This window comes from Phyllobates terribilis, unplaced genomic scaffold, assembly GCF_046119375.1.
Source record: "Phyllobates terribilis strain yellow unplaced genomic scaffold, ASM4611937v1 Scaffold_1__5_contigs__length_1240528914, whole genome shotgun sequence".
NCBI lineage: Eukaryota > Metazoa > Chordata > Amphibia > Anura > Dendrobatidae > Phyllobates > Phyllobates terribilis.
Genome location: NW_027362761.1, coordinates 1,147,815,701 through 1,147,937,596, shown reverse-complemented (window position 1 = coordinate 1,147,937,596; position 121,896 = coordinate 1,147,815,701). Strand labels below are relative to the sequence as shown.

At 44.1% G+C, this 121,896-nt stretch overlaps 1 protein-coding gene across 2 annotated transcripts; it reads right to left on the bottom strand.

The window, feature by feature from the left end:
* Window positions 1-8,341: 8,341 nt before the first annotated feature.
* On the bottom strand, window positions 8,342-101,278 carry CRMP1 (collapsin response mediator protein 1). 2 transcript variants are annotated; one of them, XM_073648274.1, is made up of 14 exons: window positions 100,548-101,278; window positions 56,234-56,322; window positions 54,911-55,095; window positions 49,982-50,146; window positions 46,119-46,180; window positions 45,748-45,828; window positions 43,576-43,644; window positions 33,015-33,135; window positions 29,960-30,116; window positions 24,035-24,176; window positions 15,223-15,393; window positions 14,847-15,026; window positions 13,834-14,005; window positions 8,342-9,238 (listed from the first exon to the last, which is right to left on the bottom strand). In XM_073648274.1, the coding sequence occupies exons 1-14, from the start codon at window positions 100,914-100,916 to the stop codon at window positions 9,147-9,149; spliced, it is 2,055 nt and encodes a 684-aa protein (XP_073504375.1). In that variant the 5' UTR covers window positions 100,917-101,278; the 3' UTR covers window positions 8,342-9,146. The 2 variants fall into 2 exon arrangements, with proteins under 2 accessions (XP_073504375.1, XP_073504384.1); XM_073648283.1 differs by lacking the exon at window positions 100,548-101,278 and adding an exon at window positions 69,865-70,102 and having other exon boundaries at window positions 8,343-9,238.
* Between the last annotated feature and the right edge of the window lie 20,618 nt (window positions 101,279-121,896).

The window sequence follows — 121,896 nt, the reverse complement described above, 5'->3', positions numbered from 1 at the left end:
TAGGTGTAGATAGATCAGATTTGTTGTAATATAACTTGCTGAATATCAATTTCCTAGCAAAAAGCTGCAGGTCCTTCACAGCTGCAAATCGATTAAAACGAGATGATGGAGAAAAAGAAAGACCACGGCTCAGTACAGAGATTTGATCACTTGATAGTACAACATCTGACAAATTAATTACCTTGAGGGAGGCTTTTTGGTGATTGCCCCCAGACATTTCCTGGCGTCTCTTCCCATTAAATCTACGGTATTGATCAGCACGACGTTTCTTATATCGAAGATAATATCCTTCATTATCCGCAGAAGAAAAAGAAGAAGAAACACTCAATGCACCAGTAGCTGATGTGTCCCTCGAACTTCCAATGGAGGCCTCGGCTTTGTTGTTTTTTTTTTTGCAAAATTCCATCTAAAGACTCTATTTTGTTTCTTGTCTTGTAAGTCTCTCTGAAACTTTTTATTTTTGATGTTAGATATCTGGTTTTCCCACTCCACACAACTCTTTTCAATCTCTCTTTTATATTCCTCCATCTCCTCCTTGGAGCACTCCGTTTGTAGTTTCTTCTGAACTTCAATTTGTGTACTGCCTACCATATGAGACCCAGTGCCTCTCCACTATACTCTGCCACTTCTCTGGACCACCAATAAGCCTCGCAGTTCATCTAAGGTACTTCCTGCACTGCATCAACCCCTCTGTATAAGCTTTACATCACTCTGTGACAACTTCCTGACTGCCTATCATTGTTCCCCTATAGTGCAGCCAGAGCCTCCTGCCACATGTGACCCTAGGAAACCCAGTGCATGTTCTGCCGCACCTGACTATATGACACCGAGTGCTTCTCCATAATACTCTACTACCACCCCTCTGGACCACCATTAAGCCCCTTGGCTTACCTAAGGCACGACCGCTCAGTGTAAGTACTCCTCGTACTACAGTAACCCCTCTGTGCTTGCTTTGCATCACTCTGTGACCACCTCCATTGCTCACTTTTGCTCAGCCCCTTAGGACGCTAACCTCAATCGCAGCCGCCACGGACAGCTCAACCAGAGCATCCTGCTGCACCCACCACGCTCAGACCCAGGTGACTCTCAGCAACGACACCCATCCTCTGGACCCATCACAGGTCAATGAACTTACACACTAAAGCACGTCCACAAAAGGGCGGGTACCTCACCAAGGTCAGACCCCACTTAAACAGGGTCCCCAGACAGGACTCAGCTCACCCTGCTTCTTCCTTCTCAGGATATTGGCCATGTTCGAATCTGACAAAGCGGTTGAATATGACTAATACACTGTGAAGTCTACAGGCCCTACAGGCTCCACAGACAAGATCAACGAAAAAGTGGGCCAATCACATCCGGCAGGAGGTACGTGATCACACCCCTGATCACCAAACTGTGTGCACAACTCTATACTAAAAAAATCGTCTTACTCCCATTATATTCTCTCCCCCCCCCCTCCTCCCTAGCTATATCCAAAAAGAAGCAGCTGACATAAAAAAATCCCACTACGCTGAGGATCGATCACCACGTCTGACCAGGTCTCCGCACCAATACCTCCATCAAGGAAAACCGGGATCATATGCCAGCACTGACCCATTTCCATTGAACTACCTACTGGCCTATTGAACTGATATTCATATATTGAAATCTATGAACTCTATTTTATTTTATTGTATCTATTGAAAATTTACTGTACACACCCGGACCTAGTGTACTTTTTACGGACTATCTTATATCCAATTCTATTCCAATTTTACACATTTAAATAATTTGTAACCCAATGAAGGAATTTTAACTAATTACCTCGTCAACCTAATCCATTCCACTATCGCTGGCGCAATTTAAAAAAACTCTAAATCATCAATACATTCTTATTTGCATTTTTATGGACTTGTACTATATATGTGTCCACATGCACATGTCACTTTAAGGTTTTATTGTTTTTTTGTTTTTATACACTTGCACATATATTCATTATTTTAATATTTTTTATTTTATATTTATTTTTATTATTTTTTATATTACACAGGTTCACAATTATATCACTTGTCACTTTGTGTTTATAATTATAGCACATGCCACTTTAACACGCTGCACTTTATTTATCATTATTATTTTTTCTTGTATTGTATTTATGTTTGCACTGGTCACTTCACGTGGGTGGTGTCTTCTTATTTCTTTAACAATAATAAAAGAATATTTGTTCTTTTTGCCTTTCTCTTTTTTTTGGTTATGTCCATCTTATTCTATTCATTTTTCACTCTACTCATATACTCTTTTTATGTTCATCGCACATTCACTAACTATCTGTTTTGTCATATATTCTTCTTGGATCTCTATATCCATTCTTTTTGTGTCTTTGGGAACCCTGTCTGTCTTGGTTAGAATGGCAGCTATTGCGCATGCATTGAATAGGATAGAATATGAATCACGTGATTCAGTCCCGATCATGTGACCATTTGTGTCACATGACGGGAAGAACTTTCTCTCAACTACGTTTGAACCTGGAAGTTCCGGGGCACGATGTACGGTACGGAGACAACGCTCCTCTGCGGTAGTGAAACAGCACACAGGTATTAATGGCAACGGTAATCACAGGTTAGGTAGCGGTTGATTATTACGACGCAGGTGCATATGATAACTAATTGGAACGGCATTGGCCAGGTATCCCTACATATATCTACCCATTCCAGCATCCCATCACCCCTGGACGAAGCATTTCCTGTGCAAAACGCGCGTCGGGTGCGTGGTGGGTGCCTGGACCTCTGACCTGAGCTCATTGGTAACTATGGTTATATCTCAGTCTTTTTTATAGTCCTTTTGGGCATTGATATTTATATATGTGACTGTACTGGGATATTGGACCAACAGAGGCTATCTGCTAACTACTAATGCATATATTTATGGATTGTTATTATTCTCTGTGATAAGTATATATATTCTCTGTTGCTCGAGATATTGAATACCGTGTTTTGTATTGATTATTAATTATATGCTTATGTTAGCTATCTGAATGACATAGTTGTCAGCTTACACACATTATGGGTCCAGGCACCCCACCACTTTTTTCATCTGTGGTGTGTCTTGCTTTTATTATTATTGTATGTATTTTTTAATATGTATTTCATTAAAGTATTGGCAATTTTTCAACTTTGGGTCTTATAGTTGTTTTTTGCCTTCATTAATTTTGGTGTATTCTATTTCATTAGTGTAGCAAAACTGAAGAAATGGGCTTATCACACATGTTGGTTGGTGCACATTCACACTGTGGCCATTTAACAAATAAAACCAATGAATGGATACCCTGCGGTAAATAAATAGTAATACTTTATATTATTTATATGTACTATTTAGCTAACACTATTTTGATCAAAAAAGCGTAATGCCATCCCACCTTGGCAAGGTTTAGCCAATCAAGATGGACCCTAACTCTATTATTTCACCTCACTATGTGCCAGCAGGCCTCCAAATAGACGTGGGCAGAGCAGGACCTACGATCATGGCCAAATGTGTTGGCACCCTTTAAATTGTTCGAGAAAATTAAGTATTTCTCCCAGAAAATTATTGTAATTACACACGCTTTGTTATACACATGTTTATTCCCTTTGTGTTTATTGGAACACAAAAAAACAGAGAAAAAAAGGCAAATTGGACATAATTTCACACAAAACCCGGACAAAATTGCTGGCACTTCTCCAAAATTGTGTGTAAACGTTGTTTCAAAATTGCGATGCTCATTCAAACTCACCTGCGGCGAGTAACAGGTGTAGGCAATAGGAAAATCACACCTGATACCAGATAAAAAGGGAGAAAAAAGTTGTCACAATCTTTGCATTGTGTGTCTGTATGTGCCACACTTAGCAAGGAGAACAGAAGGAGGAGAAGAGAACTGTCTGAGAACCAAAATTGTTAAAAAATATCAACAATCTCAAGGTTACAAGTCCATCTCCAGAGATGTTGATGTTCCCTTGTTCACGGTACACATTATGAGAGAGATACTAATACTTTGGTGCTGTAAAATGGTCGTAATAAGGGGAGGGTGCTGCCAAAGGAAGCAAAGTTTGGGTCTCCATTGACTTTTATGGGGTTGGGGTTCAAGTTCAGGTAGAGTTCTGGTATCTGAAACGAATCATGGACTAAAGTTCGGTTGAACCCAATGAACCTGAATATCCATGGCTCCGCTCATCCCTAGTCGCAGTGTCAGAAAGCTGGGTTTGCATCCTAGGTCATGGGTCTTCCAGCAGGACAATGACCCCAAACTTATTTCAAGAAGCCCCCAGAAATGGATGGAAACAAAGTGCTGGAGAGGTCTGAAGTGGCAGCAATGAATCTGGATCTAAATCCCATTGATCACCTGTGGAGAGATCTTAAAATTGCTGTTGGGAGAAGGCGCCTTCAAATATGAGAGACCTGGAGCAGTTTGCAAAAGATGAGGGGTCCAAAATTCCAGCTGAGAGGTGTAAGAAGCTTTGTTGATGGTTATAGGGAGCGATTTATTGCAGTTATTTATTCCTAAGGGTATGCAACCAAATATTAAGTTGAGGGGGCCAACAATTTTGTCCGGACCATTTTTGGGGTTTTGTATGAAATTCTGCCCAGTTTGCCTTTTTTGCTCTGTTTTTTTTTTGTTTTGTTCCAATAAACACTAAGGAAATAAATGTGTATAATAAAACACGTGTAACTGCAATAATTTTCTGGGAGAAATACTTCATTATCTGGAACAATTTCAAGGCGCGCCAACACTTTCGGCCATGACTGTATTTGTACGTCAGTTATATTAATAAAAGGGGCTGCTGTGGCCTACTTATTCTATTATCACAGGGTGTGTGTCTGTATTAAACAGGAATGGGGAAAAGGGAGAGAAGAAAAGGGGGATTCATTAGATAAATTATGGGTTCTTTTGTTACAGGAAAAATCTCTTTGTACCGTATTAGCCGGTAGATAGAAAAATATAAAAATTTGAGAGTCCTCAGTGGTTGATACCTTTAATGGCTGACTAAAAAGGTGATAACAAATAGCAGCTTTCGAGACTACTCAGGTCTCTTCATTTTTGGGATCTTTTGTCCAAGACACATGCATTACCCGAGACACGATTTCTCTATAACGGTCTGTAGTGCACTCTAGTGGATGCTTTAGGAACTGCATCATTGACTGGGTAGTTAGTAAGATACTTACACAGATTAGTACTTTTAGCAAAAAATATATATTTTTTTATTGTTTGCAATGTTTAGTTCTTACGGCATTTTGACGATCTTTGAGTCGCTGTTTTCCCCATTTTGATGCACAGACATAATATTCCAATTACTCTAGAATTGAGCAGTCCAGGTTTTCAAGACTATTAAAAAAGCCTGATTTAGTGGGGTGACTGCCCCAAAGTTCTGTCTATAGGGGGAGGGGTTTTTTTATTTTATGAGGGGCTCCTCATAATTCGGATGTGCCGCTCTACACAATGTGCTGTTGCCAGGACCTGATAAGGAAAGAATAACAGGGGCAGCAGGGTGGCTCAGTGGTTAACACTGCAGCCTTGCAGCGCTGGAGTCCTGGGCTTGAATCCCACCATGGACAACATCTGCAAGGAGTTTGTATGTTCTCCCTGTGTTTGCGTGGGTTTCTTCCAGGTTCTCCAGTTTCCTCCCACACTCCAAAGACATACTGATAGGGAATCTAGATTATGAGCCCCAATGGGGACAGCAATGATAATGTAAAGTGCTGCAGAATATGTTGGTGCTATATGAAAAAAAAATTAAGATGACTGCATTCAGTAAATTCTGGGGTCTAAATTCATTCTGGGGTTTGTTCTAGGGTCTGTATTTATTTTAAGGGCATGTTCTGCCCTTTCAGGCCCAACACAAGGTATAAAATAAAAAAAAAAGATAATTTAGTATGACTATTCTATAAATGAGTAAATTGCAAAGTCTCTCCTATTGATTACAATGATAATCACACGGACGGCAATGCGTGCCAGAGACCCATGAACTTGTGTGAGTCATTTTGATCCATAATTCAGATAAAAAAATGTCCGTCTCTTTTTTTTTTTTGTGAGCACTCAGTCCACAAAACAACACAGACATTTGAACAGCTTCATAAATTATAATGGGCATATGTTCTATCCATGAAAAACACGGACATGATTCATGGACATCTGGATGAGGCCTAAGATCCATAGCAAGTGGATTTTCACTGAGGATTGAAAAATCCATATTTAACACAGGCAGATTAGTGTCATAGATCCATCAGTGATTTTGCTGCTGATTCATGGCAAAATCTGTGACTGATTTCTTCTGCTAAATTTCTGGTCGCATGTGAAAATAACCTAAAGCATCTGCTCCAGGCGCTAAATTGTGATAGAGAATGGGTGGACTCAATTAAGAAAAACAATGGCAAACATTCACTTGTCACGTCCGCTGTGAGGATGAGACGGTGCTAGTTTCTTGATGTGTGTTTTGCAGCAAAATCGACTCCAAAATCCATTTAACAAAAACTCCAAATATGCTTTAGTCAGGAATGTTGCTGTGACATCACAAGTATTTCTGTAAATTAAAGGGGTTGTCTGGTCTTCTGGTAAAAGTCTGTAGTCACACCATGCCGACTTCTGAATCCTGACAGAGTACAGTGCCCGATTTGCACACATGCGGTCACATGCCGACTAGACGTGCTCGGTTTCTCTCAGTTCACTTGCATTGATCGAGTTCGGACACGTCTAGTCAGAATGTGTATGTTTTGCGGAGAGGGATTGCTGGATAAAGAAGTTAGAATTGGCAAAAAATGAAGCAAGCGGTCTCTACAATGTAGATAGGGTAAGAATCCAGAGCACTGAACTTTACAGCAGCATCGACATTGATTCCAGCAAGCTGTCTCTATCACTACCATACAGAAAAGGGTAGAACACTATGAACCTTTCTAACTTCACTGTAGGGTCTGGTATTCACAGCGGCATTGACACTGATTGGAGTAAGTTGTCTCACTCTCTAAGGCCTCATTCACACTTCCGTGTTGAACGTATGTGTTGTATCTGTTTTTTTTCACGGATACGACATGTACCCATTATAATCTATGGTGCTATTTACATGGCCGTGTTTTTTCCACGATTACGGATTCCGTTTTTTTCTGGGATCATGAACGAAAAGGGCCAATACAAGTCTATGGCTCCCTGAAAAACACATCTGTGTGTTGTCTGTATTTAACATGGTAAATGTTAGAAGAAGCTTTGTCATTTATTCATTCATCCGTAAACACTTGATGACACACTGACAAAATACTGATGGTAAAAACGGACACACTGATCCACAACACTGATGAGACCGGTGTCATTTTTTCACATAGATGTTTAAACACAGAAATGTGAAAGAGACCTGAGGCGTAGGAAAGGGGAGAAATCAGAGCTCTATAAACTGCTTCACTCAAGGGTCCTGTGATCACAGCAGCATCAGCACAGATTCAAGCAAGCTATATCAATCTACAGTCTAGAAAGGGAAAAAAATTAAGAGCAGTTTTAATTTTTTTGCTTGACGGTAGAGTCCTGAGATCACAGCAGCATCGGCATTGATTCCAGCAAGCTGTCTATATCATTACCATATAGAAAAGGGTAGAACACTATGAACGTTTTCTAACTTCACTGTAAGGTCCTGAAATCACAGCAGCATTGTCTCGCTTTCTAAGGCCTCATTCACACGTCCGTGTTGCACATACTTGTTGTATCTGTGTTTTTCACCGATACGACATGTGCTCATCATAATCTATGGCGCTATTCACCATGCTTTTTCCGAGATCACACATGAAAAGACATATCCGTTTTTTGTTCCGGTATCATGGATGAAAAAGGCCAATACAAGTCTACGTGTCCGTGAAAAACATGTACAGTACACAGATGGCATCAGTTTGCCTCCTTGTGGGGTCTGTATTTCACCTTGAAAAAAATTGGAGAAGCTTTATCCATCCTTAAAAAACACTGATGGTAAAAACAGACACATGGATGACACACTGATCCAAAACCACTGATGACACCGGTACAATTTTTTCACATACGTGTTTAAACACGGACATGTAAATGAGGTCTGAGGCGTAGGAATGGGGCGAAATGAGAGCGCTATGAACTTTTCTTGTTTCATTCTAGGGTCCTGTGATCACAGCAGCATCAGCACTGATTGAAGAAAGCTATTTGACTATACAGTATAGGAAAGGGAAAATAGCACTTTTTACATTTTTTCCTTGAATATAGAGTCCTGAGATCACAGCAGCATCAGCATTGATTCCAGCTGCCGTCTCTCCCACTATAGTGTAGTGCGAAGGTGCCCGACTCCTCTACTAAAAAGACAATGGGAAAGCGCCATCCATTTGCAATGTTCCTCATTATTTATTTCATACTCTTCGAATTCTGTAATAGAATCACATCTAGAACATCATACGCAACTGTTAAGTAAAAATGCAATGTGAAATACAAACAAACAAAAAAAAAAAACCTTTGTACAAAACTGTAAAAATTAGGCAGCTACATTAGACTGACAGTATCAAAATCCCATGCAAACGGGGTCATTGCGTTGCATGGCTTAAAGAAAGCTGTATGTGCGAATATTCCCAGTGGTTAAACGTACAGAACTGTACAGTTAGTCAGGTTTTTTTTTTTTTTTTTTACATGGATGATATCTCCTGCTGTGTTATAGTTACAATAAAAAGACTAAAAAATAAGTTAAACATGATACATAAAGTTATCTACCGCATACATAAAATTGTTCACATTTCTTAAGTTATCGGTGGCAAAGTCATTCTTGGCATTGTGTCTAGATGACGGTTGGCATGTATTAAACTCACAGGCTACATCTTCAAAATAAATAACGCAAAACCATGCACAACATACAACTAAATGGTGGAAAGTAACAACCAGATAGCTACAAGACAAAGCCGATGTCTCTAGTCTAATACAGTGATGGGTGTGTTCCATGCTGTAAGGTGAGGCGAGTCATTTCCGAGCATTTCACCACACTATGACCATCTTTTTCTATACAAAACAGACCATTTTTTTTATTTTATTATTATTATTATTTTTCATTAGTAGCAAAAAACATTGTGGGCTCAATAACACTGACATAGAATTGAATTAACGTTCTGGTGAGGATCTTCTTCATCAGCTTTCTCCATTCCGAATATATTCAGCCGAGGCTTGTGATGTTTGACCGACCTCCTGGTGGGTTAACGATGCGGTGTCCTGTGCGACGAGGGTTGCTATCGTCAATCTGTGCCCCTGGTGTGTTCAAAGGAATAATAAAAGACATATTTTTATTATTACGAATAGTATATAGTAGTGTTGGTACAAATCTACTTGCATGTTCCACTCCATCTCCGCTGCACTGGAGAAGAAGAGCCACCACAGCATCTGTGGCCCTTCTTCGGATTAGTCAGCCTGGCGTAAGGTCCCATGTGCGTCATGCAGCTATGATGACTTAGCACTAGATTGACTAATCAATAAAAGAGACGGGGATGCCGGCAGGTAAGAGGCGGTACTCTCGCTCTAGTGCCGTACACTGTCGTGTCCGCTAGAATGTGACGTGTCAATAAATGTGCACTAACTCTAGTCTATAGTTTGGACTATTTCGGCCAAATGCTAGACTTGGCCCTCCTAACTATTCCATGATTAGATCATTTTACAAGGATATTTTTTATAGGCTTCCCTTTGCAAAACAAGTATTCATATGTATTGTGAGTTGGTGCCATCTTATAGGTTTCTAGTTGTGCAACTAAATGATCATCATGGCATCGTCTTCTTGGCACATCAACCTCATCTATAGAGGTGAGCGAATATGCTAAAATTGAAATACAACAGATTTGCTCAAAATTGGTCAGAAAAGTCGACTTGTATAGAATAAATTTGGAGTGAATCGAATTGGCTAGGAAGGAGTTAAATAAAAAACAACCTTTATTCTCTTGGCCCTCTCAATACCTCTCCACTAGCCACCAGTCCTCTGATCGGCTCCTCTGTCTTCTCTCTTCGTCTCTTTCCAGGACTCCAGCTCTGCCTTTCTTCATTAGGCTACACGCTGTCAAGTGCGGAGCGATGCACACTATTGATGTCATGTGATATTGTGGGGCCCAGTGAAGAACGGTAGTGCCAAGAGGCCAGGAAGGAGAAGAAGAGAGAATATAGAAGACAGAGGAGCCGGTCACAGGACTTTTCGGAAGGGGGAAAAAATAAGGAGAAGGACAAAGACAGGTCAGTATGAGATTTTTATTTACCCCTTAAAACATTCAGAAACTAGGAAAATGGTGGCTGGCCAGCTCCATTTTGTTAGAATTTGTGAATACAGAATAATGAAAAATTTGGATTATGGCAGATCTAAATTTTTTGACAATTTTTTTAACTAAACTGATTATTTTGTCTTTAATCATGGATAGTACAGACCACTGTAGTGTTGGCGCTGACGTGGCCAAACTATGTCACCTTTATTTCTCAGACCATTTGATTTGATGACAGGCCTTGAGTTTAGTCTTTTTATCACGGTAATCCACAAAAATTGGGTATTTGGCAATTCAATATTTCAGGGAAGTCATAATATTCTGACTTTTCACAGTGAAGAAGACAGCAGCATGTGAGCATGTATTAGGAATGTTTGTTCTGCTAGAAAGTGACACTATAGATACTGCTTTAGGTTATAATTTATGATGAGACCAACTGGACGTTACCAGAAATTTTTCTCTGGGGGAGTGTACTTTGTCCTCTGCATGAGGTTGACCAATGATAAGCAGGAGGTGTCATGCCGGGGGAAAAAAGAACACGCCTCCATAAGGTCAGAATAACATGTTTTCTCCTGTGAGATTTAATGGTAGACAGCCCTGCTCTGTAGTATAGAGCAAAGATGAATATGATTACAAACACTTCTTGTAGTTTTCAGCTACAGCAGTCAGTGTTGAGAGAGGGGGAATATAGCTGAGCTGACAACACTAAGAGGAGAGCTGCTGATATATTTGTAATGACATTTAACTCACCTTTTCTCCCTCTCCCCCTCACACTGACTGCCATGAGAGGTGACCTGGAAGTGTTTGTAATGACACTCAGTTCTGCTCTATACCACACAGTAACTGCACAGATCAAGACTGACAGCAGGGCTGTCTATCATTACATCTCACAGAAAGAGGCATGTTCTTCTGACCATCGGGGGGGGTGTTCTTTTTTCACCTGCATGACACCTCCTGTTTATGATTGCTCAATGTCATGAAGGAGAGGAAGCACGCTGCTCCAGATAAGAAGCTCTGGTAACAGTTGGGCTTATAATAAATTATAACCTAAACTTTACAAGCTAATATCTCTGTAAATGGAAAAGAGAAATGAAGAAATAAAAAAGATGGGTTTTTTTCAGCTCTGCAGGCTTCATTCCATGATGTGGCCAGTTTAACATGCTCATACTAATGAAATGTCCTCTTTAAATGGATTCTCCTAGAAATATGATAAAACAAATTAGATATTTTTAAATATTAAACTGAGATAGATGTTCATTCTCAGTCAGCTAAAGAAACGTGTTTCTTCTCCTGTGGTCCATCTCCGCTCAGAGTCCTGTCAGGATGACTGAACAGAGGAATACTAGTTCACAATACCTGACAGGACACAGCTCTCACCTGACGTCTGCCTTGAGCAGTGTCGATGATCTACGTGAGGATAGACCCCACGTTAGGTCAATAAGGCAAGACTGCTGCTTTTCGGGATGTGACATGGGCAGTAAATTGCCAGTAGATGTGACACACATTTTGGCACACAACCCACACTGAAACGCATGTTAAACCCAACACATGCAAACAAACTCGAAGAGAAATATTACTATATTATTGTTCTGGTAGGATATTGACAATTTTGCTATCACATTACTGAACCTCTTTCTGTTCTAACAAGCTGACTCCGATGATACTAGCATCAAGGATTCCATTTTTACAGTAGCCCTGAAAGTGATTAACACTGGTAGCAAACATTTGCCCTTTCAAAACAAGAATTCGGATGGTGATGAGGAAGGAAAAAAGTGCAGACAGTAGGGTGACCCTATTAGAGGAGAAAAGAAAAAAAAAATCACAAATGGTATTGCTCACCTAAAAGGTTATGGGGGAACCACCAAAACAAGAATGACAGATCTAAATGACCTAAGGGGTAACGTTTCTCCTTGTAGACAGTGACATCATTTCTACATCTGATTTGAAGGCTATGTAACCAACTTTTTTTTTTTTTAACTCATCTGCATTTAAATTCAAAGATGAAGCCAGCCTGCTACAAGTCGTACCCATAGTTTTCAGCTGCTATGCAGAGCTGTGTCTCCATGGTAACAGACAACAAACTTACTGTGTAGTCTGACCCCGCCCTCACATGTTCTTCTGTCATCTGCCTTTTACTTACATACTTTACTAGGTAAAAACTTGCTGTATTTTTTTTTTTTGTTCGTTTTTCGTGGCACTGGAACAATTGCAAAAGGGATGTAGCCAACCCATTAATGATGCAGACTATTTTCATTTCTGCTCTTTTGTTTTTCCCTTCCCTTCTTTCAAGAGAAATATCTTTTTTTCTTTTAACACTGCCATGCGAAAATTCCAAGTGAGGTGAAATGCTCCAAAAATCCACAATTACAGTAATGTGTTTTAGGATTTCATTTTTACAGCACTAAAAAAAAAAAACCCGGGCAGCACAATTCTCCAGGTCAGTATCCTTATGGTAAAGCTTGTATGATTGTTTTATTTCTTTTTATTGGCTTAAAAAAAATTCTGAACTTTGTTAAAAAAAATTTTTTTAAAAAATTGCTTTGTGTCCCTAATTTCCAAAACCAATAACTTGTTTTTTTATTTTTCCATCAATGGAGCTGTGTGAAGGCTTGGTTTTTTTTTTGCATGCCAAGCAGTATTTTTTAATTGCCCCATTTTGGCTACATAAGGTATTTTTATCTTACTTTATTCCATTTTTTGGGATGTGTGGTGACTACAGTTCAAGTTCACTCTTCTCTAAAGTTGGGGTTCATAACTCTGAGCACAGACTTCTTCCGGAAGTCTGTTTTAGTGGAGAGGGAGACTTTTGCAGCCCCCTAGTCCTTACTATGATCATTTTACAGCACCAAAGTTTGGGTCCCCATTGACTTCTATGAGGTTCGGGGTCAAGTTCGGGTACCCGAACTTAACTTTGGACTAAAGTTTGCTCGAACCCGACGAACCTGTCCATCCACGGGTCCGCTCATCCCTAGCGGTGATCAAAAAATATCAATTTTGCCATAAATTAAAAAAAAAAAAAAAGTAATTTAGGTTATGGGTTAAATAATTTTTTACTTTCATAAATCAAACTTTTACAGACATGTCAATCCCAAATATGCTCATTTTATTATTTTCTTACTTTATTTTTGGATGGGGGGGGGGGAGAATAGATGATTAGAATTTATGTGGTGCTATTTTTTAATAACTTTTTTTTTTTTTTTTTACTTTTCACTATTTTTCACTCCTTCTCGTCCAATAAAACCTGAGATTATTTGATGGCTTATACTATATACTTAAATACCTCAGTATTGCAGTACATAGTGAAAATCACGATCTTGTATGAAGCCCTGGCTGATGCTGCCGAGTGCGGGTGAGGGCGATGGGGCAATAGGAATTGCACCGTTTAAATTCTGCTGTCATGGATTGACAGTGGCATTTAGGTGGTTAGAAAGCAATGATTAGAGCTAGCTCCATTGGCTGCTGTCATACCTGCCCTTAAAGAAGCAGGTTCAGCTGCATGGCGGAATACCACATCACGGGACAAGAAAGGGTTAAATATATTGCATTCCCCAAGTATAATAATAATTAAAAAAAAAACACAATTCATAATTATGTCATTCGTTTTACCTGATAAACTGAAGTTTGATTGATGAAGATTCCTGATTGGTGGAGGCTGGGGTTTGGGTTTGGAGGGTGACGACTTAGCTGAAGGGGCGGGGGTCGAATACTTTGGAATGGCTGGAACTTCATACACTGGTCCATCATACATCCCGCGGGACACTGCTTGCAATCCGCTCACCTATAATATATCCACTAATTAATAAATTAATAATTAATAAATGACAGCTTCATTATGCCCTGCTGTCAACTGTATGGTGCCTAAATAATACTGCCATACAATTGCATAAATAAAAATGCTATACAGTCCAATCCACTGCAAATATATTTTCTTGGTGCTAATTAGCTGTGCCGTACCAAGCCTAGATCAATATCATCATACAGTATTCAAATACTATCAGCGCTCAGGAAAAAACAGCTATAGTAATCTAAAGAAAGAAATCAATGACTATTAAAAGGGTTGTACACCTTTGGGGACTTTTTTTTCTCACTTAATTGCATTTTTGCCCAAAATTCTTAATATAATTGGGTTTCATTATACATTTTGCATCGTTTTCCTTCCACAGCCTCGATGGTTGCACTGTCTATTGCTGGCTGCAGAATGAGTTAACTGAGAATCTGTCAGTAAGCTCATTCTAACAGTCCAATAGGAGAGTTTATAACTCTCTAATCTGTTTTTTTTTCACTCCTAAGCTGATTTATCACGGCAGACCACATCAAAGTTGAATGTGGAGGGGAACAAAAGCAAAACTGTGCATAATGTTTAATGTAACCCAATTGAAAAAAATATTTTTAGCCCCAAATATTTGTTTTTAAATAAAAAAAAATAGGTGGAGTCCCAGAGAAGAGCAAAGATGGATGCTCTTGTGCTATCATACCGGTGCAAATGGTAGTCCTGGTCCCAGGGACTGAAAGCAGCAGACGTTTGGTGCAAAAACAGTCAAATCTACCCTATAAATGAATGCCGTCATCATAGATAAAGGTTCAGAGGCAAGGAGCCATTATGAATATGGTGGACATGCCTTGTTCCTTGTCTTGATGCGCTGATAAATATATTCTGGGAACGGTTTCCGGGGAATAAACCGCCCCATTCCTTGGTTGACATGTAGGTTCCCATCTTCAAACACAATCTTTCCTTGGCTGATAACAATGAGCGGGGCCCCGTGGCACTCCATTCCTTCAAAGATGTTGTATTCTACCGCCTGTCGGTGAAAATAAGAAATAAACTATTCAACCGATTTGTACGTCTAAAGTGTCAAATCTGATCATTATTACATGTTACATTGAGGGCCCCCTTTCTAGAACAGAGGAGGCCTTGGACCGCCACAAGGACCAGGGTTTGGTAGGACGTCACCATCTGCACCCACCATAGTCCCCACCACATAACCTCAGACTCACCGATTTGTGACTTTTTGCCGAAATAGTTTTCATCTTGTCGGGATCCCAAATAACCACATCAGCATCGGAGCCGACTGCGATTCTCCCTTTCCTTGGATAGAGGTTGAATATTTTAGCAGCGTTTGTACTTGTGACTGCAACAAACTGGTTCTCGTCCATTTTACCATTGGCCTATGACAAAAAGAAGTAATGTCGTCACTTAAGTTACATCAATGTGACTAAGAAAACCTAGTGACATGTAAGTAAGGAGCCGCGATATTGTGAGACGCCCCTTACTGGTTCTCTTTAAATCCCATTGCTCCCAGTGTATAACATCCGGTCCCTCACCCCCAGTGTATAACATCCGGTCCCTCACCCCCAGTGTATAACATCCGGCCCCTCACCCCCAGTGTATAACATCCGGCCCCTCGCTCCCAGTGTATAACATCCGGCCCCTCGCCTCCCGGTGTATAACATCCGGTCCCTCATCAGCGGTGTATAACATTCGGCCCCTCACCCCCAGTGTATAACATCCGGCCCCTCAACCCCAGTGTATAACATCCGGCCCCTCGCTCCCAGTGTATAACATCCGGCCCCTCGCTCCCCAGTGTATAACATCCTGCCCCTCGCCCCCCAGTGTATAACATCCGGCCCCTCGCCCCCAGTGTATAACATCCGGCCCCTCGTTCCCAGTGTATAACATCCGGCCTCTCGCCCCCAGTGTATAACATCCGGCCCCTCGCTCCCAGTGTATAACATCCAGCACCTCGCTCCCAGTGTATAACATCCTGCCCCTCGCCCCCCAGTGTATAACATCCGGCCCCTCGCCCCCAGTGTATAACATCCGGCCCCTCGCCCCCCAGTGTATAACATCCGGCCCCTCGCTCCCAGTGTATAACTTCCGGCCCCTCGCCCCCCAGTGTATAACATCCGGCCCCTCGCTCCCAGTGTATAACATCCGGCCCCTCGCCTCCCGGTGTATAACATCCGGTCCCTCATCAGCGGTGTATAACATTCGGCCCCTCACCCCCAGTGTATAACATCCGGCCCCTCAACCCCAGTGTATAGCATCCGGCCCCTCGCTCCCAGTGTATAACATCCGGCCCCTCGCTCCCCAGTGTATAACATCCTGCCCCTCGCCCCCCAGTGTATAACATCCGGCCCCTCGCCCCCAGTGTATAACATCCGGCCCCTCGTTCCCAGTGTATAACATCCGGCCTCTCGCCCCCAGTGTATAACATCCGGCCCCTCGCTCCCAGTGTATAACATCCAGCACCTCGCTCCCAGTGTATAACATCCTGCCCCTCGCCCCCCAGTGTATAACATCCGGCCCCTCGCCCCCAGTGTATAACATCCGGCCCCTCGCCCCCCAGTGTATAACATCCGGCCCCTCGCTCCCAGTGTATAACATCCTGCCCCTCGCCCCCCAGTGTATAACATCCAGCCCCTCGCCCCCAGTGTATAACATCCGGCCCCTCGTTCCCAGTGTATAACATCCGGCCCCTCGTTCCCAGTGTATAACATCCTGCCCCTCGTTCCCAGTGTATAACATCCGGCCCCTCGCCCCCCAGTGTATAACATCCGGTCCCTCGCCCCCCAGTATATAACATCCTGCCCCTCGTTCCCAGTGTATAACATCCGGCCCCTCACCCTCAGTGTATAACATCCGGCCCCTCGCTCCCAGTATATAACATCCGGCCCCTCGCCCCCCAGTGTATAACATCCTGCCCCTCGTTCCCAGTGTATAACATCCGGCCCCTCGCCCCCCAGTGTATAACATCCGGCCCCTCGCCCCCCAGTGTATAACATCCTGCCCCTCGTTCCCAGTGTATAACATCCGGCCCCTCGCCCCCCAGTGTATAACATCCAGCCCCTCGCCCCCCCAGTGTATAACATCCTGCCCCTCGTTCCCAGTGTATAACATCCGGCCCCTCACCCTCAGTGTATAACATCCGGCCCCTCGCTCCCAGTGTATAACATCCGGTCCCTCGCCCCCCAGTGTATAACATCCTGCCCCTCGTTCCCAGTGTATAACATCCGGCCCCTCGCCCCCCAGTGTATAACATCCGGTCCCTCGCCCCCCAGTGTATAACATCCAGCCCCTCGTTCCCAGTGTATAACATCCGGCCCCTCGCCCCCCAGTGTATAACATCCGGCCCCTCGCCCCCCAGTGTATAACATCCTGCCCCTCGTTCCCAGTGTATAACATCCGGCCCCTCGCCCCCCAGTGTATAACATCCGGTCCCTCGCCCCCCAGTATATAACATCCTGCCCCTCGTTCCCAGTGTATAACATCCGGCCCCTCGCTCCCAGTGTATAACATCCTGCCCCTCGCCCCCCAGTGTATAACATCCGGCCCCTCGTCCCCAGTGTATAACATCCGGCCCCTCGTTCCCAGTGTATAACATCCTGCCCCTCGTTCCCAGTGTATAACATCCGGCCCCTCGCCCCCCAGTGTATAACATCCGGTCCCTCGCCCCCCAGTATATAACATCCTGCCCCTCGTTCCCAGTGTATAACATCCGGCCCCTCACCCTCAGTGTATAACATCTGGCCCCTCGCTCCCAGTATATAACATCCGGCCCCTCGCCCCCCAGTGTATAACATCCTGCCCCTCGTTCCCAGTGTATAACATCCGGCCCCTCGCCCCCCAGTGTATAACATCCGGCCCCTTGCCCCCCAGTGTATAACATCCTGCCCCTCATTCCCAGTGTATAACATCCGGCCCCTCGCCCCCCAGTGTATAACATCCAGCCCCTCGCCCCCCCAGTGTATAACATCCGGCCCCTCGCTCCCAGTGTATAACATCCGGCCCCTTGCCTCCCGGTGTATAACATCCGGTCCCTCATCAGCGGTGTATAACATTCGGCCCCTCACCCCCAGTGTATAACATCCGGCCCCTCAACCCCAGTGTATAACATCCGGCCCCTCGCTCCCAGTGTATAACATCCGGCCCCTCGCTCCCAGTGTATAACATCCAGCACCTCGCTCCCAGTGTATAACATCCTGCCCCTCGCCCCCCAGTGTATAACATCCGGCCCCTCGCCCCCAGTGTATAACATCCGGCCCCTCGCCCCCCAGTGTATAACATCCGGCCCCTCGCTCCCAGTGTATAACATCCTGCCCCTCGCCCCCCAGTGTATAACATCCGGCCCCTCGCCCCCAGTGTATAACATCCGGCCCCTCGTTCCCAGTGTATAACATCCGGCCCCTCGTTCCCAGTGTATAACATCCTGCCCCTCGTTCCCAGTGTATAACATCCGGCCCCTCGCCCCCCAGTGTATAACATCCGGTCCCTCGCCCCCCAGTATATAACATCCTGCCCCTCGTTCCCAGTGTATAACATCCGGCCCCTCACCCTCAGTGTATAACATCCGGCCCCTCGCTCCCAGTATATAACATCCGGCCCCTCGCCCCCCAGTGTATAACATCCTGCCCCTCGTTCCCAGTGTATAACATCCGGCCCCTCGCCCCCCAGTGTATAACATCCGGCCCCTTGCCCCCTAGTGTATAACATCCTGCCCCTCGTTCCCAGTGTATAACATCCGGCCCCTCGCCCCCCAGTGTATAACATCCAGCCCCTCGCCCCCCCAGTGTATAACATCCTGCCCCTCGTTCCCAGTGTATAACATCCGGCCCCTCACCCTCAGTGTATAACATCCGGCCCCTCGCCCCCCAGTGTATAACATCCGGCCCCTCGCCCCCCAGTGTATAACATCCTGCCCCTCGTTCCCAGTGTATAACATCCGGCCCCTCGCCCCCCAGTGTATAACATCCGGTCCCTCGCCCCCCAGTATATAACATCCTGCCCCTCGTTCCCAGTGTATAACATCCGGCCCCTCGCTCCCAGTGTATAACATCCTGCCCCTCGCCCCCCAGTGTATAACATCCGGCCCCTCGCCCCCAGTGTATAACATCCGGCCCCTCGTTCCCAGTGTATAACATCCGGCCCCTCGTTCCCAGTGTATAACATCCTGCCCCTCGTTCCCAGTGTATAACATCCGGCCCCTCGCCCCCCAGTGTATAACATTCGGTCCCTCGCCCCCCAGTATATAACATCCTGCCCCTCGTTCCCAGTGTATAACATCCGGCCCCTCACCCTCAGTGTATAACATCCGGCCCCTCGCTCCCAGTATATAACATCCGGCCCCTCGCCCCCCAGTGTATAACATCCTGCCCCTCGTTCCCAGTGTATAACATCCGGCCCCTCGCCCCCCAGTGTATAACATCCGGCCCCTTGCCCCCCAGTGTATAACATCCTGCCCCTCATTCCCAGTGTATAACATCCGGCCCCTCGCCCCCCAGTGTATAACATCCAGCCCCTCGCCCCCCCAGTGTATAACATCCTGCCCCTCGTTCCCAGTGTATAACTTCCGGCCCCTCGCCCCCCAGTGTATAACATCCGGCCCCTCGCTCCCAGTGTATAACATCCGGCCCCTCGCCTCCCGGTGTATAACATCCGGTCCCTCATCAGCGGTGTATAACATTCGGCCCCTCACCCCCAGTGTATAACATCCGGCCCCTCAACCCCAGTGTATAACATCCGGCCCCTCGCTCCCAGTGTATAACATCCGGCCCCTCGCTCCCCAGTGTATAACATCCTGCCCCTCGCCCCCCAGTGTATAACATCCGGCCCCTCGCCCCCAGTGTATAACATCCGGCCCCTCGTTCCCAGTGTATAACATCCGGCCTCTCGCCCCCAGTGTATAACATCCGGCCCCTCGCTCCCAGTGTATAACATCCAGCACCTCGCTCCCAGTGTATAACATCCTGCCCCTCGCCCCCCAGTGTATAACATCCGGCCCCTCGCCCCCAGTGTATAACATCCGGCCCCTCGCCCCCCAGTGTATAACATCCGGTCCCTCGCCCCCCAGTATATAACATCCTGCCCCTCGTTCCCAGTGTATAACATCCAGCCCCTCACCCTCAGTGTATAACATCCGGCCCCTCGCTCCCAGTATATAACATCCGGCCCCTCGCCCCCCAGTGTATAACATCCTGCCCCTCGTTCCCAGTGTATGACATCCGGCCCCTCGCCCCCCAGTGTATAACATCCGGCCCCTTGCCCCCCAGTGTATAACATCCTGCCCCTCATTCCCAGTGTATAACATCCGGCCCCTCGCCCCCCAGTGTATAACATCCAGCCCCTCGCCCCCCCAGTGTATAACATCCTGCCCCTCGTTCCCAGTGTATAACATCCGGCCCCTCACCCTCAGTGTATAACATCCGGCCCCTCGCTCCCAGTGTATAACATCCGGTCCCTCGCCCCCCAGTGTATAACATCCTGCCCCTCGTTCCCAGTGTATAACATCCGGCCCCTCGCCCCCCAGTGTATAACATCCGGTCCCTCGCCCCCCAGTGTATAACATCCAGCCCCTCGTTCCCAGTGTATAACATCCGGCCCCTCGCCCCCCAGTGTATAACATCCGGCCCCTCGCCCCCCAGTGTATAACATCCTGCCCCTCGTTCCCAGTGTATAACATCCGGCCCCTCGCCCCCCAGTGTATAACATCCGGTCCCTCGCCCCCCAGTATATAACATCCTGCCCCTCGTTCCCAGTGTATAACATCCGGCCCCTCACCCTCAGTGTATAACATCCGGCCCCTCGCTCCCAGTGTATAACATCCGGCCCCTCGCCCCCCAGTGTATAACATCCTGCCCCTCGTTCCCAGTGTATAACATCCGGCCCCTCGCCCCCCAGTGTATAACATCCAGCCCCTCGCCCCCCCAGTGTATAACATCCTGCCCCTCGTTCCCAGTGTATAACTTCCGGCCCCTCGCCCCCCAGTGTATAACATCCGGCCCCTCGCTCCCAGTGTATAACATCCGGCCCCTCGCCTCCCGGTGTATAACATCCGGTCCCTCATCAGCGGTGTATAACATTCGGCCCCTCACCCCCAGTGTATAACATCCGGCCCCTCAACCCCAGTGTATAACATCCGGCCCCTCGCTCCCAGTGTATAACATCCGGCCCCTCGCTCCCCAGTGTATAACATCCTGCCCCTCGCCCCCCAGTGTATAACATCCGGCCCCTCGCCCCCAGTGTATAACATCCGGCCCCTCGTTCCCAGTGTATAACATCCGGCCTCTCGCCCCCAGTGTATAACATCCGGCCCCTCGCTCCCAGTGTATAACATCCGGCCCCTCGCTCCCAGTGTATAACATCCTGCCCCTCGCCCCCCAGTGTATAACATCCGGCCCCTCGCCCCCAGTGTATAACATCCGGCCCCTCGCCCCCCAGTGTATAACATCCGGTCCCTCGCCCCCCAGTATATAACATCCTGCCCCTCGTTCCCAGTGTATAACATCCGGCCCCTCACCCTCAGTGTATAACATCCGGCCCCTCGCTCCCAGTATATAACATCCGGCCCCTCGCCCCCCAGTGTATAACATCCTGCCCCTCGTTCCCAGTGTATAACATCCGGCCCCTCGCCCCCCAGTGTATAACATCCGGCCCCTTGCCCCCCAGTGTATAACATCCTGCCCCTCATTCCCAGTGTATAACATCCGGCCCCTCGCCCCCCAGTGTATAACATCCAGCCCCTCGCCCCCCCAGTGTATAACATCCTGCCCCTCGTTCCCAGTGTATAACATCCGGCCCCTCACCCTCAGTGTATAACATCCGGCCCCTCGCTCCCAGTGTATAACATCCGGTCCCTCGCCCCCCAGTGTATAACATCCTGCCCCTCGTTCCCAGTGTATAACATCCGGCCCCTCGCCCCCCAGTGTATAACATCCGGTCCCTCGCCCCCCAGTGTATAACATCCAGCCCCTCGTTCCCAGTGTATAACATCCGGCCCCTCGCCCCCCAGTGTATAACATCCGGCCCCTCGCCCCCCAGTGTATAACATCCTGCCCCTCGTTCCCAGTGTATAACATCCGGCCCCTCGCCCCCCAGTGTATAACATCCGGTCCCTCGCCCCCCAGTATATAACATCCTGCCCCTCGTTCCCAGTGTATAACATCCGGCCCCTCACCCTCAGTGTATAACATCCGGCCCCTCGCTCCCAGTGTATAACATCCGGCCCCTCGCCCCCCAGTGTATAACATCCTGCCCCTCGTTCCCAGTGTATAACATCCGGCCCCTCGCCCCCCAGTGTATAACATCCGGCCCCTCGCCCCCCAGTGTATAACATCCTGCCCCTCGTTCCCAGTGTATAACATCGGCCCCTCGCCCCCCAGTGTATAACATCCGGTCCCTCGCCCCCCCAGTGTATAACATCCAGCCCCTCGTTCCCAGTGTATAACATCCGGCCCCTCGCCCCCCAGTGTATAACATCCGGCCCCTCGCCCCCAGTGTATAACATCCAGCCCCTTGTTCCCAGTGTATAACATCCGGCCCCTCGCCCCCCAGTGTATAACATCCGGCCCCTCGCCCCCAGTGTATAACATCCGGCCCCTCGCCCCCAGTGTATAACATCCGGCCCCTCGCTCCCAGTGTATAACATCCGGCCCCTCATCCCGGGTGTATAACATTCGGCCTCTCGCCCCCAGTGTATAACATCCGGCTCCTAGCCATGCCATCTGCCATTGCTAACATGTGACAGAACAGCCGGTGGTGCAGAGCTCACTGATACCAGTGCGGTCCTGTAATAGGAGCCACAGGGGTAACAAGTCCGTTAATGACATTCCTTCCCTCCTAAATCTTCCCCCATCCCCTGTGAGTGATATTATTGAGGAGTGGAAGGAACCGCAGCAACTCAGTCATGAAGTGGAGACCCCGTCACATTACAGAACGAGGTGCCGAGTGCTGAAGAGTAGAGGACAGAAAAGTCACCATCGCTCTGCTGACTCCGTATCTGCAGAGTCCAGACCTCCTAACATCAGCACAAACACTGCGCCCCCACCGGGAGCTTCATGCAGCCTTACATCACCAAGCACAATGACGTGTGTCAGATGGAGTGGTGTAAAGCCGCCACCACTGGACTCTGATCCATCACTCCACAGATCACATTTCAACAGTTCCATATTTCTATATCTGGCATCTGATAGATGAATCTGAGTTTGGTGAGTGCCAGGAGAACGTCACCTGCCTGACTGCATTGTGCCTGCTGTACAGTTTGGTGTAGGAGGGGTAATACCATGATCCTGTTTTTCAGGGGTCGGCCTCAGTCCCTTAGTTCCAGTGATGGTAAATCATAAAGTGGACCTGCAGCGGGATGTCTGTTACTGCCTCTCGCTGCTCTCCCTTTTATCTCCTATCTCAGTAATGTAAAATTTTATGTTCACTGAAGTCAGATTTTACCAGCGAACAGATCGTTAATGATCAGTCCAGAAGGAGAAAGAAGTGGATTCCTTTGATGGGATTTATTACAAAGTTTCTTATTTTCACTTGTATTATTAATATATGAAAAAGAATGTAAATAACGGTTACTATTTAATACTTCAGCAAACCAAATTATTAAACATAGTTTGATAGCCTGTTTAAACAGGTCGACCGCGCTTCCATGTGCACAGAACAATCAATAATAGAGCAGTAATATATCATCGGGTGCACATAAAAATGTCATTGTTCTCGACAGCACATCTGTTTACAGAGGATGATGTGCTGCCGAGAAAGATTTTTTTTTTACATGAAAATATCTTTCCCAATAATGCCGATCACCTCTTCTCCTCTTCCGTGGTTAATTCCCCAAACTCCTGTTTGCTAATATTGAGGGGGTCTGTGGAGACAGGAGCCCAGCAGCAGTTCCCACCCAATAGCTGAGGGAATGGGTCCAACTAGGGCTGGCCTCCCTCCTTCCAGGGGCCTCATAAAAAGCGACATGGACTGCACACCCCCCTGTATACATAAAATATATGTAGCGCAAATGTATCTTCAGTAGATTCTCACCACAGCCCTGTCCCAAACAATCGTCATTCTTTCTTCGATTCCGTTCACCCCCTCGGGAATTAGAGTGAAGTTATCTTTTCCTATGGCTTTCTGGGCAGTGCTGTAGGAGCAGTGACCACTTCCGGTCACCTGCAGATCTCCGCTGAAAAAGAGTTTTTCATATTAGGTCAATGTATGTAAATTTAACAAAAAAAAAAATCACATTATAGAGAATTTCTGGTAAGAACATGAAGTAAAAGTCTGATCAGAAAAATGTGAAAAGGATAAATGGGTAAGAAAAAAAAAAAAAAAAACTGTACCAGCAGCCACCACTAGAGGGAGCTTAAGAGTGTCCCGTGAACTGGTTTATGATTCAGTTCAATATGTTCAACCGCTCCACCTGGTGGTGGATTCAAGTAGTCAGAATCTTATGAATGAACTTTAGGTGAATGCAGAAGATTTGCACTATCAGAAAAATTAAACAATGAAATGAACCAGTACTGAATGCTGACATGGAGTCAATAATACAAAGAACAATTACATTTAAGATTTGGTCTTTTCTTGAAAATTAAAGGGAGTGTATCATCCAAAAATGGTCTATTGTTTAAATCAGGTTATTGTGTTATGAGTATTAAAAGAAAATGTACATTTTTTTTTTCATATCACAGTTTCATTTGAAGAATCAAACATCTTGCAATTTTGACACTGGCCACTTTTTAGATAATTAGTTTCAGGAGGGTTTTCAGCAGGCTCATTATCATCAGAGACAGGATTACAATTACAGGTAACATCTCTATACATAGCTGATAACACAGGATCCACCAATCACAATCAGCTCCCTCATCCTTCACAAAGAGCTTTATACACGCTCATTAGATGCTTCAATGACCATTGTGGCTAATGTACATGTATTGTTTCCTGAAACAACTGAAAGATAGAGTCTAAAAAAGCTCCAGTGGCCAGGGTGAAAACTGCAAGATTTTTATTTTTAATACAGTTTGTTATATGTAAAAAAAAATTGCTAAGTTAAAAAATATATATAAAAATTAGTACAAAAACCTGAATAAAACGATAATTTTCTGATGATTGGTTCCCTATATGGCCATGTTCACATATTCAGAATTTGGTCAGTATTTGGTGTTCTACCGTATTAACATCCAAGGGTGGTCCAATAGGTGAGGACTTATATCGTTCTGTATTCCTTACATCTATATTTATATAGTGGCTTAGGACTATGGATTTCCTATAGATCTGTACACCGCTCGGAAAGGGGACAGTGCTCAGCTGAACCCTTTGGCGTTTTCAATTTTGTGATCAATAATGGCCCCCGCAACTAAACCCCAACCTATAAATGTTTCTGTCACGTAACTATCACATAGAACACCAACAAAACACTTATGTAAGGCACAGGTATGAAAAAATAAAGTCAAATCAATTCATTCAAATTAAATGAAAAATCAGACAAAAAAGAGTTCATATAAAATACAGGACAAGACAAAAACAGTCACAGAAATAACAGGAGAAACTTGGGATACCCAAATCTATATCAATGAACATACAGTAGATATCAATAATGGCCACAAGAGGGCATATTGCTCCTATACAGCTAGTATGGCCATGTATTCAAGACGTAAATATAGGGATGTTGAAAATCATAACTTTAAAGATAGAAAGAAAAAATGGACCATATCAGACAGGAAATTTTCTCCCAATCCCCTAATACCATGCACGGTCCTCCCTCTCCCATTGCATCTAGCTCACTCTCTGTCTTTGAACCAGTCACGGAAGAAGTAGTAATCAGGCTCCTTGCATTTTCTCGCCCTACTACCAGCACCAGTGACCCTATTCCCTCATATTTCCTTCAGTCCCTTTCCCCGGAAGTCACCACTCACCTAACTAAAATATTTAATCTCTCTCTCTCATCCGGTATCTTTCCCTCGTCATTTAAACACGCCAGCATACATCCATTACTTAAAAAGCCATCCCTCGACCAAAACTGTGCTGCTAACTACAGACCTGTGTCTAATCTTCCCTTCATCTCTAAACTCCTGGAACGCTTGGTCCACTCCCATCTAATCCGCTCTCAGATAACTCTCTTCTTGACCCTCTACAATCCGGCTTCGGCTCTTTACACTCCACTGAAACTGGCCTCACTAAAGTCTCTAATGATCTACTAACAGCTAAATGATCACTACTCCCTGCGGATTCTCCTGGATCTCTCTGCAGCATTCGACACTGTGGATCACCAGCTCCTCCTCACTATGCTCCGCACTATTGGGCTCAAAGACAACGTTCTCTCCTGGTTCTCCTCCTACCTATCTGAACGCTCCTTCACTGTGTCTTTTGCCGGCTCCTCTTCCTCCCCTTTTCCCCTTACTGTCGGGGTTTCTCAAGGATCAGTCCTAGGCCCCCTCCTCTTCTCCTTATACACCACCCCTATTGGACAAACAATTAGTAGATTTGGTTTTCAGTACCATCTCTGAGCTGAGGACACCCAATTATACACATAGTCTCCTGACCTCACACATGAATTATTACAAAACACCAGTGATTGTCTTTCCACTGTCTCTAACATTATGTCACTCTCGTCTGGACTACTGCAACTCTCTACTAATCGATCTCCCTCTTACCAAACTCTACCCTCTCCAATCTGTCCTAAATGCAGCAGCCAAGATCATATTCCTCACCAGCCACTACACCGACGCCTCTACCCTGTGCCAGTCATTACACTGGTTGCCCATCCGTTTCAATATAAACTCATCACCTTCACCCACAAAGCGCTCCATGCTTCAACGCCGCCCTACATCTCCTCCCTCTTCTCAGTGTACCACCCTACCCGTGCCCTCTGTTCTGTTAATGACCCAAGATTAACATCCTCAATAATCTGAACCTCCCACTCCTGTCTCCAAGACTTCTGACATGCTGCGCCAACTCTATGCAACACACTAGCCAGGACTCTTCGTTTAGTCCCCAATACCAACAGTTTTAAGCATGCCCTAAAAATGCATTTCTTTAGACTGGTCTATCGTCTCACCTCACTTATCTAACAATCCCTTTTTCTTCCCATACAACACTTCCTTCCAAATCAGGACCCTCGGGTCATCTGTTCACACGCTCCCATGTACTTAATAGACTTCTGTGTCTGTACTTGTTCACATACTGGTTGGTGACTGGTTCATTTAGCATCATGTGATTACCCTATTTACTACATTGATGGTTGACCGTACAACAAAAGCAATTGTTACCATCCACCTTTCGTGTCTCCCCCATTTCCTCATAGATTGTAAGCTTGTCAGCAGGGTCCTCACTCCTCCTGGTATCTGTTGATTTATGTGATTATTGTTATTCTGTAATGTCTTTTATTGTATGTACAAATCCCCTCTAAAATGTAAAGTGCTGGGGCATATATTGGCGCTACGGAAATTTAATTATTCTTAAAATTATTATTATATAGACACAATGTATATACACTACAGAGATGGCACCAGATGAAGCCTTTGTAAAGGCGAAACGTGCACTGGTTTTGGTGTTCTCTTTCTCTTATTTTGCGCAGTGCTGGTAATTACTGCCCATATGGAGATTTGGTTAATTAAATTACAGCTGTATCTGGAGTGTATATACTTTTTGGCTTTCTTTAAAATTAGAATTTTCATTTGCATGATAGATGGATCATTCTCTGAGCAAGTGATTACTGGTCGTATAAGGTACTGAATGCCCTCTTTTGGCCAATATTGATATCTATATTCATTTATTCAGCCTCCTAACTTTCCACCACTTATTTGTGACTGCTTTTATCTTGACCTGTGTTTTTTTATGTCTTTAATGGCTTTTCATTCGACCATATAAAAGTGGTTTTATGTTTTACCAAACTATGTCTTGGATAAGTGAAGGGTTTTGTTGATATTCTATGAACAGAGGTAACACCTATGGATTGTGCCTATAGGTGGCTTATGTAACCTTCAAAAGATTTATAGAATGATAGAGACACTTTAAATCACAACATTGCGTTTGCACTTTATTATAATCAACTGTAATAAAAAATGTTATTACAGTATAGATCGTTTTTTATTGTATATCTGCTTTTTTTTTTTTTTTTTTTAATTTAGAGCATATTTGCATTTTCAGACACGACCTTGCGACAACAGCGCCTCCAAGTGGAGGACGGCTATTCATGTTTTCTGGTAGTGAAGATGAAATGTTAAGTCTATAGCACGGAATGATACTTTGGAGAATTGTGTGCTTCCATTTTGGACAAATTTGGAGCTGAAGCTTTTAACAGACCATCCGGTAGCCCCCATGCAAATAGGGGGACCACATACTTTTTTTTTTATATATACTTAAATACATGTATTTTTTGTTAAAAATCATTTTCGCAATTGGGTTTCATTACAAATGTTGCACCTTTCGGCTTCTACAGGCTCTTTTGTTTTCCTGCACAATCAACTTTGATGTGATCTGTGGTCATAAATCAGCGGAAAGGAGCTCAGAATAAGACAGATAACAGAGTTAGAAATTTCTCCTAGTGAGCTGACTGACAGATTATCAGTTAACTCATTCCGCACCCAGCAATAAACAGTTCAACACATAGCGGCTATAGAAGGCAAACGGTGCAAAAATTTTAATGAAGCACAATTGCAAAAAAAAAAATGTCACTCCAGCTATATTTACTTAAAGCATAGCCGTTATTTTATTATTATTTTTTATAAATCAATCGTACACAAGAAAATAATAAATTTTGTAATATATCATATTTGAAAACTCCACTTCTTTCTTCTCCTTCTCTCTTCACAAGTAAAATCTGTATTCAGTGACGACAGATTTTCACATGACTGAGATAGGAGATGACAGTTGGTGCTCATAAGGTTCTATGGAGAGGTTTTAGGAGAACTTCCCTCTTCCCCTCCATAGAATTTTTAAAAGCACCAACTGTCATTTCCCCTCTCAGTAATGTGAAAATCTGTCTTCACTGAATACAGATTTTACTTGTGAATTGAGGATTTTGAGAATACAGTCCTGGAGGAGAAAGAAGCCGATTTCTCTGATAAGATATATTACAAAGTTACTTATTTTTATGTGTACTATTGATTTATGAAATAAAAATGAAAATAACGGTTACACTTTAAGTAACAGTGGACATCCCCTTAGAGTGTAACGTCCATCCCTAAAAGGATTGAGGATTTGAAGTTCATTGTACCTAATCTTTGTTTCCCCCAAAATCATATGTTTGGTGAGAATCAGGAGGCCATAAATTATACATAAGAGCATTATTAAAAAAAAAACATTGAATATTGACCCAATTTAATCACCACTAGGGGTCAGGAAAGATTTTTATTTAGGGTTATTTATCTTCATCAGATTGAATATTTTTTTCTCTTTTGTCATCTCAATCTCCTGGTTGAATTGAGATTTTTTTTTTTTGTAAAAAAGACTATTTCTGTAATTATGATTTTCTATATAAGACATCGATGTGTTTGATGTTTTCCATTCCTGACCACAAGAGGATGCTATTGTCCTTAATAAATATGGGTAGCTTTCTGCTGGAAGCCATACGGGCACTTTACTACTTCTCATCAGGTATGAGAGACCAGCAATGCTAAACCTCTAAAAGACCCTCATCTGTCATAATTTGGGTACTCCAGTGATGACCGCTGCAGCCAATCACAGACTGACAACACCTCATGGCTGGAGCTCCAGATAAGACCCTTGAGGGGTGACCAGATAAACGCTGCCACCAGGGAATTACTAAAGGTGAGTATACGGAGTTAATTTTCATGATTCTGTTTTCCGCGGAGGTCAGAGTTCCATCTCACTGATTATTCATTTAATAGAATAGACAACCATATAATACAATGTAGTATGGAGTCAACCAGAATGGGCTTTTGGAAATAGCATTTTTGGTCCATTATTGGGGGGGATAGGGGTTGACTCCTTTCCTTCAAATCTTACCATGCAAGCATAGTGTTCAGGTAGTCTGGTGTGGTGGGATCCGGACTGAGCGGTGGGGCGGTGACAAAGGCTGCAGCTTTCGCCCAGTTTTTGCTCCAGTAATGGGTTCCATCTGTTCCTAAACTTGCCGTAATTGGCTCACCAAACACCAATGCACCTTCATTTAAGTAAAAAATAAATAAATTGAGAACTCTGTGACCAGCAATCCAATACACAGACATGTTCACTCTTACCTTACCGCTAATTTTGTTAAAGAATCAAAAGTTATCCCCTATTCTATGAACTTACTGATCGTTGAGGGTCCAGCTACTGGGACCACCAGTGACCCTGAGAAAAGGGCTTTGAAAACCAAGAAATCGCATGTGTAGCCCCTTCTTGATTGGAATAGAGGTACGCATGCTCAATCTCTGCACCATTAACTGTCTACGGGACTGTTGGAGAAAGCGAAGTCCAGTGTTCATCTATTTCCGAGTGTCCCATATACAATGAATGGAGCAAAGCTGAGTTAAAACAGGGCTTTGCAGGGTCCCATTTCTTGGGTTCCAGCACCCCGATCTATGGGGTCGTTGGGCATCCCAGTTTTTGGACCCTCAGTAAGTTATTCCTCTCCTCTCAGGATAGGGGAATAACCCTTTAAAGGGAATCTATCAGCAGGTTTTTGCTATCTCATCTGAGAGCAGTATGATGTAGGCAAAGAGAAGCTGAATCCAATGATATATCACTTAGATTACTGGGTGCAGCCATTCTGACACAATCAGAGTTTTTAGATTTAGCAGGAAGCAGAGCTGAGAAACCTAACCGCACCCATACCAGGCTCTGTGTATACAATGTCCATAGACAGTGAGCTGCTTATCACAGACTAGCATGCATGTGCTGCTGTATCCCAGCAATGATAAACTCCTGGTGCTAAAACAATCATTGCAAGCAAACAAAACATCGGAGCTTGATAAGAGAGGCAGCGCTGAAATCTGTGTTTTAACCCCTACAGCATGTTGTGTTCAGATTACATAGCAAAAACCTCCTGAAAGATTCCCTTTAAGGACTCAAATTTCTTACCATCCAAATTATGTTCGCAAAACCCTTGAAAGGTAGCAATTCACATAGAGACACATTTAGCAGAGATACAGTACAGACCAAAAGTTTGGACACACCTCTTTTAAAGATTTTTCTGTATTTTCTTGACTATGAAAATTGTACATTCACACTGAAGGCATCAAAACTATGAATTAACACATGTGGAATTATATACTTAACAAAAAAGTGTGAAACAACTGAAAATATGTCTTATATTCTAGGTTCTTCAAAGTAGCCACCTTTTGCTTTGATGACTACTTTGCACACTCTTGGCATTCTCTTGATGAGCTTCAAGAGGTAGTCACCAGAAATGGTCTTCACTTCACAGGTGTGCCCTCTCAGGTTTAATAAGTGGGATTTCTTGCCTTATAAATGTGGTTGGGACCACCAGTTGTGTTGTGCAGAAGTCTGGTGGATACACAGCTGATAGTCCTACTGAATAGACTGTTAGAATTTGTATTATGGCAAGAAAAAAGCAGCTAAGTAAAGAAAAACGAGTGGCCATCATTACTTTAAGAAATGAAGGTCAGTTAGTCCAAAAAATTGGGAAAACTTTGAAAGTGTCCCCAAGTGCAGTTGCAAAAACCATCAAGCGCTACAAAGAAACTGGCTCACATGAGGACCGCCCCAGGAAAGGAAGACCAAGAGTCACCTCTGCTTCTGAGGATAAGTTTATCTGAGTCAACAGCCTCAGAAATCGCAGGTTAACAGCAGCTCAGATTAGAGACCAGGCCAATGCCACACAGAGTTCTAGCAGTAGACACATCTCTTCAACAACTGTTAAGAGGAGACTTTGTGCAGCAGGCCTTCATGGTAAAATAGCTGCTAGGAAACCACTGCTAAGGACAGGCAACAAGCAGAAGAGACTTGTTTGGGCTAAAGAACACAAGGAATGGACATTAGACCAGTGGAAATCTGTGCTTTGGTCTGATGAGTCCAAATTTGAGATCTTTGGTTCCAACCACCATGTTTTTGTGCGACGCAGAAAAGGTGAACGGATGGACTCTACATGCCCGGTTCCCACCGTGAAGCATGGAGGAGGAGGTGTGATGGTGTGGGGGTGCTTCGCTGGGGACACTGTTGGGGATTTATTCAAAATTGAAGGCATACTGAACCAGCATGGCTACCACAGCATCTTGCAGCGGCATGCTATTCCATCCGGTTTGCGTTTAGTTGGACCATCATTTATTTTTCAACAGGACAATGACCCCAAACACACCTCCAGGCTGTGTAAGGGCTATTTGACCAAGAAGGAGAGTGATGGGGGGCTACGCCAGATGACCTGGCCTCCACAGTCACCAGACCTGAACCCAATCGAGATGGTTTGGGGTGAGCTGGACCGCAGAGTGAAGGCAAAAGGGCCAACAAGTGCTAAGCGTCTCTGGGAACTCCTTCAAGATTGTTGGAAGACCATTTCCGGTGACTACCTCTTGAAGCTCATCAAGAGAATGCCAAGAGTGTGCAAAGCAGTCATCAAAGCAAAAGGTGGCTACTTTGAAGAACCTAGAATATAAGACATATTTTCAGTTGTTTCACACTTTTTTGTTAAGTATATAATTCCACATGTGTTAATTCATAGTTTTGATGCCTTCAGTGTGAATGTACAATTTTCAGAGTCATGAAAATACAGAAAAATCTTTAAATGGGAAGGTGTGTCCAAACTTTTGGTCTGTACTGTATATACGGACAGGATAGCAAAATCCTGTTTTTAGTTTTTTAAAGCTAGTCCGTCTCGTGATGCTCATCTCAAGATATGTGAAGGAAAGGCAAGAAAGGGCACTTTTGTGCAGAATTATAGCAGTTCTATTTTACTTTTATCAAATTGAACAATTTGTAGTTAAGAACTATAAAGTATTTTACAAAGTCTGGAGAAACACGTCACAATATAACACAAGTATCGATCATTGTAATAATAAAAAAAAAGAGGATGTGACCAATGTGCAGACTTGCCTGCAGGACTAGGACTGGTGGTATGAATTACCTTTCTTCCTGGCTTGTGCAATGACATCAGCAGAGCTCTTGCTCATCACTTTGGTTATATAGACAGGGGCGTTGATTTGGCTTGCTATGGCAATGGCTCGGAATACTGCCTCGGCTTCAAGCTGGAAGAAGAAAAATATAGCAAATCTTTAAAGGGGTTTTATCACATAGTTACATAGTTACATAGTTTATAAGGCCGAAAAAAGACAAGCGTCCATCCAGTTCAGCCTATTTCTTGTGCACTGCAGCTATTCCGCAGCGTTGATCCAGGGGAAGGCAAAAAAAAAAACCATGCGGTATAGGCCAATTTACATCATTGAGGAAAAATTCACTTCCCGACACCAATCTGGCAGTCAGATTAAATCCCTGGATTAATTAACTAAGCATAAGATGTAATTTTATTGTTCTCAAGAAAGGCGTCCAGGCCTCTCTTGAACTCATTAAGTGAGTTGGACATCACCACTTCCTCTCCCAGAGAGTTCCAGAGTCTCACGGCTCTGACCGTAAAGAATCCCCTTCTATGCTGGTGCAGGAACCTCCTTTCCTCCAGACGCATAGTGTGCCCCCTCGTCTTTGTCACCATCCTTGGTATAAACAGGTCATGGGAGAGATCTCTGTACTGCCCCCTGATGTATTTATACATGTTTATGAGGTCTCCCCTAAGCCTTCTCTTTTCCAGCGTAAATAGGCCGAATTTTGACAACCTCTCTGGGTATTCTAGTCCCTCCATTCCCTTTATTACCTTAGTCGTCCTCCTTTGTACCCTCTCTAGCTCCAATATGTCTTTCCTGAGCACCGGAGCCCAGAACTGTGCACAATATTCTAAGTGCGGCCTTACCAGCGCTTTATACAGAGGAAGAACAATGTTCTCATCATATGCCCCTATTCCTCTTCTGATGCATGCCATGACTCTATTTGCCTTCGCAGCTGCTGCCTGACACTGGGCACTCCAATTTAATTTGCTATTAACCAAGACGCCCAGGTCCTTCTCCATGTCAGATTTCCCCAAAGGTTTCCCATTTAATATGTATGGGTGGCTGCTGTTTTTCTTTCCCATGTGCATAACCTTACATTTATCGGCATTGAACCCCATTTGCCATTTTTTGGCCCAACTCCCCAATTTATCTAAATCCTCCTGTAGCTGTGCCCTATCCTCATCTGTATTAACTACTTTACAAAGTTTAGTATCATCTGCAAATATTGCTATTTTACTATGCAACCCTTCCATTAGATCATTAATCATTAATCACGAACAAAGTTAATTTTAATCAACATTTTAATCAATTGATCTTGGAATAATAATAAATTCCACAATTGGATGTGTTTAAATAAAATGTTCCTGTGCTGAGATAATCTTATAAATGTGTCCCTGCTGTGTACTGTGTAATGGCTGTGTCTGACCGTGCAGGAACATGGTCTGATCATACCACAGTTCCTGGGCAGGGGAGGAAGCAAAAGAGTATACAGATAGGACAGCAGGGGATCACAGATGATTCTTTCTTTGATATAAAAGATTGCTTAAAAACAGGCAGGGAAATGTTTGGCCTCACAGAAAGAATCAGCTGTGATCCCCTGCTGTAATGTCTGTATACTCTTTTGCTTCCTCCCCTGCCCAGGAGATGTGGTATGATCAGACCATGTTCTGTACGGTCAGACACAGCCATTACACAGTACACAGCAGGGGCACATTTATAAGATTATCTCAGCACAGGAACATTTATTTTAACACATCCAATTGTGGAACTTAATTTTATTCCAAGAACTATTGATTAAAATGTGCTTTATAGTGGAAAAAACCCTTTAACACCTAATTCCACTTGCAAAATCAATTTTCTGAAATCTAATACATGAAATATGCAGAGGTTGTAGTCTGCATAAGGGGAACCATATCAGAAGTGAATAGAGAATTAACAAGGCAGACAACCCAGACATAAAGCATCGACTAAAAGAGGTATTATCAAAGCATGCACAAATATCTCTACATTATTTTTTAACCAGTTCCAAAACGCCTATAGACTTTAAACATCCAGGCGGTCCTCACTTTACTCTGCAGTGACACTGAAAAACGTCAATGCAGAGTAAAGCTGCTAAAGTTGAACAAAATCATACAGGAGTGGGGAGCCGGCTGTCAGACACAGCCTGACTCCACAGAAAGAAGGCAGAAATGGTTATTACCATCTTTGCTGTCACGATCGCTGTATTCACAGCGTTGAACAAGCGCTGTGTATACAGTGTACAGTATAGTAAGCACAAACAGCTCTTCTTCCTCTGGACCAGTGATCAGATTGCCGGGTGTAGGGAGGGAGGAGGAGCTGTTGGGTCCTAGGAAACCCAGTCAGCTCTGCTATGCAGCCAGGAGGCTGAATTTCCCTGTGACTGGGGATAATATACTAGACCCAGGTACATCGGAAACCAGTAATAAGAATATGTTGGGCAGAACAGTGGCTCGGTGGTTAGCACTGCTGCCTTGCAGTGCTGGGGTCCTGGGTTCAAATCCAACCAAGGACAACATCTGCAAGGAGTTTGTATGTTCTCCCCATGTTTGCGTGGGTTTCCTCCAGGTTCTCCAGTTTCCTCCAACACTCCAAAGACATACTGATAGGGAATTTAGATTGTGAGCCCCAATGGGGACAGCAATGATAATGTCTGTAAAGCGCTGTGGAATTAATGGCACTATATAAGTGAATAAAATATATAAAAAATAAATGTTAAAGTGCTCCCCAAAGGTCTTTAACTAAAAAAGCAATAAAAAAAAAAAGACATCACCAGTAAAAATTGCAGACCCCATAAAAATAAAATAATTTTTATGAAAAGAGAAATTTTTTTTAGATCTGTTAAAAGCACATCTATGATAAAGCCTGGTCATGAATGGGGAATACTGATCCTCAACTGGTTAATAAACGCGTATATAGGCAAAAATAAAGAGGGGAAATTTGCTGCAGTGCTTCTGGGCGTACTTTATAGAACTTCCACACTGAAGTTAGTAATAAATCAGTATGCGGTAAACTCCTTAGCACCCTCTAGTGGTGGCTGTACACGGAAGTGCATCACAATTAACATAGCAAATATTAAGCGTAATTGTTGCTCAATTATTATTATTATTTTTTTTAGTTCTGTAAGATCAATAAATGAATCCACATAAAACAATGCACCTAAAAAGTGACATGGTATTTAAAGGTGATGATTCACATGTTAGCAGGTTTTTATATAAGGAGGTGGTGGTATATTACTGTATAGGCTCTTATCTCCCCAAAAAATGAAGCATTTTTTTTTTATAGAGATCAAATTTCCCTGTTATTGGAAATCTAGTGTGGAAGAAATATGCAAAACGGCTGAAAGTGCAAGGGGGGCGTGTCAGTAAACTTAGACTGATTCTTCCAAATGTGCTGACAAGTCCTCGTGATTTGCATAGACAGTCATGGCCGAAAGTGTTGGCACCCTTGAAATTGTTCCAGAAAATGAAGTATTTCTCCCAGACAATTATCGAAATTACACTTTTTGTTATACACGCTTATCTCCGATTAAAAAAAGGCAAATTTCACATAATTTTACACAAAACTCCAAAAATGGTCTGGACAAAATTGTTGGCTCCCTCAAATTAACCCCTTTACCCCCAAAGGTTGTTTGCACGTTAATGGCCGGACTAATTTTTACAATTCTGACCACTGTCACTTTATGAGGTAATTACTCTGGAACACTTCAACGGATCCCCCTGATTCTGAGATTTTTTTTTGTGACATATTGTACTTCATGATAGTGGTAAAATTTATTTGATATGACGCGTTTATTTGTGAAAAAAAATCAGAAATTTGGCAAAAATTTTGCAATTTTCAAACTTTGAATTGTCATGCCCTTAAATCAGAGAGATATGTCACACAAAATAGTTAATAAATAACATTTCTCACATGTCTACTTTACATCAGCACAATTTTGGAAACAATTTTTTTTTTGTTAGGAAGTTATAAGGATTAAAAGTTGACCAGCGATGTCTAATTTTTCCAACGAAATTTACAAAACCATTTTTTTAGGGACCACATCAGGTGCTTCACAGGAATTTTTGGAATGTGGAAGAAAACAATGAACATTTAACTTTTTTTCACAAAAATGTTACTTTAGACCCAATTTTTTTTATTTTCACAAGGGTGACGGAAAATTGGACACCAAAATTTGTTGTGCAATTTCTCCTGAGTAAGCCGATACCCCATATGTGGGGGAAACCACTGTTTGGGCGCACGGCAGGGCTCGGAAGGGAAGGAGCACCATTTGACTTTTTGAATGTAAAATTTGTTTGAATAATTAGCGGACGCCATGTTGCGTTTGGAGAGCCCCTGATGTGCCTAAACAGTGGAAACCCCCACAAGTGACACCATTTTGGAAACTAAACCCCTCAGGGAACTTATGTAGATGTGTGGTGAGCACCCTGAACCCCCAAGTGCTTCACAGAAGTTTATAACATGGAGCCGTGAAAATAAAAAAATCTAACTTTTTCCACAAAAATGATCTTTTAGCCCAACATTTTTTTATTTTCACAAGGTTAAAAGGAGAAAATGGACCCCAAAAACTGTTGTCCAATTTCTTCTGAGTACGCCGATACCCCATATGTGGGGAAAATACACTGTCTGGGCGCACGGCAGAGTTCAGAAGGGAAGGAGCACTGTGTGACTTTTTGAATGCAAAATTGGCTGGAATCGAGAGCGGACGCCATGTCGCGTTTGGAGAGCCCCTGATGTGCCTAAATAGTGGAAACCTCCCACAAGTGACCCCATTTTGGAAACTACACCCCTCAAGGATTTTATCAAGGGGTATAGTGAACATTTTGAACCCAGAGGTACGACACAGAATTTGATAACATTAGGTTATCATATTGAATATGTTGTCATTAGTCTTGAGCGCAAGTGCTCGCTACTTGAGTTTGCATCGGGTACTCAGGTATGCGCCATGTATCGCGGGTGCTCAAGTGACATGCTCGAGTCCCCGCCCGCATGTTTCCCGGTTATTAGACACCCAAAAAAACATGCGGGGATTGCTCGTGTATGGCAGGCAATCCCCGCGTTGTTTTTTTGACTGTGTAACAATATCAGTAATATGTGAACTCAGAATTTATAACGCACTGTACATTTTTATCTTTAAAGTGTTTTCAATCATTCAAAAATAAAGATGCACGATATTGCGTTTTTTTACCAATAATTTTTCTTAAGAAACTGTGATGGAAAGCTTTTTATTACTGAAATGGCAAAAAAATCTGCTGACAGGACGCCCAGAGGGAACATGATGAAAATTTTATCATCCCCATCGTAACTTTACATTAAATACAGTCGCTTGATCTTTCAAGGACGTTTCTGAGAGTGGCGAGCCTGAATAATTCACTGCTCAAAATGTAGCTGATTCACAGTAAAATGGAGAAGATCCAGTGAGCACCAGGCATGAGTAATATACCCTTTTTCCTTATGCAGCAGATCTACCCTCAGGGAATATCATCAAGTCTGGTCCAGGAGACCATAGGAACACTCGAGAAGACGTGCAGAGGAACGGCAGAGGCCTGGAAGGCAAGCATCTGTTCTTATTTTAATTTAAAACTACTATGGGACCATTTTTATTCTAAAAAAAATAGGCTACTGGACAACTCCTTTAATGACCATCCAATGTCTTATGAAGGTGGGCATTGGTAATCCTTAGTAGAGGGGGTTTTGTGCCTCCTCCTAAAACAGGCTCCTTCACTAATGCTCTGGTTCCCAGTGTTAAAGGGAATTTATCATGGGGTCTTTTGCTGCTTTATCTGGATGCAGCATGATGTAGGGACATAGACCCTGACTCCAGCGATATGTCACTTACTGGGCTGCTTGCTGCAGTTTTGATAAAATCACTATTTTTTTTTCTATCAGTTGTCTGACTGTGGAGCTCTGTATAACCATTCATGCAGTCCCTCATAAGGACACTGCCACCACCATTTTTCTCTTTAGGCGCCATGTAGTTTTCTAATATAATTTTTCTACATGCATGGTACCTACAGTAAAGCATGGTGGTAGCAGTGTCTTTATTTGGGGCTGCGTGAGTTCTTCTGGTGTTGGAGAGCTACATTTCATTGATGGTATCATGAATTCACAGATATACTGTTCTATATCAAAATAGAAGATGCTGCCATCACTCCATGCACTTGGTAGACGTGCACTTTTCCAACATGAAAATTAGCCAAAACATACATGTTGCATTTCTGAAGAAGAACAGGGTCAAGTGATTGAGTGGTAAAATGTCTCCTGATCTGACCCAACAGAACCTATGAGGAATGCTGAAGGGACAAGATGTCATCACTCTCCATCTAGCATCCAGGCTCCAAGAAAGGTCGTTCTTGAAGAATGGAAGAAGGTAGATTTTGCAATATGTCGCCAACTTGTTCATTCCATGCCTACAAGACTTGGCCCTGTCTTTAAAAATCATGGAGGTCATACAAAATACTAGATGTAGTAGTTTTTGATGTGGGGTGTACTCATTTTTGCATAAACTAATTTGAGTAAAACTGAAGATTTTGTAATAAATGTTATATTATTAACCTTACTTTCATGTTATATGTTAAAAAATGTTCTATGAAACTCAGTCTTGTCAAAATTTTGGAAATTGAGATGTTGATTAAAATCTTACCTTGCAAAGGGGATGTACTCATTTATGCTAAGCACTGTGTGCATATATTATATAATATATATATATATATATATATATATATATATATATATTTATATATATATATATACATATATAGTACAGACCAAAATTTTGGACACACCTTCTCATTTAAAGATTTTTCTGTATTTTCATGACTTTGAAAATTGTACATTCACACTGAAGGCATCAGAACTATGAATTATCACATGTGGAATTATATACTTAACAAAAAAGTGTGAAACAACTGAAAATATGTCTTATATTCTAGGTTCTTCAAAGTAGCCACCTTTTGCTTTGATGACTGCTTTGCACACTCTTGGCATTCTCTTGATGAGCTTCAAGAGGTAGTCACCGGAAATGGTTTTCACTTCACAGGTGTGCCCTGTCAGGTTTAATAAGTGGGATTTCTTGCCTTATAAATGGGGTTGGATCATCAGTTGTGTTGTGCAGAAGTCTGGTGGATACACAGCTGATAGTCCTACTGAATAGACTGTTAGAATTTGTATTATGGCAAGAAAAAAGCAGCTAAGTAAAGAAAAACGAGTGGCCATCATTACTTTAAGAAATGAAGGTCAGTCAGTCCGAAAAATTGGGAAAACTTTGAAAGTGTCCCCAAGTGCAGTTGCAAAAACCATGAAGCGCTACAAAGAAACTTGCTCACATGAGGACGGCCCCAGGAAAGGAAGACCAAGAGTCACCTCTGCTTTTGAGGATAAGTTTATCCGAGTCACCAGCCTCAGAAATCGCAGGTTAACAGCAGCTCAGATTAGAGACCAGGTCAATGCCACACAGAGTTCTAGCAGCAGACACATCTCTACAACAACTGTTAAGAGGAGACTTTGTGCAGCAGGCCTTCATGGTAAAATAGCTGCTAGGAAACCACTGCTAAGAACAGGCAACAAGCAGAAGAGACTTGTTTGGGCTAAAGAACACAAGGAATGGACATTACATAGTTACATAGTTACATAGTTTATAAGGCCGAAAAAAGACAAGCGTCCATCCAGTTCAGCCTATTTCTTGTGCACTGCAGCTATTCCGCAGCGTTGATCCAGGGGAAGGCAAAAAAAAACCATGCGGTATAGGCCAATTTACATTATTGAGGAAAAATTCACTTCTCGACACCAATCTGGCTGTCAGATTAAATCCCTGGATTAATTAACTATCACTAAGCATAAGATGTAATTTTATTGTTCTCAAGAAAGGCGTCCAGGCCTCTCTTGAACTCATTAAGTGAGTTGGACATCACCACTTCCTCTCCCAGAGAGTTCCAGAGTCTCACAGCTCTGACCGTAAAGAATCCCCTTCTATGCTGGTGCAGGAACCTCCTTTCCTCCAGACGCATAGTGTGCCCCCTCATCTTTGTCACCATCCTTGGTATAAACAGGTCATGGGAGAGATCTCTGTACTGCCCCCTGATGTATTTATACATGTTTATGAGGTCTCCCCTAAGCCTTCCCTTTTCCAACGTAAATAGGCCGAATTTTGACAACCTCTCTGGGTATTCTAGTCCCTCCATTCCCTTTATTACCTTAGTCGCCCTCCTTTGTACCCTCTCTAGCTCCAATATGTCTTTCCTGAGCACCGGAGCCCAGAACTGTGCACAATATTCTAAGTGAGGCCTTACCAGCGCTCTATACTGAGGAAGACCAGTGGACATTATACATTAGACCAGTGGAAATCTGTGCTTTGGTCTGATGAGTCCAAATTTGAGATCTTTGCTTCCAACCACCATGTCTTTGTGCGACGCAGAAAAGGTGAACGGATGGACTCTACATGCCTGGTTCCCACCGTGAAGCATGGAGGAGGAGGTGTGATGGTGTGGGGGTGCTTTGCTGGTGACACTGTTGGGGATTTATTCAAAATTGAAGGCATACTGAACCAGCATGGCTACCACAGCATCTTGCAGCGGCATGCTATTCCATCCGGTTTGCGTTTAGTTGGACCATCATTTATTTTTCAACAGGACAATGACCCCAAACACACCTCCAGGCTGTGTAAGGGCTATTTGACCAAGAGGGAGAGTGATGGGGTGCTACGCCAGGTGACCTGGCCTCCACAGTCACCAGACCTGAACCCAATCGAGATGGTTTGGGGTGAGCTGGACCGCAGAGTGAAGGCAAAAGGGCCAACAAGTGCTAAGCATCTCTGGGAACTCCTTCAAGATTGTTGGAAGACCATTTCCGGTGACTACCTCTTGAAGCTCATCAAGAGAATGCCAAGAGTGTGCAAAGCAGTCATCAAAGCAAAAGGTGGCTACTTTGAAGAACCTAGAATATAAGACATATTTTCAGGTGTCTCACACTTTTTTGTTAAGTATATAATTCCACATGTGTTAATTCATAGTTTTGATGCCTTCAGTGTGAATGTACAATTTTCATAGTCATGAAAATACAGAAAAATCTTTAAATGAGAAGGTTTGTCCAAACTTTTGGTCTGTACTGTATATATATATATATATATATATATACATACATACACTTATTATACACAGTAATTGATATGTATTGCTAAACAGCGCCATAAGATAATACAAATTTCCCCAACATGAATTTTTTTTTCCTTAAACGGCCATGAAAGAAAATCTAGAGTTATGAATGCTACAAATTAAAAGTCAGAGGTGAAAACAAACAAAAAAAATTTGCTTGTCCATAAGGCCCTTTCAGGCCATTGTCATGTAGCTGTCTACCTTCAGTCACCACTAGAGGGAGCTTAATTGCTTACTGCAGACCGAATATACATTTAACTCAATGATAAGACAGTATACGGTAAACTTTTAGGCTAAGTGCCCACGATGCAGAAATGCTCCGGATTATTTCTGCATCTCCCTGGCAGGAAAAACGCATGCGGATTGTACATGGGGATTGTACATGCGGATTGTACATGCGTTTTTCCCGCCAGGTAGAAGCGGTTGTGAAGCGTTCTTCACATGCATTTCCGCATGCGGGTAGTCAAGCGCTTTTCCAAACGATTTTAGCATCACTTGGAAAGTGCTTGACAACTTGGTCACACTGTATAAATCCATGCAACCGGCATATATAGTGTGACCAAGTTACGATGCTGCAAATGCAAATGCATCATCAATAGAAAAAAAAAAAAGAATAAAATAGTAAAAAATAAAAAAAAAACATTATACTCACCTTCTGATGGCCCCCTGTCTCCTTATCCAGTGTCTTCGGCGGCTCGCGGTGGTGTAAAAGGACCTTCCATGACGTCATTTAGTCATGTGACAGGTCACGTGACATCATGGAAGGTCCTTTTACACCACCGCAAGCCACCGAAGACACCGGACACACCGTACAGGACACTGGGGGCCATCAGAAGGTGAGTATAATGTTTTTTTTTATTTTAATTCTTTTTTAACTACAGGTTCTATGGTACCCGGGTCTGGATGAGAGTCTCCTCTTCTCCAGACCCGGCTACCAACCACACATTGAATCGCTCAATATCCGCATGTGCACATGTAGTCATGTGGATATTAAGCGATTCAATGCAAGTCAATGGCAGCAATTACGCTGCGTGTCCGCAAAATTAATTGACATGCTGCGAATTTTTCCACAACGATAATCCGCAGCGGAAATTTCCGCAGCATGTGCACAGAACATGCGGATTATCATTGGAGACCATGGGGCGCGTATTACCAAGCGTTTTCGCTGCGGAAATTCCGCGGCAAAAACGCTTGAAAAACGCATAGTGGGCACGCAGCCTTAGGCTCCCTCTAGTGGTGGCTGTCAGTAGCCAGAATGTTATTTTTTTTTTATATTTTTAACTAGTCAAGGAATTAGGAGCTCTGAATCCAACCAATATGAAGATTTATTTCACTCCGATGTAAATTATATTTTTTTACATATGAAAAGTTTAACTGGTGTTAAATGATTGAATAGCAGAAATAAGCACAATGAACGTACCTCCTCGGGTCGGCTCAGAGCATGTCCTTCTGGGCCAGTTATGCCCATTTCTAATATCCGCTTTTGTTCCTATTCAATAAAAATAGAAAAAAAAAAAAAGATTTTTTTTTATGTTGAAACAATACAAGATTGCATCAGTTGCCCATTTACTGATCGGCTTTAATATCGCACATCACTTTGATCAATGCAAATGTGTAGGAACAGGGACAAAGGATCCTTATTCATGTGATTAATGGAGATCTTTTACTTATCAATATTGACTCTTGAAAAGTTTTAGAAACAACGAAGTGTGGAATACGATGCAACATATATTCTACCAATGTAATCCACCGCTTTTACTGCAATATACCACAACCTCTATGGAGGAATATGGCGGTCGCAGCGCTCACAGTGCAGCCTGGTGTAACACTTAGTGCTGCATTCCAAAATGTGCTCCATTATGTTTAAAGGGTTGGATGTGATAGGAAAAACATTGCCGATTTCTGGTCAGTCTTTACTTCCCACTGAGTCATTTTCAGGTGACTGTTGCAATCAATCACTAGCTTTATTAGGTCAGTGATTGTCAGAGGGGGTCATCTGTCACTGTCATTTCTGCCGTACGAAACAGAGACAAGTGGAGTAGTGACGAGCGAACGTGCTCGCCACTGCTCGATCCTCAATTAAGTATCATGGGTGCTCGAGCGCCATGCTCGAGTCCCCACCCCGCATGTTTCACAGCTGTTAGATAACCAATAAACAAGCAGGGATTGCCTGACATGCACGGTAATGCAGTAGCCATGTTGGCTACTTGCATTACTGTGATTGGCCGGCCGCATCACTCATGAGGTCTTATATGAGACCCGGTGACGCGATGCTCGGCACACTGTCCTCTGGAAGCAGTTCAGGGAGAGTTGTTATAGGAGGGAGAGCTTAGATTAATGTTCAACCCCCCATAAATATTATGAAGGTGCACCCTTTGGTACCTTCCATGTGGCACTAAAGGGCATTTTTAACCTTTAACCTATTAAATAAATCATTTTAAAAAATTACGTGGGGTCCCCCCTATTTTTGATAACCAGCCAAGGTAAAGCATACAGTTGGGGGCTGATATTATCAAGCTGGGAAGGTCCATGGATATTGGGCCCTTCCCAGCCTAAAAATACCAGCCACAGCCGTTCCAGAATTGGCGCATTACATTAGATGCACCAATTCTGGCACTTTGCCTGGCTCTTCTCGATTGCCCTGGTGCAGTAATATTTTTTGGGGTTGATGTCAGCTGGCATCAAGTCCAGGGGTTAGTAATAGAGAGGAGTCCATCAGACACCCCCATTACTAACCCGGTAATATAAAATACCCCTAGCTGTCTGCTTTACCTTGGCTGGTTATCAAAAAAGGGGGGACCCCACATCATTTTTCTAAATTATTTATTTAGTTCTCAGCAGCAACCTGGGAGTCAGAGATGCATCCAAGTGTCTTCCCCATGCTGTTCCCATTCGATTTGAGCGCTGTTTCCATCCATTTCAGCAATTTTCATGCCCCCCTCCTGTTAAGGTCTTTCAGAAAAATTGTTGCGTTTCCCCTTGACCTCCATTATGCTCATTACTCGAGTCGAGCCTGTCCGAACGTCCGACCTGCTCGATTAGAGTAACGAGCACCCGATCACGTTAGGCGTTAATAAACCATCTCTGCCTTCTTTATGGGGAGTCCAGCTGTGTTTGACTGCCAGCTCCGCGCTCCTGAAGCTGCACAATGTCATACAGCTGCTATACTATGCATCATGGCAGTGCAGAGAGTGGATTGCATGGACATCTGTAGTCTATGGGTGGTCCAGAAGTAGTTAAAGTCATATCTATGTGTTTTTTTGTCATGTAAAAATTAACTATGAAAGAAAAAGTGTTGCAATTTACTTCTTTGCCACTAGATGTCAGCCAGCTACACACCAGGCTAATTCTTGATTTACGACCTGTAGTAAAACTGAAGTCAGGTACCTTTTTGACTTCAATGGCAAGTAATAAATAGAGTAAAACACCCTAAAATAGCAAGGAAAACACAACTTTTAGTGGAATGGTCCGGTAGACAAAGTATATGATAGAACCAAATACCTATCACCGCAAATCTGGTCTATTTAAAGGGATGGTTTTCTGTGTGAAATCTAAAATAAAGTTTACCAGTTTACTAAAAACTCGCACTCACCTGAGCTATTAAATCTCCATTTTCGGCATGCACCATAATTACAGCACCGTGTCCCTTAAGGAAGGTAAAGATTTCATACAGCTGAAAATAATAATAAAAAAAAAAATCTAAATTCAGGATTCTGCATCATTAAACATACAGGAGAAGACGCAAACAAATACTTTGAAATGGTTTTGTGGGATTAGGAAACAAGGTTGGAATGTTTTTCCAGAAACAGCTCCACTGTTATCTACAGTCTGTGTCTGGTACTGCAGCTCAGGTCTATCCAACTGAATGGCAATACCAGACGCAGTCAGTGGAGAAGAGCGGCGCTCTATGTAGAAAAATCAGAATTTGTGTTCTAATGTCAGAAAACTGAAGCACACAGGTACCTGGCTATCTGACATTTGGTATAGGTCTTTGTAGGCCATGTACACCTGGAATGAATTGACACCTGTAAAGAGGAAATAAAGAAACACCGTTAGGTCTCCTAAAAATGGCGGAACCAATAGGACTATGTAAAGATAAACTGGTTACAAGAGGAATTTGCCATCGTAAGTTTAGGTCCCCGGCATTCAAGTGTGGAACATTTGGGAATTCTGTTTTCACACCTCTGGGGTGAGAGAGTGCTGGAGATTTCTCAAAAATGGTGCAAATGGAAAAATGGAGTGTTCCCATGTAGTGCAGAGGTGCTGGATTTTACTCTGCGGATTTACATGCAGAAAACTGGCTTTCATAATATTTTTTATCAGTATTTGTATGCCAAAACCAGGAGTGTCTCCAAAACACAGAACAGTAGAGATGAGCGAAGTAGAAGGGTTCATACCGGACATAAACTCCGAACTTGGACTTTTCCCGGAATGTTCGGTTTTCTGTTCTGAGTTCCGGGGGAAGTCCAGGGACGAGACAGAGAGAAAGAGAGAGCTTTTTCAGATCCAAATTTCTGGTGTCCATTGTTTTCAATGGGGTTCAGGTTGAAGTTCTGGTCTAAACTTTGGACTAAATTTCGGGTTGGGTTCAACCCGGGTCCGCTCATCCCTACAGAACAGGAGTCAAGCTTTCAATTATAGTTTTTCTTTGTAAGTTCCACTCCTGCTTTTGGCTTACAAACACTGATGAAAAATACTGACGTGTGAATAAGCCCTAAAGCAGCATTTACACTTCGGTTTGGACATTCAGTTTGTTCTGTTTTTAGGAACCGACAGACAGAATAAATGTAAAAAAAAATGTAAAAAAAGAAAAAATGGATCTACAGCATAAGTGATGCCATCAAAAGAAGAGGGGCCCCATTGATAATTATTGTCTGGGGTGCGTTATGTGTCCATTTTTGGACAACTTTTTCATCTGTTTCAAAAATGGGAACATAAGGGAAGAAGCCGGACGGACCCTGGAAATAATCAGCAGGGTCTCTCTGCTTCATATTGTATCAATAATGCAACAGATTCTTTTTAAAATGTATTTTGTGTCAGTGGAAATTCTGCTGTGTTTTCCCTATAAGGAAAAGTATCTATACAATATATAGAGTGAAATGTGCAAAAAAATAATCATCCCCATATTGCTTTAATTGAAGTGTTTGATGCCAAAGCTAGGTAGAATTTTTTTTCTTTATTCATTTTTATTATTATTTTAAAAATCGGTCGATATCCCTTAGATCTGATTTATCAGATATCAGTGGCATCCTAAAGGTGTGTTCACACTGCGCAGTTTTCCAGGCTTTTTTTTTTGCACGGAAAACTATGGCAGGGGGGAAACACATTAATAAACATTAATTTCTATGCAAAAACTACTTGCTGTTCACATGCTCAGGCTTTTGAGCTTCTTTTAAACGCTTCAGGCTTTCAAAAGATGCTAACGTTTAAAATAAGTAGAAGGAGAAATGATCCAGCTTCCAATCTAAAGTTATGCATAAAATGTAGGTTGTTTTATTTTCAAAAACGTAAAATGGACAGCAAAAACACACGCCGACCATCTGGAGGTGTGGAGGGACATAGGGATCCAATAGCAATAACCAGACGCGTTTCGAACACTACATGCGCTCTTGAACTTGACTTAAAATAAGTGACATGTTCGTTCCTCAGGCGTTTTCCGCTACAATGCTCAATACTTTATGATACAAGTCAATGGAAAGGCTACAAAAAATTTGTTAGAGGCAGATGTATGGGTGTTTGGGGGGTTTTTTTTGCTTGTTTTTTCAGCATTTCCACTCAAAAAAAATGTGAGCGGGATTTTAAAAAATCCAGAAAACTCCAGCAAAAAAAAAAGCTAACAAAAAAGAAAACGCCAAAAAAAGCACTAAGCAAATTATAAAAAAATAGACATTTTTGACCTCCAGAAAAAGACATAGAGTCAACATACCCCTAAAGTTCATTGGCTTTGAAGTCCTTTTGACCTCAGGGTGTCAGGATTCACAATGTCCTGAAACTGGCCATCCTTAGGACAGTGAGGAGAAGCTGGAGGTGAAGAAGCAGTGAAAAAAAATACTGCAGTCTGGTCTACAATCTGATTTTATTTTGCCCTGTTATTTATTTCAGATTTGGGAACGAGGTTTATTTTAGAATTTCGTCTGGGGCCTGAATAAATTTTATGGGTCTGGTCTAGGCTGAAAATCAGTTTCAGGTCTATATACAGACAAGATGATGAGGTCCGACCTCTGGAACCTCCGGACCTGCCCATTATGTGACCTACTTTACTATAGGGCTGCTTTATTTTCTTGCACTTTATTAGTTAGTTTGGGGTCAGTATTATTTTTAGGGACCGGTCTGGAGTGTTTTTTAGTGTTTGGTTCTGGGGTCTGAAATGAATCAATCTACTGGGTTACGATTCTTCTCTCTGTAGATTTTATTTGTCAATCATCCCCTAGAAGCAGCTCATCGCAGCTGCCAGGCAGCAAGTACGGAAGAGGAAAAGAGAGTACACTGGCTCAGTGTCCAGTACAGAGAGAGGAGAAGAGCTGGATAAGAACGAGTATGGAGAGTTTTGGTGCCACATCACTCCTTCTCAGCCTCCACGTCTTATTAGTTAGAGATCCTCTCACCAGGTCATAAGTGGGCAGTTTTTGCTGTCATTTTATTCCCGCTGATCCTCTAGATATTAAAGTTCCTTTTTTTTTTAATCCACCATATAGTTAAAGAGATATGGGCCTTTTTATTTAGTGCTACTTTTTATGTTTTTTTTTTTTTTTTATCAAGGGGTGTGTCTCACAGGGTAATTATGCAGAGCAGTCTAAAGACACACCCTAGAGGATCCTGCAAGCCACGCCCCCAGAGGATGCTGCGAGCCACGCCTCCAGAGGATGCTACGAGCCACGCCCCCAGAGGATGCTGCGAGCCACGCCCCAGAGTATGCTGCAAGCCGCGCCCCCAGAGGATGCTGCGAGCCACACCTCCAGAGGATTCTGCGAGCCACGCCCCCAGAGGATCCTGTGAGCCACGTCCGAGAGGATCCTGTGAGCCAAGCCCCAGAGGATCCGCGAGCCACGCCCCAAAGGATCCTGTGAGCCACGCCCAAGAGGATCCTGTGAGCCAAGCCCCAGAGGATCCGCGAGCCACGCCCCAAAGGATCCTGTGAGCCACACCCGAGAGGATCCTGTGAGCCAACCCCCTTAGTAAAGCCCATAAAAAGCAGCACTAAATAAAAAAGACCCTGATCCCTGGAACTCTCTGACGAATTTGAAAAATCAAAAAGTTAAATATTCAGGGGAGCAGCAAGAATAAAATAAGGTCAAAATCTAGTCTCTTTTAACCTGGTGACAAGTCCTCTTTAAGGAGGGAAAGAGGATAAACTATTGCTACCAGCACTGGCCCCAAAGCTAGACAGAAAGGGTCTGGAAATCTACGAATGTTTGAAATGGGCACTAGCAAAAGAAATGAAGGACAATGCTCCCCTTCAAAAGGACCAAAAGCTGCATTTGACAGTCAGAACAAAAGGATCAAGCATGTTAAGATCCAACATGCCCAATCCTTCCTTCACCAGATAACTGCCATAGAGAGAGTCTGAACAAAACTATACACATTAGAAAATCAGTGAATCCTTTTACAAGTGTTTATATCTCTGCCGCAGATTCTGTCAGGTTTAAAGGGAAGATAGAGTGCTGCATGCAAGTGAAAGGGGCCATTGGGCACCGGTAGTATCTGTGGTGGACTGTAACCATTATGCAGATGTGAACAGAGTCTTATAAGAATGGAACTTAACTTTTCCGCTTGTACGTCACGTTACACCGAGTAGTGACAGGTCCCTGTATACCCTGAGTATATACCTTTGTCTTGCATCAGAATGTCCAGCTCCTCTCGAATCCCGTCATACCAGCTGGTGATGTCCACATGGAGGGAGTAATCACAGCAGGATTTGGTATCCGCTACCTCGTGCCATTTTTCAAATGAGGCCAAAATATTTGATCCGGAGTCTGGAACCACATGGTCAACTAAAAGAAAAGAGGTACAAGTGTGACACATTGAGGCAATATATCGTCTTACCAGCACCAGCCTCTTTAGCCTGATTGATAGCTCATTGCCTGATTTCCCTGCCTGGCTCCTGACATCCTGACATCATAGACATAGAAGATATCAATCAAAGCCGGGGTTTGGTGGGGAATCAACCTCTGGAGGCAAAGAGTCCAGAAGTGCTCCATCACGCCTCATTAGCATATGAATGAAAACACTAACTACTTAGGAATGCAGCAGCAGATAAAAGATATAAAGGTGTCGATGGATTTGCATTTCAAAGACCTGCATTCCCATATAATGGGAGGGTCGATCTTATGGACAGATTCCCTTTAATCGTTGTATAATGAATAATTATAAAATATTCTAATATACTTTGTGTGTCTCTGCTAGCAGTCATTTAGTAAGAACATTCAGTGTGTACTTCTAGTATACAGATAATCAACTCCCTACCTAAGAGATCAAAAACTTTACGCGCACCTAAGGCTATGTGCGCACCTTCAGTATTTTCTTGCAGAAATTTCTGCAGCATTTCTGCAAGATTCGGCACCTCTTGGCAGAAAAATCGCTATGGAAATTCCATGGCATTTTTGATGCGTTTTCATGCGTTTTTGCCTGCGGATTTGCCATGCGTTTTTTCCAATGCATTGTATAGGAAAAACGCAGGTAAAAGCGCACAGAGAATGGACATGCTGCTTCTTTTAACGCACATGAAATTCTGTAAGGAAAAATCCTGATCATGCGCACAGATCTTGCAAAATCTGATAGAAAATGCTGGGATAAAGTTTGCAATGCGTTTTTGGGGCCAATTTCGTGCGGATTTATGGCATCAAAAACGCACCGTTTGGACACAGCCTAATAGTTCAGTTAAGATGGCAATATTTTCAGAAATACAGGATATCCCATATTATTCCAAAATGTCATATAACTTTGGATTATCAAACAAATAACCTACCCTTAAAATTATAGACTGTTCATGTCTTTGGGCAAACTTACAAAAACAGCAAGGGATCAAATAATTATTTCCTTCACTGTATATATATATTAATAAGACCACCACAAAAACTATGTAGTTATCTTATTTTAACCTGATCGGAAAACAGCATATAAACATGACAAAATTTTTCAAAGAAAAGTAATCCAAAAATGTCATATGAATCCCAAAATGGCACCAATAAAAACATCAACTCGCTCAACAAGCCCTCGCACAGGTTGCATGATGAAAAATAAAAATTGGCTCACAGAATATGGCAACAAATGATTGATTTTTGGTTAAAAAAAATAAATTATTGTGTAAAAGTGGCAAAATAAATGTAAATTTAGTATTTCAGTAATCTCAGAGACCCTCATAATAAAGTTATCATGTCATTTATATCACTTTGAAAATGCCGTAAAAAACTCCGCCCTGAAGACCGTGAAATGGATGTTTTTCCATTTTCCCCTAAATAAGAAAAAAAAATTATACAAGTTTTTCAATTAACCCCTAACCTGTGCCATTAGAAATTACATATTGTGCTGCAAAAAATATATACCGGTGCATCTCACTAAATTAGAAAATCATCAAAAAGTTAATTTATTTCAGTTCTTCAATACAAAAAGTGAAACTCATATATTATATAGAGTCATTACAAACAGAGTGATCTATTTCAAGTGTTTATTTCTGTTAATGTTGATGATTATGGTTTACAGCCAATGAAAACACAAAAGTCATTATCTCAGTAAATTAGAATACTTTATAACCGCAGCTTGAAAAATGATTTTAAAATCCGAAATGTTGGCCTACTGAAATGTATCATATTTTTCGGACCATAAGAGGCACTTTTTTCCCCCCAAATTTGGGAGGAAAATGGGGGGTGCGTCTTATGGTCCAAACGCAACTTACCGGTGGCGGTGGAGCGGGATCGCAGGGCGGCGGCGGAAGAAGAGATGAGGCGGGCCGGTATCTGGCTGGGGGCCGGGCCTGGCTGAGTACCGGGGCCGGTGTATTGAGGTGAGCAGAGCAGAGTGAGCGGCTTCCGGCACATGCGCTCTGCCGAGCCGGTGGCCATTTTCCTGTAGATCAGCTTCAGAAAGATGGCCGCGGCCACCGGAAGCCGCTTACTCTGCTCTGTCACTCCGCTCACCGCAATACACCGGCCTCGGCACCAGGCCCCCAGCACCCCAGGTACGGGGCCACCAGGTAACAGGCTCCCAGCACCCCAAGTACCAGGCCCCCAGCACCCCAGGTACCAGGCCACCAGCACCCCAGGTACCAGGCTACCAGCACACCGGGTACCAGGCCCCCAGCACCCCAGCCCCCAGCACTCCAGGTACCAGGCCACCAGCACCCGGCCCCAAGCACCCCAGGTACCAGGCCCCCAGCACTCCGGGTACCAGGCCCCCAGCACCCTAGGCCCCCAGGTACCAGGCCACCAGCACCCCGGCCCCCAGCACCCCAAGTACCAGGCCACTGGCCCCCAGCACCCCAGGTAAGAGGCCACCAGAACCAGGGCACCAGACCACCAGCACCCCAGGTACCAGGCCCCCAGGTACCAGGCCACCGGCCCCCAGCACCCCAAGTACCAGCACCCCAGGTACCAGGCCCCCAGCACCCAAGGTACCAGGCCACCAGCACCCCGGCCCACAGCACCCCAGGTACCAGGCCACCAGCACCCCAGGTACCAGGCACCCAGCAACCCGGGTACCAGGCCCCCAGCACCCCAGGCCCCCATGTACCAGGACCCCAGGTACCAGGCCCCCAGCACCCCGGCCCCCAGCACCCCAGGTACCAGGCCACCAGCACCCCGGCCCCCCAGCACCCCAGGTACCAGGCCACCAGCACCCCAGGTACTAGGCCCCCAGCACCCCAGGTACTAGGCCCCCACCCCCAGCACCCCAGGTACTAGGCCCCCAGAACCCCAGGTACTAGGCCCCCACCCCCATAACCCCAGGTACTAGGCACCAGTCCACCAGCACCCCAGGTACTAGGCCCCCAGCACCAGGCCAGCAGCACTCCAGGTACCAGTCCAACAGCACCCCAGGTACTAGGCCCCCAGCACCAGGCCACCAGCACCCCAGGTACTAGGCACCAGTCCACCAACACCCCAGGTACTAGGCCCCCAGCACCAGTCCATCAGCACCCCAGGTACTAGGCCCCCAGCACCAGTCCACCAGCAGACCAAGTACTAGGCCCCCAGCACCAGGCCACCAGCCACCAGGTACCAGCATGCCTCCACGTCCGCTGGCTTCCTGAAGGACCCTGCCTCCTGTGACCCCAGCTCCACCGGCCCCTCAGGTAAGATACCTATTCAGACTATAAGACGGACCCCCATCTTAGAAAAAATATTTTTTTTCCTATTTTCCACCCTAAAATTTGGGGTGCGTCTTATGGTCCGGTGAGTCTTATAGTCCGAAAAATACGGTATGTTCAGTAAATGCCCTCAATACTTGGTCAGGGCTCCTTTTGCATCAATTACTGCATCAATGCGGCGTGGCATGGAGGCGATCAGCCTGTGGCACTGCTGAGGTGTTATGGAAGCCCAGGTTGCTTTGATAGCAGCCTTCAGCTCGTCTGCATTGTTGGGTCTGGTGTTTCTCATCTTCCTCTTGACAATACCCCATAGATTCTCTATAATAGATTCTCTATGGGGTTAAGGTCAGGCGAGTTTGCTGGCCAATCAAGCACAGTGATACTGTTGTGTGTAAACCAGGTATTGGTACTTTTGTCAGTGTGGACAGGTGCCAAGTCCTGCTGGAGAATGACATTTCCATCTCCAAAAAGCTTGTCGGCAGAGGGAAGCATGATGTGCCCTAAAATTTCCTGGTAGACGGCTGCGCCGACTTTGGTCTTAATAAAAGAAAAAACAGTGGACCTACACCAGCAGATGACATGGCTCCCCAAACCATCACTGATTGTGGAAACTTCACACTAGACCTCAAGAAGCTTGGATTGTGGCCTCTCCACTCTTCCTCCAGACTCTGGGACCTTGATTTCCAAATGGAAAGTGGAACTCTGGGACCTTGTGGAGTGTGTCAATGACTGCCTTCTGGACATCTGTCAAGTCAGCAGTCTTCCCCATGATTGTGGAGCCTACTGAAACAGACTAAGGGACCCTTTTAAGCACTTAAGAAGCCTTTGCAGGTGTTTTTGTTAATTATTCTAATTTAATAAGTTAATGACTTTTGTGTTTTCATTGGCTGTAAGCCATAATCATCAACATTAACAGAAATAAACACTTGAAATAGATCACTCTGTTTGTAATGACTCTATATAATATACGAGTTTCACTTTTTGTATTGAAGAACTGAAATAAATTAACTTTTTGATGATATTCTAATTTTGTGAGAAGCACCTGTATCTATCAATTTAAATGCACCAGAATTCTAGTATAATTCGTGCAAAAAAAACACCTGTCTTTCATAACTTGCATCAAGTTTATGATGTATTATAGAGCTTTTTTCAACATGTGCAACTAGGGAGCGTGGCCTCGCTGGAAAGGAAACTTTTTGATGATATTCTAATTTAGTGAGACGCACCTGTATATATACTGCGACACAATAGTAAGGGGATGAAAAAAAAAGGCAGAAAACTGCAGCAGCCGTGTGACACCTTGACAGCATTTTGCACAGGTAATACTATTCACAATAGACATGTACTGGAAACTCGGGTTTCTCACAATTTTCAAACTTTAACTTTCTATATTAAAATGATAAATGACATTAAATGAGATTTCCATAAAAAAAATAATACACCCCAACCTACTTACTGATCATGGTGGTCCCTCCTGCCACTGCAGCTTTAGTTCCTTGGTAGAAATCATCAAGTGTCGTCATACCCAAGTAGGGTTTCTGTAGGTATGTGTTAACGTCGATGCCACCAGGAATAACCATCCGTCCATTGGCTTCAATGGTCTTCACTCCACCAGGAACAATCAAGTTCTCTCCAATCTGCCTAAATTATAGAAATATAAGGTGTCATACTGACAGCAAGCCGAGGTCTTAAAGTGAAAACTATGGTAGTTTGTTCATAAATATCTCAAAATGTTGCAAAACTTTCACCAAGCAAAAATGTGGTGAGAAAACCTCTTAAAGCAGAGATGGAGAGAACTTGGGCAGTGGTTGCACCAGTCTAGAAGACAACATGGCTTTTTTAGTCTCCCAGGGATAATAAGCAATAATTAGAGAAAGATAACATCCTAGACTGGCTGTGAACTCTGGTGAACTTTCTTCTACTTTTTAGAAGAAAGTGATCAGATGTGATCAGAAATGATTGAATAGTTACCACCGGTGATCAGAGAACAGCCGTAATCAGCAGTGATCAGAGGACAGCCGTAATCCGCCATGATCACAGATCAGCAGTAATCAGCCGTGATCAGAAAACAGCCGTAATCAGCAGTGATCAGAGGACAGCCCTAATCCGTCGTGATCAGAGGACCGCAGTAATCCGCCGTGATCAGAGGATAGACGTAATCCGCCGTGATCAGAGGACAGCCGTAATGAAAGAACAGCCGTAATCAGAGAACAGCCGTAATCCGCCGTGATCAGAGATCAGCAGTAATCAGCCGTGATCAGAAAACAGCCGTAATCAGCCGTGATTAGAAAACAGCCGTGATCAGAGAACAGCCATGATCGGTGATTAGCCGTGATCAGAGATCACTACTGGAGAATTGCAAAGATTAATTTGTAGACACATATTAGCTAAATTTTTCACCTTTACAAGCCAAAATAACTTTCCAAATAAAGAATAGCAATGGCTGCCCTCCCCAATGTTTTCATTCATTATTGAAAATATGATTTATTTCTTCCAAAACCGTGCCAAACCTATCCCTGGTTGTTGGTGGTACTGCAACTTAAATGAGGCTCAGCTGTAATGATAGATACAACCCCGTTAACAGGTGTAGCACTGATTTTAGAAAGACAGCAGCCATGGACAACCCCTTTAATTTTCTTATTTTCTTCCCTATTGCCTGAATCGCTCCAGCTTGTGAATGGACAGATTCAGTTTATGAAGAATTGCTGTAATTTCCTAACCTTACAAAAGGTGACCGGTGGAAATCTTTTGTGGACTTGGATGTTACGGTAACACTTACTTGATAAGGCCATCTTCGAGGTAAATATCGGCATAGAAGGACTGATCATCATTAATGATTCTCCCTCCTTTGATGAGGAGTCGGTCACTCTGGAATAAAGGAAGAATGAGATTCATATTAAATGGATTCTCATGTGATATCAAAAAAACATATTTAGTGACAAATACTTGATATGACATTCTATATATTCCTGAAAGAAAAAAAACAGACCATAAAGTGTAATTCTACGTCACGGGTCGGATAACATTTGACTTCATCTCTCATCTGCTTCCCAGTATCATGACCAATAATCCTTCAGTTCTAACCATTGTCCTCCCTTTCCCTATAGTACTTGGACTATCTTGGAGACAACCCTGCAGCAAAAGCGCCACCTCTGTAAAAGGTCTAAGGGTCAATACAAGGGTAAATTGAATCCACCTATAATTTATTCTCAGTATAACTATAGGTTTTCTGTGAAGGTCTCAGAGGTTTGTTTGAGAAAATTAGGGATCAAACAGCATCATGAAAACCAAGGAACACACCAGACAGGTCAAGGATAAAGTTGCGAAGAAGAGTAAAGCAGGGTTAGGTTATACAAAAATAGCACAAGCTTTGAACATCTCACGGAGCACTGTTCAATCCATTATCCAAAAATGGAAGGACTATGGCACAACTGCAAACCTACCAAAACATGACCGTTCACCTAAACTGACATCCCAAGCAAAGAGAGCACTAATTAGAGAAGCAGCCAAGAGGCCCATGGTCATTCTGGAGGAGCTACAGAGATCCACAGCTCAAGTGGGAGAATCTGTCCACAGGACAACTATTAGTCATATACTCCACAAATCTGTTTTTTATGGAAGATTGGCAAAAAAGAAGGCCATTTTTGAAAGCAAGCCATAAGAAGTCCCGTTTGCAGTTTGTAAAAAGCCATGAAGGGAACACAGCTTGAATGTAGAAGAATGTGCTCTGGTTAGAGGAGACCAAAGTAGAATTTTTTGGGCTATATGCAAAACGCTATGTGTGGAGGAAAACTAACACTGCACATCACCCTGATAACAGCATTCCCATCGTCAGATATGTTGGAGGCATCATGAGTATAATCGGCCAGCGACGCCGAGCAGGTCCTTCCCCTGAGTATATTTGGCCCGTGATGCTGGGCAGGTCCCCTGCCTGGCACCACACCTGCACCCGGCATTGTACTTTCAACTATATAGGCATCTTAGATGTCAATACAGTTGAAAGCAATGAAGGAGGAGGGAGCGTCAGCTGACGCTTCCTCTCCCATCATTACCCCTTTGCGTCTGATGTCTCAGTGCAGCCGGCGCGATGACGTCATTACAGCTTGCCTGCTGTACTGAGATGTACAGAGCATCTGCAGACACCATGAAGAGACCGGAGCAGTGGGAGAACGGGCAGAGGCAAATATTTTTTTTTTTATGTGGGGCCTATACTGTATGTAGCAATATGTGGGCCAATTATACAGTATGGCGAACTTATACTGTATGGAGCACTATGTGGGGCCATTATACTGTATGGAGGACTATGTGAGGCCATTATACTGTATGAAGGACTATGTGGAACCATTATACTGTATAGAGCAACATGAGGGGCTCACTATACTGTATGGAGGACTATGTGGGGCCCATTATACTGTATGGAGGACTTTGTGGGGCCCATTATACTGTATGGAGGACTATGTGAGGCCATTATTCTGTATGGAGGACTATGTGAGGCCATTATACTGTATGGAGGACTATGTGGCGCCCATTATAGTGTATGGAGGACTTTGTGGGGCCCTTATACAGTATAGAGCACAATGCGGGGCCCATTATACTGTATGGAGGACTATGTGGGTCCCATTATTCTGTATGGAGGATTATGTGGGTCCCATTATTCTGTATGGAGGACTATGTGGGGCCCATTATACTGTATGGAGGACTATGTGGGTCCCATTATTCTGTATGGAGGACTATGTGGGGTCCATTACTATGTATGGAGCACTTTATGTGGCCATTATACTGTATGCAGAGCTGTGTGGGGATTACAGTTGGAGAATCATACTGTGATGGGGTCACCATTGTTTGTCAGGGTGATATAGGGGGGTACAGTAGTGTCATCATACCGTGCGTGTGGAGGGTACCGTGAAGGAATATACTGTGTTTGGGGGTCACTTTTGTTTGCATCATACTTTATCATCTGTATTCTTACTTTGCAGCATTTTGTCCACATCTGCCTAAAGCTTTTACACAGCACCATAGTATATATTATTGGGTTCTGTGTCCTAAGGTATTTATCTTACATATTTTCACAAAATTCTATATTTTAGCCAATTCACACAAACTTGTAAAAAAAATGCAAGCAACATGTTCATGGGTAACAATGTGTTTAAAGGAAAAATAATAACAGCGCAAGACATGATGGCATTGTCATATTGGGTTCTGGATGATAAATTACAGGTCTACAATTCCAGTTGGAAAAATGAGGACAATGTTCCGTAAATGTTTTTAAACACATTCTCCAAATGGAAGAATGAAAAAGTTAGCAAAAATTCCAGCAATTAAAGGGCAAGATGAGTGACAACATTTATTTATGACAAAGCAATAGCCCGTATGTGGAAATCCTACATGATATCACACTGTACCTACACAATTTTCTTTAGTGTCCAAATACATTTAAAAGAAAAATTAAGCAACTTTGCAAATAGCCTTAATTAAAAAGGTCCTGCTGCTTTAAGGGTAGAATTCCTATGCAGACCTCTGTGTTTCTATGGTAACAGACTACAAAAAAAAATCCTAGTTGTAGTCTGATCCTATAAGCACACTCACATACACGTGCATCTCACAAAATTAGAATATCATCAAAAAGTTAATTTATTTCAGTTTTTCAATACAAAACGTGAAACTCATATTATATAGAGTCGTTACAAACAGAGTGATCTATTTCAAGTGTTTATTTCTGTTAATGTTGATGATTATGGCTTACAACCAATGAAAACACAAAAGTCTATCTCAGTAAAATAAAATAATTAACAAAAAACACCTGCAAAGGCTTCCTAAGCATTAAAAAAGGTCCCTTAGTCTGTTTCAGTAGGCTCCACAATCATGGGGAAGACTGCTGACTTGACAGATGTCCAGAAGGCAGTCATTGACACACTCCACAAGGTCCCAGAGTTCCAATTTTCATTTGGAAATCAAGGTCCCAGGTCTGGAGGAAGAGTGGAGAGGCCACAATCCAAGCTGCTGGAGGTCTAGTGTGAAGTTTCCACAATCAGTGATGGTTTGGGGAGCCATGTCATCTGCTGGTGTAGGTCCACTGTGTTTTATCAAGACCAAAGTCAGCACAGCCGTCTACCAGGAAATTTTAGAGCACTTCATGCTTCTCTCTGCCGACAAGCTTTTAGGAGATGGATATTTCATTCTCCAGCAGGACTTGGCCCCTGTCCACACTGCCAAAAGTACCAATACCTGGTTTACAAACAACAGTATCACTGTGCTTGATTGGCAGCAAACTCGCCTGACCTTAACCCCATAGAGAATCTATTATAGAGAATCTATGGGGTATTGTCAAGAGGAAGATGAGAGACACCAGACCCAACAATGCAGACGAGCTGAAGGCTGCTATCAAAGCAACCTGGGCTTCCATAACACCTCAGCAGTGCCACAGGCTGATCGCCTCCATGCCACGCCGCATTGATGTAGTAATTGATGCAAAAGGAGCCCGACCAAGTATTGAGTGCATTTACTGAACATACATTTCAGTAGGCCAACATTTCGGATTTTAAAAACATTTTTCAATACTTATTAAAGTATTCTAATTTACTGAGATAATGACTTTTGTGTTTTCATTGGCATTGTTTTCATCAACATTAACAGAAATAAACACTTGACATAGATCACTCTGTTTGTAATGACTCTATATAATATAGGAGTTTCACTTTTTGTATTGAAGAACTGAAATAAATTAACTTTTTGATGATATTCTAATTTAGTGAGATGCACCTGTATGTTCCCTACAAATGTAGGCTAGAAAGGAACAGCTGAGGATAGTATGACTACAGGATCAGACTACAGAGGGTTTGTAGTCTGTTACCATGGAGACATGCAACTCTATACAGGAGCCGTACATAAAACATGGCAACAGAAGTGAGTTAATAATTTTGCTAATTTACAACAATATCTTAGCCCAGTCACTAAACTACTGAATGGCTATAATGAAGATATCTACTATATTCTTGTAGGTTTGTCTTAGGCTTTCATATTTTTAAAACAACAAAGGTTCTGCTGATGGCAATTAGGATCTCTACGAAAGAGCCCCAATCAGTTCTAGAATAGTGAACTTATAAGCGGGATGGTTTTTAGGCCTCTGGACCATGTCACGGTTCCCACATCATCCATGGGACAATGACACAGATGGACTCAGCTCTGACAAAGGTACTTAAACTGAATGGGGCACAAACGATAATGGTGACAAACACTGGCACTTCACTTGGTGGTCACAGTAGATGGCATAGAGGCTTGGTGGTGACAGACTACTGGCAAAAATGCTTGGTGGTTACAGAAAAGGACCCATTTATACTGGCTGATAATCACAAATGAGTGTTCCTAGGAGCGCTCATTGCCGATTACCACCATGTCTAAACAGGCTAGCAATGGAAATGATTTTTAAGCAAGTTTTTAATTATTTTTTTCTTACATTTTTAAGCAAGTTTAAAAAACATTGTACTTGGCACATATGTAAACAGGACATGTGCTGGTGAGAACATAATGTTCTATGAGCAAAGAACGATCATATTAACCATCGTTCTGTGCATATGAAAGTGCAGCCAACCTGCCTAAACAGCCCATTAAGTGACCACTGATCAGTCTGCATGTAGTGGATTGGTGGTTGTTTAACGGCCACAGTTGGCCTGTCTAAGTGCAACTTATCACAACTGGCAAATGCAGTCCTTGGTCACACTTGCTGGTGAGGGTAACGAGGCCTCCACATGCCATCGGTAGACTTGCACTTGATGTAGTCCACAATTACTTAGTCAGAATCCACCAAGCACTGCGAGCCATCTAAAAACAACTAGGCCAGGTTACACAAGTAATCGCCTTTTTGGCCAGAAATGTTGGCAGGCCCAAGAAGTCTTTGTTTGGTCAAGATCACGTCATGGGGTTCTGAATTCCACCCACAGCCAGGGACAAGTTAGATGGAAATTACCTATAGTCTCTCAAGCCAACTGTAAACATTTTCTCTCAGGGCACCGTAACTGCACATAGGCAGACCAGTAGACCAAAGATGACCTTGGCTCGACTACAGCACCGCACTACCTCTTGTCTGTGTGTACTGACCTACAGTGACTCCCAGACAAGCATAAACATGGTGGTCTCTGCTGCTGGTGAACATACTTTGGTAATTAATATATTCCCAAATATCATACGAACAAGTCCAGACAGAGAAAAATGCAGGTGGTTCTACAGGTAATATGGAAAGTATACAGAAGACCTGCACAGAAATGGAGTAAAGTCACAGAGTTAGGTGGGACAATCAGTAATAAGGTCAGACAGGACTCCAGTGACAATGAACACAATTGTGTAAAGTGTCCTGTGCAAAACCATCGCTACAAATAGATGGAAAACAGAAAAACAATATATACAAGCCAATTCTATCCTACATAGCCCCACATTCGAAAAGGGTTTATCAAGACTTCAAAGACACCAGTTGACCACACCTGATGCGGGGTGAGAATGTTAGGAGGTCATTAGAGCAGATCGCAGGACGGTAAAGCTGAGGTGTGAGCGCAACCGGTGAAGAACGTCCGGAGTATAGTCCAAATAATTTTATTGTGTCAGTAAAAAAGATATGCTAAGCATTTCAGCACTGGAACAGAACTGTCATCCGGTCGTGCCAATATAATAATTTGGATTGGATGAAAGGGAATTGGGTAAGACTCAATTCTAGATTTGGTGTGAATCGATTCTCATGACCTGGGCCATCGGCCAAGACAGTAATCTGTGGCGTAGGACTGAGCTGTGCGAACCGCCTGTAATCTGCCGGCATCCGCAGCCCTTCTTTTAATTAACCGTTTTGGCGCGATGGCACATGTGCATGATGTCGCGCCAGTCCAGCTAATCAGAGGCTGCTCTCACACAGCTGGAAATGACTGCCATGTCACCAACTATGCTCACACAAAACGTCTAAGCTTCATGTTTAGTGTCTATATAAGGTGTCCTGGTGTATAGGTCAAGCATATCCATAGGAGTTCATTCACCAGAATGACACCACAGAGTATCCTTTTTCCTCTATCTGTAGGTAGGTACACCATTTTCCTACTATATAGAAAGAAAAAAAAAAAAGCATAATTGCCGAAATTGAGCCACCACAAAAACACGTATATCACATGGTTGTATATGTTGGAGCCTTCTGTGGAGAAATACAGTTGAAAAACCTTTGAATGTAAATATCACTAATTTAATTAAATTGTACTAATCCTAACTGCCATCTCAGGTGAGGACATCAAGCCATTTTGGTTCAAACTTTAGAAAATCACAAAAATAAATTTGTTTCACATTCTGCTATACCTGCTTTTTTTCACTAAAACAGCAGCACAAACTGACAGCAACGATTTTTGCTGCTTTTTTGCACTTACCCATTACTTTCTATGGGTGAACAAAAATGCTGCAAAAACGCTGAAAGAGTTGACAAGCTGCAGTTTTCAAAACAGCAGCAGTTTTCCAATTCAGTCAGGAAAAAAAATATAGTGTGTGCAGAAGATTCCTGAAATCTCGTAGCTTTTGCTGGTACTGTAAAAAGCAGCTTTTAATTTGCATTAAAAAAAAAACAGCAAAAACCGCAACTTGTGAACATGGCCTATATCTCCAAAGGCTGGAACGCAGTCCACAAACTGTGCCTAAGGGTGATTTAGTAAGATTTCCTGTTCCATGGAGGGACCTCAGAGGAGGGAACTGCAATGTGCTTTAACTAGAAGCCACATGGCAGATCAGCTTTATATTCCAACATTGGGTTTATGAATTTACTATATTCACAATGTATTAACATATTCAGGTGGCAAGAAAATAAGCATATTACTATTAAAATGTATGAATGGAAATGAGGCGAGTGATGGAATGACTATTAAATTTAAATCATATCTTAAAAGGGAACTTGTCACTCCATCTGTGCTGCCTGAACCACGGGCAGCATGAATCAGAACCTGGCTGTGCGATTGCAGGCAGGTATGTTTATTTCTGAAATGTTGCAGCATTTCAAAGTGAAGAATTTAACAATCTGGGGACTTTACGGAGCGACCTGGCCCCGACGCACTCCAGGTGATTGACAGGTCTCAAAGTAAACTGTGCAACTGTTTATTACTAGAAATATATCTTCTAGAATGTTTTACTAATTAAAACCAGATTCTGAATTGTTATTTTTCTTTTACTCTGTTTTTTATTTTATGACTGTAGATTTTTTATTCTAATCTCCATAGATGACTATGGGGGCAACCATGTTGCTTGAGCTGATGCTTAGCTCCGTGAACAGCAGTTCAGAGACTTGCTTTCACCCCTTAATCCAGAACAGATTTGCTGTGACAGATTTTCAGCTCCATATAACACTCAGAGAAGGCCACTTTTTAATGCGGTTTTGGGTGGTTTCCTCTAAGAATTTAGATTTTTTTATATTTGATTGCACATCGTGTTTGTGTAAGTCACAGTTTTGTCTCTTTAGTACACAATATGAAGGCTCTGCTAAACTAAGGAATGCCCACATGACAGCCCATCCTAAGACCTATTACACTTTCTCCTCTTACAGCTAACAATACGATAAAAAATGCAATTAAAACAACTTGCACACCCAGTGGATTTAGTAAACTGTTTGGTAGTGATGAGGTTTAGCTCATGCACATGTGACCGCTGCAGTCAATCACTGGCCTCAGTGGTTACATGCCATGCTACCATAAGCCATGAGGCCAGTGATTGGCAGAAGTTCCTAGAGACGGGCAGAACCACTAGGATGATGGCACAAGAACAGTGCGGAGAATTAAAGGGAAGCTATCAGGTCTCACAAGTCTCCTAAACCATAACCAGAAGGCTAAATTGGACTATACTGCATTAGAACAAAGTCCCTGATGGTGGCCCACACAAACGTTTATTACAAAAAACAATTTTAAAAGTGCAACTCGTTTTATGATAATTAGCCAGGACTAATCCAGTAGGGCACTGTCTGCTTCCCTCAAACTAGTCTGGCCTCATTTCCGGTAATAATGCCACGCTGAGTGTGATTGATATCCATTGCTGCTGTACCCTACATTCCAGGACCGTGTATAAGTAGGACGACCACTCCAAGCTTCCCATCCTGAGCATGCGCAGGGCGACCACTCCGAGCATCCCATCCTGAGCATATGCAGGACGACTACTCCAAGCATCCCATCCTGAGCATGTGCTGGACAACAACCACTTGGAGCATCCCATCCTGAGCATGCGCAGGACAACCACTCCGTGCATCCCATCCTGAGAATGTGCAGGGTGACCACTCCAAGCATCCTATCCTGAGCATGAGCATGGCGACCACTCCGAGAATCCCATCCTGAGCATGTGCAGGACGACTACTCCAAGCATCCCATCCTGAGCATGTGCTGGACAACCATTCCGAGCATCCCATCCTGAGCATGCGCAGGACGACCACTACGAGCATCCCATCCTGAGCATGTGCAGGACGACCACTCAGAGCATCCCATCCTGAGCATGCGCAGGACGACCACTTCGTGCATCCCATCCTGAGCATGCGCAGGACGACCACTCCGTGCATCCCATCCTAGGACGACCACTCCGAGAATCCCATCCTGAGAATGCGCTGGGTGACCACTCCAAGCATCCCATCCTGAGCATGCACAGGGCGACCACTCCGAGAATCCCATCCTGAGCATGTGCAGGACGACTACTCCAAACATCCCATCCTGAGCATGTGCTGGACAACCACTCCGAGCATCCCATCCTGAGCATGCGCAGGACGACCACTTCGTGCATCCCATCCTGAGCATGCGCAGGACGACCACTCCGTGCATCCCATCCTGAGCATGCGCAGGACGACCACTCCGTGCATCCCATCCTGAGCATGTGCAGGACGACCACTCCGTGCATCCCATCCTGAGCATGTGCAGGACGACCACTCTGAGAATCCCATCCTGAGAATGCACAAGATGATTACTCCGAGCATCCCATCCTGAGCATGCGCAGGACGACCACTCCAAGCATCCCATCCTGAGCATGCGCAGGACAACCACTCCGAGCATCCCATCCTGAGCATGTGCAGGACGACCACTCCGTGCATCCCATCCTGAGCATGTGCAGGACGACCACTTCGTGCATCCCATCCTGAGCATGCGCAGGACGACCACTCCAAGCATCCCATCCTGAGCATGCGCAGGACAACCACTCCGAGCATCCCATCCTGAGCATGCGCAGGGTGACCACTCCGAGCATCCAATCATGAGCATGCACAGGATGACCACTCCGAGCATCCAATCATGAGCATGCGCAGGATGACCACTCCGAGCATCCCATCCTAAGCATGCGCAAGACAACCACTCTGAGCATCCCATCCTGAGAATGTGAATAACAATCACTCCAAGCATCCCATCCTGAGCATGCGCAGAAAAGCTTTGTGATCTCTCCCTGCTTCATCAGCACATTGCACATGCCAATGAGGCCAAAGTGAGGCGGTGCTGGAATAAAATGCTCAGCCTTCCTAGGCAAGCACTGAGCTCACCTGACATCAGTAGGTAAGCTCAGGAAGGGATGTTTGGAGCGGACTTCTTGCGCACGCACGGTGCTAGAATTCAGTGCATAACATGAAAGGAAGTCACTGCAGCTTTCTAGGCATGCGCAGAGTTCACCCGGCATCACTAGATCCGCTCAGGAAGGGATGCTCGGAGTGGACATTTTGAACGTGCACCGTGCTGCAATGATGTGCATGGCAGGGAAGGATGTCAAGTGAGTGATACTCCGACGGACTAGTCCTAGCTAATTAGCATAAAATGAGCTGCACTTTTAAAGTTGTTTTTTCACATTAAAGAAACCTTTGTGAGGGACTTTGTTCAAATGCAGTAAAAGGCCGATTTACGCGTACGATGGCGGTTTGAGGACCCTGGCAGGATTCCTTTAACAGGTGGGTATAGATTATTCTATCTTGTGCCCACTTTTAAAAAATGTTGGACAACCCTTTAAAAAAAAAAATACAGTATGCAATAGTCAAAGAGAAGATAGCGATACTGAAGCTCGGGGCATTTGGGCACGGCCAGTGCAAGGAATGTGTCTGCGGCATTATGACCGGCTATTGGCCAAGTGACAGCGCATGCAGCCTCACAATCTGACAGCCGGATGTTAGGAGTAGTAACACCAGACCCTCCCGCTGCTGTTTTGTCAGTCATCATTGTGGATGACTTGGAATAAGGAAGGTGATAATTTATTATAATCTGTGCACACGCCATGTCTCAAAGCCTTGGGCATCGGCACGCTTACAACCGTGTAACAATCCTGAACCCAGAACATATGTTTCCTATGTCAAAGATTTACAATGAGAAGGATCAATATGTAATGATTGCTCCGTCCACATTTACTGACCCCAAAGACTGGGAACACAACAGGAAGCTCCAATCCATAGACAGCGGAGATACATGGCCGGCTGATACTAGGGCGGAGGACAAAAAAATGCATCTGGCTGTATAACCAGAGTAATTGCCGTTCATAGGTACAGAATTGTCAGAATAGATGGTTGTTACAGAAGGTCAGAATGGATACTTACTGGTAAAGCCCTGTAAAAAACATTAAGGCTCCAAAAAAAAAGCTGATCTCTAATAGCCTCCAAAAAATAGAAATATTTTCTTCATGTTCATGAGCTTCTTAAGAATAAGCTACAAGGGCAAATACAGAACTGCTAAGATGTGTACAGGCGGCCGTGTGCTGGGAGAGATGGAAAAGCTGAGCGTGCAATGTGCGAAGCTACCAGACAAGGAGACCCCAAGCATCAGAGGGGGTCCTACAGGTCCAGACCTCACCAGGCTGAACAACAGGTTCTAAAAGCCTATAGGTAGAGAGAGGTGTATGAACTAAATTATAGATTAGATAGATAGATATGAAATAGATTTAGATAATAGAGAAATACATAGATAGATGATAGAGAGATAGATAGATGTGAACTAGATAATCCATACATGCATATACAGTTGATAGATCGAAAGACAGATAAATCATAGGTTTGACGGCTATGTACCAAGACCATGAATATTAAATATATAGTAGGTAGGTGGAAACAGTAGACAGAGAGACAGAATGATAGATAGATATGGGATAGATAGATAGATAGATAATAGATAGATAGATAGATAGATATGAGACAGATAGATAGATAGATAGATAATAGATAGATAGATAGATAATAGATAGATAATAGATAGATAGATATGAGACAGATAGATAATAGATAGATAGATAGATAGATAGATAGATGGATAGATATGGGATAGATAGATATGGGATAGATAGATAGATAGATAGATATGGGATAGATAGATAATAGATAGATAGATAGATAATAGATAGATAGATAGATAGATATGGGATAGATAGATAGATATGAGACAGATAGATAGATAGATAGATAGTAGATAGATATGGGATAGATAGATAGATAGACAGATAGATAGACAGATAGATAGATAGATAGTAGATAGATATGGGATAGATAATAGATAGATAGATAGATATGGGATAGATAGATAGATAGATAGATATGAGACAGATAGATAGATAGATAGATAGTAGATAGATAGATAAATAGATAGATAGATAGTAGATAGATATGGGATAGATAGATAGATAGATAGACAGATAGATATGGGATAGATTGATACATAGATAGATATGAGACAGATAGATAGATAGATAGATAGATATGGGATAGATTGATAGATAGATAGATAGATATGGGATAGATAGATAGATATGGGATAGATAGATAGATAGATAGATAGATATGAGACAGATAGATAGATAGATAGATAGATATGGGATAGATAGATTGATAGATAGATAGATAGATAGATAGATATGGGATAGATTGATAGATAGATAGATAGATAGATATGGGATAGATAGATAGATATGGGATAGATAGATAGATAGATAGATAGATAGATATGGGATAGATTGATAGATAGATAGATAGATAGATAGATAGATATGGGATAGATAGATAGATATGGGATAGATAGATAGATAGATATGGGATAGATAGATAGATAGACAGATAGATAGATAGATATGAGATATATAATAGATAGATATGGGATAGATAGATAGATAGATAGATAGATAGATAGATAGATATGGGATAGATAGATAGATAGACAGATAGATAGATAGATAGATAGATAGATAGATAGATATGGGATATATAATAGATAGATATGGGATAGATAGATATATAGATAGATAGATAGATAGATAGATAGATAGATAGATAGATATGGGATATATAATAGATAGATAGATAGATATGGGATATATAATAGATAGATATGGGATAGATAGATTGATAGACAGACAGACAGATCATTGATAGATTTATAACCTGACTTACATCTCACACATGGACATATTACTGACTGTGGCCATTTTCCCTTCAGTTACACATAAATAAATGAAATACCATACACTTCGTTGTGTGATGATGGACCTTCGTCTGCTGCTGTGATTCTGATTGTGTGTGAATTGATAAAACGCAGATTACACTGATATCGCCTGAATATGATTAGTCTTTACAGCGATGTTCACACTGCATCCTGATCAGATGCCGCGCACTTGTGACACTGATGTGACCCAGACCTGAACAGTACAATCCCTCATTCCTGAGGTCTGCGCTCCCTATAGCTCAGGACTAATGGTGTGTCCTGTATGTAGCCGCTAGTCACAGTGACATGTATTAAAGGGACAGGCTGTCTATTCTTCAGGAGAGCAGGACGGCGGAGGAGCCATTGTCCACACGGCCATTGATCCCCGCACTTCAATAGCTGGAGCCGGGCGGACATGTGGGGGTGTAGTCTCTGTCATGGCGCTGGCTCTTCTTGTCTCTATAATAAGAGGAACTATTTTTATAACACTCCTATTATGTCTGCGAGACGGGGCGAGCGTGAGAGCAGAATACGCGGGGTCAGATCTGTGCCATCTGCAGAGTACACATCATTCCTATAGCCTGATCCTAATAATTCCCTTACTACCTATATCTCCTTAAAGGGCAATAACCCCTAATTCTGCATGCACAGCCCAGAGACTATTACCACCCCAGTGATCACAGATTTGCACTAGAATACAACACAATGCTACTAAATCCTCCCAAACCCCACCACCCACCCCGACCACAGACATTATTTATGGATCTGGGGGGGGGTGCCTATAATCACACCCAGCTGGGGAAAGAAGAGAATGTAATGTATATAAAACACATAATAAAGGCAGTGGGTTTGGACTCCCCCTTCCTGATCACTATCCCCCCATTCATCTTGTGCACTGATCAGCAATGCATGCATGCAGCCAGCAGCATCCCTAACAAAGGGACAGCGCCTGGTGCTGAAATCTGTGCTCCCCCCACCACCACCAGATCCATCTTCTTACCGTGATGTGAGGAATGCTCTTCTTCCCCTGGTAAGACATGATATATCTTGCAATGAAAAGTTTAAAATAAAAATTGCTGGAAGTTCCCTGTACAGAAAAATAAGGGTTATTTAAAAATAAATATATATGTGCCCCTCTTATCAGTTGCAGTGATGCAAGGCAGAGCCTGCCCTGGAGATCGCTGACAGCTCCTCCTAGAGGTGGCAGGGCATCACTGCATCTTCCTCTGTTAAGCTCAGCCCAGGAAGCTCTCACTAAGCTTCTGCCAATACCAGGGCAGTGAGTGTGCTGCTGGCCTCTTATCCCTCCACATATGCAGATGGAAAGGGCTGACACTGGCCTATTTACTGTGGGCTATGAGCTGCACGCTATGCGTGTTATTACTGCATCAGTGTGCACAGGCTCCTGTACTAATATTACACAGATAACAATCCCTTGACATGACATTAAGTAGCTAGCAATAAAAAGAAGACAAAGTATACAGTCTGAAGCCCAAGCATTCATTCTGAAATCTGATTAATCTAGGAGGAGCACTGCAAAGGTGTACGTTGCTGAATGACTCTTCTTCGAGCATATTGGTAAAGTGTCTTTTTCAGGTCTCCTATGCTCCCTTATGTAAATGGGAAAGAACAGTGGCCAATTTTGATAAAATTGGTGTACTCACTTCAATTCTGCCACTCCATATTTATTAAATGGAATCTGTCAGTAGGATCAACACTCCTAAGCTGTCTATATGGTGTGAGAAGGTCACTGGTAAAATACTGGAGGGGAGATATGTGTCACTCAGGATGTTAGCCTCAGTGATATGAACCTGTAAAAATGCTCCAGCATACTAAGAGCTGAGAAGGGTTAATCGGCCATATTAAGGGCTGGGTTTTTGTGAAGAGTGGGTGAGAGGCTGCTCACCATATCTCCATCCCAGTGTGTGATCCAGAAGGTAAATATGTAGCCTTGGGACTCATTCAGTGTTCGGTGTGTCTGGAGATGAGAGCTCCAGAGCTGTTCTCGTGTTAAAGAGAACTGAGCCTTGTTTTTGTTCCCCTGAGCGGGCAGATCCCCAAAGCCACACAGACTGAACTGTATGCCATTTTGTTTTTTCCCGTTATGCCAGAAGGGCCATGTATGTTTATCTAACTTTGGATTGGTTTATGCAGTATGGTTTTAATAAACCATTTGAAAACTTAAAACGGAAAGTGTTCCTGTGATTACCTCTTTAAGCAGCCGAGTCAGGCAATCTACCACAATGGGCATGCAGGTCGTAGAAAGTTGAATAAAATGATACCTTGATATCTGCAATCTGATGTCTTATTCCAGAGAAATCCGCATTTTCCTTAATATGTAAATGAGCTGTTAAGATCTATGGGCCGGACATAGAGCTCCCCGAGAATCTGCCTGAAGAGATTAGGTGGCGTTACCAGTGTGAGACATGTAGATCTGGAGAGCAGGCTGTCAGTTATTACAAAACTCCCACTAGAAAAATAAGCTTTTGATGCAGATTCTCCGGGAGATCTAGGTCCCACCCATAGATCTTAACAGCTCATTTACATATCAAGAAAAACTTGAATTTCTCTGGAATAAGACATGGGATCGCCGATATCACGGTATCATTTTGTTCAGCTTTCTATGACCTACATGCCCATATTAATGGCTGAGGAGCGTTGATCCTACTGTCAGATTCCCTTTAAACCTAAATTTGATGCAAATGTATGCCAGTGCAACTTTTTAAGCATGAATACAGTAGTGAACTTTCCAATATTAGATAAGAGCCTGGGACCAATGTGTCAAGTTTTACGCATGCTAATAGGCACACTTCCCAATGTTCGAAAAAAAGCAGGAGACTATTGTGAGAAATATCGCACTTTAATGGAGAACTTTGGACAAATTGCAACTCTTTGTACATATTAAAAATTAAGGTTGCCCGCCTTTTGAAAACAGCTATGAAGTATATAATCTGCAACTTTTTTGGGACTTTTATGTGGAAATGTAATCATAAATTCATCGTACTTCACCCCAAAAGGTTATAAACGCCTCCTTTTCTTATCATTTTTAGACTGTAGCACAGTAAAAAAAATGGTGTAGTAAATGGCGTAAACCAGAAAAATTAAGCCTAAGCAGCTACGGCAATGAAATGTGGCAATTTGTGCTAAAACTTGGGCCGAAACACTATAATAAAAATCTCTCAGTTTACTTTAATTTGGTTCTGTATTTTCATATAAAAAGCTGATCAAATGCAGCCAGGAGTCAGACTGCTCTACAGGTATAGAAACCCACACAGAAGGAATGGGTGGGCAGGGTCAGCAGGATTTACAGGCTTTTTCTAGGTGTGTGCCCGGGGTCATCATGACTCCCATGCTGTGTGTGTGTGCGGGATCAGTGGCACTCACAGGCTCTGTGTGTGTGGGCAGGGTCAGCATGACTAGCATGCTCTCTCTGTGTGTGGGCATGGTCAGTGGCACTCACAGGCTCTCTGTGTGAGGGCAGGGTCAGCAGGACTCACAGGCTCTGTGTGTATGTGAGGAATCAGTGGCACTCACAGGCTCTATGTGTATGGGTGAGATCAGCAGGACTAGCATGCTCTCTGTGTGTGGGCATGATCATTGGCAATCACAGGCTCTCTGTGTGAGGACAGGGTCAGCAGGACTCACAGGCTCTCTATGTGTGTGTGCGAGATCAGTGGCACTCACAGGATCTTTATGTGTGTGGGCGGGATCAGCAGGACTCGCATGCACTCTCTGTGTATGGGTAAGATCAGCAGGACTCACATGCTCTCTCTGTGTGTGGGCGGGGTCAGCAGGACTCGCACGCTCTCTCTGTGTGTGGGCAGGGTCAGCAGGACTCGCATGCGCTCTGTGTGTGTGGGCATGATCAGTGGCACTCACAGGCTCTCTGTGTGAGGGCAGGATCAGCAGGACTCACAGGCTCTCTATGTGTGTGTGCGAGATCAGTGGCACTCACAGGCTCTCTATGTGTGTGTGCGAGATCAGTGGCACTCACAGGCTCTCTATGTGTGTGGGCGGGATCAGCAGGATTCCTATGCTCTCTCTGTGTGAGGGCAGGAAGAGCAGGACTCACAAGTTGTGTGTATGGCCAGATCAGCAGGACTCACAGGCTCTCTCTGTGTGTGGGCAGGAAGAGCAGGACTCACAGGTTGTGTGTATGGGCCAGATCAGCAGGACTCACAGGCTCTCTCTGTGTGTGGGCAGGAAGAGCAGGACTCACAGGTTGTGTGTATGGGCCAGATCAGCAGGACTCACAGGCTGTGTGTATGGGCGAGATCAGCAGGACTCACAGGCTTTCTGTGTGTGTGTGTGTGTGTGGGCAGGAAGAGCAGGACTCAGGTTGTGTGTATGGGCAAGATCAGCAGGAAGAGCAGGCTTTCTCTGTGTGTGTGTGGGTGGGAAGAGCAGGACTCACAGGTTTTGTGTATGGGCGGAGTCAGCAGGGCTCACAGGCTTTCTCTATGTGTGCGAGCGGGGTCAGCATATCTGTGTGTGTGTGAACTGCGTCAGGGGGACTCACAGGCTCTATCTATGCAGTTGGACGGGGTCAGCTAGACTCATAAGCTCTGTCTATGAGCGTGGGCAGGTTCTCTATAATTCCCGGGCTCTCTCTATCCAGATGAGTGGGTCAGCAGGACTCATACTTTCTCAATGTGTGTGGAAGGGGTCAGTAGGACTCAAGATTTTTCTATGCATTAGGACTCTCATGCTTTTTCCAGGCTACATTTCAACAGCAGTTTACATAAATTATTGAAACAAATCATAGAAAACTATATATCCCCCAGCTCAGCATCTTCTTCTCTATGCGATATTGTCAAGTCCAGTAGCATGACAGATCCCCTTTAGAAAATGAGCCTTCTTCCTAATAATTTATCACTTTGATATCCATAGCTTACTACAAACTGGTTCTGCCCCAGTCCACCATTATCCCAATAGCCAGGTTGATCTTTTAGTCTATCCATTATTCTGAGGTTGTCCACCCAACATATACTGTATCATAAAATTATACGGTAATGTACGGAATATCATAAATATAGAATAATAACATAGGACATTTCATCAGATAAACAAAGAACATCCAGTGGGCAAAGATGGCACAGAACCAGTAATCTATTACATAACAGATAGTGTCACCTTATGCCGGACCATGCAAATCACACGGTGACATAATAAAATAGTACAGATACTACAATAACCATCCAATGCAATAAGTAACTATATTGGATCACATAAAATATTGTCTCTCTCACATAGTACATTCAATATCCATGCGTCAAAACAGACAGATATCCTTGTAATGAACATATAGGACATGACTATAACAGACCCCTTGACAGGTTTGCAAGGTTTCAGGCAACAGGTAAAACATCAGGTCCACTTATATATAGCAAAGGAGCTAATTCTGTTGAAGACAACGTCACCGTTCTGTGATAACACTTGCATTAATTATAGAAGTATAGAACTATCCACAATGATGCACCATATATTTTAGATTTCATTTCCATCAACCAGTGATCTTTGTTCAGCCAAACATCTCTAACTCCTATCCTCCCTTATTACATCCTGTCTCTTTATGTCATAACACAGTCCATGGACCTCACACACCTTCACCAGGGTCATTGATGTACTAAGTAACTGCATATTGATATAGGCAGGGCCATAATGACCTCAGTTGCAGAGGGTGCAACAGCGATCGGGCCCATTCAGGGAGGGGACTGCCAACGCCAGCACCTATTTCAGCTGGATGTGTGTCTGCCCACCAGGATGGGGGTCATTATACCAGGTTGGGGAGTCATTATAAAATGAAGGGGCCCAGGATGGGGGACATTATACCAGGAAGGGGCCCAATATGAGGGACATTGTACCAGGATGAGGGAAATTGTTACAGGAAGGGGTCAGGATGATGGATATTACTACAGTAAGGGGTTCAGGATAGGGGACATTAAACAAGGAAGGGGCACAGGATGGGGGACAATATACCAGGATGGGGGACATTATACCAGGAAGAAGCCCAGGTTAGAGGACATTATAACAGGAAGGGGGCTAGGATGCGGGACATTATTACAGGATGGGGGACATTTTGACATTATTATTACAAGAAGAGGCCAGGATGGGGGACATTATTACAGAAAGAGGCCAGGACAGGTAAAATTATTACAAGAAGAATCCAGGACCGGGGACATTATTACTGGAAGAGGCCAGGATGGGTGACATTATTACATAGAGGGTGAACATGCATGTCTTTATAGGATCTAGAAAGCTACAAGGGCCCATACATCTGACCAACATGGAAGTGGGGACCCAGGTCCACACTTTGCCCATGGGAAGCTCCTAACACCACTGGATATAGATACTGGCAGTTTCACTGGTTCATTGAGCTTTACTTATATTCACCTTGCCAGTAGACGGGGCTTAGTCCTCTTAACAATTAACACCATATATCCACTGTGTAATTTCTCCCATTCTTTTAGGATCGTAGACTTTTATGGGCAGGAACTGCTGTGCATTTGTTTTTGTTTTTTTACATTTTACTTGTTGCTGTCTTTGTGCTATGTAGGCACTTAATAAAAAGTGAGAATAATTAAATTTTGTTTTTCCATAAATAAATAGTTCACATGAAAATAAGCAACTTTGTAATATATCTTGTCAGAGACATCTGCTTCTTTCTCCTCCAGGACTGATCTTTCACTCTAAATTCATAGGTAAAACCTGACTTCAGTGAATACAAGTGTTCACATTAGAGATAGGAGATGACGGTCGCTGCTCATAAACATCAATGGAGGTGGGAGGTGGATGAAGCTAGAGGTCTGCTGAAATGATTGTTACACTCATTACTATTATTATGGTTACTTTGGCACAATACATTAAATTGACAAAACATTTATTCCAATATTGCAAATATTTTAAAACTCTTCTATAGAGTAAAGAAACATTATGTTTTGCTGATTATGTCCCTGTTCAATATGAAGCTAGAAAAGTGAGACTGGAGTGACAACAGCAGCAATGGTATTTCTGAACAGGCACTTTCAGAACACTGGGTCAATCATTATTGATCACTTTCTTTTAGGCAGATGGAGGGTAAGTTATATTAAAAATGTGAAAGCTTTTTTTATCCTTCTACTGGGATTCCTTCTCATAATAACACTCCTTCATTACTGATATTTTGCCAAAGAAGGAAAAGCAGAGCTGTGAAACCTAAAGAAATGTGGGCAGAAGATTTCGATGTAGAGTGACGCTATAACTTTTCTCCTGAGTCTAGCTTATAAATAATGATCAAACGATTACAAAGTAAACTTCCCAGTGGTGGTGCAACACTGGAGCAATCTATGAATTTTAAATTACTATTAAAAGGGGTACTCCAGCCAGAAGAACCTATCACTTATCCACTGGATAGGTGACGAATGCTATATCCTTGGAGGCCCATCACCATTGGGGGTCACCATTGGAATAGAGCCGCATGCTCGACTATTAGAGGTAGAGGTCCATGCTCGACTATTACTTTACCTGAACTTCTCCGAGTCATGGTTCTGGCATTCAGTAGGTTCTCCAAGTTAGACTTCACCAGTCTAACATTTATCACCTATCCAATGGACAAGTGCTAAATGTTTTTCAATGAAATACTCCTTTAAGTATATCTTGGTCTTTCAAGATAGCCCTAATATTTCATTTTTCATAATCTCTCCAAAGTAGCCAAACTCAAAACCACAATTTCCAATTGGGTGATGGGACTTTTTTGTCTTGTTCTTTTGCACATACGTTTTGGAGTAGTATGAAAGGAAGACGGAAAGGCGGAAGAAGATTGTGAGCCCTCGCGGGCAGGGTCCTCGCTCCTCCTGTACCAGTCGCTGACTGGTTTTGTTAAAATTACTGTGAATGTTTTTTGCTATGTGTACTCCTTTTTCACATGTAAAGCGCCATGGAATAAATAATATAATAGATAAGAAGAAGAAGAAGAAAAGGAGGAAGAAGAAGAAAAGGAGGAAGAAGAAGAAAAGGAGGAAGAAGAAGAAAAGGAGGAAGAAGAAGAAAAGGAGGAAGAAGAAGAAAAGGAGGAAGAAGAAGAAAAGGAGGAAGAAGAAAAAGGAGGAAGAAGAAAAAGAAAAAGAAGAAAAGGAGGAAGAAGACGGAAGAAAAAAAAGGAAAAACAAAATAAAGGGGAGTTGGGAAGCTTGGAGGCAGACCACATGTCACTACAGTAAACCAGAAGCTATAGATGTAACGGGGCTGAGGAGCAGTCAGTCAGGGTCCTTAAGGCATTCTAGGTAGTCCGGGAAGGATTGAAATTCCAACCAGAGCTCTTAGGTGAGTATTGGGATCATGTTGAGAGGAGACAGGATTGAAATTGAAAACAATGCCAGGACACGATTAATGGCACATGCGGTTGGAAACGAAGGACAAAATCAGACTAATTTGTGATCAATTAGAAATTAGATTCTCCTGTACCTTGTCAGTGGTCACATGACTTTAATTAGTCTATAAATGATGGTTTGATGCTTGCAAAGTCCAGTTTTATTCCTTGTTCACAATAGCAAAAACAAGGGAGATGTATGAGCAGACCAGAAATGTTATTATCACCAAGTACAAACAGTCTAAAGTGGAGAAAACTATCTCCATTGACCTTAGCATCCTGGTCTCAACAGAATGAAACGTTATCAAGAAATGTATTACTCATAGAACAGTCGGTAGTGGTAGAGAGATGAAAATTGAAGAGTGAACCCTATGAAAATTTGTTCAAAATGTGGCCAAGACACCAAGTGTAACATCCAAAGAATTCCAGGCTGAGTTGGAAACATTTGAAGTTACAATTTCAAAGTATACCACATACTGCAGGCTGAACAAATCAAACAAAACAAATCACATAGGAGGATATTATCCCAAAGCAGACATCCCAAAGTATACAAGATTGGTTAAGAAAGAAGAAAAGAACTCTTTCACCCTGGCCAGCAATCCCGATTTCATTGAATTGGAAAGTCTTTAGCGATCTGAAATCTGCCTTTGGAAAAAGGAAGCCCCCAAACATTTAAGAACTTGAGAGACTCTCAGTGGAAGAAACTACCAACAGATAGCAAGAAACTCACAGATGAATACAAAAAATGTCTGAAGTCTATCTTTGTTGCCAAATGTTCCCAAGTATTAGGGAAGGTTGTTTTAAACCTGTCCATGTCTTCTTTATTTCTTTAATGAAATTACTACAGGAATGGTGAATGAAAGAGGCCGTGCAAATTAAATCCCAGGACTCCGGTCCATCGGCCAGGTCAGTAATCTGTGTCTGCTGGATAGGAGCCCTGAGAACCAAGTCTTACAAGAAAACATCCAGGGCTCATCTTTTGATTAAATGGCCTCGAGTGATGTCATCATTATTGCATGATGCACATGTGCCGTAGCACCAGGACGGCTAATCAAAAGAAGAGCCAGGGATGGCGGGAGGTAGGAGGCGGTTCTCAGGGCTCCCATCCAGCAGCCACGGATTACTGCCATTGCCTGATGGACTTGGCCCTGCAAATCAATATGTACCAACTTGAGTGATAAGGCTTTTTTTATGTATTTGGACATGCTATGAACTATTATAATGGTACACAGCTGGTACATATCCACTTATTTCTGAAAATAGTGTTTTTTTTATCATAAGCAATTGAGGGTGTGTTATGGCCAGGAATAGCTACTCTGTAGAGACTCGCATTGGACCAGCAAAAGCGCAGTTACAGACGCACTCTGTGCAAGCCACCACTGCTAGGCAAGTCCTTAAGGGCCGGGATATTCTTAACCTACTCCCGAAGGGGACCGGGGGCTTTACAGAGCCCTTCCCAGACTGCTGTCGCAGGATAGCTGGCATCTGGTGACGCAGACAATGTGGAGTCAGATACAAGAGTAAAACCAAATCTAGCAGCATAAAACGCAAATGAAAACCAAAGGGAAACCCCGGTACAATAGCTAATGAAGAAGAACCAATAACGACCATTAGTATCTACTGAGAAACAACCAGAGCTCAGGAAGCCTTCACCATTCCACTACGCAAGAATAAACAGCACTGAACTGAATTAGAAGCAGGCTTTAAATAGCCATCCCAAATCCAAAGACAACAATCAGGTGATGAGTTCTTCCCAGTCATGTCCAAGGAGCCACTCCCTGCTCACCTGCACAGCACGGTGCACACATTCCCACCATTGGCCAACAATAGGCAAGGCAGCGTCCTGTAATGCCCGGCAAAAGATAGACACAAAAATCCCATGTCTCCCAGGCCGCGAAATCAGTGGTAAGCATGTAAACCCGTGTTCCCACATCATTCACCACTCTCACACAAAGGTACCATCGTGTGCAGTCGCACCACCGAAGTGCGTGATAGTTCCGCCCTCAGCACAGACAGACCGGCTAAACATTCTGGAAACCGAAAGAGGACTATTGCATCCACGGGAAGTATTCCTAACAGAGTGCCAATAATTTTGACCACAGTTCCCATTTTGTCCCTTCTCTGTCTGAGACCTTATTCTTATTTATTATTATAGCGCCATTTATTCCATGGCGCTTTACATGTGAAAGGGATATACATAGCACAAACAATTACAATAAATTTTGAACAATACAAGTCAACGACTGGTACAGGAGGAGCAAGGACCCTGCCCGCGAGGGCTCACAATCTACAAGGGATGGGTGAGGATACAGTAGGTGAGGGTAGAGCTGGTTGTGCAGCGGTATGGTGGAGCGAGGGTTACTGCAGGATGTACGCTTGTCGGAAGAGGTGAGTCTTCAGGTTCCTTTTGAAGGTTTCCACGGTAGGTGAGAGTCAGAAGTGTTGGGGTAGAGACTTCCAGAGTAGGGGGGATGCACGGGAGAAATCTTATATACGATTGTGGGAAGAGGAGATAAGAGGGGAGTAGAGGAGGAGATCTTGTGAGGATCGGAGGTTGCGTGCAGGTAAGTACCAGGAGACTAGGTCACAGATGTATGGAGGAGACAGGTTGTGGATGGCTTTATATGCCGTGGTTAAGGTTTTGAACTGGAGTCTCTGGGCAATGGGGAGCCAGTGAAGGGACTGACAGAGAGGATACACCGGGGAATAGCGGGGGGACAGGTGGATTAGTCGGGCAGCAGAGTTTAGGATAGATTGGAGGGGTGCGAGAGTGTTAGAAGGGAGGCCACAGAGCAGGAGGTTGCAGTAGTCGAGGCGGGAGATGATGAGGGTGTGCACTAGTGTTTTTGCAGATTCGTGGTTGAGGAATGTGCGGATCCGAGAGATATTTTTGAGTTGGAGTCGGCAGGAAGTGAAAAGGGCTTGGATTTGAGGTTTGAAGGAAAGATTAGAGTCCAGGGTTACCCCGAGGCAGCGAGCTTGCAGGACTGGGGAGAGTGGGCAGCCATTGACTTTGATGGATAGGTCAGTTGGGGGGGGGGTATTTGAGTGAAACAGTGGAAAGATGATGAATTCAGTTTTATCCATGTTAAGTTTTAGAAATCTGTCATAGACATTGGCTTTATTTAAAACTGCCAGCGTGCCACTCTATGAAAAAGTGTATGGCAGTGCTGTAATTCCTCCTTCTCTTGTCAGACAACACAGATCTGCTGCACAATCTCCTGCCCAGCATGTGAAACATTTGCCTCAAAAGACCAGGAGAGACTGGGGTACTGCAGGGAGCAGTGCAGATATTGGGCAAAGAGAAATTTGATATGGGATGTCCTGTTATACAGGAAGATGGAATAATACCATAAATTCAGAGTACGGGATGTCCCATACTTGCAAGAAACCAGAGGTGCAGCTAGGGGATGTTACTGGTGCATGGGTGCAAGTAACTGGACCGAGTATATATATATATATATATACTGGACGAAGGCTGCAAACTGACCCTTTGGAATGGGTGAAGTAAAACAAGCTATCATTCTTGGCAATAGCAGGTCCTGGTCCATAGTAAATAAAAATTCAGGTCCAACAGGTGAAGTACGGTAATCAACAGGTGAAGTTCAAGCCAACCAAGGACAACATCTGCAAGGAGTTTGTATGTTCTCCCCGTATTTGCATGGGTTTCCTCCCACACTACAAAGACATAATGATAGGGAATCTAGATTGTGAGCCCCAATGGGGACAGTGATGATGATGCTTGTAAAGCACTGGGGAAAATGATGGCGTTATATAAGCAAGTAAAATAAATATCTCACTTTTTGCCCTCCTAAATTGCCTATTTTTTTTGGTTCTGCTTTTGCTAGATCATGGCATTTTTTTAAAATTTAAAGAATAATGGAGCATGAGAGCATAATGCTTGTTAAGAAAGAAACCAGGTATGCCTCGGCTTCTTTCATCTACCTGTGGTCCTTTCTAATAGTAAATGTCATAGTATATTATTGTAAAGCTCACACTTGCTCCACGGTTTCTATTTATCATAGTATGGCCTCATTCAGATGTCCGATTTTTGCGTATGAGTGCTATCCGTAGTTTTAATGGATAGCACTCACACCTGTTCCATTGGGCCAACAGGCGCGTGGTCCACGGAAAATCGCGGAGACAGGTCCAATATTGATCCGAGGGTCGGATGAAAGTGGACAATCCACGTCTATGGATCCATGAAAGGAAAAATTGAACCAGACTCAAACACCATCTGAGTGGAGTCCAATTTCATAAACTGTATGAAAGGTGGAGAAACTTTTTTTTTTCCCCACGTATGAGAAAAAATGATGGCACTCGAACCAAACTGTGATCAGAGTCTGATCAAAATAATCGTCTGTTTTTCTCATACATGAGAAAAACTGGCGTCTGAATGAGGCCTCATACTGATGGATGGGCACGTCAGTTACCAGCAGCACCGGACCGGCCGCACATTTTAAAAGTCTTTTAAGGTAAAATAAACAAACACTAATAATGTTCCAGAATAGGTTTTTTTATAGATTGCATTTTCTACAATTATTCTTCAGGTACACAATTCCATCATTTCTTTTATCTTCTAGACCATGAGAAGGCATCTTTGGAAATGCGGAAATCTACTGTAATTATATGAAAGGTTATTTCATACTGGAAATCAAGGAAAACTGACCCTACTGGGCCACATTCTGTACTAAAAGACACATATTTTACGCTTATTGTTTTATTAGTTTTTCCACCAGAGTGCCTCCAAACTTTTATTCTGCATCTAGATGTATAACTTAACACTCCTGCGGTCCAATGGGAAATCTGCAACAGTGCCCCGCATATACTATGTGCTCCACTTCTGTAGCCACCAACACGGAGTCAAGGAAGGGTTCTATAACTATTTGCTGGATTAGCCACTTCACTTTCAGTCTCTCTGTCTTTTGGCAGGCTCCATTGTTGCAGCAGTCCTAAGCCGGTCTCGTGGTCTTTCCTTGACATAATTTACAAGCCCGCTCTTTGCCTGCCTGTACTGGTTTGCTTACCAAACTATCATCTACTGCATTTGCCATCAAGGCGCTATGGCTTCCCCATTATATACTCTGGTTCTGTCTAGGAGACTTCATGTGGCACCAAGCTTTGGCATCCGGCGAAAGTGACCAGCTACAAAAATTAATACAACACAAACTCTAGAGGGCCATCGTAAAGCATTTCATGGGTGCCCAGTTACCTAATGGGTCAGTGCCCACTTTACCCTATGTAAAGGGCCACAATGACCATAACATGGTATAACAACAACTCTGGTTGAGCAGTTACTTCAATGATCCAATGCAACAAGTTCGAGCATGTATGTTCTGTAACAGACAATACTTCATGGTTCAACCTCTTTGCAAGCTACAAATAACAGTCAAGAGACTCACCATAGAGGCGGATATCACAGCACTATGATATGGGAGCAATATTAGAGGAGGAAAGGGATAGCAAGGGCATCCCATTATGATGGTAATGTACCAGACGGGAGAACATGCCACTCGGCAAGTAATGGCGTGGAGGCCCCTGATCACTCACAGCTGACATTATGGTAGATGTACAGTGAAAGTGGGAAAAAAACATCAGCATGGTTGTTGTGAATAACTTTCCCCAGTCGAGGAGCATATAAGGGTTGTGAATCCCTGGCCTAAAAGTTAAAGCGGTTGTTTGCAACTTTTACATTACCTTTTATTAGGATTGGATATCAATTTCTGATCCATGGAGGTGTAAAACCCATCACCCCGCACCGATCAGCTGTTATTGGCAGTGGCAGCGCTCTGATGTGGAGTTGCACAGCACACCTCTATAAATGGTATAGTGGACGGGTACTAGAAATCCACCCTCTATTGATCTGAATAGGAGTCAGATGTGCAGTGCCCGGTCGTTGCCACTATGCCATTGATGGGCAGTTCCGCAACTAAGCACTTCCGCCAGAACCTGAAACAGCTGATCGGTGGGGGTGCCATGTGCCCCACCCCTACTAATCAGACATTGATAACCTATACTAAAAAGAGGCCATCAATGTAAAAGTCCCGGACAACCCATTACAGATAGGTTTGCTCACCAGGCCTGCTTAGGAACGACACTACTGCTGTACTGGCTTGTATGGGAGAAATTAGTGCTGTATAAAGCAATAGAACAGAGAAATAACTGCAGGGTCAGCCTGTCTATAATAGAAAACCGCTGTTGAGCATGCACAGGAGACAATACTGCTGTGTTAGCCTGCTTAGGTAAGTGCTGTGTCTAAGAGGTTATATTGCTTTTTACATCTGCCTTTGAGGGAATACTGCTGCGAAGCTTCCCTTGGAGCTACGGTACTAAACCGTGAGATGCATAGTAAAGCCAGATTACTTATAAAGTGTGTATTCACACTGCATTTGCAAGATTTCTCGATGTCACCCAGTGTTAAAAAAAAGTATATAGTGTGTAATTTTTTTTTTGCAGGAGACAAGAATAGTTTTATCGTCTATTCTATACGGCAGAACCAATATCCCAACCTCTACCAGCCCTACAGGACCCTTGTATGGCCTATACTGCGTTAAGATTCCTCTGTGTATAATTCATATTTATAAGCCAGATACATTATAAAACGCACACTGCAGTGTGATTGGCACATACAGGTGCTTCTCACAAAATTAGAATATCATCAAAAAGTTAATTTATTTCAGTTCTTCAATACAAATAGTGAAACTCATATATTATATAGAGTCATTACAGACAGAGTGATCTATTTCAAGTGTTTATTTCTGTTAATGTTGATGATTATGGCTTACAGCCAATGAAAACACAAAAGTCATTATCTCAGTAAATTAGAATACTTTATAACAAAAGCTTGAAAAATGTTATCACTTTTTGTATTGAAGAACTGAAATAAATTAACTTTTTGATAATATTCTAATTTTGTGAGAAGCACCTGTATCTATCAATTTAAATGAACCAGAATTCTAGTACAATTTGTGCAAAAAAAAAAACACCTTTCTTTTATAACTTGCATCAAATTTATGATGTATTATAGAACTTTTTTCGACATGTGCAACTAGGGAGCCTGGCCTCGCTGGAAAAGGGGCAGAAAAAGGGCGTGCAACACAATGCACCCAAAAGTGCACCAAAATTGTGGCGCACATTTCAGGCACAAAAGTAAGCCAATTAATAGGTGGCATAAAATATTAAAATTAAATCTATCAAGCAGCGTGAACCATGTTGATGCACATTTAAGATGGTCTAGACTAGGTTTGCTCCAGCACCAATTCTAATTAGACAGTTTTGACAAATATGCCTCATTGTTGTAGATTTTCCTTTAGGATGAAAAATCCACAGAGAAATACAGTAGATGCAAAATGGATGAGATTTTAACAAATTACATGTATATACTGTTGAAATCTTTTTTTGGGGGGGTGTAGGGGGGGTTTCAGCAATTGACCTGGTATGTACTTACCAGTCTTCCACATAGTAATTTCAATTGTAGATTTTCGAAGTCATAACCCAATTTTTGCAGAATTTGCTGTGGATTTTCTATGGATCTACAGCAAAATCAGTACAGACATGCATAAAATAAAATAAGCTTACACTAGTCTAGTCCTACGCTGGTCTCATTATCCTGCCGACCAGCAATAATCTGTCAATAGACACGTGACAGCAGAAGCCAATCACAGCCTGTAGCAGCCACATAGAGAGTGACCAAGGAAGCACTGCCACAGGGGTGCCAGGGGAGGCAGCAAATAAAATCTGTACCAAAATCTGCTGTATTTGTTGCTGATTTGTCTTGCAAATGTCTCCGCGGCTCTGTCTGGATTTGCTGCAAAAATTTTACCTAGCAGTTCCAGTACAAGAGGCCCACCTACTGCTGCGTTATCCCACTTATAGTGTACAGCTATCTAGCTACTTCTGTACTATGCCCAGGTCCACCACAAGAAATATCTTGGCCCCAATGGGCAACTAGATATGTTCTTGGAAGTCCTATGCATCTCTTTTACCCATACATTTGGTGGACGCCAGAGGAAGGCTGGTATTTTTCCTTTCAAACATAATGATAACCTACTAATTCTGAAAGGAAGGGGCGTGCACCCTTAAAAAGTAATAATGCCAATTAAGTGAATTCTATGCAGTTACTAATTCCCAACATTCCCCATTAGCAAGCAATAATACCAGGAGTGCCCCCTCAACAAGTAATGATGAACCCTGTAGGCTTTACCCTTAAGTGGACCATTAAGAAATAATAATGCCCCCTTAAAAAATAATACTGCCCCCTAAAAAAATAATAGTCCTCCTGAGCAAGCACCAAAAGTTAATAATACCTCCTAAGTGCTCCATAAAAAAATAACAATGTCCAATTGAGAAGTCCTTTAACAAGTGATAATATGTCCTGAGGGCCCCGTTAACAAGTATTTATGCACCCTGTGTGCCCACCATGTGCCTAAATGTCCACTAAATAATAGTATTGCCCCTGAGTATCTTCTGGAAAAGTAAAAATGCATCCTCTACATCAAAAAAGCTACACTGATCTAACCCTAGGTCAACATAGACTCCTCTGCTTTGTAGTTGCGTCCAAGCATAGGCGTAGGGATGGGTTGACACCATTGGGTGCACTGTGTGTGCCGCTGCTGCCCTAACACAACTTGCAGCCTACAAGACGGAGAGTAGCATAGCAGTGGCCATACAGTTGGAAGTAGCGCTTGTCCCCATGCCCTCTACTGGCAATCTACAGATAAGTTTGGGTCCCTTACTTGCCAGTCCCTCGGAGAGCAATATTTTACCTATGATGTCCATGACTATGCCGAGAAGAGAGTGCTGCAGGGTTAGCCCGGTTCTGTTATGTAAGACTGCAGAGGAGAGAATCCCGAGACACCAGCTGCCTAGGAAACACTTTACTCTGTGTAAATCTGCCCGATCTGTGGCTTAGTAAGGGAATCTGTGGCTCCCCAGGGGTCCAGTTGCCACAGTGGCATTGCCTCCCTCACAAGGGGTGATGCTGTGGCGCCCCTGAGGGTTCAGTCGCCACAGGGGTACTGCACCTCAGAAAGAGGTGTGGTATCTCCTCTTCCAGGTAAGGATGGAGCATCTCACAGGACCCCACTTCACCATTCAACACTACACCACTCCTGTCCTGTAGGGGGTCTAAATGCACCAGTGTGCTGCCCCGGCCCGGGATAGAGGAGATGGGGGGGAACCAAAGATAGGGGGAACCATGTAGTGGGTGAGGGTGGAGGACACACTTTTAGGAAACACTTATAGATTCATATTTAATCTACGGCCATCTTAGGTTCAAGGTCTTTGATTGAGGGTCTTCAGTCGGGGTCCAGCAAGAGGCTGTAGCTGGCGGAAAGCTCGCAGTCCTCGTACTCTGGCCTTGAGACGAGGAGCGGGTCTGAGTTAACCACTGTCTCTACCCGGTCAAGGCCCTGACCTAAGAAGGCCTTGGAAGGCCTTGGAGGGGAGCGGAGGAGATAGGCTCCACACGGAGCGGAGTCGCCACTTGTATTCTTTACTCTGGCCTAGCCAGAGGGATTCCTGCTGCAAGAGGGGTAACCGGCCCCCGACATCTGACTTTGTTACTTCAAATCTCAGTCAGAAAAGCCCGGAGACTTAGTGGATCCCAGGGGGATACGGACGGAGCGGCATACGTCACCTGTATCTCTTTAACTGTGTTTATCCAGTGGGACCCGGCCTTACACTACGTTCCTACCACACACAGTCAGGAGAAGACTTAGTGGGAGAACTTACCAAGGAGAGGAACACACACCAGAGGGGTCTCGACAGGTGCTCCTGATCTATCTGGGAAGTGCTGAACCCCCTTCCCGGTGGCCGCAGTACGCCGTGAGTAGCAGAGAGAAGCTTTGCAGCTGAAAATTCATCTGAAGTGAGTAAAGACCCGGATGACTTCACACACCGCCTCAGCTCGTTATTTCCTGTGCGGCACTGCACCCACCATTCCTTCTCACACTGCCCTGAGGCCTGCTCCGCCTGTGGGGAGTCGTCCCATCCTAGCTGCCCCTAACACCAGCCTCAGAGGACTGTAGCAGCGCTGGTGTCCATCACCAGTAACCGCAGGTGGCGTAGTCGAAAATACCACTCACACTTGAAAGCCCATATATTTTTATGTGACGGCCCTGGGCACGGACCGGGTCCAGGCCACGACTGCATCCCTCCCGCAACCCCCTACACTAACCCGGCTCCGAGTATCCCCCAAGCTCATGGAGGGCTAGTGCGTCACAATGGCATGCCTGGAAGCAAGGAGGGGTCCCCTAATCAGGTATACAGCATACAACACTTTCCTGGCTCCAGACCAGCAAGGGGAGCTCCTCCCCTTAGCAACTGGAATCTGGAGGCGGGGTTAGTTAGAGTGAGTGGAGAGGAGTTGGAGACAGGACAGCGACGAGGAAGGACCTGGGGAGAGGAGCTGTGTACAAGCTCACCCCAGAGGAGAGAAGCGCAGAAGAACCGGACCCCGGAGTCCAAGGTTGTGGGGCACTGAAGGCCCAGCAGCAGAATCCGGAGGGCAGGAGACTGCAGGTCTCCTGGCCCCACCAGACGCCCGGCGGCTCATCAGCACCATAGGGCCCAGCACTGCCACGTGGGAATGACACTTAAGGAAGGCCCGAGCTGCCAACCATATGGGTGAGGAAAAGACGTTTTACTCAGGGACAAGGGCCGCAGCATAGCTTCAAGCAGCAGGGCCAAAGAGATTAGCGCAAAGGGAAGGCCTACAACTCCACCTGGCGAGGTGGATCTCCTACATGCTTCCAGGCCGCCCGGACCTCTACCACCAGCTAGTACCCGCGCCCCAGACTGCTTAACAAACCGCAAGTAATGATAAGAGGAAACCGCCATTAAGCTGTGGACTGGTCATTATCTGCGCCATCACCTGCAATACACCGCACCAACAACATCTACCTCATAGCATCACTATATCCTGCCCTGGAGCTTAGCTCTGCCTGTGGAGCGCTGAACCAACTCTGCTGCGTCACCATCAGCTCCAGAGGATCTGCACCGCAGCGGTGGCTCCATATAGTCGCATACCACAGGTGGCGTGACGGACATTATTTCTATAAAAACTTTATTCCCCTTTTACCTTTTCCTTTAATTGACAGCCCTTGGTCACGGACCGGGTCACTGCCACCGTGACATCCCCCAGCATCGACCGGCTCGGCTACCGAGTACCCCACGGCCCAGGGGGCGCGTCAAATCCATTGACTGATGGTGATCCGTGATTTGGCAGGAACACCTTTCCAAGAATAGTAACCGACAACAGCTGAAAAATTCCAACAGAAGATGAACTTTTCGGCAGATACCAGTCTTTGTCTTATGTCTCTCACAATGACGCGCGTCAGCATTGCCTCATTTGGTCCTAATGATAGGTTTTCCATTAGATATATGTAAGTATGAAGGTTTCTTTTATTTAGCATTGATCAATAGAATGAATAAATCATTCCAGAGGATGAAAACATTTACAACCAGGCATTCAGCCTATAAGAATATATTCTCCCTTAGGCCGTGTTCCCACATAGCGTACATGCGTTTTTTTGTGTGCAATAATCTGCGGCATTTAAAGGGGTTGTCCGGCCTTGGGGTTTAAGTCTGCAGTCACTCTATGTGACTGTAGATTTGTGAAACCTCACACTGCACGATATCAGGATTCTCCAGGGCTGGGAGCAGAGGGCGTGTGACTGTAAGTATGAAATTTGCATACATGCAGTCACGTGCTGACTAGAAGTGCGTAGCCTCGCTCAATGCAAGTGAATTGTGTGAGGCTGGACACGTCTAGTCGGAATGTGTTGGTATGGATATGTTATACTTGCATTCACATGAATGCTCGCTCTCAGCACTGATACCAAAGAAACTTGACAACGCTCACTGTGAGGATTCACAAGTCTACAGTCACATAGCGTGACTGCAGACTTAAACCCCAAGGCCAGACAACCCCTTTAACTGTTCAAACAAAGTGGATGTGATTTCCTGAAAACTCATGTCCACTGTGCATTTAAATACACTATTGAACTGAGTATTTTTTGGTGCTTTTTCTCTCTGTATGCTTCTATGGGGAGCCTGAAAAAAACGCATGTAAAAAACGCAGTTGCGTTTTTAAATACAGAATCAAAGTTTTTCTGTAGTAAAAAGAAAAAAAATACATTAAACAACGCAGCTTTAAATCTGCACAAAAAAAATATTAAATAAAGGGGTAAATGCAGTACAAAAACGCAGCAAAAATGTAATAACCAGAGAAGAATTATAGTGCAGACTGCAGCATAAAATATGCAGATAAAAAGCAGGGAAAAAATGCAGCATTTGCACTACATGTGAACACAGCATTAAAGAGGTTGCACCAAGTCTGGATAGGTAATAACTTGCTGATCACTGGGGCATTCAGACTGCAACGCCCAGTCTGAATAGAGCAGTGGTTAAAGGGGCTGTCCAGTCCAAATCGATAAGTCTGCAGTCACTCTGTATGACTGCAGACTAATGAATCCCCCCAGTGCAGGCACTGTGCGTTGCGGGGATTTGCCGGTTTCTGAGCTGGGACCGGCGGCTATGTATGCGTTATATATACTCTCGACGTCTAATGGGTGCGGCCTCGCTTCCATACATTTGGGGGGATTCATAAGTGTACAGCCACACAGAGTGACTGAAAATTGATCAATTTGGACCGGCCAACCCCATTAAGCTTTCACACCATCAGGCCATTGATCATCTAATGGACTGCCAAAGATATTGAACAGCACTAAGCTATTTTATTATTGGCAGACCCAAACACAATGATGGACACGTGGTCACATGCTCGACAGCCACTACATTGAGACCAGGCATTTCGAGATTAGTGGGAGACCCAGCAGGGATCAGATAGATGGGACATAACTTGTCAACTTGGTTCAACCCCTATAAAGTGCTCTTTGTGACAACTCATCCTGGTTTCATTTGAAAAAGTTTCTTATATGGGGAGGATAGTGCATTTTTAGAAACTTTGTAAAACTAATTTTTGGGGGGTTGGTAAGTGGAAGCAAAGAAATCTTAAACTGGGAGGGGGTGGAACATCCCACCATGCATGACTAGCTTTTGATAAATCAATTTACTAGAAATGTCTGAAATATTGGAAGGAGGAGGTAGGATTTCAAATTTGTTGCAAAGCATTGTATTAATCCATCATGCGACGTTTCGGCTACAACATCAGACTTTCTCAAGAAAGAGAAATGCTTGAGAAAGGTTAATGTTGTAGCCAAAACATCGCATGATGGATTAACACACCTTTTTTTGCAACAAACTTGAAGTGCTGCCTAAGTCTATGGTGATTTGTCTAGGATTATCCACCAAGACGGGTTCACCCTGATTACTTCTTCACAAGCCAGAACATGGAGTGCTGTGTATGACCTGTTCTGCCTCTATGGTAAGAAGCCAAGACTGAAAAGTATCAGGTATGCACGAATGAATGGTATGACTAACCACCGAAAAATATAAACTGGTCGGTAAAACAAAGCTCCAGAATAATTAACATCACAGGTCAGTATTCAATATTAGCTCTAGAGCTGCATTAAAATATACCTGGTAACCACCGGAGCTATTACAGGAAAGAAAAGTGTAATGAACCACATATCCAAGCCCTTTCCACCTCCTGCCAACTCCAACTCAAAAATATTTCCCGGATCCGCACATTCCTTAACCAAGAATTTGCAAAAATGCTAGTGCATGCCCTCATCACCTCCAGCCTCGACTATTGCAACTTCATACTCTGTGGCCTCCCTTCTAACACTCTCGCACCCCCCCCCCCCAATCTGCCCAACTAATCCACCTGTCCCCCCGCTATTTCCCAGCTTTTGCCTTTCTGCCAATCCGTTCACTGACGGAGACTCCAGTTCAAAACCCTAACCATGGCATACAAAGCCATCCACAACGTGTCTCTGCCATACATCTGTGACCTAGTCTCCCGGTACTTACCTGCACGCAACCGCCGATCCTCACAAGATCTCCTGCTCTACTCCCCTCTTATCTCCTCTTCCCACAAACGCATACAAGATTTCTCCCGTGCATCCCCCCTACTCTGGAACTCTCTACCCCAACATATCAGACTCTCGCCTACCGTGGAAACCTTCAAAAGGAACCTGAAGACCCACCTCTTCTGACAAGCCTACAACCTGCAGTAACCCTCGTTCCACCATACCGCAGCATGACCAGCTCTACTGAATAATTTCAGAACTTTTTACAACTATAATGTCATTAAGAATCTGTACAAATCCATTGAGACACAAACTGAAATAATTTTGAGGGGGAAAATAAAAATAACAAAACTGTGAACACCCTCTTTTAATTGGGGATGTGGTTGTGCTCAGAATTATCCAATCACATTTAAACTGATGTTAAATAGTGGTCAGCGCACAGCTACCATCATTTACACCAATTCTCATTTACCCCATATAAAATTATATTTTACAACAAACAGCTTACAACATAGTAAAGGGATCACGATATTAAGAGTTATCAGAAAGGAGAAGAATACAAAAAAATTTCCAAGGTATTAGATATACCATGGAATAATGTGAAGACCACCAAGAAGTGGTTTAAATTTGGTACAACAGTGACATTGCATAGAACTGGACGTCCCTCAAAAACTGACGTAAAGACAAAAATATTGGTCCAGGAAACCCCAAGAGGACTACAGCCGCAGGAATTTCTGCCAAGTGCTGACTGTGTACTGCATTTGGCAACAATTTCCAGTATTCTTCACATGTCTGGCATGTGGGGTAAGGTGGCAAGACAGAAACCTTTTCTTACAAAGAAAAATATTGAAGCCAGACTATGTCTTGCCAAACCTACATCAAGTCTGCCAAAACCATATGGGAAAATATATTAGGGTCTGATGAATCGAAGGTTGAATTTTTTGGCCATAATTTCAAAATATCACTGTACCCACAGTGAAGCATGTTGGAGGCAGCGTTATGCTTTGAGGTTGTTTTTCAGCATCTGGGATTGAGTCTTTAGTTAAGGTGGAGGGAATTATGAACAGTCAAAAATATCAGTCAATTTTTCAACAAAGCCTTCAGGCCTTTGCTAAAAAGATGAAGAGGAATTTCAACTTTCAGCAGAACAATAGCCCTAAGCATACCTCCAAATCAACAAAAGAATGGCTTCGCCAGAAGAATATTATAGTTTTGGAATCCAATTAAAAATATGTATTTTGACATAGGAGATGCCCTCGCAATCTGATAAATTTAGAGTGCTACTGGAAGGAAAAGTGGGCAAAGATGTCCAATTCTAGATGTGCCATGCTGACAGACTACTACCTAAAAAGACTGAATGCTGTCATAAATTCAAAGGGTCCTTCAAAAAAGTATTAATTTAATGGTGTGTATATTTATGCATTTAGTTCTTTATTTTTCTTCGTCCACCAAAAATAGACTTCAGTTCATATTTCAATTAAATTGTACAGATTATGGGTGACATTAACCCCTTAGTGACCGAGCCAATTTTGACCTTACTGACCAAGCCAAATTTTACAATTCCGACCAGCATCAATTTATGTGGTAATAACTCTGGAATGCTTCAACAGATCCCACTGACCTGGAGATCATTTTTTTCGTGACATATTGTACTTCATGATAGTGGTAAAATTTATTTAATGTGACTTCAGTTTATTTGTTTAAAAATTGGAAATTTGGCAGAAATTTTGAAAATTTCACAATTTTCAAACTTTTAATTTTTATGCCCTTAAACTAGAGAGTTATGTCACACAAAATAGTTAATAAAAACATTTCCCACATGTCTAGTTTACATCAGCACAATTTTGGAAACATATTTTTTTTTGTTAGTAAGTTAGAAAGGTTAAAAGTTGACCAGCGATTTCTCAATTTTCCAACAAAATTTACAAAACCAATTTTTTTTAGGACCACATCACAAAAATGACACCATTCTAAAAACTGCACCCCTCAAGTTTATTAACCCTTCAGGTGCTTCACAAGAACTGAAGCAACGTGGAAGGAAAAAAATTAACATTTAACTTTTTTCACCAAAACTTTACTTTAGACCCAAATTCTTTTATTTTCACAAGGGTAACAAGAGAAAATGGACCCCAAAATTTGTTGTGCAATTTCTCCTGAGCATGCCGATACCCCATATATGGGGAAAACCACTGTTTGGGCACACGACAGGGCTCGGAAGAGTAGGTGCACCGTTTGACTTTTTGAAAGCAAAATTGGCTGGAATCGAGAGCTGACGCCATGTCACGTTTGGAGAGCCCATGATGTGCCTAAACAGTGGAAAACCTCCACAAGTGACCCCATTTTGGAAACTACACCCTCAAGGATTTTATCCAGGGGTAAAGTGAGGATTTTTAACCCACAGGTACGACACAGAATTTGATAACATTAGGTCGTCATATTGAATTTTTTTCACAAAAATCTTGCTTTAGCCCCAAATTTTTCACTTTTGCAAGAGGTAACACCAAAAAGTGGACCCCATAGTTTGTTACCCATATTCTTACGAGCGCAGAAATACCCCTCATTTAGTCTAAAAGTTCTGTTTGTACAAATGGCAGGGCTCAGAGCGGAAGGAGCAATATTTGAATTTTGGAACACAAATTGACTGAAATAGATTGTGGGCACCATGTCGCATTTGCAGGGTAGCTAAGGTGCATAAACAGCAGAAACCCCCCACAAGTACACCCATTTTGAAATCTACACCCGTCAATGATTCCAGTGGTATAGTAAGGATTTTGAACCAAAAGGCACTACACAGAATTTGATAACATTAGGTCATCATATTGAATACGTCGCCATTAGTGTTGAACACAAGTGCACCCAAAAAAACATGCGGGGATTCCCCGTGTATGGCATGCAATCCCCGCATGTTTTTTTTGGCTTTCTAACATACAGGGCGGGGACTTGAGCATGTCACTCGAGCACCCGCGATACTCTCTGCATACCCGAGCATCCAATGCAAACTCGAGTAGCGAGCACTTGAGCTCAACACTAGTTGTCATATCGTCATTTTTTTTTAAACTTTTGAAAAAAAAACAATCCTAACCCCAATCGTAAGCCTAGCCACAACCCTAACCCCAACCTTAAGTCTAACTCCAACCCAACCCTAACACAATCCTAATCCCAACCCTAAGACCAACCCTAACACAACCCTAACAAAACCCTAAGCCCAACCCTAACACAACCCTAACCCTAACACAACCCCAACTTAACACAACCCTAACCCTAAACCCAAGCCTAACCCCAACCCTAAGCCTAACTCCAACCCCAACCCTAACACAACCCTAACCCCAACCCTAACAAAACCCTAACGGAACCCCAACCCTAACACAACCCCAACCCTAACACAACCCCAACCCTAACACAAATCAACCCTAACACAAACCCAACCCTAACACAAACCTAACCCAGCCCCAACCCTAACCCAACCCCAACCTTAAAATCTAACCCTACCCTAACCTCTATGCTAACGGAAAAGAATGAAAATAATTTGTTATCCCCTTTATGACTAAGGGGATAACAAAGGGGATTTGATTAACTAATTATTGGATTTTGATCACTGTGATAGGGTCAATCACAGTGATCAAAAAGAACCAATAGAAAAAATTCTCTGCTGTTGCTGGGTACCGAACGGCAAATCTTAGCAGGCACATATGCCCGCCATTTTTTTTTCAGAAAGAGGACATGGAGGGCCGGGGACAGAGCAAGAGGGCCAGGGGGTGGCTTTGGGACATCATTTTTCTCTCTTCTGACATGTATATCATGTCAAAAGAGAGAGAGAAATTATTTTAACAGCAGACAAACTTTATTTTTTTACTTGATCACTGTTATTAATTGAATAATTGAATTCATTGAATTGTACACATTGTTAAATGATTACGACTCCACTCCATGTTCTGATCCCCTACCATCCCTGTGCTGAACTGCCAGCTACACCTCTGGTTCAATAAGGCTATGTTCACACTAAGTGTTTTTTTATGCAAATTTTCTGCTGTGTTTTACAGTACCAGCAAAGTCTATGAGATTCCAGAAATCTCATGCACACACCTTGGTTTTTGGTTGATCAGTATTTTGTGCTTTGTATGTTTTTTTGCAGAATAGAGCATGTCACTTCTTTCAGCGTTTTTTCAAGGATTTTTCTGCATCTTTCACCCATTGGAAGTAATGGGTGGTGAAAAAAGCACAAAAAAATCCAGGTATCAAGTTTTGCAACGTTTTTTGAGCCAAAACCTGATGAAATAGAATGAGATTTTTTTTTCACTGAACTTTATGTATATAGACAAAAGGACAGTGAAAAAAAAGCAGGAAAAAATTAAGCTAAACTGCAGCAATAAACAAGCAAAAAAAAACAAGCAAAATCCTGAACAAACCTTCCTGGCAAGAGATCAGGTTTTGCTGCAGAAAAAAAAAACTGCTGAAAAAACGCCTAGTTTGAACACAGCCTAAGACTGGATCTGAGCCTGACCCCAATATTTCGTAACAAAATGACATCCCTGCTGCTATTGGTGCACAATAATAAGTAAAACGGTGAAAAACTACTGAGTCACATGTGGGAGACTTGGGAGCCAGGACTGTGACGCCACATCAGTTTGTAAACCGATTCCAGCATATCATAGTGGACTCGTTGGGCTTCATTTATCACAGTAGTCTAATAGTAAAACAATCTGTGTTGCCCATAGCAACCAATCAGAGCTCAGCTTTCATTCTTCCAGAGCAGTTTAAGAAATGTAAGCTGGGCTCTGATTGGTTGCTATGAGCAACAAAAAGCAGTTTTACTGCTATACAGCTTTGATAAATGAGGCCTATGGCATTAAAGCACCACTCCAGCGTTTATTTTTCAGCTCTGGAGTAGCACTTTTAAGCTAAGGTCCCTGACCATAATCTTATACTTACTCACAGGCATCTTCACCTTTTATAGGTGCCACTCTGGTCCCACGGCTCCATCTTGTGACTGCAACTTTAGACTGGCCAGAAGTCAGAAGTAACGACGGTCACATGCTCTAAATGCAAGTTTATGAAAGCCAGGCTCTCATAGCCTTGCATTGAAAAGTGATCTCTGGCTCGCTGTAGAAAAGCTTTTTTGAACCATAGCAACTCAACCACAAAGTGGAGACTACGTATGGTTACAGAACGGGGTCACATGAGTGCCGAGGCGGACGGCAGCAGTCACCAACGTTCTGCTGACTCCAGACCTCCTCTGTTATTATCATCAGCACAAAGACTGTGCCCCACCGGGAGCTCCATGGCATGGGTTTCCATGGCCGTGCAGCCTTATGTCACCAAGCACAATGCCAAATATTGGATGGAGTGGTGTTAAATACACCGCTGCTGGACTCTGGAGCAATAGAAATGTGTTCTGTGGAGTAACGGATCATGCTTCTCTACCCGCTGACTCACGGACAAGTTTGGGTTTGGTGAATGCAAAGAGAACGTTACGTGCCTGATTGCATTGTGCCAGCTGTAAAATCTGTCAGAGGAGGGAAAATGTTATGGGCTTGTGTTTCCGGGGTCGTCCTCAGCCACTTAGCTCCATTGAAAGGAAATCTTAATGCTTCAGATATTTTGGACAATTGTATGTTTCCAACTTTTTAGGAACAATTTGGGCAAAGCCCTTAACTGTTCCCCATGACTGTGCCCCAGTGAACAAAAAAAGGACCATAAAGACATGGTAGGGGGGTTTGGTGTGGAAGAACTTGACCGGCTGCACAATCCCTTATCTCATCCCATCCTACACCTTTGGGATGTACTAGAATGGAGATTGTGAGCCTGGCTGTCTCAGCCAACATAAGTGTCTGACCCCACAAATGCTCTTCTAGATGAATGGTCAAAAGCTTCCACAAGCACCTCCAAAATCTTTGTTGAAAGCCTTCCCAGAAGAGTGGATACCGTTATAGCTACAAAAGGTCAGACCAACTCCATATTAAGGCCTATCAATTTAGAATAGGTTGTTATAAAAGCTCCTGTATGTGTAATTTAAAGGCATCTCAATACTTTTGTCCATAGTATAGACATAATAGGGAGAAGTTTCCACCGTTCTTTATTGGAGTACAGTCAATCATTTTTGTATAGATGGTCCTTACTGGGACTAAGAACATCCTACATTCACAGCTGTGTTCTCCGGCATTCAGCAATAATCCACTCAAGAAAATCATTCATGAGATAAGAAATGTGTCTGGTTTTCTGAATGGGTTCATTGTGAGTTTAGAAAAAGCCATTACCAGCTTCAGCACTAAAAGTACTAGCGGCGTCAATGCCGGTATCTGTTTCACCACTAGAACTACGACAAATCTCAATGTGGTCCTCAAGACAAGATCTCAGAGACCGTATTGCATGGATGGTGTTGACATAATGTATAGACTAGCTAGATCAATGTATGTGTAAGCAAACAGACAATCACCCAATGAAGTCCCCGAGATCTCAATTTTGAGACAACATTGCAGTCTGAAAGGGCAGCACAGTGGCTCAGCAGTTAGCACTGCAGCGCTGGAGTCCTGGGTTCAAATCCCACCAAGGACAACATCTGCAAGGAGTTTGTATGTTCTCCCTGTGTTTGCGTGAGTTTCCTCCAGGTTCTCCAGTTTCCTCCCACACTCCAAAGACATACTGATAGGAAATCTAGATTGTGAGCCCCATTGGGGACAGTGCCCATAATGTCTGTAAAGCGCCGTGGAATTAATGGCAATATATGTGAGTAAAATAAATAAATAAATATGAGAAAATCACAGTTTCCACAGAATCACAGTAACTACCAAAAACATCAACAAGTACAAAGCACATGAAAACTAAAGTTTTTGAAGAACTGCTGATATGAGACAAACCAGAAGTTCTCTTCAACGGGAGTCCATCAAAGTTGTCAACCTCCTTTTTAGGTTTAGCCAAAAATTACAGACAGCAACATTTCATAGGGATACTCTAGTGATCCAAAGTGAGTCAATAATATAAAGAATCACAATAACCTACTCAGGTCTCCTTGTGAATAAATCATGGAAGTAAAATTTTTTTATCACAGATGCCAGACAAAAAAAGTTTCTATTTTTATGGATTGATATCCACCATTCCACAGAAAGAAAAGCCTTTGTAAAATGCCATGCTACGTGGGTCCTTAACTCTTTAAGATTGTAAGAGTGTAGTCTATTATCTTAGTTGGTCTTTTCCTTTTTAGAGCATGGACAAAAGAGGGCAAACAGGCCAACAGAAGACAAGCGAGCCAACAGAGGGCAATCGAGCCAACAAGATCCAAAGGTTCCACAGGTGGGGTCTCAATGTATTGTCAATTATGGACAACTTCTAACATGTCTATGACTTAAACAAAGTTCATAGATGGGAAATTTACATACTGAATACAATAAATAGGTCTCTACAATAATATGTATCAAGTGATATGTATCCCAGTAGCCAGGAAAACGTGACTAAGGAGTTCCTAAGGAGTTATAGGACTGGATTCGCCAACTTTATCCTCGGTTATTTACCACTATGACAGGGCAACTTAGGGAGGATGACCAAATCTAATAACAATCTGTCCTTAGAAGAAGCATTCTTTGTCACCAGACATAAAAAGTTAAGAACCACACTGAGCAGTGTAGTCGATGGAAGAATCCTCAATATCCACTCAAAGTGATCTCTTAAAGAGCACCTGTCAGCAGAATTGTGCTCAGTAATCTACATACACTGTCTGGTGGGCAACATTACACTGATTAATATGAAACCTTGGTTGATGAAATCCGTCCTGCGGTTCTCGTGTAATCTTTACTTTCAGTTTGGTGATAATGATATGCTCATGCTCCGGGGCGGCCTTTGGGGTGGCGCTCTATGTGGTGCTCTGCTTACATATTCATCTGTATGCTCTTATGACAGGTCACTGTGCAATCACTGACCTGCCTCCTATTTTACCTAGCTCCGCACTACTAGATGCATTATGTAAAATAGGAGGCAGGTCAGTGATTGCACAGTGACCTGTCATAAGAGCATATAGCTGAATATGTAAGCAGAGCACCAGATAGAGCGCCCCCCACAGCACAGGCATATCATTATCTCCAAACTGAAAGTAAAGATTACACAAGAACCACAGGACGGATGTCATCAACCAAGGTATCATTTTAATCAGTGTAATGTTGCCCACCTGACAGTGTATGTAGTTTACTGAGCACAATCCTGTTGACAGGTGCGCTTTGAATTCACCTAAAAGTATTGGATGCAGGGTATCTTTTCTGCCTAAAGCTGCCCAGTTATGCAGTTTCTACCTGCAAGAGTCAATGATCCAGTACTGCAGTTGCTGTAAGAACCTTCCATCCCGTGTTATCAGTTATCATTAATCATCATGGATTAGTCTATGGGCAGACATGGCCAAAAATAAAATAAGCTTTAAAAAAATAATAATAATATAATAAAAATGTCAAAACTTCTAATAGATAGGAAGTGGTTAACCCGAACAACATTGCACTCCTCCCAGCCCAGACTGGTTTTCCTATGAATGTCGGCCTGTTAAAACCTGAAATACTGTCAGCCAGTCTTAAATTGGCACGCTGAAGGACATTAAAATGCAAAGTGAATGTGGTGGGACAGACGGCAGCTCAGAGAGCCGAGGTCTGGAGGCCTCCCAGATTCAGCACCCCTTCTCTTTGTTACACTACAGCAAAGTATAACAACATCATTACTTTTTCCAGAACGCCATGACATGGTGATATAGGGTTAAAAGACACAACCACTGACACACTCCACACTATCAATTAGTATCTAATGTCAATGCTGTAACATGTATTGTATAATAGTAAATTCAATATTTCCCTTTCCCATTCTGGACTATATACCGTACACCAGGCCATGCTTCTCATAGGCAATGTACATTATGCAGGAATACTACGCCGATAATTAAATATATGATATTATATTGGTCAATTACAGAACCGTACAGTTAATTATGAAACACATTAATGCAGTCCATTACTTTGCATGTATGTCTAAGTCTTAGATGGTCATATGGATAGATACCTATATATGGAATAGATAGATGGGTAGATAGATAGATGTAATACAATGATCACAGCTAAGAATAAAAGGAAAATTCAATAGCAATTCATTATGACCTTGAAAACATATCAGACACTGCTCCAAGATTGCTAGCTCTTTGGCCCAGTAATACACTGTATCCAATGAGCAGAACATCAGTGTACATACAGGATCTGTATTATGATCCTCTGTATTTATGGTTTAGAAGCAAAATATTGCAAAAGGGTTAATGGTTCAACAACAACAGACAATTAACCTTAGCAAATGTAAAAGCACCCTGAGGCCAATGTGCAGGTCCCCAACCCAGCTCCCACTGCTGCTGGTGCAGACCCCCAGCCTCTCCCTCTCATCACACTGTACCTTGCCATTGTCCTGCCCCTGCAGCAGCTCCTTCCCAACGGAATACTTGATCTCAATGCCTGGGGTCCTGTCGTCCCTTTCTCCAGGAGAGCTGATGACAGATCCAGAGATCTCACTCACATCACTGGCTGTCTCACTGAAATTGTCCCCATCCATGTCCGCCCTGCTGCTGCTCCTTGGGGTGCGGGTCCCCTTCTTGCCCACACTGTAGGCATCAAAATCTATAGTCTTGTTCTCATATGCCCCTTCTACAGAAGCAAACATGCCCCCATATTTCACCCTTGGGGTCTGGGCAGTGGTGCCTGGTCTGGCCAGATAGACAGGGAGGTCATCTTCTTTATTCCAGTTTCTTTTCCTCTCTGCTGCCATGCTGCACCCCTAGTGCCCTCCTCTCACAGGGTTGATAGATGGATGGATGATGAGCTCTTGCTGCTGCTGTTGCTGCTGCTGCAGCTGATCATATAAAATGCAGCAGTGCGGTGTCTGGATAGAAAGACACAAGGACCCTATTGTTACCTACAGCAGCAGCAGATGAGGAGGAAATGTGCAATCAAAGGAGGCAACAATCCTGGAGGTAGAGGCAGGATCTGCACATGGAAGGCAGACAGCAGGCACTGGGCTCTGCTGGTGGAAAGGGCTGGTGCCTGCTAGGGAAAGACAGCAGCAGCCAGGCAGGCAGGCAGGCACTCACTACTCAAGGCACTGCCTTGCTCTAGGGGGACACCTCTAGGAAGCAACCTCATTCAGGAGAACCACTCATGGGAGATAGATGGGACCCTCCTCTTCCTGAAGGACTGGCTAGCAGCTGGAGAATAGGCTGGACAGGACTGGACCCTGGACTGGAGCCTCACACAGAAGAGGATCATTAGATAGATGGATGGATAGATATATGGATAGATAGATAGATGGATAGATAGATAGATAGATAGATAGATAGATAGATCAGAAAAAAATTGAGGATTTATTCCATGCCCAGGGATTCTAATGTTTCGACTTCCACAATGAGCCTTTTTCAAATAATCATAATAGTTCAACAAACAAATTTTATAAAGTGGTAACAATATAATTACTCACGTAAAGGGGTAGTGCAGACGACAGTATTTTCGATTTGAGTGCGATTCAACAAAACATCATATTTGCACTCAAAACAATTTTGTTCTTTGGGGCCGTGCACACGTTCAATTTTTTCCTCTCCGAGAAAAAATAATCGCAGGATGCCTGAGTTGGATCTGATCGAATCACACTCATGTAAGTCAATGAGTAGGTGGAAAACATCGAATTGCACTCGGATGATATCTGAGTACAGTCCGATTTTCACAGATTGACAGAATAAAGAAGATGGAGAATTTTTTTCCCATCTTCTCCTGAGAGAATCGGATCACACTATGATTACACTCTGACCAGGGTGTGATTAGCATAAACGGCCCGATTTTCTCGGATGACAGAAAATACTGTCGTGTGACCCTAGACAAATGCAAAAATATTCATAAGTACAAAAAAATCCATATGTGCAATTCACAATGATACAGCAGTATATGATACATGGTGTGTCCAATAGATTACAGTATATAGTTTGTCTCTTGTGTATTAATTACATAAAAAGTGCTATCAAATAACTAAAAATTGGTATATGCATATGTATTTACCCCTTTTTGAAGCCCCTAAAAATTTCTGGTGAAAGAAATTACCTTCATAAGTCACATGAATAGTGACAGGACGTCCACTGGTGTGCAATCTAAGTGTCACATAGTCTGTCAGTATACTGTATACACTTTACCTTTTCTGAAAAGCCACAGAGGCTGCAACGTCATTAAGCAAGAGGCATCACTAACCGAACACCATGAAGACCAAGGAGATCTCCAAACAAGTCAGGGACAAAGTTGTTGGGAAGTACAAGTCAGCGTTGTGCTATAAAAAAATATCCCAATCTCTTATGATCCCCCGGAGCACCATCAAATCCATTATCATCAAATGGAAAGAACATGGTACCACAACAAACCTGCCAAAAGAGGACCACCCACCAAAACTATCAGCCCGGGCAAGGTGGGCATTAATCAGAGGCAGCGAAGAGACCAAAGGTAACCCTGAAGGAGCTGCAGAATTCTTAAGCAGAGACTAGAGTATTGGTACATACGACCACAATAAGCCGTACACTCCATAGAGGTGGCCTTTATGGAAGAGTAGCCAGAAAAAAAGCTTTTACTTAAACACAAAAATTGTAAGGCTTGTTTTGAGTTTGCCAAAAGACATGTCGGAAACTCCTCTTAACATTGTATCTGATAGGGGGGTGCAATTTGTCTCCAAATTCTGGAGAGTTTTTTGTTGGAGATTGGGGATTGACTTGTCATTTTCTCCTGCCTACCACCCTGACTCCAATGGTCAGACAGAAAGAGCAAATCAATTGTTGGAACAAATTTTAAGGTGTTTTGTTGCGGCTCAGCAGAAGGATTGGTCCTCATTTTTACCTCATAATTCACCTTTAACAGTCGGGTCAAACAGTTTACTGGAACCTTACCATTTTTTTGTAATTATGGTTTTCATCCCCATTTTTTTGAATTTTCTAGGATAAGTTTTGAATGTCCAAGAGTGGAGGTTGCCATACAGAAACTTGGGGGTGTCTGGAGGGAGGTTCAAAAGAATATTGGGGTGTCTAAGCTTCACCAAAAACAGAAAGCAGATAGGAAACGTTCCCCTGGTCCTGTCTTCAAAGTAGTTGATAAGGTTTGGTAGTCATCTAAAAATATTAAGCTAAAAGTACCTTTGGCGAAGTTCTGTCCTAAACTTTTTGGCCCTTATTAATTTCTGGAGATTCGTAGTCAAACTGATAGGCTTTAGATTAAAAATTCCTCCATCTCTTCGCATTCCAAATGTTTTCCACAGATCCCTGTTAAAAGAGTTTGTCCCTCCGATGTTGTCCCCCTTGTCCCTGCCTCCTCCAGTTTCAGTTGATGGTTTGTAGTATGAGGTGTAGAGGATTGTTGATTCTTGAAGGTTCTGAAATTCCTTCAAATATGCTTATTGGAGGGGATACAGACCCATGGAGATCCTGGGTTCTAGCTCATTCTGGGAAGACCGATCGTTTGGTCAGGGCCTTGCATCTTAGGTTTCCTTTGAAACCTGGGGGTCCAGGGTTCCTCCCCCAGAAGAGGGGGTGTTGTTACGATTCCACCACTCATTGTGTCCTGGACGCAGTGAGTGACAGCTCAGTCGCCCTATAGAATCAGGGTCGTGCTGTCAGTATTGTGAGTGACAGTCTGACCGCCAGTCTAGGCAGGGGCATGCTGGGTTTCTTCCAGGTCTCTCCTGTTCTGAGTGAATACCTGGCTATTTAGCTGGCTGTCGGTGTCTGATTATTGCCAGTCGTAGCTTTAGCTCAGTAATGTGTGTGTGCCTTGTTTCCCAGGGCTCTGTTTCTGATCGTTTGCTACCCAAACTTGGACCGAGCCTTTGACCATTCGTTTACCTAGCCCCTTTGTCTTGGTCCACTTGCTTCCTGGAATTCTGACCCTGTCTCATTCCTTGTCTGTGAGTAGTGACTCAGTGTCACATGTAGGATTATAAAGCTACACTATATACTGTAAGGAAGCGCTGTTTATCACGGTGGGGGCACTCGCTTCACCGGGTCAATCAAAGCACACATGCAACGTTTTTCCGGTAATTCACAGTCCAGCAGTTTATTACATCTCATAAACCGCTCTTAACATAGTCCATCTCAGTGGCTCGCCAACATGTTACACATAATATCCCAGAGCCTTTCTAGTGACAGATATGCCCACTTGGCCCCAGATACAGCCTTCAGCAAGGTAACGATATCAATGTCCACATCAAGCAGCGTTTTTACCTTTGCCGGGTCGTAGCTGCTGCAGTCAGCTTGGTTCTGCCACCGCTGTGGCTTTAAGGCTTCCCAGATGGGGCCTCTGGGCCACGTGCCTTCCAAGGCTACTGGTATCTCAAACACAGGGGGGATCCAGCCTCTGCCTTCCAGGCTAGTGGAGTCCCACACAGGGACCAGGCCTCTCGCCCTCCAAGGCTACTGGTATCTCAAACACCGGGGATCCAGCCTCTGCCTACCAGGCTTCACCAGGCCTCTCTTTCTAGGCCTCACCAGGCCACTCTTTCTCTCCCTGTTTCAAAACTACCAGGGTTTATATATCCTTTCTTACCCCCAGAACCTGTGATGATGTCACAGTCACGTGATCAGTCACCTGAGGGGGAGGTAAATGGTCAGCTAGGGCACACTCCTGCATGTTCTAGCAATTGAGCAAGCCGCTGCATTACAATACAGATGTAGGATCAAAAAACTACACTATATACAGATGTAGGATTATAAAGCTACACTATATACAAATGTAAGATTATAAAGCTACACTATATACAGATGTAGGATTATAAAGCTACACTATATACAGATGTAGGATCATAAAGCTACACTATATACAGATGTAGTATTATAAAGCTACACTATATACAGATGTAGGATCATAAAGCTACACTATATACAGATGTAGGATTATAAAGCTACACTATATACAGATGTAGGATTATCAAGTTACACTATATACAGATGTAGGATTATAAAGCTACACTATATACAGATGTAGGATTATAAAGCTACACTATATACAGATGTAGGATTATAAAGCTACACTATATACAGATGTAGGATTATAAAGCTAAACTATATACAGATGTAGGATTATAAAGCTACACTATATACAGATGTAGGATTATAAAGCTACACTATATACAGATGCCTCTTGAGAAAGCCCTCTATCCAGGGGCGAAACGCGCGTCGAGGCTCTAATTAGGGCCACCTGGTATCTCTGTCTCTCCTGGTCCTTGGCCTGTCTCTTACTTTTATCTATTATTGCGTTTGGTAAGCGACATCTGATATTTACATTGACACTGCATATTTACCCGTACACTTGTATGGAGCGGTGCATTTGCATGGTGTGTCTTATATCCTTTTGTGCTTGCCCCCTTTTCCTCTTTTTTCCTGAGGAAATTTTTCTCAAAGTATATATATCCTGTATTCATATGACTATGTGCTGCATTTTGTAATCTATTACTACTTCATGTCGCCACCTGTCGTGGCCCTTTTTATATTTGATATCTAATAAAGCTATACTGTTTTTATGCCCATATGTACTCTGTTTCTCCTATTATTATACTATATACAGATGTAGGATTATAAAGCTACACTATATACAGATGTAGGATCATAAAGCTACACTATATACAGATGTAATATTATAAAGCTACACTATATACAGATGTAATATTATAAAGCTACACTATATACAGATGTAGGATTATAAAGATACAGTACACTATATACAGATGTAGGATTATAAAGATACAGTACACTATATACAGATGTAGGATTATAAAGCTACAATATACACTGATGTCGGATCATAAAGCTACAATATATACAGATGCATGGTTATAGCTTTAGCTATATATACTCTAAATTAATAATTAGGTATTTACCCTATAAATGGGAACATATCCTAGATAAACATTATTTATTTACCATATATACGGATGAATGATTATAGATTTAGCCTATATCTAAATTCATTATTATGTATTTACCTTATATATAAAGGTATGATTTTAGATTTACCCTATACATAGTTACATAGATTGAAAAAACACAAATCCATCAAATTTACCCTTTCTCCACCAGTTATATATTTTCTATCCCTAGATTATCTATAACCCACAATGTGAGAAAAGCATCCAGCCTTTTTATAAATGCTAAAGGAAAAAGCACAGCGGCACTCTATAAGGGTCAAAATATATGAAGACACTGGAAACATTCAATCTAAGCTGTATTATCTCTCAATGAAATGTACTTACAAAAAATGAAGCTTCTTAGCGCATAAATTGGCCAACTCATGTATGCCCATCAACCATGGCAAGGTGACCTCCCTCTGATGGGTCATATTCCTACTAAAAATGCCACTCTTGGACTATGAGCCTACAGTTATATGGACAAACATGTCTCTACTAGCCTACAACTTCAGGGCAAGTAGAACTGATTAAAATCAGCTGCAGATTAATGAGAGCAGTGCAGAGTCAAAGAGGAGGTGGTCAAACCTCCAAAGTAAACTATAGCATGTTTAGTGTGAACAGGTGCCAGCTGCATAGACTATATAATAAAGAAAAGGAAAAAGGACAGCGGCACTCTATAAGTGTCAACATATATGAAGAAACTGGAAACATTAAATATTGTCACTCAATGAAACTAAAGATGTGCTCAGGGCCGGCTCCAGGTTTTCGTGGGCCCCGGGCGAAAGAGTCTCAGTGGCCCCTTTAACACATACCACGATTTATGATGCACAGATACCGCAGAGAAATATATACATATATATAGTACAAGGCCAAAGAATTCCCTTACTTTTTACATTACATGAGCGATATCTATTGTAAATTCTACAAAAGCTCAGAAACCGGCGAATCCTCACAGCGCACAGTTCAGACCAGACAATATAGTCCTCCATACAGTATTATGGCCTCAGATAGTCCTCCATACGGTATAATGGGCCCCACATAGTCCTCCATACAGAATAATGGGCCCCACATAGTCCTCCATACAGAATAATGGGCCCCTCTTAGTCCTCCATACAGTATAATGGGCACCACATAGTGCTCCATACAGTATAATGAGCCCCATATATTGCTCCATACAGTATTATGGGCCCCACATAGTCCTCCATACAGTACTGTGGGCTCTACATAGTCCTCCATACAGTATTATGGGCATCACATAATCCTCCGTACAGTATTATGGGCACCGCATAGTCCTCCATACAGTATAATGAGACCCATATAATTCTCCATACAGAATAAAGTACAGAATAATGGACCCCATATAATGACCATGTGGCGCCCCTGAGGGTTCAGTCGCCACAGGGGTACTGCACCTCAGAATGAGGTGTGGTATCTCCTCTCCCAGGTAAGGATGGAGTACTACACAGGACCCCAACCACACACTCAACACTACACCACTCCAGTTCTGAAGGGGGCCTAAAGCACCATAGTGCTGCCCCGGACCTGAATGGAGGAGTTGGGGGGAACCAAAGTTAGGGGGAACCATGTAGTGAGTGAGGGTGGAGGAAGCACTTTACCTAAGCACTTAATAGAATCATATATAACTGGAGGCCATTTTAAGAACCGGGTCTTTGGTCGTGGGTCCTTGGTGCGGCAAGTCGGCACAAGGCTGCAGCCAGCTGAGGGTCCACGGTTCCCGGTCTCAGGCCTCGAGACAGGGGATTGGGGCAGAGTTATACCTGGCTCTGTCCCTGGTCGGAGTCCAACCAAGAAGGCCCAGGAGGGGAGCAGAGGAGATAGGCTCCACAGGCGAAAGGATTTCAGGGGGTGCGGACGGAGCGGAGTCGCCACCTGCATACCTTATTCTGGCCCAGCCAGACAGATTCTGCCGCAAGAGGGGGTACCGGCCCCCGATTATCTGACTTTGCACTTCACGTCTCTGTCGGAAAAGTCCGGAGGCTTATGTGGATCCCAGGGGGATACGGATGGAGCGGAGTCGCCACCTCTATGCCCTAATCTGAGTTTATCCAGAGGGACCCGGCCATACGCCACGTTCTCACCACAAGTCACCAATAAGGGCACCCAGTCGGTCCTGGAACTACACGTTACCCACAAGGGACATCACAGTACCCGTACGGGACTCAGTGGGGGACACAAGGCGGGAGAAGTTGATCAAGAGAGGAACACACAAGAGCGGGGGTCCTGTCAAGTGCTCCTGAACAACCTGGAGTATGCTGAACCCCACCCTGGCGGCCGCAGCTCGCCGTGTGACAGCAGAGAGAAGCTCTGAGCTGAGAAAACACTACCGTGAGTAAATGACTTGGATGACTTCAACTACTGCCTCTGTCTGTTCTTTCCTCCGCGGCTCTGCACCCACCAACGCTCTACTCTGCATCCCTCTCTACACTGCCCTGAGGCCCCGCTCCACCTGTGGGGAGCAGCACCAACTAAGCTGCCTGAACACCGGCCTCAGAGGACTGTTGCACTGCTGGTGATCCTCACCAGACACCACGGGTGGCGTCACGAACATTCCCTTTTCCCATGCACCTTTCCCCCTTCCTTGCTTTTAAGAGTGACCCGAGGGTACGGGCCCGGGAGCCGGCCACCGCGACATCCCCCAGAACTAGGCAAAAAGTCCCGGGCGCCGAGTCGTCCCCATCCCCTGGGCGCGTCAACCACACAGAATAATGGGCCCCATATAATGCTCCATACGGAATAATGGGCCCCATATAATGCTCCATACAGAATGGGCCCCATATAATGCTCCATACAGAATGGGCCCCATATAATGCTCCATATAGATTGGGCCCCATATAATGCTCCATACAGATTGGGCCTCATATTATGCTCCATACTGATTTGGCCCCACATAATGTTCCATACAGAATGGGCCCCATATAATGCTCCATACAGAATAGGCCCCATATAATGCTCCATACAGAATGGGTGCCCTGTTTTGCTCTATACAGCATGGGCCTCATATAATGCTTCATACAGTATGGGCCCCATATAATGCTCCATACAGTATGGGCACCATACAATGCTCTATACAGAATAAGTCCCATATAATGCTCTACACAGAATGGGCCCCATATAATGCTCCATACAGAATTATGGGCCCCATATATTGCTCCATACAGGATACTGGCCGCCATATAATGCTATATACAGTGGGGGGAAAAAAGTATTTAGTCAGCCACCAATTGTGCAAGTTCTCCCACTTAAAAAGATGAGAGAGACCTGTGATTGACATGATAGGTCGACCTCAACTATGAGAGACAAAATGAGAAAACGAATCCTGAAAATCACATTGTCTAATTTGGAAAGAATTTTTTTTCAGATTTTGGTGGAAAATAAGTATTTGGTCAATTACTAAAGTTCATCTCAATACTTTGTTATATATCCTTTGTTGGCAATGACAGAGGTCAAACGTTTTCTGTAAGTCTTCACAAGGTTGGCACACACTGTTGCTGGTATGTTGGCCCATTCCTCCATGCAGATCTCCTCTAGAGCTGTGATGGTTGGGGGCTGTCAGTGGACAACACGGACTTTCAACTCCCTCCAAAGGTTTTCTATAGGGTTTAGATCTGGAGACTGGCTAGGCCACTCCAGGACCTTGAAATGTTTCCAGTGTCTTCATATATTTTGACCCTTATAGAGTGCCGCTGTGCTTTTCCTTTTGTATATTATGTACTCATTGCAGCTGGCACCTGTTCATGCTAAAGATGTACTGGTCAGTTTTTTGCTATAATTTTTATAAATGCTGATATAGTATCTTCCATCACTACCTCTTATGGTCGGCATTCCACAGTCTGACTGCTCTGACTGTAAAGAACCCTTTCCTGTTTAGCTGCCGGAATCGCCTTTCTACCACCCATAGTGAGACGTCTTTTTTCTATTCTAAACAAACTTGCAACTGGTAAGACAGGCCAGGTCTCTTCATCAATGACTTCTCTAATACTTTTCATAACTCACAGTAGGGGTTACATTATTTTTTAACATCCAGCTCAACTCCTGAAGAACTGCTTCTGAAGAAAGTAAAAAAACTTCGTAATGGTTGTTGATTGAATGATATGAACATGGAACCAAAACAAGGGCCTGCAGTAGAAGAGGCCTGTACAGTGAGCCATTCCTAGTGTGCAAAAGGAGCACAAGAAAAGAAGAGGAGATAACTCTAAATCTACTCATCCAACAGTATCCTGTAGGGCAGTGGTCCCCAACCTTTTTTGCACCAGGGACCGGCTTGAAGCAAGATCATTTTTCCATGGCCCAGCAAGGAGGGGGTGGGGTGGGCGGGGCTTTGGTCATATGGGGGCGGGGTAATGGAGGGATTTGGAGTTTAGTGCATACTTATCATATAGTGTAGACCAGGTCCCCGCCAGGAGCTATGCCAGGAGCCCCACATAATGTGCTGTGCCAGGAGCCGCATCACTGAGGCCCCATCACGCCCTGCAGCAGGACAGGGCAGCTGTCCTGACAGCTGCTGTTCAGCTGCATTTACTTCATCCCAGGGGCGGACACAGACTGTAGTGGGCCCCTGTGCAAGAAATTTTTGGGGGCCCCCCCGCCCTTCATAAGGCAACAAAGTTATGTAAACATAACCCCCCCATGTGCATCTCTCACCCCCCCATGTGCAGCTCACCCCCGTGCATCTCTCATCCCCCTCCGTGCATCTCTCATCCCCCTCCGTGCATCTCTCATCCCCCTCCGTGCATCTCTCATCCCCCCCGTGCATCTCTCATCCCCTCCGTGCATCTCTCATCCCCTCCGTGCATCTCTCACCCCCCCGTGCATCTCTCACCCCCCCGTGCATCTCTCATCCACCCCCCGTGCATCTCTCATCCCCCCCGTGCATCTCTCACCCCCCCCGTGCATCTCTCATCCACCCCCCGTGCATCTCTCACCCCCCCGTGCATCTCTCACCCCCCCCGTGCATCTCTCACCCCCCCGTGCATCTCTCATCCACCCCCCGTGCATCTCTCACCCCCCCGTGCATCTCTCACCCCCCCGTGCATCTCTCATCCACCCCCCGTGCATCTCTCACCCCCCCCGTGCATCTCTCACCCCCCCCGTGCATCTCTCATCCACCCCCCGTGCATCTCTCACCCCCCCGTGCATCTCTCACCCCCCCGTGCATCTCTCATCCACCCCCCGTGCATCTCTCATCCCCCCCGTGCATCTCTCACCCCCCCGTGCATCTCTCACCCCCCCGTGCATCTCTCATCTCTCCCCTCCCTCCCATGTGCATCTCTCATCTCTCCCCTCCCCCCATGTGCATCTCTCATCTCTCCCCTCCCTCCCATGTGCATCTCTCATCTCTCCCCTCCCCCCCATGTGGATCTCTCATCTCTCCCCTCCCCCATGTGCATCTCTCATCTCTCCCCTCCCCCCCATGTGGATCTCTCATCTCTCCCCTCCCCCATGTGCATCTCTCATCTCTCCCCTCCCCCCCATGTGGATCTCTCATCTCTCCCCTCCCCCATGTGCATCTCTCATCTCTCCCCTCCCCCCATGTGCATCTCCCATTCCCCCCACTCCTAGTTAATTGTATTTAAAAAAAAATAAAACTTGTTATACTTACCCCCATGCGATCCCTGCAGAATCCTGGCGCTCGTCCAAATCGCTGACACCAGGTTCTCCTGACTTCCGGCCATGTGACGGCGCCGTCACATGACCGGAAGTCAGGGGAATCATGAAGGTGCTGCCGCAGCAGCGCAGTGCTAAGATGTCCCGGACCCGGCGCTTAGCATGCGGCCGGGGGCCCCATGAGGAGAGAGACGCACAAGAGGGGGGCTCCGAGGGGGCTCCTACCGGCCGGGCCCCATACTGGAGTCAGGGCAGTCATGCCCTGATGGCGGCCCTGCTGGAGGCTGGAGGGGCCCCCTCTCCCCGCGGACCGGCTGAAAAACCCCAACGGCCCGGTCCTGGTCCGCGGACCGGCGGTTGGGGACCTCTGCTGTAGGGGATAGACCGTGCACATCTAAATACTAAACAAAAAAAAATTAACTGGAGTATTAGTTGGTATGTATGCAAAATAGGAGCATATTCACACTGGCTATTATACACACAAAACCCAAGGCAGAAATAAAATGAACATATACCCTGCTGTAAGTAAATAAGTACAAGCAATAGTGTATGTGACGCGCCCCCTGGGCCATATTCTTTTAGGGGGAATATCCGGAGCCGGATCAGATGGGGGTTGTAGTCTTCCGAGTGGCTGTGACCCGGTCCGTGCCCAGGGTGTCAAACTCAGTTGTATGTGGCAGTCCTACAGATGTTACTAAGTTCTTAATGTCGACTACGCCACCCGTTGTGTTGCGGTCACTATGGCCGCCGCTGCAGCAGGGTCCGCTGAGGCTGATGGTGCAGGTGCAGCTTGTGATGATATAACCCCCAACGGGTGGGGTATAGCCTCAGGGGGGTCAGGTGCAGAGGATGGGGGTTGTGGTGATGCAGTGTAGACGGCAATCAGAGACAGAGTCGGGTTATGCAGTTTAGGATGTTTACTCACTGCTGATGTTCCGGTCACTCCAGCTTCGAGTGACCTCCCGAGCCGTGCTGCGTCCACCAGGTTCTGGATCCAGCCAACCCCCAAATAAGTCCGGAGCGTGACCCTGAGCTCTCCTTCTGTCCTTTCCTCTGGCCGTCCCCACTAGAGATCCACCCAGGTCCAGCTCCCTCGGGCCTTCTGTTGGGAGACCCTTGGCCTTGGGTTCCCTGACCCTCCACGTGGTGTGCCTTCGTGGTGGATGTGGTGGGTGGCCGTGGCAAACGCTGCCCACGGCCTCCGGTCTCTGGCTGGGGTGTGTTTTTGCCCCCACCAGCTTGGGTTCCGGTACCCTGTGCCGACTCTTCACCCGGGGATTTAAGTTGGGTTCTTGGAGTCCTTTTCTTCTGTTTCCCCCTCTGGGTCTCTCTTTCTCCTCCCTCACTCTGGGTCTCTCTTCTCCTCCGCTCGCTGACTTTCTCTCTGCAACTGACCCTGTTCTTAGTTGGTGCCCACCTTATATACACCCTCTATGTGTGAGCTCAGGTGACCAGCACCCAATGAGCTCCTATCTTTACCCAGGCTGCTCCCCCTATCTGCCCCTACCCTACTTGGGATGTACCACCCCCCTCCCACTCCAGCCAGGGACAGACTCGGTCGTACCTGCACATTTCTAAGTGGGAGTACCGTCGGTCTGCTCCTCGGAAATGGGATGTGTGTAGTGCATGCAGCCTACCGAGCTCAGATCCACACTCCATCCTTACCCGGGAGTGGAATATCACACCTCTGGGTTGAGGTGCAATACCCCTGTAGCAGCCGAATCCTCAGGGTGCTACATTCCCCCCTGGTAAATCACAGCACGTCCTCGGGCTGTAAGAACAAAACACCACAAAACATACAAATTTTTTCATAAACATATAAAACATATAAAACATTATATATATATAAAACTTTTCAGATAAAACATTCTCGTCGTCTCTTGTTTCTCCTCCGGTCACTGTGCAACTGTTGACCGGGCAAAGTGCGACAGTCTTTCTAGAAAAATGGTTTTCCTATAAAACCGGTAGGGGGCGCTTTAGGACGCGCAACTATATACAAGGATATGGCCGCTCTCAGTCCTCGGCCAGTTAAGGAGGGAAAGGGAATGGCTGCTCACAGTCCTCAGCCTGTGGGATTAAGGGTAAACGGGTAAACAGTTCACTCAGCTGGTCCCAACGGGGACTATATTTGCAGTAACAGTTTCTTTATACCCCGATCGGGTAACTATTTACAGCACCTACTCCGCTGTACTCAACAACGTCTTCCTCCTGCTCCTTCTTTGGGGATCTCAGCTTCAGACCCGTCCGGATCCTCTTGCTCTTCCTCCTCACATCGCAGCTCCTCCTCTGTCAGGCGATGCACATGGAGAGCGTAAGGTCCTTTGGCACACTTGTGCCGGGTAAAGGTGACCTCGTCCCCGATATAAAGGTCACGACCTCTGTGCCCCTCCGGCAGATGGGACTCCACATCTCTGCGCGTGACAAAGACGTCGCCGGGGGTGTTGTGGTCTCTGATGAAGCCCCACCCATGCTGCATGTTGAACTTAATTACAGTCCCGGTGGTGCGGGGACTGTGCGCTGCACGGGGGTCCCTCCTGGTTCGGCTCTTCTGCTCGGCGCTCCTTATTTGGGCCTGTTGTTCCCGGACCCGCCTCTCTCTCCGCTCCCTCGCATACTCCTCGAGCTGCTGTCGGCAGCACTCAGCACGCTCCGCTGCAGCTGCCCTGGTTTCTTGAGTGAACCCCATTAGGTCTTCTCCGGTGGGGTCCCACTCAAATTGGGTCTCTTCAAGCGGGGGCGAGATCCTTATCACGGGCTTCGGAGCCGGAATCAGGGGTGCACACATGGCCCCAACTCTCCTCTGGTGCTCCAGTTCATAATATCTCTGGGGCCAGATGAAAGGCTGCCCGTCCGGCCACGTGTGCTGGGCAAACAAGTCCTCTCCCAGACGCGGCACCCTTGGTTTTACGGGTGCGGGCGCGGTGGTGGTGGCGCCCGGGTTGCCCAGGCCTTGCGGCCAGGCCTGGGGCACCTGGAAGGTGAAGGGCACCGTCAGGACGGCGGCGCCCTGGGCTACCTGGCCTTGCGGCCAGGCCGGAGGCTCCGCGGAGGTAGGGGGCGCTGTTGGTGATGCGATGCCCGGGAATTCTAGGCCCTGCGACCAGGCTGGTGTTACTTCCTGTTTTGCCACGCTCGGGGTCGGTGCGCATGGCGTCACAGGGGTCGCGGCGGCGGCTTCCGGTTGGGGCCTAGTCTGCGTCGGTGACATGGCGTTTTCGGGCACAGCAGGGGGACTTTCGGGCTCTGCGACGGGGAGCTGGGGCAGGTGCGCGGTTTCCCGGTTTGGGGTATAGACGTCCCCTTTACCTGCCTCCACTCGTTCGGCTCCCTTCCCGGCGCCGTCTCCGGCCTTGGGTCCTCCCGCGCCATCCTCAGAGGCGGTCTGTCTCCTCATCTTGGCTGGCGTGCTCCGGGTCTTGGTTTGCTGGGCCATCTCTCGGCTCCACTCCGCCAATGTCTCTCGCTGTACCCGGGCCATCCTCCGTGCGAGGCCCTCCAGGGCAGTCTGTGCACACTCCCGGTCTCGGGGGAGCTGTGCGAGGACCTCCACTAGGCCTAGTGGGGTCGTGGTTTCCAGCAGGCTCCTGACCAACGGGTCGGTGCTGCTCTGCTCTTCTTCCAGCAGGCTCCTGGCCAGCGGGCCGGTGCTGCTCTGCTCTCTGGCCATCTCCGGGTGAGCTTCTCTGCTACTCCTCTCCAGGCTTCTTGCCTCCGGGTGCGCTCGCTCTAGACTGCTCCAAGCGGCACCCATCTTTGTTCTCTCCTTTCCTCTCCTCCCACTTCGAGGGCGGTCCCGGGGCCACTTGGTGACTGTCAGCTCCAGGGGCTGTTCTTTCACGCTGACAGACACCTCTAGCATCACAGTCTCTGTTGGTGGGGGCGGTTTCCACTTTTGGCGCCATTTTCGGTCCTGGCCCACGATGGGAGGTGGCCTCTCGCCACCCTCTGGCACGCCCATAATGGCGTCCGCTCTTCCAAGGCGGGAAACCTTTGGAAATGGCGGGAATCGCTTCCCAGTGGCGGGAAACTCTGCAGATGGCGGGAAAAAGCTGTTAATGGCGGACAACCGGCGGGAATCGACTGGTGATGGGGTCCGATGGCGGGGACCCTCCGGAACCGGCAGGAGACTTCTTTTTGAGGTAAACTCATTCTTTTCTTCAGGCACGCAGTACCCGGTTGTTGTGGGCACGTAATCCTGCCGACTACGCCAAAGTTGACGCGCCCCCTGGGCCATATTCTTTTAGGGGGAATATCCGGAGCCGGATCAGATGGGGGTTGTAGTCTTCCGAGTGGCTGTGACCCGGTCCGTGCCCAGGGTGTCAAACTCAGTTGTATGTGGCAGTCCTACAGATGTTACTAAGTTCTTAATGTCGACTACGCCACCCGTTGTGTTGCGGTCACTATGGCCGCCGCTGCAGCAGGGTCCGCTGAGGCTGATGGTGCAGGTGCAGCTTGTGATGATATAACCCCCAACGGGTGGGGTATAGCCTCAGGGGGATCAGGTGCAGAGGATGGGGGTTGTGGTGATGCAGTGTAGACGGCAATCAGAGACAGAGTCGGGTTATGCAGTTTAGGATGTTTACTCACTGCTGATGTTCCGGTCACTCCAGCTTCGAGTGACCTCCCGAGCCGTGCTGCGTCCACCAGGTTCTGGATCCAGCCAACCCCCAAATAAGTCCGGAGCGTGACCCTGAGCTCTCCTTCTGTCCTTTCCTCTGGCCGTCCCCACTAGAGATCCACCCAGGTCCAGCTCCCTCGGGCCTTCTGTTGGGAGACCCTTGGCCTTGGGTTCCCTGACCCTCCACGTGGTGTGCCTTCGTGGTGGATGTGGTGGGTGGCCGTGGCAAACGCTGCCCACGGCCTCCGGTCTCTGGCTGGGGTGTGTTTTTGCCCCCACCAGCTTGGGTTCCGGTACCCTGTGCCGACTCTTCACCCGGGGATTTAAGTTGGGTTCTTGGAGTCCTTTTCTTCTGTTTCCCCCTCTGGGTCTCTCTTTCTCCTCCCTCACTCTGGGTCTCTCTTCTCCTCCGCTCGCTGACTTTCTCTCTGCAACTGACCCTGTTCTTAGTTGGTGCCCACCTTATATACACCCTCTATGTGTGAGCTCAGGTGACCAGCACCCAATGAGCTCCTATCTTTACCCAGGCTGCTCCCCCTATCTGCCCCTACCCTACTTGGGATGTACCACCCCCCTCCCACTCCAGCCAGGAACAGACTCGGTCGTACCTGCACATTTCTAAGTGGGAGTACCGTCGGTCTGCTCCTCGGAAATGGGATGTGTGTAGTGCATGCAGCCTACCGAGCTCAGATCCACACTCCATCCTTACCCGGGAGTGGAATATCACACCTCTGGGTTGAGGTGCAATACCCCTGTAGCAGCCGAATCCTCAGGGTGCTACATATATAAATAAATAGGGTACTTAGTAAACACCGTTTTCCATTTTTGATCAAAAAAAGAGTAAAAACCATCCCACCAGCGTCAAGGTGTACCCAAATTCGGGTTGGTCCTAACCTCTAGTATTAAAACCTTACCATGCGTCATAGTGACGTCAGTGTGAATAAGGCCCGAGCAGGACCAGGTCCCGAACATGGACACACAGCAAATGGATGACACACTGATGAAAATCACTGAGGATACTCTTTTTCTCACACGTGAAAAATTATGTCTGAATTAACCCTTAGGTACAGTGTCCATTTTAGGACATGATCAAGATATCAAAATCAAACATCAGAATGATGTCAGTATGAGGCTAAATACCCTGTCTGAGAACTGATTCTGACGAGTGATTCTGACAAGGGATTCTGAAAAGTGATTCTGACAAGTGATTTTGACAAGTGACTGCCTCTTGAAGCTCATCAAGAGAATGCCAAGAGTGTGCAAAGCAGTCATCAAAGCAAAAGGTGGCTACTTTGAAGAACCTAGAATATAAGACATATTTTCAGTTGTTTCACACTCTTTTGTTAAGTATATAATTCCACATGTGTTAATTCATAGTTTTGATGCCTTCAGTGTGAATGTACAATTTTCATAGTCATGAAAATACAGAAAAATCTTTAAATGACGTCAGCGGTCGCGTGATCTGTCACATGACTAAATGACGTCATTGAAGGTCCTTTTAGACCATCGCGAGCCGCCCAACACAACGGACGCATCACTGAGGAGACCGGGGGCCATCGGAAGGTAAGTATAATCTTTCATTTTTACCATTCTTATTCTTTTTTTTAACTATTAGTTGGTCACACTATATATGCTGGTTGCATGGATTTATATAGTGTGACCAAGTTGTCAAGCACTTTTCCAAGTGATGCTAATCGCTTGGAAAAGCGCTTGATAACCCGCATGCAGAAATGCATGCAAAAACGCTTGACAAACGCTTCTACCTGGCGGGAAAAACGCATGTACAATCCGCATGTACAATCTGTATGCATTTTTCCTGCCAGGGAGAAGCAGAAAAAATATGCAGCATTTCTGCATCGTGGGCACTTAGCCTTAATGGGTTTCACACCCTATATAACTGCAAGAAATGTTTGATTAATTGCATTCCTACCAATGGGAGCACTAGTGATACGGAGAACAGGGTGCCAAGGCCCCCGCAGTTACATAAGAGAGATGAGTGTGCTCTGTAAGGCTAGATTCACACGAGCGTATATAAAAAAAAGGTCCAATATTCATACAGAAAAAATGGACAATTTTCATCTCAATTGTCATCTATGGCATCTATCCGTCTTTATACATCAGCAGTTATTAAAATTTTCAAAACCAAATACAGTATCCTCTGTTAACCCCTTTAAAGCCCATGGCGTACTAATACGCGTCTGTGCCCTGGGACTTAAGAGCCTGACCCGTATTAATACGTCATCGCGATCGCGCGCTGTGGGCGCGATCGCCGCCGGGTGTCAGCTGACACCGAGTACTATGTGCAGGGAGCAGTCCCGCATCGCTCCCGGCACATTAACCCCCGCAATGCTGCGATCGAAGTCGATCGCAGCATTGCGGTGGCTAAGGGGAGGGGGTTGTCATGACAACATCCGGGTCACCAGACAGCAGGAAGATTTTTTGGTCATGCGCAGTGCATGACCAAACAATCTTCTCACTGTGCAGCGCTGACTGTCTGCATGGCATAGGGATGGTGCTCCATCCCTATGCTATGCAGGCGATCAGAATAAAAAAAAGTGAAAGTCCCAGAGTGGGACAAAGTAAAAAAGTTAAAAAAACTCTAAGAAAGTGAAAAAAAAAATTAAAAAAAATTGTAAAAATATAAAAAAAAAAAAATCCACCAAAAATAAAAATATAATGTACCCATCAATAAATATTATTATGAAAAAAAACAAACAATAAAAGTACACATATTTGGTATCGCCACGTCCGTAACGACCTGACCTATAAAACTTTCGCACTTGTTAACCCCTGCAGTGAACACGGTAAAAAAAAAATAAAGCAAAAAACAATGCTTTATCATCATACTGCCAAACAAAAAATGGAATAACACGCGATCAAAAGGACGAATATAACTAAAAATAGTACCGCTGAAAACGTCATCTTGTCCCACAAAAAACAAGCCACCATACAGCTCCATCATCTGAAAAATCAAAAAGTTATAGCTCTCAGAATAAAGCGATGCAAAAAAATAATTTTTTCTATAAAATAGCTTTTATTGTGTAAAAGCGCCAAAACATAGAAAAACGATATAAATGTGGTACCACTGTAAACGTACTGACCCGAAGAATAAAGCTGCCTTATCAATTTTACCACACGCGGAGTAGAATAAAATTTTTTTTAAAAAACAACAATTCCTGAATTGTTGGTTTTTGTTTATTCTGCCTCCCTAAAGCTGGAATAGAAAGCGATCAAAAAATGTCACATGCCTGAAAATGGCACCAATAAAAACGTCAACTCATCCCGCAAAAAACAAGCCGCCACATGACTCTGTCGGCCAAAATATGGAAAAATTATAGCTCTCAAAATATGGGGATGCAAAAACTAGATTTTACAAAATACTGTCAATCATAAAAACCCGATATGATTCTGGTATCTCTGTAGTCTCACCGACCCGAAGAATAAAGTCGTCTAAGCACTTATACCGCACGAGGAACGGCGTAAAAAATAAACGCTAGGGCTGGGGTTGGGGTTAGGGTTGTGCTAATGTTAGGGTTAGGGTTGTTTTTTTTTTCAAAAGTAAAAAAAAAAAAAGATGACGATATGGCAACTAGTGTTGAACACAAGTGCTCGCCACTTGAGTTTGCATCGGGTGCTCGGGTATGCATTGAGTATCGTGAGTGCTCGAGTCTCCGCCCCATATGCTTCGCGGCCAAAAAAACAACGTGGGGTTTGCCTGCCATGCACGAGCGATCCCCGCATGTTTTTTGGGGGGTGTCTAATAACCGTGAAACATGCGGGCGGGGACTCGAGCATGTCACTCGAGCACCCACGATACATGGTGCATACCTGAGTACCTGATGAAAACTCAAGTAGCGAGCACTTGCGCTCAAGAGTAATGACAACTTATTCAGTATGATGACCTAATGTCATCAAATTCTGTGTCGTACCTCTGGGTTCAAAATGTTCACTATACCCCTTGATAAAATCCTTGAGGGGTGTAGTTTGCAAAATGGGGTCACTTGTGGGGGGTTTCAACTATTTAGGCACATCAGGGGCTCTCCAAACGCGACATGGCATCGCTCTCGATTCCAGCCAATTTTGCGTTCAAAAAGTCACACAGTGCTCCTTCCCTTCTGAACTCTGCCGTGCGCCCAAACACTGTATTTTCCCCACATATGGGGTATTGGCGTACTCAGGACAAATTGCACAAAAGTTTTTGGGGTACATTTTCTCCTCTTACCCTTGTGAAAATAAAAAAATTTGGGCTAAAACATCATTTTTGTTTAAAAAGTTTGATTTTTGATATTTTCACAGCTCCATGTTATACAATTCTGTAAAGGACTTGGGGGTTAAAAGTTCTCACCACACATCTAGATAAGCTCCCTGAGGGGTCTAGTTTCCAAAATGGTGTTACTTGTGGGGGGTTTCCACTGTTTAGGCACATCAGGGGCACATCCGCTAATTATTTAAGCAAATTTTACAATCAAAAAGTCAAATGGCGCTCCTTCCCTTCCGAACCCTGCCTCACGCCCAAACAGTGGTTTTCCCCCACATATGGGGTATCTGCTTACTCAGGAGAAATTGCACAACAAACTGCATAGTCAAACATGTATAGGTTCTTTTTTATTTAAGTGGTTAAAAAAAATCCAAAGTTTGCTAAAAAAAAAAAATGGCGCCATTTTCCGAGACCCGTAGTGTCTCCATTTTTCTGGATCTGTGGCTGGGTGAGGACTTATTTTTTGCGTGCCGGGCTGACGTTTTTATTGATACTATTTTGGGGTAGATACGATGTTTTGATCGCCCATGATAGCATTTTATTGCAATGTTGCGTCGACCAAAAAACCGTAATTCTGGGGTTTGGAATTTTTTCTCGTTAAGCCTTTTACCGATCAAATGAATTCTTTATTTATATTGATAGATCGGGCGATTCTGAACGCGGCGATACCAAATATGCGTATGTGGGGTTTATTTTTTTATTTTATTTTGAATGGGGCTAAAGGGGGGTGATTTAAACTTTTATATTTTTTTATTTTTTTAATATTTTTTAAAACATTTTTTTTTACACTTTTTGCTTGCTTCTATAGTCTCCATAGGAGACTAGAAGCAGCAACTGTCTGATCGCCTCTGTTACATAGAGGTGATGAACAGATCATCAGTAGCAGAAATGCTCCTGTGCTATGAGCGCCGACCACTAGGTGGCGGTCATAGCGATCTTTACATGACAACCACTGGGGTCTGCTGCAGACCCCGGGTTGTCATGCCCACCCATCAGTGACCCGCAATCATGTGATGGGGTCACCGATGGGCGGGGTAAGTGACGCGCTTCCGGCGCGGCGATGTTGAAGAGATTGACAGCGGCATTTAACTGGTTAACAGCCGTGGGTGGATCGCGATTCCACCAGCGGCTGTTGCGGGCACATGTCAGCTGTATAAATCAGCTGACATGTGCCCCGGTTCAGTGCGGGCTCAGCGCCGGAGCCCTCACTGAACCGGGGGTGATGGCCTGGGGCGTATTAATATATTCAGGACTGTGTGAGCACTGTATAGTAGCATTGTGCTTTAAGTTTTCATGTGATTTGTATTATTAGCTTGCAGTGAATTATG

Bases quoted from the DNA above. Each gene is read 5' to 3' on its own strand.
- CRMP1 (XM_073648274.1), bottom strand. From the start codon at position 100,916: ATGGCAGCAGAGAGGAAAAGAAACTGGAATAAAGAAGATGACCTCCCT. The intron at 46,181-49,981 runs GTATATACTCAG...TCCTCTTTACAG, and splicing joins CATTCTGATGCAAGACAAAG to GTGTCAATTCATTCCAGGTG. The intron at 15,394-24,034 runs GTGAGAATCTAC...TTTTTGTCATAG, and splicing joins TTGTTTGGGACAGGGCTGTG to GCCAATGGTAAAATGGACGA.